General features: G+C 36.0%; 6 protein-coding genes and 1 long non-coding RNA gene across 10 annotated transcripts; 4 read left to right on the forward strand and 3 right to left on the reverse strand.

Moving 5' to 3' along the window:
• Window positions 1-37,325: 37,325 nt before the first annotated feature.
• LOC114533296 (protein kinase 4-like) lies at window positions 37,326-42,072 on the forward strand. The gene is made up of 5 exons (XM_028554805.1): window positions 37,326-37,501; window positions 38,336-38,376; window positions 39,115-39,273; window positions 39,885-40,074; window positions 41,243-42,072. Exons 1-5 carry the CDS (start codon window positions 37,459-37,461, stop codon window positions 42,004-42,006), a joined length of 1,197 nt encoding a protein of 398 aa, XP_028410606.1. The 5' UTR covers window positions 37,326-37,458; the 3' UTR covers window positions 42,007-42,072.
• A 38-nt stretch (window positions 42,073-42,110) lies between these two features.
• Window positions 42,111-43,874, reverse strand: LOC114533279. The gene is made up of 2 exons (XM_028554783.1): window positions 43,791-43,874; window positions 42,111-43,122 (listed from the first exon to the last, which is right to left on the reverse strand). The coding sequence occupies exons 1-2, from the start codon at window positions 43,791-43,793 to the stop codon at window positions 42,118-42,120; spliced, it is 1,008 nt and encodes a 335-aa protein (XP_028410584.1). The 5' UTR covers window positions 43,794-43,874; the 3' UTR covers window positions 42,111-42,117.
• A 3,517-nt stretch (window positions 43,875-47,391) lies between these two features.
• Window positions 47,392-54,164, reverse strand: LOC114533276. 3 transcript variants are annotated; one of them, XM_028554779.1, is made up of 16 exons: window positions 53,818-54,164; window positions 53,655-53,726; window positions 52,834-53,223; window positions 52,323-52,427; window positions 51,845-52,083; window positions 51,510-51,688; window positions 51,239-51,332; window positions 50,673-51,005; window positions 50,472-50,589; window positions 50,316-50,407; window positions 49,731-49,845; window positions 49,259-49,546; window positions 48,909-49,079; window positions 48,610-48,780; window positions 48,229-48,293; window positions 47,392-47,787 (listed from the first exon to the last, which is right to left on the reverse strand). In XM_028554779.1, the coding sequence occupies exons 1-16, from the start codon at window positions 54,077-54,079 to the stop codon at window positions 47,629-47,631; spliced, it is 2,853 nt and encodes a 950-aa protein (XP_028410580.1). In that variant the 5' UTR covers window positions 54,080-54,164; the 3' UTR covers window positions 47,392-47,628. The 3 variants fall into 3 exon arrangements, with proteins under 3 accessions (XP_028410580.1, XP_028410579.1, XP_028410581.1); XM_028554778.1 differs by having other exon boundaries at window positions 51,239-51,335; window positions 53,818-54,163; XM_028554780.1 differs by lacking the exons at window positions 47,392-47,787; window positions 48,229-48,293; window positions 48,610-48,780 and having other exon boundaries at window positions 48,986-49,546; window positions 51,239-51,335.
• Window positions 54,165-63,715: 9,551 nt separating this feature from the next.
• LOC114533280 (protein cycle-like) lies at window positions 63,716-82,453 on the reverse strand. The gene is made up of 12 exons (XM_028554784.1): window positions 82,268-82,453; window positions 81,863-81,914; window positions 72,431-72,597; window positions 72,146-72,318; window positions 70,554-70,854; window positions 69,915-70,116; window positions 69,155-69,415; window positions 68,662-68,716; window positions 68,372-68,526; window positions 65,192-65,463; window positions 64,599-64,722; window positions 63,716-64,372 (listed from the first exon to the last, which is right to left on the reverse strand). Exons 1-12 carry the CDS (start codon window positions 82,284-82,286, stop codon window positions 64,021-64,023), a joined length of 2,133 nt encoding a protein of 710 aa, XP_028410585.1. The 5' UTR covers window positions 82,287-82,453; the 3' UTR covers window positions 63,716-64,020.
• On the forward strand, window positions 79,222-80,711 carry LOC114533281. Its single transcript, XR_003688036.1, has 4 exons — window positions 79,222-79,378; window positions 79,487-79,565; window positions 79,963-80,123; window positions 80,443-80,711. It is a non-coding gene; the product is annotated as an uncharacterized LOC114533281 (long non-coding RNA).
• A 4,603-nt stretch (window positions 82,454-87,056) lies between the features above and the next one.
• LOC114533272 (protein cycle-like) lies at window positions 87,057-100,565 on the forward strand. Of its 2 annotated transcripts, none has more exons than XM_028554775.1 (11): window positions 87,057-87,075; window positions 90,676-90,721; window positions 92,761-92,918; window positions 93,011-93,183; window positions 94,053-94,353; window positions 94,964-95,168; window positions 96,244-96,504; window positions 96,774-96,816; window positions 96,904-96,991; window positions 98,963-99,083; window positions 99,518-100,565. In XM_028554775.1, exons 2-11 carry the CDS (start codon window positions 90,705-90,707, stop codon window positions 99,831-99,833), a joined length of 1,683 nt encoding a protein of 560 aa, XP_028410576.1. In that variant the 5' UTR covers window positions 87,057-87,075; window positions 90,676-90,704; the 3' UTR covers window positions 99,834-100,565. The 2 variants fall into 2 exon arrangements, with proteins under 2 accessions (XP_028410576.1, XP_028410575.1); XM_028554774.1 differs by lacking the exon at window positions 87,057-87,075 and adding an exon at window positions 90,227-90,380.
• A 2,283-nt stretch (window positions 100,566-102,848) lies between these two features.
• On the forward strand, window positions 102,849-116,419 carry LOC114533241 (E3 ubiquitin-protein ligase TRIM33-like). Its single transcript, XM_028554742.1, has 7 exons — window positions 102,849-104,672; window positions 112,019-112,397; window positions 113,311-113,513; window positions 113,937-114,016; window positions 114,670-114,818; window positions 115,239-115,391; window positions 115,908-116,419. Exons 1-7 carry the CDS (start codon window positions 102,994-102,996, stop codon window positions 116,034-116,036), a joined length of 2,772 nt encoding a protein of 923 aa, XP_028410543.1. The 5' UTR covers window positions 102,849-102,993; the 3' UTR covers window positions 116,037-116,419.
• The last annotated feature ends 27,760 nt before the right edge of the window (window positions 116,420-144,179 follow it).

Raw genomic sequence — 144,179 nt, forward strand, 5'->3', positions numbered from 1 at the left:
GCCTTAGAAGATCTTACTCGCCTAGTTCGTAAAGGGGCATGCTTTTCCACTACGTTGTTAAAGGTCGTTTTCCATATACGCCACATATCATTCGGATTATTATAAATCCTTATCACGTCCCAATTCTGTAAAGAAATATCTCGTCGAAAATATTCAGAATTGAAATTTTTAAGTTTTCTATAACTTATTGTAGAATGGCCTTTGTTGCGTGGACTGATAGAAAGCTTACGGAATGCGTAAATTAAGCTATGATCACTGATACCGACATGAGAAACACCAGAGGAAACAATATTATCTGGTGTATTGGTAAAAATATGATCGATCATAGTTGATGAAGTTTCGGTAATTCGAGTTGGTTCATTTATTAATTGATGTAAACCATAGAGTTCAGTGATGCCAAATTAAAGATCTCGAATTGCAATCTAAAGTAGGCGATCCAAGGTCACAATTTAGGTCGCCCAATAGGTAATACTCGACATTTTCTGCGTCAAGCATATCAATAAACGTTTCGAAATGATTAAATTTATCAGTATTCGAATTAGGTGGTCTATACCATGTTGTAACGAGAAAGGGCTTAGAATTTGGTTTTTGAATTTGAATACATAAATTTTCCAAGTCATCGATAAACAGGTCTTTGCGAAGTATAAACGTTTTTCCATCGGCACTACTACATGCTCTGTCCCGACGTATAATTTCATATCCAGGTATGTAAACATCGTTATCGCTTATTGTAGAATTAAGCCATGTCTCGTTAATTGCTAGAACATCGATTGGGCTAGTAGCAAGCAAAACTCGCAGCTCATCAATGTGATTTACTATGCTTCTCACATTAAGGGCTGCTAACTTAAACCCGCGTGAGGTAGGAATAACGGATTTGGGAAATTGTCAATCTGAGATAGATTTAGCAAAATCTAAAAAGTTTTGTTGTAAAGCTAAGCTACCTTGTCTATTTAAATGAAGGCCCTTCGTGTTTAGGTGGCTTTCATTCATATTTGAATTACTTAAGAAGGGAATTTTATTGCGAATACAATAGCCTTTAAGAATGTTATTAACCTGAGTAGCTTTAACAGTTAAGTCATGATTATCAGACCTTACCAGAATGGCTGATATTCCAACATCTGTACCTGGTGAATCTTCTTTTACTTGCGTTACAATGTTGACGATAGAGTCAGCTATTACTTTTGGCGTGCAATGACTTCTCAGGTCGTTTGTTCCAACATGTAAAATCATCTTGTCCGGTGTTCTTCTTGTAAGTGGCTTGACAAAGTCCTCCATGTCTGTGACTGTTGCTCCAGGGAACGGCTTTACAATAAAATAATGATTAGGATCTTCAGCTATGTATATATCTGAAAAGAACTTTTTGACTACAATAAAATCACCAGAACCCCAAGTCTCTCACAAAAACAATCAATTAGCAGGTTTTGCACAAACGATTAGGCAAATGTTCACTGCAATGAAAAACATTATTATATAGCATTTTTTTGGATTTTCAAACAGTAATGGCCCTGACTTTTGACTTGGCATCAGAAAAATTGCCATTTGTCATACCAAGAATATCATATTATTCCTCAAACATCCAAATTTGCTTATGCTTGTAGAACGAATGATACAATAAACATATGTTTATAGGCTTATAGGATTTATGACTCATTTATCCACAGTTGGATCGTTGATTTGTGTAATTATTGGTGTATATTTTAAAGATCAAAACTATTTTGTCTTGAAGTTCATCACAATGATTGATTTGAGCTATCTTCGCAAAATGCAAACTTTGCTGCAGCAATAAATCTTCCGCCTCCTTCATTCATTTCAACTATATTTTGTATATATGAAACCTAGCTTAATGTCTCCCACGGCTGAAACAATAAACTATAGCGAGTGTTTTAAAAGAATTGCCCTGCATGGCTTAATTGCCATGGCAGAAGGTTGAATTGGTGTTAAATAGATCAAGAGAATTGCAAGGTAGAAACTTAATACTACGAGGCTCCAGGCTTGTTCTAATGGTTTCACTGAACAGCATGAGGGAAATATCGCGAGGCGTTTTTTTGAACACGGCTTTCTTTCACACGTCTGATTAAAATATAGATTATAATGTGTGCAATCCAAAATTAATCATTAGCATCTGGCGCATTGATTGGAACGTATTGTTTGCTTTTCATTGCAGAGCCAGAAACTTGAAATTTCGCTCTGCAGATTCAATCATTCCATTCATTCTAGTTCTTTCGGCTGCGCGAAAGATCTTTAATTCATCCACAATAATTCTTGGCCATCTGCGGTCTGCCTCTTTATAAAATATTTTCATCGTTGTTCCTTCTGCATTAAAAGCAAAACACACCGTAGTCGCAATCATACATACCGTAAATAAAATTTTGAAAATGTATTTGTGAATTAAATAACTTAAATTCTCTTCACACAATATTTTTATCGTTGTTCGTTCTGTTAAAAAAGAAATACACACGGTAGTCGTAAGCATGCGCAGTCTAATTGTGCACGCCCAGAAAAAAGGTCCATGTACGCAATGCATTTACGTATCTGCATGCATGTGCATGCATTTCTTTGTCTGGGAGCAATGAACTTTAGAACTGGAAAACGTAAAGCCTTGTACACTTCGATAATTTTTTTATTCTTTGTGTCTGTGAGCATATACAAAAATTGTCATATTAGAATAATAAACGTAAAGCTTTAGTTTACACAATGACGATCGAGCATATAATAGCTACATGTATACAAATTTGATGAAAAGCATCCCTATGTAGTTTAAAACATTCCTCTATACAAATTTTGAGCAATATACCCCGTAAGTAATATCACGTTCGCACCGGTGGGAACGAACAAAAAATGAGAACAGTTTTGAACATTTTTAAACTTTTAGTGAACTACAGTAAATTTCAATTGACGAAGAAAGCGCTCTACGATGCCATTAGATTGGAGATGATAGGCTGCGGTGCGGCATTTTGAGGCATGAGGGAGGCCCAGAGGTTAGATTCGAATTGAGGACTAGAACTGTGATATCCACCCATGCAACAGGAAACGTGCACAACTCTTCACAGTCATGTCAGCCATTGGTATCGCTTCCGTCCATCGGGTGTTTCTTGATCGATGCAAGTAAAAAGATGACTGAACCCATTGGATGGAGAAAGTCATCATGGGTCAACGATGACAACATGGATTGCCTCCAGCGCTGTTAGTATGTCAATTCATCTTAGATTGTTGGCATGCCTTTCAAGTCCTAGTCCACCGTCGGACATCACGATTAATTCGATCCCTCACAAAATGGGCGCTGATTAGGTTACATGTGGATCTGGTGTCAGGATGGCCCATCGAACTACGCGCAAAAAAGCCTTCGACTCAATAATATCATATATATACATCATATAATATCCAGTGAACTCGAATAAGACTGGAATGCTCACTCTCTCATGACTTTCCCTCATCAATGGGTGAAGCCAAAATGGTGGATCATGAAGCCTTTCTTGTAGGTATGATCCAGGCCTCTGGCGCAGAATTTCAAAGATTAAATCATAATTGCCGCCTTTTTTACATACGAAATTTCCGCCTAAAGGCCTGGATCATACCTACAAGAAGGTCTTTAGTGTCCGCGATCTTAGCTTCAAACTTCCGACAGAGTGAGAGTTTCAGTCTTATTTGAGTTCACTGATAATATCACGCCAAAATTGAGTAAAATTTGATTTATCAGAAAAAGACTGTGTCACAAGAGAATTAGCAACTGAAAATTCTGCCGCTATATATATATATATATATATATATATATATATATATATATATATATATATATATATATATATATATATATATATATATATATATAGCGGCAGAATTTTCAGTTGCTAATTCTCTTGTGACACAGTCTTTTTCTGATAAATCAAATTTTTACTCAATTTTATTATATTTATATAATATATATATATATATATATATATATATATATATATATATATATATATATATATATATATATATATATATATATATACATATATTCGACCATGGTGGTGTATACCGGAAAATGGTATATTTGACCATTCACGTGGTCCAGTGGCCGGAAAACGGCATAAAACACCTTACATGAGATCGACCCGACCGACACCCTAAAACCACAGCTAGCGGACAATGTCATAAAGAAATTTCCGTTTGCAGGATCCATCATGGTTGAATCATGATGAGAAAGTTGGATTTAATTTTTCTCAATCGACGAAGCTTCCAAATAGCTGCAATCGTAACGCCGTTAAAAAACAACGTGGTAAATATTAGACAAACATTGACGGCAAGTACAACGACGTGTAGAATTACGCCCCAAATATCAGGAATTTTAACAACTGTGTGAAGTTGTACGTCAAAGATGTGACATGTTTTAACAAATATGTTTCCAACCGTTGAGTTTTTTCTGCTGTATACGAATCGATGTTTCTTATCGACGCGCACCTTGTGTCTTTGTGTAAGGTACAACGTATGACTGCTAGTCGATTTTTCTCTTCACCTGGTCAACAATTAGGTTTTGAATATACGCGGCATAAGCGAACCGTTCTATGCATTTTGTAACCATGGAAAATAATTTGTTTGAAATGCTTTAGCATTTTCAAATTACACCTACTACAGCTATGAGAGAAGAAAAAAGATTAAACTTTGAACAGTTTTGATGATTTTAGTTGGAAAAATATTTTGGTTTGAAGATTACTGATTGACCTAAGAATCATGCAAAAATTACTGTTTTGACATTTGAGAACGCTGAATATACGCGAAAATGAACAACACAGATACTTTTTTGCTTATACTGCATGATGATATTAATTACAGCTCTTTTGGGTTTTTTAGGGCGTATTCCTGATTCAGCTGATGCTCGACTCGATTTATTTCTGCTACTCCGTTACAGTGAACTGTAATAAAACCTGGAATGCTAACTTGCCCGCCATTTTTGTAGCCAAACTTGAGGGGAGTTTTTGAACGTTTGAGATAAATGTAGGAAGTAATTATCTACGGATGTCTAGATTCTCCAATCGTCCACATAATATCTGAGAAAAACATCCCCTCCCCTTATTTCAATATTGTTTCTAATATAACCTGTTCAAAAGTAACGTATTGGGAATCAATGGCTACAGATGCCCCCATCATTTTAGGGCAAATTTACACTGCATTACCGTTAGCACAAGGCCTACAATATTGAAATAGGGGGAATAGGGATGTTTTTCGGGAGTTATCCTTCCAGTTGTATCGAACTAACTGCCATAATTATGGTCATGTTTTCCGCATTTTACAAAATTTTGTTACAGTAAACTCTGCATTTACAGACTAATTTTAGTTGTTCTTTTTAGCTGTAGTGATTTGATTTTTTCTTATTACTTCGAACAAAAATTAGTCCATAGAAAGACTATTATTGAATAAAAAATTGTATCCACGAAACATAAAGTACATATGTGATTGGTTCAATATAATTTAATACTACTAACAAAAAATGCCTACAAATATGTTTCCACATTTCTGGTAAGTGGAAGGTAACCTCCCAGTCCCTGTAGTAACCTTTAGGAAAAACTTTATATTCAAGTGGAAACAGTAATAAATTAGCATAATTATAAAGGGTTTAACGTGATTGGTTAGTTAAGAACATTATTAACTCGTGTTCTTGTTGTTGAAAATCATGGCGCAGATTGTCGCTTTGAATGGTATTCTTCACACTTTGTTGATTTAAAATGGTATTGTTGTTGTGTTTGTATGATAGATTAAAGGAAAGTAAAAGTAAAAGATCGAAGGGTAGAGAGGGAAGATATGACCTATAATCTATATTATCAAGGTTTTTACAAGCGGTCTTTCGAGCCGGCTAGCTCGGGTTTATTTCTATAGTTTCTGCCTTTCTGGAGTAATTTCACATCGATGTCGAACGAGAAGGATGTTACTAAGCAGAAGAGAATCAGAACGGGTCATCATCGGTCATATATCAAAAAGCTTTTTGCATGCACGGAGGAGTTCCGGATGTTAACAAAATCGAATGTATGAAAATCTCATTGACCGATAGAATGTCAACAATACAAGGCCTTGATGATACAAGGCCTTGATGATACAATACTAAGAAAGTAAATCGAAGAAGTGGGCGAATTCAATAAAAAAGACTCAAATGTACTAGGTAAGAATAAGCGGTCTACTTAATAAACTTCAAGTTCAACTCACAACTCCAGGTGAGACGCCCGTGCCGTAGACAATAGTCAATAGGACCTTAGCCATATAGGACGCGAACGCGACGACGACGGCTATCAATACAATGGGTCAATGAAAAAAAATGAATTAAAGACCTAGGATGGTTTTTAGACGTCGTCTTCGTTCTGTTTACAACGGCAAAACGCCATGTATCGCAATAAATAGATACAATTATTAATATGAAACAACCATGTTGCCATAGCATTTATTTAAAGGAGAATTTCAGCGCGTCGTCGTGGTGTTGCCGTCCAATATGCTTAAGGTCCCTATTCTCAGCCGGAAAACTCAGGGGATTCAAGTCTTACTGAAGTCACACAGGTACAAACGAAACTTCCTCAAATAATTACAATTTAGCAAATTAAACTGGGATCCAAAGGTCTGGAATGAATGGTGGGATAGTTAAAACTTATAGTTAAACTTATTTGCGAAGTTATCTGCAGGGTGAAACCGCATCTGCCGTTGCAGGTTTGCAATTGACATCGGCAAATTATGCAGTTGCATTGGATTTTTTAAAGTAACGTTTTGCACCAAAACAAACAATTATTAATGCTCATGTGGATGCCTTACTCAAGTCACAAGGTACAACTTCTGCAACAGATGTAAATAAAATCAGAAAGGTCTATGATGGCATAGAAGTTCATGTGAGTAATGAGAGGTCTTAAAGCACTCGGCGTCAAATCTGAGAAATATGGCACACTACTTGTTCCCATCATTTTGTCAAAGGTTCCGGAAGATCTTCGTCTTATTCTAAGTCGTCAAATGAGTACGGAAAATTTGAAATTAGATGAGATTTTGAAAAATTTACGGACACGGAAAATTCTAAGCAAAATGCGAAGGATGGGTCTAATCTTAAGGGGGACGGAGGACGCTCAAAAGGCAGTTATTTATCAGAAGCTGGTAGGTATTCTATAGTCAAAAGCCTCACACCCCATTCAAGTGTGATGTTATAACACCTCACACCCCATTCATGTGACTTATTTTAAGTGCAACAAGCGTCATCATCCCAGCATTTGTGAGCAAGCCCCACCAGAGACACACCTACCACAAACAGTAAGCCTCTTGTAGACGGTGCTCAAGAAACAACAGCTACGTATTAATCAACTCAAGTGATTTTAACACATGTTATTCGAGTAAACAGTGGAACAGCTGAAAGTCATCGTGGAAACAAACGTCTGGAGACGTTACATCAATTTGGGGACCTAGAAGCAATCGGGATTTAGCAAATGAAAAAACTGTGCAAGATGATTCAAGAATGATGTTGAGTTCAAAGATGGCCATTATCAGGTGAAGTTGCCGTGGAAACCATCCCATGGCATGTTCCCAGACAACTGCAGTTGTGTAGGCAACGCTTAGGATGATTAGTAGGCAAGGCACAGAACATCATTGCAGAATAAGATGGAGTAATCGAAGATCAGCTCGAAAGGGGAATCATTGAAGAAATCAAGCTGAGTAGTGCATCCACAGTTGGAACAATACACTATGTTCCCCACCATCCAGTCATCAGGCGCGATAAGAATACCAGAAAGATCAGGATTGTTTACGATGCTTCTGCAAAAATTGATATATATCTAAGATCCATATCTAAATGAATGCTTGTATAAAGGCACTTGCCTTCTGCCAAAGATAGCTTGTGTATTAATGAGATTCCGGACGAACAAAGCGGCACTGATCGCGGACATTGAAAAAGCCTTCTTAATGGTCTCCGTGTTACCTGAAGACCGTGATGTTCTTCGATTTCTCTGATGATGCGAGCAGTGATAATCCAAAGGTATATAGTCATGTATCGGTTTTGTCGTGTGGTATTCGGTGTGACATCAAGTCCATTCTTGTTGAATGCCGCCCTTGAATACCATATATCCACGTATACCTATCTCAAGAGCGATCCAGAACTAGCAAAAGACCAATCGATAGTCTGTATGTTGATGATCTAAGCACATGCAGGAGAGCAAAGAGACGACAAGGCCAAGGTGATCGAGCACAGCACCAGGAAGTAATGGAAGAAGATCTGTCCTATGCAAAGTCATCATTGAGAACAGAACCTCTGACTCATATCCAGCAGAACAAAAGATTTGGGGACGGAACTGGAACTTTGCAACAGATACATTCACATTCCGGTTTGATGACATAACCGAGCTAGCAAATGAATTACCTTCTAGCAAACGAAGTATTCTGAAGATCATTGCCAAAGTGTTTGACCCTTTAGGTGTTCTTACTCCTATTTTCACTGAGATGAAAGTCTTATTCCTGAACTCTGTAAGAGCAAGTTGAGCTGGGATAAACAAGATCTGAACGGTTGTATCATAAGTGGCAAAGATGGTGCGATGAATTGAGCATACCTCGTATACCTACCATACATAATTGAGCAAAGGTTGCATACCTCGAAATACCACGGTGTTACTTGAGCAACGAGTCGGAAGGTTCTGTATGTTATCAGTTGCATGGATTTTGTGACAGTTCTAAGATCGAAAGGTAAAGAGGAAAGATATGACCTATATCATATGACCTATATCAAGTTTTTACAGTCCCAGTGCGTTTTTAATACAAACCTAACTGCTTCTTAAAAACGGTCTAGTTATCTCGTGTTTACGTTGTGCGGACTATAGCCATTGTCGACGATCGGTGACCTACCTATGAGAAGGTACCCGGGCATTTTGCCGAAAGACACTTTTCCGAAAGATATATTTTTGAAAGACTCTTGGCCGAACGGACATTTTGCTGACGGATATTTTGCCGAACAGACCATTTGCAGAAAAGTGATATTTTGTGAGTATTTTCTCATCAAAGAACGTTTCTCGTCGACTTTCTGACCTACAGGGAGTGATAAAAAGTGGCCCCTAACGAAATGTGGCACACCTGTATCTTTTCACTATAAATGAGGGTAGGCCAATAAATATTCTATATATTTCCGCATATTTCTTTAGTTTTTGGCGCAAGCTGATAAAAATTGTGATTTAAAACTCAATATTAAAAGAATAATGTGTATTTGTAGCAGTTTTCAAAAAAATTCAAGATGCCGTTTTTCAAGGAGATATGTAGGTAAATTATAAAATTGTTTGTCAAACAACTGTCTGATTCACAGCAAATTCTTCAGAAATGCAAACTACAATTTGAACAATGAAATAACTAATTAAAAGAGTTGCCAATTCATGTGTAAAATTGTACTTTAATGACATTAAATGACATGATACATTCCTCTGAACTTTGGATGTTTGTGTCGTAATGAAAATGTACTCGAAACCCACGTATAATAAAGAGGTATACCTAAAAATCTTGCGATATATCTACAATTTATTACCTTTTAAACAGCCCATGCACATTTGGATGCAAACGCTGTGTCCTTAAGCTGACTGTGTTCGGAGAACATTCATTGCATTACGCATTGTTTTTGATTATGCTATAACAAATGAAATTGAATCTTCAAAAACTAGTCAGAGTTTTTAGGCCAGTTTGTATTGAATTATATGAATTATCTTTTTGATATTATGGCATAATGTAAAATAAAATTATTTTTTCACTGAATTTCTGCTAAAAAGCGCCTATATCTTGGGTTTTAGTCTAGAAAACAATTCGTGTAGTTTTTCTCACATTCTATTGCAATAAATCACAAGTTTGACTCACAATTGCAAAGATATAAAACTGATTAAATATAGACAAACGGACATAATTTGTTAGTGCCTTCTTCTAATATACAAACAATTTTAAACTACTACTAATTCAAACAATTCAAACTACCATCCCCTGTAGCTTGAATTGCCATCTCTCTGTGGAATGTAAACCGCGGTGTTTAGCAAGATGTTCCACGAAAAAACAATTCCATCTAAGGATGGCATCACTCGTTTGAGTAAATTGTTAGTAAAATCGACACTTACGAAAACACGATAATGTACTTACGGGGTATATTGCTCATAATTTGTAGAGGAATGTTTTAAACTACACAGGGATGCTTTTCATAAATTTTTTATAGCTGTAGTTATATATGTTCGAAATTGTGTAAACTAAAGCTTTACGTTTATAAATGGTATTATTCTAATATGCGAACTTTTGGTGCATGCATGCACACAAACGCAAAGAATACAAAAGTTCTCGAAGTATACCAGGCTTTACGCTTTCCAGTTCTGGAGTTCATTGCCCCCAGACGAAGAAATGCATGCGCATTCAGATACGTAAATGCATCAGTGCGTACATGGACTCTTTCCTGGACGTTCACAGTTAGAGTGCGCATGGTTACGACTACCGTGTGTATTACTTTTTTAAGCAGAACGAACAACGATGAAAATATTGTTTCAAGAGAATTTAAGTTATTTAATTTACAAACACATTTTAAAAATTCACGTTAATTTTATTTACTGCATGTATGATTACGACTACGGTGTGTTTTGCTTTTAATGCAGAACGAACAACGATGAAAATATTTTGTAAAGAAACAGACCGCTGATGGCCAATAATTATTGTGGATGAAAGATCTTTCGCGCTGCCGAAAGAACTAGAATGAATGGAATGATCGAATCTGCAGAGCGAAATTTCAGGTTCCTGGCTCTGCAATGAAAGGCAAACAATACTTTTCAACCAATTAACGCGCCAGATGCTAATGATTAATTTTGGATTGCACACATCACATATGGTAATTATACGTATGAAAGAAGGCCGAGCTCAAAATAACGCCTCGCGATATTTCCCTCATGCCGTTGAGACCACTAGGACAAGCCTGGAGCCTCGTTGTATAAAGTTTCTACCTTGCAATTTTCGTGATCTATTTAACACCAAATCTTCTGCTGGCAAGCGATGCAGGGCAATTTTTTTGAAACACCTGCTAGTTTATTGTTTCAGCCATGGAAGACATTAAGGTTTCATAGTTACAAAATATAGCTTAAATGAATGCAGGATCGGAGGCGGCAGGTTCATTGCTGCAGCAAAGTTGGCATTTTGCGAAGATAGCTCAATCATAGTGATGAACTTCAACACAAAATATGTTTTGCATGATCTTTAAAAAATAATCAAATAATTACACAAATCCGCGATCAAACTCTGGATAAATGAGTCATAAATCCTATAAGCCTAAACATATGTTTATTATATCATTCGTTTTGCAAGCATGAGCAAAATAGGATGTCTGGGGAATAATATGATTTTCTTGGGATGACAAATGGCAATTTTTCTGCCGCCAAGTCAGGGCCATTACTGTTTGAAAATCCAAAAATATGCTATATAATAATATTTTTTATTGCGGTGAACATTAGCCTAATCGTTTGTGCAACACCTGCTAATTGATTGTTTTGTGAGAAACTTAGGGTCTTGGTGATTTTATTATACTCAAAAAGTTCTTTTCAGATATAAACATAGCTATAAGAATCATTTGTGACGAGTGATGTAATCGTGCCGGTCACGGTTTAGAAGTTTCATCAGTGGCTTCAGATCCGTAGCTAATTGTGTTAATGCAAACATTGTGTCTCTTATATAAGATATAAGCAGTATTATGTATGTATAATAACAAGGACCTTTTCCTGCCAAAATATACGTCGGGAAGGGTATAGAGAGGTTTTCCCCTTTTATTTGAAAAATAGTCCGGCGAATCTTTTCCAAATGCAAATTGCTTAAACAAGTACTTGAGGCTCCGAAATTGAAATTTCCTTTTCAATTCCTACGATCAAATGTTCCAACCATGGTCTCAAATTGGTAAACAAACCAAAAGTAAAGAGAAGGTTTCAGTCGTTGTAACGTTGCATGAATCCAGGTGCAATATATGCATTATTAGTAAATATACCTAATCGATTCTGGTGCATTGAACCATGCAGCATGAACATATATAGCCAAACTCGTTAGTGAAAAACAGATCGGTCGAAATCGTGAAACGTTAATCTCGTTAAAATACTCGAAAGAAAATCATCGTATTGATCGCATAGAAACATTGGTAATATACCAAACTATGAATTATTGCTGTATTTTTAGTTGTGTATATCTAGTCTAGTTTCTAGGCTAGTTTCTAGTCTAGTTCAGTAAATCTTAATTACCCGGACCGAAATTACAGTCGTGTTGAAGAATTGGATAACAGAAAGTTTTAAAAGGACATCTCAAATATATTTAGATTCACAGTTTTTGAATACTATTATTTTAAACATTACAGCTTTCATAATCACTAATAAATAATACTCATCAATACGACACTACTAGCTATATTATATTAATCCAATAACACGGTTGTTTGAAACGTTTCGACCTAACGTTGTCGACTTTTAACTAAATTTTTAATCAATGTTAGTCCTTCTTTTCGTAATGCTGCGTTTCGCCAAAAAAATATGAGCGAGTTCAAAGTTGAGTTTGACATAAGTAAAAGTGAAGAAAATTTTTTCAATGTCAGTTCAAAGAAATTTACGTCAGTGTTCAGTATGGCGAATATGATAAGCCCTGGAAGGCAACAGGCGTAGGTCGTAAATATAACAAAGAAACATGACTTTGCTATTTTAATCTGCTTCATAAATCGTGCTTTCTTTTCCATATTTTTCGTCTCTGAGGAGTTGCCAGACTCGCAGTCAGGACCAGGCAATCGTTTTCTCTTTGTAGCTGCCCAGAATATTCTTGAGTGAACAAATGCGGTTAAAACAAAGAAAAATAACAAGTTTACAGAAAAAACCACCTTTGCACTAAAGTAAAAAAAGCCTAAAATGTATAACAACGTTTTGCAAATAGAAACAGAAATAAAGTATTTCAAAAGTCTTCCTTTGGTAACTTTGGTCCGGTGGATGATGGGATGCAGAACAGCAAAATACCTTTCAAAATTCATCATAGACATCGCCACTATTGAATAAGTGAACAGGAGAGCCCCGGCAGCTCTTGTAATAAAGATAAATGCACAAGAATTCTTTCCAAAAAGTTCATATAATAACACCACAGCAGAAAATGTCGTGATGAATAATCCGCTTGCGAGGTCTACGATGGATTGAATCATGATCAGAAAGTTGGATTTTATTTCTCTTAATTTTGGAGACTTCCAAATTGTTGCAACCGTAATGCCATTGAATAATAGGGTTGTTAATATTAGACAAATATTCGTAACAAGCGCAAGAACGTATAGGAGAATTACATTCCAAGTGTCAGGAAGTTTGATAACTTCATTAAATTTTAGGTCAAAGATGTAACATGCTTCAACATATACGACCGTTGAGTTCATTTTCCTGCTGTATACGAATCGATGTTCTTTAACGCGCACCTTGTGTCTTTGTGAAAGATACAACATATGACTGCCACATGATTTTCTCTTCATGCACCTGGTCAACAATCAGGTTTTGACTCTCATTATGCGGCAGACTATAAAATAATTTCTTTAAGATGCTTCCGAATTTCAAAATTGCAACTACAGATGACAAATGAATAATTTTACTGTCTTTGAAAAAAGCCTGCGGCAATAATATATTTCATTCAAACAATCCTCGTTGTCTAATACAGTAACTAATTTCCAAATACTGCATGTCCAGCACGATTCTATTGAGTAAAATAATACTGAAAATAATACTGACGGCTTCCCCCGGGAAAACTATATTTAGACGAAATGAAAGTAAAAAACTATGATGTGAAAATTTTTTATTAGTGTTGTGTTATAAACCGGGCAGGAGGTTCGAGGTTTCAGAGGAATAAAGAAAGATCATGTTCCGTATAGAAACTAAACGGCAAAGTAATAGAGTCGAATTTCTACCTTTATAATGGGAAATCAGTGTCATCCCAGTTATATGACTAGCTGGCAGAGAATATTTCAAATCAGTGGCATGTGTTATGTTTTTGTATATAGGTCTATATAATATACGGCCGGTAAAATGGAAATTGAAAGTCTTACGTAAATCCGTGTATTGCATGGATCAGGGAAAAGCCGTGGCTTTTTGGCACGCACGCACGTATTGCATTTTGTTAAGAAAACATTCAAAATGTAACCCATATTTTTGTTTCACAGTAAATTGACATCAGTGTTAGTAATTGTGTTGGCATCCGAGAAAACTACATGCACTCGTGAAAATTGATTATAGGTTGTTATCCTGGTTGATCAAAACAAAAATTGAACACCCCATAAACATGAACAATTTGTTTAAGCCGAAAAAATGCTGCATGCAGCTTGACAACAACGATGTTATAATTGTTGGGATGCAACACAATGTTGTGTAGTTGTGTGTCATTCAACCGGAGCAACCTAAGAAATATATCAGTATAATGCCTCCTGTGTATACGGAACTTTCCATGATGACCAAACTTACTTCCGCGCGTTAAAAATTGACATGAAATGCGCCATAACGATATGGATTGTTCATTCATTTACAAAGTACATGAAATGTGATTTTATAGCCGTGCATACTTTGCAATCAACAGCAAAGAATACGTTTCAACCAATTAATGCATGCGGCAGACGCTGACACATTATATGTAATTATGGCTAATCATCCTACGTGCGAAAGAAAGCCGCATTCTAAATCATATGGCAATTTCTCCACTCGCGATATTTTCCACGCGAAACGACATTACTACTTTGTCCCTATGTATATAGGCAACATTTGTTCCAGATGTTTACAGTGAAAACGGCTAGAACAAGCCTGGAAACTCGTAGTAGAGTTTCCATCTTGTGTGTAGGTCACAACATATTACTGGAAATGATCTGAATAAAATTGTAAATAAATGTGTTTTAACCGTGGTGGGAATTTTATCTGTCCGACATTATTTTGTCGACTTCCACCGAAAAAACACTACAATTAATATAATTTTACTAATTGCAATTTTTTAGTTCATTTTTTAGTCACTTTTCTACGCAAATTTGGGTGTCTGAGGAATAATATATTTTCTTCGGTTGATGAATCGCATTTATTTTAAACCACATTTTTCTGCCGTCAAGTCCGGGCCATTGATCTTTGAAAGCCCAAAAATATGCTTATAATTGTGATCATTAATCGTTCGTGCAACACCTGCTAATTGATTGTTTTCATGGGAGACTTGCAGATGATTTTATTATAGACAAAAAGTTTTTTTCACATATATTATAGCTATAAGAAATGCCTCAAACAGTTACACGCGAGATACAGAAGATCTCTGTTGTGACGAGTATAACATGGAATCGTCCGGTCATCATTTAAATATTCACCAATTGCTTAAGATTTGTACAGGCGTTGTGTTAATGCACACCTTGTGTCTCTTGAGATATGAGCTGTATGCATGGTTTATATGTTAGCTATATATTTTAATGCGTAATATCGAGGCAAAGGATTCTGCCACAAATTTGGACTATGTTTTCTGCATATACAACCAAATTAACTTTCGATGTGGAAGACTGCAAGTGAAAGACATGATAAGATGCGTGTACATAATAAAAATAATAATTTTGTGCATTTGCAGTATCATCAAAAAATGCAGCCTCATATATACTTTGATATATTCCAGTCCGTTAAGCGATAAAAGAAAACTGAAAATATTAGAATCACGGTCGAAGCTTAAACCTTCCCATGGCTATCAATTTGGCTCAATTTGATTGTCTTATTATTATGTAGTTATTTGACAGTATTATACGAGCCCACGCGATTCATTGCATGCGGAGGAAGATGAGCCATTTTGCGGTTTCTGCAATGGCGGGGCGTGGGGGAAATCTGAGATATGCACCGGCAAGCTAAGTATCATTTCGTTAAATGAAAATTTCTATAAGATTATTCATTTGATTCCTAGTTCTTTGATCTCTATACGTATTTAATTAAATATGTCACATTTCATTGCAAATTGATGAACTATATTGAATATGCTGGCAAATGAAATCGCTGGTCTTTAGCGCAGACACGTTGCATTATTTTGAGTGAAAACCTAGAAACCAAGCCTTAGAAGACGTATAAAAATTAATTCTTTGATACGTCGAAGAATTACTGCTGGCCATAGGGCGGTGCATGTTCAGAATGTTTCAGTCCCATCCGGCGTTAATTTATCGATTTTTATGACTCTATAGTTTATGTCATTAAACAGGCCCAAAAATTCCATCAATGTTCAAAAATATTCCTTTTTAATTTTCATGACAAATATCACACTCCTGCCTGTAAAGAATGAATTTAGTGATGCTTAAATGCTTTGTCTGTAGTTTGTAGAAAAAATTCTACTACATTGGAAAATAAATTGCAGAGCATCGCCAACTGTCTGCGAGTGATGAAAACCAGGCTTTAATGCCCGTTTACACTCTTTTGGTAGATGTGAATGAGTAATAAGTAACAAATGCTCTAGTTGATGTATAAAATAACTCTTATTTAAATATCAGTAGCTAATACACTCATTTTTATTTACAAGTGTAAATGCCCCAAATCGAAGCAGTAATTCTTTTTAAACCCTATGCTTCCTCAAGAAACACAGCTCTAGTTTGCCAAGACTAAAAAATTTAAAATATCAAAAATAACTTACTAGTCTCCATGGAATTAAACCTGATAAGAAAAAATTAAAAACCTGTCCAGAAAACTTCACTTTAATCGCGTCAGTTCCATCTTGGAAGGCAAGCTAATATAAGATAATGTACAGTACATTAGATTGAAATTAGGGCATATGTATTAAAGTTCAGTTTTCGAGAAAAGTTTCCAAGTATCACACAGCAGAATGCTGATTTCGAGAGTCGGCAGCGACGACAGGGGCGAATTTACTGCGAATACTGTCATACTGACTGTGGTCAAAAAACCTGTTTGGTGATAAGATAACCCCTATTAGCGTTGCCCATCAGAACACATGCACGATAAATGATCGCTTCCGGCTGGTTATATACCAATATGGCCTAATATGGCATAATATCACAGTTCAAAAACTAACTTTCCAAAAACAATCAAACAACTAAGTAAAACATCATCTATTCATAAAAGACGTAATTTCAAATGGAGAAACAGTCTGAATAAAGGTCGCATGTCCACGTCCGCCACACGTGTTAAAGAGTTAAAGTTGTTATTATACAAATGAAGAGAAATATTTTATAAATGTCCATTACATCCAATATCCTCATTATTGAATATCCTAATTAATCTTCGTGCAATACAACTGCCCTTTCAGTCTTACACACGCTAGCAGCTACTTATTTTTTTACTATCTTTTGTTGTAAACTTGTTAATTGCTCTTAAATCTTATGCTATCTAAGATTGTCTTTTGAGTAAATTTCTAATCAACGTTAGTCCTTCTCTTCGTAAAACTGTGTGACACCAAAAAAATATGAGAGAGTTCAAAGTTGAGTTCAACATAAGTAAAAGGGATGAAAATTTCTTAAGTGTTATTACAAGGAAATTTACTTCAGAGTTTAATACACCGCCAAATATTATAATTCCTGGCAGGCAACAAACGTAACTCGTAAACACAACAAGGAAACATGATTTGGCTATTTTGATCTGTTTCAGGAATCGTGCTTTCTTTCCCATGTTTTTCGTCTCGCAACTAGGAGCAGGTAATTGTTTTTTCCTAATAACTTCCCAGAAAATTCTTGAATGAACAAATGCGGTCAAAACAAGAAAAGAAATCAAGTTTGCAAAGTAGATTAACTTATTCGTCTTGTCACCTGAGAAAATTATGCCACCAAGATGATAAAGAGTTTCCAAAATTGAAATGGCCAGAAAGCATTTCAGAAGTCTTCTTTTGGTCACTTTGCCTTCATGGAAAAAGGGGTACAGGACACCAAAATACCTTTCAAAATTCATCATCGTCATCGCCGCCATTGAATAGAAAAACATGAGAGACCCGGCTGTTTTTGTCAGAAAAGCTATCACACAAGATGTCTTCCCGGAAACGTTACACACAAAAAGCACAGCGGACAATGTCATGAAGAAAATCCCGTTTGCAAGATCCACCATGGATTGAATCATGATGAGAAAGTTGGATTTTACTTCTCTCAATTTACGGGACTTCCAAATAGTTGCAACCGTGACACCGTTAAGAAATACGGTGGTAAATATCAGACAGAGATTAATCAAAAGTGCAAATACGTATAGGATTACGCTCCTCTTGTCAGGAATTTTGATAACCACATTCATTTTTACGTCAAGGATGTAACAAGATTCGACAAATACGTGTCCAACCGTTGAGTTCATTTCATTTGGACGCGAAAACTCCTGTAAAAAGTACACTGACGTACGACTGCGAGAAGATCTTCCTTTCACCTGGCCAACAACGAGATTTTACTGTCATTATGGAGTATAAAGAACAGTATATGAGAGTTTTTATGTGATAATTAGGAGCCGGTTGATTCTTTATAATTAAACGGTTTCTCATTAAAAGATATCTTTATTAAATGCCGCGTATTGTTTTTTATTCAGAAGGCATCCTTATTAAATGCTCAATATTTTTTTTTGCTTTCATAGTTTCATCTTTTATAATTAACATTTATAAGTAGCAATCTATATGTACATTAATCAGTCAAAAAAAATTTTTTTCAACTTTGTGTGCTCTCGAATTTTTTTTCAAAATCCATCCAATGGAAATATAGGATGGATGCTAGTTGGAAAGATGAAAGTTGGATGTTTATAATATCCATGCATACTAATCTCCATTTCCATACTATAGATGGATATAGTATGGAAGCAGGATGGGTATAGCATATTTCCATATAGCATGGGTATAGATGTTATAATAAACATAATTCATTTCCCCATTCTTATTAAACTAAGCTCTTCTAATTCTACGTGTCAAAGAGAGCAATTTTGAATATATTTAATTTTTAGCTAGAGAAAAACTTCCCAACAGATGTGTTGTGATAACTGCCGAAAAAACTTCACATTTTGACGTACCTGAATTAATACATTGGTCAGGTAATGTCATAAGCAGGGCCCTAAAAGCTAGTAAGCCTAGCTCACACACAGATGCATTTATATTGCTCTTAACACGAACACATGTCACACGTGACAATTCTGAAGTACACGTCTGTGGGGATCAAAGCGAGATATTTTGTCATTGGTCCTCAATTTTACGACACGAATGACAAAAAACGTCTTTCCTGGTCCTCGGAGTCGTAGCTATAAGCTTAATTAGGGGGGGGGGGGTGCATGTGTGCATATAATTATTCAGATATTTACCCGACCGATTTCTTTGGAATGTTATTATTCCTACAGTATGTAAACGTGAATATATATGAATATAATCTCCCACAATTAAGCGGTCTAGCTACGCAGTTTAGGTCTTTATGTTCATGTGAGTGAAATCAAGGCATGACAATGATGACATGTAAAACTGCATCATATTGGTCAAAATCGCGCGCGTAACTCGTTGTAATATTTTTTATGCTTATACTGATGATATTAATTACTAGAGCTCTTTTCGCATTTTTTAGGGCATATATATATATAATATATTATATATATATATATATATATATATATAATTATATATATATATATATATATACTAATGTCCCAGAAAAAAGTACTCCGGTTTGATTCTTAATAGCTTCTAAACTAGCTAAGGTATTAAACTGAAATAACTTTCACTAGATGGAGGGAAAACTAACTTAGATTTTGATATATTACAGTTGTATTTTACTTAAAAGTTTACGGAGATATCAATGTTCAAAATTGGTAGCGTAATTCTAGATGTGTCTAAATTATGCAAAAAACGCCGTATCAAATATTAATCAAGCTTTTCTCAACTGAAACATGCACTATTAACAGTAAATTACGCAATATGCGACTTTTTTCTTTGGGGATACCTTAAGCACAAATTTGGAATGTACCACACGATCAGCAACCGCAAAGTTTAAAAGAGCTTCGCAACTCAATCGTAACCGCATGCCGTAATCTAGAACAACGAATGATCCATGACTCCTTCGACGCAACGGTCTCACGGGCTAGGCAGTGCATTCGTGTTGGGGGACACGCGATTCCGAACGAATAAATCTTCCTTGTTTTCTGTAACTAATAATACTTCGTTTCATAATAAACAATTTGTCAAGTGTCATTTATTTACCGCTAATAGTGCATGTTTCAGTTGAAAAAAGCTTGATTAATATTAATGATACGGCGTTTTTTGCATAATTTAAATACATCCAGAAATATGCTACCAATTTTGAACATTGATATCTCCGTAAATTTTTAAATAAAATACAACTGTAATATATCAAAATCTAAGTTAGTCTTCCCTCTATCTAGTGAAAGTTATTTCAGTTTAATAGCTTAAAGCTAGTGTAGAAGCTATCATATATAAATCAAACCGGAGTACTTCTCTCTGGGACACCCGGTATATATATAAATAATTTATATATATATATATATATATATATATATATATATATATATATATATATATATATATATATATATATATATATATATATATATATATATATATATATATATATATATATAGTATCTATCTTGACTCTCAGAATTGCATATGATTACATTTGCATGGGATTTCAATCATATTACATAACATATGCAATGCTAATTAGATTTCGAGTATCTATCTATCTATCTATCTGCGGCCAACGGTTTTGCAAACGGGTGTATATATATATAATTTATATATATATATATATATATATATATATATATATATATATATATATATATATAACAATTATAAATACAATTCTTTCAATTAGTTGCTACTTTAAGTTTCATGCACTTAAGCAATCATCATGCAGGCAACGTACTAATGAAAACACGGTTAAATTGCGCGAGCTATTAGTTTGTTGACGCGTTTCAACGTTTGAAATATCCCGCGAGGAATTTGCGTGCGTGCACGCATTTTGTGAAAAGCTCACAGCGTTTGTTAAGTAAAAACTGTTTATTGTAATTCACAATTTGCAGTTTTTCCTCTGTGCATAGAGCGCAGTACTTTCCACCTGCTTTTATGGCGTGCGCTTGAGATAGGATGGACCATTTGATGTCGTAGTCTTTGCCACTTTGTTTCAGCTTCCAAACGTATTTTGACAATTCAGTGCTGTTCTCGTATCTGATGTCGTTAAATGACTTATTGTGGTTTCGGAAGCGTTCTTTCAAAGTTGTCGAGGTCATTCCGATATAACTTTTAGTTTGTTGACTCTCCGCCGTAATCACATCAGCTTTATACACAATATTATTCATAAGACACTTGTTTTCTAATGGGCATTGATCAGGATTTCTGCAGTTACATTTCTTTTGGTTCCGGTTATTCTTTTCTTCAGTCCGATTTTTACGCAAAACGTGTTTGTTATGTTTCGAAATCATGCTTTTCACGTTGTTTAGACAGCAGTAGCTAACTTTAACGGAGTTGCGGTTGAAAATTTTGTGAAGGATTGATGTTGGAGGAAAATGTTTATCGATGAGCTTAAGGAAATCTTTCCCAACATTCGTACGTACGTTTTTGCTGAATGGAGGATTGAACCAGATGATGTTTCTACCTCGCTTGCATCTTTTTGGTGTTGATAATGGTGAATATGGTTGTGTTGATTCTTTGTGGTAACGAACGTCGACATTATAGTTGCTTTCCTTCAGAGCTTTGTTGTAGATAGCGGCAACCGAGTTAAATGCTTGTTGGTTGGATGACAGTGATGAAATCCTTCGACTGATGGATGAAGGTATTTGTTTGGTAATACACGGGGGATGATTCGACTTTTTATGGATATACAGCGGGTCGTTGTTTGGCTTTCGGAAGGGCTTGAAACACTCAGTTTTGAGGTTCAGAGTAACGTCGAGAAAATTAACGGTTTGGTGGTTGACTTCGGCAGTGATTTTAAGTCCAAATTCTTGGAAGGCCGCGCAGAGATCCTTTCTTGCTTTATCTGCTAGACGTCCATTGTTGCTTTTAATTAAATCTAGCCCGTCATCTCTGTATAATCCGATATTATTCTTTCCGAATTTCGAACTGAGGGAATTTAGTGCAAAAAGACCAACTAATTCGCAAATTTCTGCTCCGTCAACATGCGTGCACGCACGCAAATTCCTCGCGGGATATTTCAAACGTTGAAACGCGTCAACAAACTAATAGCTCGCGCAATTTAACCGTGTTTTCATTAGTACGTTGCCTGATGATTGCTTAAGTGCATGAAACTTAAAGTAGCAACTAATTGAAAGAATTGTATTTATAATTGTTATAACACGCTCTGCATTCTATGTATTGAGCACTCTGTGTTCTACAAAAGTCTATTTGGAATAGATTTATAAATTATATATACATATATATATATATATATATACATATATATATATATATATATATATAATATTATATATATTAATATATATATATTGTTTGTTCCCACCGGTGCGAACGTGACGTGACATTACTTACGGGGAATATTGCTCAAAATTTGTATAGATCGAGGAATGTTGTAAACTATATATAGGGATGCTTTTCATCAAATTTGTATATACATGCATGTAGCTATTATATGCTCCGAATGTTCGACATTGTGTAAACTGAAGCTTTACGTTTATGATTCTAATATGACTATTTTTTTATGTGCTCAAAGACAACAGACACAAAGAATAAAAAAAATCCAAAATAAAAGTATACCAGACTTTACGTTTTCCAGTTCTAAAGTTCATTGCTCCCAGACAAAGAAATGCATGCATATGCAGATACGCAAATGTATTTCGTACAGGGACTTTTTTCTGGACGTTCACATGACTGCATGCGCATGCTTACGACTACCGTGTGTTAATTTTCAAAGCAGAACGAACAACGATGAAAATTTTGTGTGAAGAGAATTTAAATTATTTACAAATACATTAATTTCAAAAACTCAGGTTCATTTTATTTACTGCATGCATGATTACGACTACAGTGTATTTTTCTTTTAATGCAGAACGAACAACGAAGAAAATTATATTTTATAAAGAGGCAGACTGCAGATGGCCAATATATAATTATTGTGAATGAAAGATCTTTCGCGCTGCCGAAAGAACTAGAATGAATGGAATGATTGAATTTGCAGAGCGATATTTCACGTTCCTGGCTCTGCAATGAAAAGCGAACAATACGTTTCGACCAATTAATGCACCACGCGCTAATGATTAATTTTGGATTGCACAATTATGTATGGTAATCAATCATATTATACGTGTGAAAAAAGGTCGCGTTCAAAATATTGCCTCGCGATATTTCCCTCATGCTGTTCAGTGAGACCACTAGAACAAACCTGGAGCCTCGTAGTATAAAGTTTCTACCTTGCAATTCTCGTGATCTATTTAACACCAAACCTTCAGCTGGCAAGCAGGGCCATTTCTTGCAGGGCCATTTCAGCCGTGGGAGACTTTAAGGTTTCATATACAAAATATAACTTAAAAAAAAAACTTCAAGATAAAATAGGTTTTGATTTTTAAAATATACACAAATAATTACACAAATCAACGCGTACGATCCAACTCTGGATAAATGAGTCATAAATCCTATAAGTCTAAACATATGTTTATTATATCATTCGTTCTACAAGCATAAGCAAATTTGGGTGTCTGAGGAAAAATATGATTTTGTTGGGATGACAAATCGCAATTTTGCTGCCGCCAAGTCAGGGCCATTATTGTTTGAAAATCCAAAAATATGCTATATAGTAATATTTTTTATTGCAGTGAACATTTGCCTAATCGTTTGTGCAGCACCTGCTAATTAATTGTTTTTGTGTGAGACTTGGGGTCTTAGTGATTTTATTATAGTCAAAAAGTTATTTTCAGGTATAAACATAGCTATAAGAAAGACTTAAACAGTTGCATGGGACATGCAGAAGTTCTCATTTGTGACGAGTGATGTAATTGGGCACGGTCATGGTTTAGAATATTCACTAGTGGCGTCAGATCCGTATAGCTAATTGTGTTAATGCGCGTATTGTGTCTCGTGAGATATGAGCAGTATTATGTAATAACAAGGTCCTTTTCCTCCCAAAATATACATCGGGAAGGGTAGAGGAAGGTTTGCCGCTATGATTTAAAAAATAGTCCAGAGAATCTTCTCCAAATGCAAATTGCTCAAACAAGTAGCTACTTGAAGCTCGGAAAATATAATTTTCAATTCTTACGACTAGATGTTCCAACCATGGTTTCTAATTCGTAAACAAACCAAGAGAAAAGAAAAAGTTTCAGTCGTGTTGAAGAATTGCATCAAAGAAAGTTTTAAAGGACATCTCAAAAATATATTTAGATTCACAGTTTTTGAAAAATATCATTTTAAATATTACATCTTTCATAATTACAAATGATATAATACTCATCAATACGACTATGGTACATTAGCCTATATTAATCCACACACGTTCGTTTGAAACGTTTCGACCTAACGTTGTCGACTTTTAACTAAATTTTTAATCAATGTTAGTCCTTCTTTTCGTAATGCTGCGTTTTGCCAAAAAAATATGAGCGAGTTCAAAGTTGAGTTTGACATAAGTAAAAGTGAAGAAAATTTTTTAAATGCCAATTCAAAGAAACTTACTTCAGTGTTCAGTATGGCGAATATGATCGGTCCTGGAAGGCAACAGGCGTAGGTCGTAAATATAACAAGGAAACATGACTTTGCTATTTTAATCTGCTTCATAAATCGTGCTTTCTTTTCCATATTTTTCGTCTCTGAGGCGTTGCCAGACTCGCAGTCAGGACCAGGCAATCGTTTTCTCTTTGTAGCTGCCCAGAATATTCGTGAGTGAACAAATGCGGTTAAAACAAAGAAAAATAACAAGTTTACAGAATAAACCACTTTTGCACTAAAGTAAAAAAAGCTTAAAGTATAAAACAATGTTTCGCAAATAGAAACAGAAATAAAGTATTTCAAAAGTCTTCCTTTGGTAACTTTGGTCCGGTGGATGAAGGGATGGAGAACACCAAAATATCTTTCAAAATTCATCATAGACATCGCCACTATTGAATAACTGAACAGGAGGGCCCCGATAACTCTTGTAAAAAAGATAAGTACACAAGAATTCTTCCCAAAAAGTTCATATAATAAAACCACAGCAGAAAATGTCGTAAGGAATAACCCGTTTGCGAGGTCCATGATGGATTGAATCATGATCAGAAAGTTGGATTTTATTCCTCTCAATTTTGGAGACTTCCAAATTGTTGCAACCGTAATGCCATTGAAAAATAGGGTTGTCAATATTAGACAAATATTGATAACAAGCGCCAGAACGTATACGAGGATTACGCTCCAAGTGTCAGGAACTTTGATAACTTCATTATTTTTTAGGTCAAAGATGTAACATGCTTCCACATATACGACTGTTGAGTTCATTTTCCTGCTGTATACGAATCGATGTTCTTTAACGCGCACCTTGTGTCTTTGTGAAAGATACAACATATGACTGCCACATGATTTTCTCTTCATGCACCTGGTCAACAATCAGGTTTTGACTCTCATTATGCAGCAGACTAATAGAGCGACGAATTAAGGCGAAATTTGAGGTACGGTAGGTATTTATATAAGGCGGACAATTTAAATCAGTGTATTTTGTAACCATAGAAAATAATTTCTTCAAGATGATTCTGGATTTTAAAACTATCACAACCACGAGACAAAAAGTACAGATGACAAATTATTTATTGTCTTTAAAAAAAGCCTGCGGCAATAATATATTTCATTCAAACAATCCTCGTTGGCTAATACAGTATAATTTAACTAATAATAATAGTAACTAATTTCCAAATTTTTGTTGGGAGTAAATTCGTTCCTCAAACAAAATTTTTGTCGGGAAGTCGAATTTCTACCTTTATAATAAGAAATCAGTGTCATCCAAGTTATATGACTAGCTGGCAGAGAATATTTGAAATCAGTTGCTTTTTTTTTTTTTTTGTACGTATAGGTCTATATGATATACCGCCGGTAAAATGGAAATTGAAAGTCTTTCGTAAATCCGTGTATGGATCAGGAAAAAGCCGTGGTTTTTTGGCACGCATGTGGTATTTTGTTAAGAAAACATTCAAAATGTAACCCATATTGTTGTTTCACAGCAAATTGACATCAGTGTTATAGTAATTGCGTTGGCATCCGAGAAAACTACATGCACTCGTGAAAATTGATTATAGGTTGTTATCCTGCATGGTTGATGAAAACACAAATGGAACCCCCCATAAACATGAACAATTCGTTTAAGCAAAAAAAAAGCTGCATGCAGCTTGACAACAGCGATGCTATAATTGTTGGGATGCAGCACAATGTTGTTCAGTTTTGTGTCATTCAACCGGAGCAACCTAAGAAATATATCACCTCCTGTGTATACGGAACTTTGATGACTAAACTTACTTCCGCGCGTTAAAAATTGACATGAAATGCGCCATAATGATATGGATTGTTTATTCATTTACAAAGTACATGAAATATGATTTTTTAGCCGTGCATACTTTGTAATCAACAGCAAACAATACGTTTCTACCAATTAATGCATGCGGCAGATGCTGACACATAATTATATAATTTTGGCTAATCATCCTACGTGCGAAAGAAAGCCGCATTCTAAATATGGCAATTTCTCCACTCGCGATATTTTCCACGCGAAACGAGATTATTCTTTTGTCCCTATATATATAGGCAACATTTGTTCCAGATGTTTGCAGTGAAAACGGCTAGAACAAGCTTGGAAACTCGTAGTAGAGGAGTTTCCATCTTGTGTGTAGGTCACAACATATTATTGGAAATGATCTGAATGAAATTGTAAATAGATGTGTTTTAACCGTGGTGGGAATTTTATGTCAGATATTTTTTTGTCCGCTTCCACCTAAAAAACACTACAATCAATATAATTTTACTAATTACAATTTTTTATTTCATTTTTTGGTCACTTTTCTACGCAAATTTGGGTGCCTGAAGAATAATATGATTTTCTTAGGATGATGAATCGCATTTATTTCAAATTAAATTTTTCTGCCGTTAAGTCCGGGCCATTGATCTTTGCAAATCCAAAGATATGCTAATAATTAAGGACATTAATCGTTTGTGCAACACCTGCTAGTTGATTGTTTTCGTGGGAGACTTACAGAGGATTTTATTATAGACAAAAAGTTTTTTTCACATATATTATAGCTATAAGAAATGCCTCAAACAGTTACACGCGAGATACAGAAGATCTCTGTTGTGACGAGTATAACATGGAATCGTCCGGTCATCATTTAAATATTCACCAATTGCTTAAGATTTGTACAGGCGTTGTGTTAATGCACACCTTGTGTCTCTTGAGATATGAGCTGTATGCATGGTTTATATGTTAGCTATATATTTTAATGCGTAATATCGAGGCAAAGGATTCTGCCACAAATTTGGACTATGTTTTCTGCATATACAACCAAATTAACTTTCGATGTGGAAGACTGCAAGTGAAAGACATGATAAGATGCGTGTACATAATAAAAATAATAATTTTGTGCATTTGCAGTATCATCAAAAAATGCAGCCTCATATATACTTTGATATATTCCAGTCCGTTAAGCGATAAAAAGAAAACTGAAAATATTAGAATCACGGTCGAAGCTTAAACCTTCCCATGGCTATCAATTTGGCTCAATTTGATTGTCTTATTATTATGTAGTTATTTGACAGTATTATACGAGCCCACGCGATTCATTGCATGCGGAGGAAGATGAGCCATTTTGCGGTTTCTGCAATGGCGGGGCGTGGGGGAAATCTGAGATATGCACCGGCAAGCTAAGTATCATTTCGTTAAATGAAAATTTCTATAAGATTATTCATTTGATTCCTAGTTCTTTGATCTCTATACGTATTTAATTAAATATGTCACATTTCATTGCAAATTGATGAACTATATTGAATATGCTGGCAAATGAAATCGCTGGTCTTTAGCGCAGACACGTTGCATTATTTTGAGTGAAAACCTAGAAACCAAGCCTTAGAAGACGTAAAAAATTAATTCTTTGATACGTCGAAGAATTACTGCTGGCCATAGGGCGGTGCATGTTCAGAATGTTTCAGTCCCATCCGGCGTTAATTTATCGATTTTTATGACTCTATAGTTTATGTCATTAAACAGGCCCAAAAATTCCATCAATGTTCAAAAATATTCCTTTTTAATTTTCATGACAAATATCACACTCCTGCCTGTAAAGAATGAATTTAGTGATGCTTAAATGCTTTGTCTGTAGTTTGTAGAAAAATTCTACTACATTGGAAATAAATTGCAGAGCATCGCCAACTGTCTGCGAGTGATGAAAACCAGGCTTTAATGCCCGTTTACACTCTTTTGGTAGATGTGAATGAGTAATAAGTAACAAATGCTCTAGTTGATGTATAAAATAACTCTTATTTAAATATCAGTAGCTAATACACTCATTTTTATTTACAAGTGTAAATGCCCCAAATCGAAGCAGTAATTCTTTTTAAACCCTATGCTTCCTCAAGAAACACAGCTCTAGTTTGCCAAGACTAAAAAATTTAAAATATCAAAAATAACTTACTAGTCTCCATGGAATTAAACCTGATAAGAAAAAATTAAAAACCTGTCCAGAAAACTTCACTTTAATCGCGTCAGTTCCATCTTGGAAGGCAAGCTAATATAAGATAATGTACAGTACATTAGATTGAAATTAGGGCATATGTATTAAAGTTCAGTTTTCGAGAAAAGTTTCCAAGTATCACACAGCAGAATGCTGATTTCGAGAGTCGGCAGCGACGACAGGAGCGAATTTACTGCGAATACTGTCATACTGACTGTGGTCAAAAAACCTGTTTGGTGATAAGATAACCCCTATTAGCGTTGCCCATCAGAACACATGCACGATAAATGATCGCTTCCGGCTGGTTATATACCAATATGGCCTAATATGGCATAATATCACAGTTCAAAAACTAACTTTCCAAAAACAATCAAACAACTAAGTAAAACATCATCTATTCATAAAAGACGTAATTTCAAATGGAGAAACAGTCTGAATAAAGGTCGCATGTCCACGTCCGCCACACGTGTTAAAGAGTTAAAGTTTTATTATACAAATGAAGAGAAATATTTTAAATGTCCATTACATCCAATATCCTCATTATTGAATATCCTAATTAATCTTCGTGCAATACAACTGCCCTTTCAGTCTTACACACGCTAGCAGCTACTTATTTTTTTACTATCTTTTGTTGTAAACTTGTTAATTGCTCTTAAATCTTATGCTATCTAAGATTGTCTTTTGAGTAAATTTCTAATCAACGTTAGTCCTTCTCTTCGTAAAACTGTGTGACACCAAAAAATATGAGAGAGTTCAAAGTTGAGTTCAACATAAGTAAAAGGGATGAAAATTTCTTAAGTGTTATTACAAGGAAATTTACTTCAGAGTTTAATCACCGCCAAATATTATAATTCCTGGCAGGCAACAAACGTAACTCGTAAACACAACAAGGAAACATGATTTGGCTATTTTGATCTGTTTCAGGAATCGTGCTTTCTTTCCCATGTTTTTCGTCTCGCAACTAGGAGCAGGTAATTGTTTTTTCCTAATAACTTCCCAGAAAATTCTTGAATGAACAAATGCGGTCAAAACAAGAAAAGAAATCAAGTTTGCAAAGTAGATTAACTTATTCGTCTTGTCACCTGAGAAAATTATGCCACCAAGATGATAAAGAGTTTCCAAAATTGAAATGGCCAGAAAGCATTTCAGAAGTCTTCTTTTGGTCACTTTGCCTTCATGGAAAAAGGGGTACAGGACACCAAAATACCTTTCAAAATTCATCATCGTCATCGCCGCCATTGAATAGAAAAACATGAGAGACCCGGCTATTTTTGTCAGAAAAGCTATCACACAAGATGTCTTCCCGGAAACGTTACACACAAAAAGCACAGCGGACAATGTCATGAAGAAAATCCCGTTTGCAAGATCCACCATGGATTGAATCATGATGAGAAAGTTGGATTTTACTTCTCTCAATTTACGGGACTTCCAAATAGTTGCAACCGTGACACCGTTAAGAAATACGGTGGTAAATATCAGACAGAGATTAATCAAAAGTGCAAATACGTATAGGATTACGCTCCTCTTGTCAGGAATTTTGATAACCACATTCATTTTTACGTCAAGGATGTAACAAGATTCGACAAATACGTGTCCAACCGTTGAGTTCATTTCATTTGGACGCGAAAACTCCTGTAAAAAGTACACTGACGTACGACTGCGAGAAGATCTTCCTTTCACCTGGCCAACAACGAGATTTTGCTCTCATTATGGAGTATAAAGAACAGTATATGAGAGTTTTTATGTGATAATTAGGAGCCGGTTGATTTTTTATAATTAAACGGTTTTTCATTAAAAAATATCTTTATTAAATGCCGCGTATTGTTTTTTATTCAAAAGGCATCCTTATTAAATGCTCAATATTGTTTTTACGTTCATAGTTTCATCTTTTATAATTAACATTTATAAGTAGCAATCTATATGTACATTAATCAGCTGCAGAATAATTTTTTTTAACTTTTTATGCTCTTGAATTTTTTTCAAATTCCATACTATGGAAATACAGGATGGATGCTAGTTGGAAAGATGGAAGTTGGATGTTTATAATATCCATTCATACTAATCGCCATTTCAATACTATATATGGATATAGTATGGAAACAGGATGGGTATAGCATATTTCCATTGTATGGTTTTGCAAAACAATATTTCCAGCGAGATGCAGGATTTGCCAGGGAATTTAGTTTGGCGAATAATTCGGGCTAATGGTAATGTGATAATTCCTTTCCCTATTTTCATTAAACTAAGCTCCTCTCATTCTACGAGTCAAAGAGAACAATTTGAATATATTTAATTTGTAGCTAGAGAAAAACTTCCCAACGGATGTTGTATGACAACTGCCAAAAAAATTAAACTTCACATTTTTCCGTACCTGAATACCTTGGTCAGGTAATGTCATACGGAAGGCCCTAAAAGCTTGTAAGCCTAGCTCACATTGATGCATTTATATTGCTCTTTTGAAGTACACATCTGCGGGGATCAAATCGAGATTTTTTCATTCGTCCTTCAATTTACGACACGAATGACAAAAAGCTATCTATGAATATATACCCACACAATGGACCACTTGCGCTTAGGCTAACTTTTGATCGAAGTAATAAGAAGAAAATAAATCACCACAGCTAAAAAGATCTTACTTAAATTAGTGCGAATGCAAAGTTTGGCGGCGAAATCTTGTAAAATACGAAAAATATAGCCATGCGAAGTTGCCAAATTTTGTATACTTTTGTATTACGTGCGGAAATGTGTAACTAATTTAGTTACAAACTTCTGGTCGTAATACAAAAGTATGTAAAAATCGACAACTTCGCATGGCTATATCTTCCGTAATTTACAACAATTTCCAGCCAAACCTGGGATTTTTACTAATTTTAGTATGCTCTTTCAGAAAATGTCCGTTTTAAAGCGGTGGTAAGAAACCCGTCTAAGGCGCAAATCGTCCATTAAGCGATCTAGCTACGCAGTGTAGGTCTTCATGTTCATGTGAGAGCAATCAGTTTGGTCAAAATCCCGTGCGTGACTCGTTGTAATATATTATATTTCCTTGACACGTACGACAGTCGTGAACCGTGGTTTTGCGAAGCAACCATACGTTGTCGGTTCTGTATCATGTGCAGCTGGTCAAGGAACGGGATGTGATCAATCTCTTTAGTTCAAGTGTCAATGAAAAATTCTCCTGGGAGGTGGAGCATAGATCAATCTCGTTAAGCCGAGCATCCCAGATTCTCTTTGAGGGTGGTACGGATAAAGCCAAGCATAACGATGGTTAATTCATCCCACCTGTAGGGACCAGCCAGGCGTGCTTTCAAGAAGAATTTTTGTTGACGATGAAAGCGCTCTACGATGCCATTAGATTGTGGATGACAGCACTGTTATTTTGAGGGAGTTATTTTAACTCCTAAAATAGGAGTTACGGAAAAAGGTACAGAACAACTCACTTTTTGGAGTTAAAAGTAACTCCAGATTTGGAGTAAAATATTAACTCCGTTTTTGCAGTCAGAATAACTATCATTTAGGGGTTAAAATGTAACTCTTAAAAAGGAGTTAAGCAGTGGTAACTCCACTATCGGAGTTTTATTATTTCTACTTTCAGAGTTCTGATGCAAATTGTGTTTGTGTATTGGATTATTAAACTAAAAACATTAAAGCCAAAGGTTCTCGTAGTGTCATATTGGTAAATTTATCTCACAAAATTTCTTATTATCAATTCACATGCATTTGTATAATATTGTGAGTTGTATATTTGAAAAGACAGATCAATACAAAAGCTCTGAATTGCTATATTAATTGTCTGAAAGGATCACCTTTTCATAGCCCACTTTTAACATCAGTTGTTGCTTTTAACCTCAATAATACTCTTCCTATACCCTAAATTATGAATTACTTCTGAAAGACTTTGATTACTGTAAATTTTAAAGTGATAAAATGACCTATTTAATATTGATTTTTGCATTTGGCCCGCTTGAAATGCATCCGGCCCGGTGTGAAATGTGAATAAAACGGCCAAACCAAAGCAACGTAAGGCTAAAATGTGTAAAAACCTTTCCGGAAAAGGCTAAAAGTATGTTAGAAATAAAAAACATACCCGAAAAACGTCTTAGTTTGGATTTTTTACTCCTTTTTTCGCTGCATTTTACGTTGTTTTTCTAGTCGATTTGCCCGAATTTGCCGTGATTTAGTTGCTATGGTAACAATATCTGCCATTTCATTGGCTGTTTCCCGACTAGGATATCCTTTTAAGGAGTTGTTGACGTATTAAAATTCTGAAATGGCTTGTAGCCTTGTAGATTGCAGAAATTATAGTTTTTATATAGTTATTTGCTAATTTTTTTGCTTTTTTTGTGTTTCATGAAGTCAATAATGTAAAGGTAAAAAATATAAACACGTTCTATACCGCAGCTTCAGCCCGGAGGCAAAAATCTGTGCTCTCGGTCTCGAAAACTTCCCTCGGCCTACGGCAAAGGTTAAAAAATAAACACAATCATATATTTTACCGGCAGCTTCGGCCCGGATACAAAAAACTTTGCCGACGGTCTCGAAAACGGAAATAACGACCTCACAGCCAAAATAACATATATAATCAATAGATCATCGTCAGCCCTGCCATTTTTCCCTATTTTATGGGGGGAATGGCTTTGATATACAGATGAACAGAACAGCCTTATAAACTTGAACTTAAAAGTTAAATGCCGTAGGAAGAAACTTTATACATCGGGATGAAGAAAGCGATATAAGTTAAAATATAGGGTTTAGAAGTCAAATTATATTAGTGGCACAAACATTCGTAATTTTTACAAGCCTTTTCCGCCTTTTTCACTCCAGAGTTAAATCAATTCACGTTTATAAGACTAAAATTTATAATAAACTATTAACCCGCTCCTCTTGTGCACGCCATTTTGAATTTTATTTAACTCCAAAAAGAGAGTTGAATTTTTATCACCCCCAAACAAGGGTAATAGGTGAGTCAAAATAACTCATAAAAGAGGGTTAGATTGCCTAACTCCCCCGAAAGGAGTTAATTCTGCATAGTTAATAAGGTCTAAAAATTATTAACCCCTCAAAGAGAGTTATTTTTACTCCAAAACTATAGTTAAATTTTTAACTCCACTAAAAAAGGATAATGGGAGAGTTAAAATAACTCCCTGAAAATAACAGTGAGGCTGTGGTGCGGTTTACGCTTGATTTGAGGCACGATCATGAGGGAGGCCCAGAGGTTAGATTCGAATTGAGGACCACTCACCACGGTCCGAATGCTTTTAAGTACGCCGAACAGTGATATCATAGACAATCCAAAAGACAGGGACTGGAAACGCTGTGATAAAAGCAGCGATGCTGGCGTGCAATCCGTGATGCGCCTAAATGGCTATTTCTGTTTCCCCTACTCCGAACCCTAGAACTCTAGTTTGAATAAAGTCCAGGCTTCCTAATTTACATCTTTTGAACAAAAATAGACCCTTGGGTGCACTTAACCGAATTTTAAGCATATTATGGGTCAAACAGAACTAAAAACTCCCCTTGAGTGCTTGCGTATTGTTTTTGTCTGTAAAAAGGTCGCCATTCTTGTTGTCAAAGTTTGTACTCAGTTCGAACCCTGTAACTATACAGGGTGTCCCAAAAAAAACGAAAACTATTGAAATCACCCATAACAATGCAATTGTTAGAGTTTGAATGCCTAAGCACTCTGTTGGGACCCACAGGTGTATAAATGTTTACCATACTCATTTTTACGCATGATTTTACGTAAAATTTGCTTATTCACAAAAATGATATTTATTAATCAACCATATTTACAATTTTCAAAAATGGATAACATTATTTAGATGTGCATCTTAAGAACCATGACCTTCGACATATCCCCTTTCTCTAGCAACACAAAGCATTTAGCATTTTATAAGTTGCATTAAATCCCCACGGGCTGAAATTCGTTAACACGGCATTCAAATTTTAACAATGAGTGATTTCAATAGTTTTCGTTTTTTTTGGGACACCCTGTAGTTTTAATGCACTTCAAGCTTTGTAATTCACATCTTTTGAACAAAAATAGACCTTTGGGTGCACTTAACTGATTTTTAAACCCATATTGGGTCAAACAGAGCTAAAAACCCTCTTTGAGTGGTTGGGTATTGTTTTTGTCTGTAAAACATCGCCATTGTTGTTGTCAAAGTTTGTACTCAGTTCGAACCCTGTAACTACAGTTTTAGTACACTTCAGGCTTTGTCATTTACATTTCTTTAATAAAGATAAACATGTGGATGCACTTAACCGATTTTTAAACCTATATTGGGTCAAACAGAGCCAAAACATCACTTTGAATGCTTGCGTAATATTTTTGACTGTAAAAACCGAGTCGCCATTGTTTTTGTCAAAATTTGCACTCATTTCGAACCCTGTAACTATAGTTTTAATACACTTCAGGCTTTGTAATTTATATCTTTTGAACAAATATAAATCTGTGGATGCACTTATCCGGTTTTTAAACCTATATTGGGTCAAACAGAGCCGAAAAACCTCCTTCGAATGCTTGCGTAATGTTTTTGACTTTAAAATTAAGTCGCCATTGATGTCGCTGCTGAGTGCTGTCCGCATCACGGATTACGCGCGAAGAAACAATAGCGTTTCCAGTCCCTGTCTTTTGGATTGTCTATGGTGATATCCACCCATGCATGCGCACGTGCACAACTCTTCACAGTCATGTCGGCCATTGGTATCACGTCTGGTCTTCGGGTGTATCGATCAATGCAAGTAAAAACGAAAACTGAACCCATAGGACGGAGAAAGTGGGCCGACGATGACAACATGGACCGCATCGAGCGCTGTTAGTATGTCAATGAATCTTTGATTGCAACTCTTTCAAATCCCAGTCCACCCTCGGAGGTCACGAATAATTCCATCCCTCACAAAATGGGCGCTGATTAGGTTATATACATGTGGATCTGGTGTCAAGATGGGTCATATTGTGGAGCAAGCTGAAGATCTTTCGGCGGACTGGCTCTCGAACTACGCGGCAAAAGGCCTCCTACTCATTATAGGAACAAGTATAATATCACGCCAAAATGGAGTAAAAATTTGATTTATCAGTAGCAGAAAAAGACTGTGTCACAAGTGAATTAGCAACTGGAAATTCTGCCGCTACAGATAGCCAAGTTAAGTTCTGCTAAAATGGTATATTCGACCATGGTCGTGTATACTGGAAAATGGTATATTTTACCATGGTGCAGTGGCCGGAAACGGTATATTATAATATACCGGAATATAGTATACTGGACCATGGTCGAATATACCGGAATATACAGGGTGTATCAAAAAAAAGTAGACAATTTTGAAATGTTAAGAAAACTATAAATTTATCAAAATATCTCATAGATTCATGCTAGTATGGGTACTTTGGCATCTTCAGGTCATTCTAACACTAAAAACAAACAGAAAAATTAACCTCGAAAATGGAAGAGCGGTTTGTGGAAGCATCATTTTGAATGGCTTGTGCCAACATGAATGAGAGGTTTAAAATCCAATTTGAATTCAAGGGCTGAACGTTTGGGTATTTGTTTACAAAGAATCGAAATTTCAGAAATTTTGATGAAAATTAAGTCATCCGCGCAACTGCGTAAACGTGGGCTTTTTTCCGTTTAACTCGCAGCTTGAGTAACTTTTTTCATGCACGAATGATTTCATGCATGAGTGATTGCTCGGGTGATTAAACTAACAATGGTGTTGTGAAAAAAGTTACTCAAGCTGCGAGTTAAACGGAAAAAAGCCCACGTTTACGCAGTTGCGCGGCTGACTTAATTTTCATCAAAATTTCTGAAATTTCGATTCTTTGTAAACAAATACCCAAACGTTCAGCCCTTGAATTCAAATTGGATTTTAAACCTCTCATTCATGTTTTCACAAGCCATTCAAAATGATGCTTCCACAAACCGCTCTTCCATTTTTCGAGGTTAATTTTTCTGTTTGTTTTTAGTGTTAGAATGACCTGAAGATGCCAAAGTACCCATACTAGCACAAATCTATGAGATATTTTGATAAATTTATAGTTTTCTAAACATTTCAAAATTGTCTACTTTTTTTTATACACCCTGTAGTATACTGGACCATGGTCGAATATACCGGAATATAGTATATTGGACCATCAGTGGTCGAATATACCGGAATATAGTATACTGGACCATGGTCGAATATACCGGAATATAGTATACTGGACCATGGTCGAATATACCGGAATATAGTATACTGGACCATGGTCGAATATACCGGAATATAGTATACTGGACCATGGTCGACTATACCGGAATATAGTATACTGGACCATGGTCGACTATACCGGAATATAGTATACTGGACCATGGTTGAATATACCGGAATATAGTATACTGGACCATGGTTGAATATACCGGAATATAGTATACTGGACCATGGTCGAATATACCGGAATATAGTATACTGGACCATGGTCGATATACCGGAATATAGTATACTGGACCATGGTCGACTATACCGGAATATAGTATACTGGACCATGGTTGAATATACCGGAATATAGTATACTGGACCATGGTCGACTATACCGGAATATAGTATACTGGACCATGGTTGAATATACCGGAATATAGTATACTGGACCATGGTCGAATATACCGGAATATAGTATACTGGACCATGGTTGAATATACCGGAATATAGTATACTGGACCATGGTTGAATATACCGGAATATAGTATACTGGACCATGGTCGAATATACCAACATGAGCTCCACTTCTAAATTTATTATATCAATAAATTCTTAAACACATCCGAAATTACTAAAACAATAATTTCGCGACGCGTGGCCGAGTGCGCCCATTGGCGATACAGCCTGGTGATTAAATTAATGTAGCGCGAGCAAGATGGCGGAAAGCGAGGAATGCGCGGGAAGTTCACTGTGCGTGGGTAAGTTATCGTTTATTTGCATATTTGAATATTTTAGCATTATCATTTTAATTCCGCTGTTTGTATTTTAACGAGTGACAAAGCGAGATTGTGATATTAACTCAGCTTTCTGATATAAAACGTTGTTATTTTTAAGACAATAATGCATGGATTGATCATTGATGGCTATCCTCGGCGAAGTGTCAGAAAAGCCCATTTATTAACAGCTGATGATTTTATATAATTTAATATCGTTATTAGCATTCGTTTTAGTAGATAGAAGTTCAGTCTTAACGCAGAATGTCAGCACTTATATACTGTGTTCCGTGGTGCCAAGTGCAATTTTCGTGTAGTAACGCCACAGATTATATTTTTTATACGTTTATACCAATACCTCTGTGAATGACTGCGATCAGAAATTTCAAATTTGTGGATGTTTAGCAAACATATGATCCTCTATTATGTATATACTGTTCCTTCCTAAGTTATCAATGACAATATAAATTATTTGACCATCAAATTTTTCTTAATTTACGGTTTCTGAATGTAATGGCAATTAATATATTAGATTAAGATTCCCTTGTTATTTGCAATTTAAGGGATAAGCAAAAGACAAATTACTGAAGAGCAATTAAGCTTAAAAATGTTACAGCTACTACCGAGCAATTAAGCTTAAAAATGTTACGGCTACTATGAACTTTTGTATATTTTGCATGCAAATGGAAAATAATTTCATAAATAACTTTATATATGATCCCTAAGACCCCAATAATCTTTTTTGAAGCAAAATGGTGAATCTACACTAATCGTTCATAACAAACTTATTTTCCACATTAAATATAAATGTTTTTTTAGATTCAATTACAGTCAACACCTGTCTTAAAAAAGGGATGAAAGTAAGTTTTTATTATGTTAATTTGCTACGACTGATGAAATCCAGCTAAGTGCCAAGCAAGTCTAGTATGCAACTGTACAGTGTGTGCAGTCTTTCTCAGATTTGCATTGGGTAAAATTGAGTATTACCCAATTTAAAATTACCCAAGTAAATTTAGTATAGCACAACATGTACCATTGCCCCCAAAACCTATGTATGCATTATCAAGTTTATTGGCTTTTAAAATACATGCAGCTACTTATTGACTCTGTCTAACACAAGAGTATTTTACAAGATATGAACAAGAGTGGGGTTTTTTTCAAAATCATGATCAGACAGACTTAGGTTTTGATGAATTTAGCTGTAACAACTAAAGTACAATTAGGCATATCATTGAGCAATGCAAATTAGTGTGTTAAGTCACCTGCAACTGCCATTGGCATTCTTACCTGAAATGAAGTAATTCTTTACCACTCATGTTTCATATACAAGGGCTGTGATTTTATCTAATGACTAACAGCAAATGTTGTGTAAAACCATTTAGTGGCACGTGATTATTGTGCTCAGTTTGCCAACATTACCTGAAAATGAACAGTGTATTTTTATCAAATAGTTCTTAGGTAACATGCAGTTCCTTATTTGTAAGTTTTTAGCTAACCCAAAAATAAAATAAATAGATGTGGTATTTAAACCCCCTCTCTTACTACACTTGCCAACTAATTAAAATAAAAGAATCATAATTGAATTTATATATACCTAGAGATGCTCTGGGTGTGGACTGGAACAAGGGATTGCAAAAAAGGTTTGCAAGAACCAAGGTTGTTCTTTGAGGTTTCCAACAAAAGAGAAGAATTTGGATGCTTTAAAAAATATGAGCAATCCGAACATTACGCAACAAAGGAAGCACATGGAAAAACGAGTATGTTTACAGTACAGCGTCCAAGCTGGGATATCTCAAAGTATGATTTGAGTGCAATTTAGAATTTTTGCACAGTCATGTCCTGGAAGTGAAGCTGTGAAGAATGATTGTAGTGAGGATATTGCGTATGACGCACATGCAAAATAAGTTGAACAGCCAGTTTTATCGGTTTCACTTCCAAGAGTTTAGGAAGTTGTCACATGACTGTGCAGATCCTCTATTTTTTAGGGGCTGTTTACATGAGCCTGGTTACCCGAGATTCAACGAAGTGTGAGATTGTTATGAGGTATTGAAATAAGTCTTTATGAAACCAAACAAGCACATGATATTATGTTATATACTCATTTCAATGCCTCAATGTCGTCTCATGCTTCGTTAAATCCCGGCTAAGTGGGACCATGTAAACAGCCCCTTAGTGTCTCGAAGGCTATAAAAGGGTACGAATCCGAAGAACGAGTGATAATTGCAATTTCTCCTGTTGTTAAAAACTAATTCCACTGTAGTTATATCTAATCAAATTTGAACAATTTACATAGCTATACAGTATATAGTGTAGAGTATTATTGTGTTACTATATAAAGCAAAATCACATTTCGCTGTTTTTCATTTAGGCTGATATTCTGAACATCCACAACAACTGTGATATTGTCATTTTAATGCATCACAAGCATGGAAGTGGCGATACGTTAACTTTCTATGGAACGGAAGGAGCTGGAGTTTCTTTCATCGGAAACAAAAGTACCATAGAGACTTCCGAAGGTGGTCGAGTAGCACTCAATTTATTTAGAAAATTCATTGAAGGTAAATACGAAATGTTATGACGGACAAGCATATGTGCAATACAATATTATTCCTATTCTATTTGCTAGCACCTCACACCAAAGATAAAGTAAATTCAAAAATTCCTTGGCTTTGGAGCAAAAACTACATTGTCAGACAGCTTGTGATGAACAATGGTCCTCTTAGGTTATTTTGTGCATTTTTAATTTTTGCACCCCTTTCGAGTTTCCTGTGAAAGTCCTTAATACCGCCCGAGAGTGCCCGGGAGCAGCTGAGAGCCTGAGAGCGCCCGGGAGTACGCAAGGGTGAATAAATCTATGTGTGATTCCTTTTGAAGATTTTTGACTTCTTTTTTTCAACAAAAACAATGTTAAACATTTCTTCTAAATTTTCTTTCAACGTGGAAGAAAATGGATAGAAGGTCATTTCTATAAAATGGGTTGAAGGTAATTTCTGCGCCAAACTTAAGAGGCGAAAATGATGCTTTAAGAGACAAATTGCTGGTTAATTTAATGTGTTTTCCACCAAAATCACTGCATGGTTGTTAGAATATATAAACTGTTCATCATGCAAGTGATTTCACTACGTATGGTAGCCTTCCCAAATTGTGACAAATTTGTATTTGCATTTGTTTATTTGGTATTAATCAGGTCTTCGCTGTAGATAGTTATATATTTGTCAACATAAAGATTTAAGTGACGTTGTTGTATCTTGGGTATTTATGTTCGGTAACCACGAAGCTAAATTAAACTGGAAGTCAATCGCCAAGAAACAAAAAAACAATGTGTGTTACTCTAGTAGGTTACAGAAGTCAGAAGGGCAGATTTTCTATAGGCGACAACTTTTCAGAAGCTCACTCTGTCTACCAATTTCCGGCTTGTTTTTAGCCAACAAACTTTATATTTACAGAATTACTTTTTTGGGGACACCCTGTATACTATGTTATATTTAAAGTACAAACCAGTGCGTGACCATGCATTCAAATTGCAACAAAAGCTTCACTTCGATAGGGGGTACTTTTAGGGCGGACAGCGCCGGACACAACGTATAGTGCGCTGTTATAATCAACCAATCAACCATTCAAAATCTCCCTTTAGTTGCTAAGAGCCTAAGTATAATTAGTATATGTGCTTTTAACAGATGTTATTATTTTTACCTAAAATTTGGGGATATTTTCTATGTATTTTAGAGTATAAAGAAAAAGAAGGCTTGCAACAACTGCCTGAAAAACAGCAACAAGAACAACCACAGCAGCAGTCAGAAGAACAGCATCCACATGAACAACTTCCACATGAACAATTTCCACATGAACAACAAGAGCAACAACAACGACGACAAGAAGAAGAACAACAACAACCACCACCACAACATGACTGCCAACCAGAGGAAGAACAAACTACTCTCATGATGTCCAAAAAGCTGCAATGGAAAAGCCAGGTTCTCTCCAAGATTCTGGGTAAAAAAGAAGCAAATAATGTTCTCTATGGTGGAATGGTAGCTTCAGAGGAAAATGTTGAGGTTATCGATTTAACCTTAAATCAAAATGAAAGGTTAATTTTGTATCTTTCTTGTAAAAGTTATTTCGATCAAGATGCCTGGTGTGCTGTTGGTTCCAATATACAACATAGATTAGATGCCACTGGAATTATTCTTCCTGTTTACAATGCAACGAAAGACCCGTATTGGCTCTTCTATTTTCCTGGAAAGTTGGATATTGTAATGACTTCAAAATCTACTACAAAAATAACTGGCTTTTGGTTGGATAGTTGTGGTGCACAAAAACATGTGTACCAATTGATGTCAAATGAGACCAAAATATTTGGGAAAAATATTGTTAAAACTGAACATGGACCATTGTACTATATTTGTGATTCAAAGCTTTCCTCTGGTTCCATTTGGAAGATACCCCCAATTTTCAACGATACCATTATCGAAGTTTTGCCTTCACAATAAATGATGTCTGCAATACACATTTTCATGAAAGACAGTGTTTGATCGTGGCAAACAGGGACAAATATAGTACAATATACGAACAAACATCTCTATTGTTATTAAGTTATTAGCTTAAAGTTTCACAAAACTTTCTTTTGCCGTACTTTTGTAGTATCTGTCACATACTTTACAAGAGAAAAAGTCAATGCATGCATGTGCGGAATTGTCCAATAATTTACATCCACAGTTCATAGAATTTGCACATGTTCTTTTGCAATAAAGCCTGAAGTCTTTAGGGAGAGGTTTGCATGAACTACCACCATTGCAAATGCATTTAAACTTAGGATAATTGAACAATGCACAAAAGCGAAAATAGGGACAAAGATATTGCAGGTAGTCAATTGCAAGCTTGCAGTCATCTATGTCTATATTATTCATGCATGTCTTATGCATATAAGAAGCAATAGTAGATTTACTTTTGTAACCATTCTTTCTTGCCACCAATCCCAATGCTATAACTTGGTAAGGGTACATTTTATGGACAAAGTATCTAACCATTTCTTTTAAAGAGTGCATTTCTTTTTTGCTATAGGATGTCTCATTTCTTTTTAGCTTTGACTTCAATTTAGGCAGAACTCCACCACCAGTACAACAATATTGCTCACTTGTGGTTTGTTTTCCCATTATGACATGTTTATCCCTTAGTGAGGTCTCACCCTTCAAATGTTGCCATGCTTTACCCAGTCTTCTTTGCATTTTATTGGAATTTTCTGTATTCACATGAGGTAGTATTGCTGGAGTGAGGGGGTTTTCTTTGATTATTTTCTTTTTAGTTACCTTGCTATCTGATTTGCATTTTTTAGCACATGGTAGTTTGTTGTAATCCTCCATTGAATATATTTTATGACACCTCTTCAGATGTGGTAACAATAACAGTGTTTTTTGACATAGTTTACAAGTCTCCTTCTTTCGGTATTTCATATGATTTGGTGTACCAGTCATTGTAGGTGGCAAAGGTAAATATCTGTGCATTTTTGCTGATAAAGTTGGGTGAATTCTTTTTAGATGTACATCTAGTCGTTTGAGATAACTCCCATATTTTTGGCAACTCTTTACTTTGCAAATTCCTCCTTTAGCCTGCAAAACACATTATAGAACAATTAAATGTAGATGAAAATTTATATCCATTTTGCATGCAATTATAGGCAAAAACTACAAATATAACACTAGATAATGGTGGTCATAAATATGAACTAAAAGGTTTGCAGAATGTATTATACGAAAGGCTATATCTAAAGCTCAATTTAAAAGATATATGAAAGCTCAATAATAAGCTAATTAAATGTTTCATTATCCATGCAATTACTCAGGGATTTCATTCAGTTTACTGAATAATGTGGGCAACAGGGCAAGACAACATTGCTCATTCCTGCTCACATCAATTGATTCAATACTGCAAGACCCTAGTCATTATTATAGATGTGTAACTAGATATTCAAATCTGTGTGTGAAGCTACTTCACACAACTTCTAATTGAAGGCAAAGAAGCCATAGTCCCCATAGATGTTGCTTCAATATAATATATAATTTATAGAACTCTCCTTTAGGGATATATCTTTTAATTCCCTGTGAATTCAATATTAAAGCAAAATTGACATTGTCCAATGAGGACAGAGCAATATTCAATATATATGCAAAGAACTGTGCATATTTTAATAAATAAGATATACGGCAATACAGAAACAACGACATCTTTATCTTATAGCTGTCTTTATAACAATCAATTTATAATTTGAAAAACTCACCATCTAAAAAATAAATAAAGTTTCACAGAGAAACAAATCAGGTATTACAAAACGACGAAGTTCACTTGGATTAATTTAGGCCGGCCAAGCAGTACCAAAATTAGAACTTCCAATTTCAGTGATAAAAATATTATATTTCCTTACATTTCCTTAAACTCAATATATAATAGAGCCTTTCGATAATTACGTCACAACATTACCGTTTTAAATGGATTTAAAGTTTTAGATGGATTTAAAGTTTTACTCTCACAAGCTACGTGGAAAGATGCAAAACATCCTTCTTCAAAACATGCATGAAAAATAATTTTTAATTTTGACCAATAAATGTGGAAATAAGTCGTAACATTAAAACGAGACTACCAGGCAACGACCAGCAGCCTCGTTCTTGTGTTACGGTTTATTTTCACACTTGTTTGCCAAAAAGAAGAATTGTTTTTCATGCATGTCTTGAAGAAGGATGTTTTGCATCTTTCGACATAGCTTGTGAGAGTAAAACTTGAAATACATCTCATTTAAGTTGGTTCTAAATTTAAAACGGTAATGTTGGGATTGGTAAAACGGTAATGTTGGGATGTAATTATCGAAAGGGTCTATTGGTTTCCCCCTTTTAACGTTAAGGCGGAAAAAATAAAGGCCTGACATTCAGGTTAGTTAACTAAGGGAAAAAACATTGGTTTTAATACACCCTAGTTTTACAACAGTTAAGCACCCTGTTACCGAAAGATAACACAAAAACGCACAAAACAGTAAATTAAGAACAAAAACGTGACAAATATGCGAATTTGTCAACATTGGTGTTACTGCATCATTGTTTTACAGCAGTTAGGGCACCCTGTTGCCACAATAAGACACAAAAACGCACAAAACAAACACATTAACAACAAAAACGTGTTAAATATGTGAATTTGTCGACATTGGTGTTACTACATCATAGTTTTACAGCACTTAGGCACCCTGTTACCAGAAGATGGTACAAATACGCACAAAACAGTAAATTGGGAACAAAAACGTCACAAATATGCGAATTTGTCAACATTGGTGTTACTACACCATAGTTTTACAGCACTTAGGCACCCTGTTACCAGATGATGGTACAAATACGCACAAAACAGTAAATTAGGAACAAAAACGTGACAAATATGCGAATTTGTCAACATTGGTGTTATTACACCATAGTTTTACAGCAGTTAAGCACCCTGTTACCAGAAGATGGTACAAATACGCACAAAACAGTAAATTGGGAACAAAAACGTCACAAATATGCGAATTTGTCAACATTGGTGTTACTACACCATAGTTTTACAGCACTTAGGCACCCTGTTACCACAAGATGACACAGAAACGCACAAAACAGTAAATTAAGAACAAAAACGTGACAAATATGCGAATTTGTCAACAGTGGTGTTACTACACCATAGTTTTACAGCAGTTAAGCACCCTGTTACCACAAGATGACACAGAAACGCACAAAACAGTAAATTGGGAACAAAAACGTCACAAATATGCGAATTTGTCAACATTGGTGTTACTACACCATAGTTTTACAGCAGTTAAGCACCCTGTTACCAAAATGGTACAAATACGCACAAAACAGTAAATTAGGAACAAAAACGTGACAAATATGCGATTTGTCGACATTGGTGTTACTACACCTAGTTTTACAGCTTAAGCACCCTGTTACCACAAGATGACACAAAACGCACAAAACAGTAAATTGGGAACAAAAACGTCACAAATATGCGAATTTGTCAACATTGGTGTTACTACACCATAGTTTTACAGCAGTTAAGCACCCTGTTACCACAAGATACACAAAACGCACAAAACAGTAAATTAGAACAAAAACGTGACAAATATGCGAATTTGTCAACATTGGTGTTACTACACCATAGTTTTACAGCAGTTAAGCACCCTGTTACCACAAGATGACACAAACGCACAAAACAGTAAATTAGGAACAAAAACGTGTAAATATGCGAATTTGTCAACATTGGTGTTACTACACCATAGTTTTACAGCACTTAGGCACCCTGTTACCAGAAGATGGTACAAATACGCACAAAACAGTAAATTGGGAACAAAAACGTCACAAATATGCGAATTTGTCAACATTGGTGTTACTACACCATAGTTTTACAGCAGTTAAGCACCCTGTTACCACAAGATACAAAAACGCACAAAACAGTAAATTAAGAACAAAAACGTGACAAATATGCGAATTTGTCAACATTGGTGTTACTACACCATAGTTTTACAGCAGTTAAGCACCCTGTTACCACAAGATGACACAAAACGCACAAAACAGTAAATTAAGAACAAAAACGTGACAAATATGCGAATTTGTCAACATTGGTGTTACACCCATAGTTTTACAGCAGTTACACCCTTTACACAAGATGGAAAAAACGCACAAAACAGTAAATTAACAACAAAAACGTGAAATATGCGAATTTGTCAACATTGGTGTTACTGCATCATGTTTTACAGCAGTTAGCACCCTGTTACCACAATAGACACAAAAACGCACAAAACAAAATTAACAACAAAAACGTGTTAAATATGCGAATTTGTCGACATTGGTGTTACTACATCATAGTTTTACAGCACTTAGGCACCCTGTTACCAAGATGGTACAAAACGCACAAAACAGTAAATTGGAACAAAAACGTCACAAATATGCGAATTTGTCAACATTGGTGTTACTACACCATAGTTTTACAGCAGTTAGCACCCTGTTACCACAAGATGGTACAAATACGCACAAAACAGTAAATTAGGAACAAAAACGTGACAAATATGCGAATTTGTCAACATTGGTGTTACTACACCATAGTTTTACAGCAGTTACAGCACTGTTACCACAATGGCAAAAAACGCACAAAACAGTAAATTAACAACAAAAACGTGTTAAATATGCGAATTTGTCAACATTGGTGTTACTACATCATGTTTTACAGCAGTTAGCACCCTGTTGCCACAATAAGACACAAAAACGCACAAAACAAAATTAACAACAAAAACGTGTTAAATATGCGAATTTGTCGACATTGGTGTTACTACATCATAGTTTTACAGCAGTTAGGCACCCTGTTACCAGAAGATGGTACAAAACGCACAAAACAGTAAATTAAGAACAAAAACGTAAATATGCGAATTTGTCAACATTGGTGTTACTACACCATAGTTTTACAGCAGTTAGCACCCTGTTACCACAAAATGGTACAAATACGCACAAAACAGTAAATTAGAACAAAAACGTGACAAATGTGCGATTTGTCGACATTGGTGTTACTACACCTAGTTTTACAGCAGTTAAGCACCCTGTTACCACAGATGACACAAAACGCACAAAACAGCCAAATTAGTATACTTTCATATACCTTTAGTTAGCAATATATATAGAACTTGACATAAGTAAATCCTCATATCTGTTTATAATTTCCACGGCCAAAAAATTGTTGCCTTGACAAAGATATTATATTTTAATAAGTCAAAATATAATATACGACTTCAAAAGGGTATTGTTCCAGGACGCCCTTAACTTTACGAAACAAAGTTGATTTTGTACAGAATTCAGAAGTTGTGTTTAAATATAACGACTTTTTAGGATTTAAAGCGAAGAAAATAACTTTACGAATTATAACATTTTACAACAAGCACGAATAATTAGGGACGTATCGACCATCTTAGGTGTCAAACTCCCATTCGGAATAGATACTCTCATTGTCGTTATCAGTGTCACTGTCGGTTTCACTATCCATATCAAAATTTGTATCTCTTTCCAGCTCATCCTCCACATCTTCATAGGATTGCTTAGTATTGTCATTGTGCGACTCAATTATGTCCTGGAATCCAGACAATTGTAAACCGAGAACTGGCAAAAAGATTGGATTCCAAGCCTTAATTGTTGCATGGCAAAGTTAATTCCTTCGTTAACCAAGGCAAGCTTTCCTCTGACAATGGTCCTTTTGACTGAGCTTGTAGAATAGGTTTTTGCCTAAAATAAAAAGATTTCAATATACGTTACATAAAAAGCAATCGCATAGCTTACAGATGTGGCTTACAGAAATGTCGAAAAGGAAATTGCGGACCTAAATAACTTTTAAATTATCGCATCTTCGCATTAGATACACACAATTAACACCCAATAGACCTTCCAAGAGCTTACATAATGGCCAAACAATAAAAAATGTGCGTCCATGAGAAGGTATGTACGGCGTAGGTTTTTAGCTTTTTGATACACCATGCATGTAATGCAGTAATTCCAACCATAACATTTTGCTCGTATACAAGAAACTTCGTGCTTCGTGAAGATGGTTACAATATGGTAGCTGAAATGTTCACTGCATGATTCAGGATATGGGCTATCCACAAATATGCATAAATTGTACTTCATCACCCTTTAAACCTACAAAGTAATTACCGCCGAAAAACATACCACACACACAGCACTTTCCACCGCAAGAACAGGCTGTTCACCACCACATTGGCTGCGACTTTTACCTATATGTTCGAAAATTAAAAATAATTTTAAGCCTGGTTTTCAGATGTCAAGGGCCACCGACACAATAACCATCGTCAAAGAATTACGTTATATGAAAACCAGCCTTTACACCTGCAATAAAAATTTGGATCTGTTGCATTTAGCCGAATAGACTGCAGTTCAGTCAAGGTTATATTGCTTATGTTCTTTGACGCGCAGCTCACAGAGTTTAAAAACATAATTTACATTTTTCCAATAAGGACAAAAGCTTTTTGCAATCGATCGCTGAAAACATACTCTATATTTCACAATTCTAAAAGTGACCGGGAAAATTACCTTGCAGCAGGTTTTCCAATTTTGCAAGTTCGCTATAAAGTGCCGGAAGGCATTTCTTGGTGTAATATTCAAGGTATTGGAACATTTCCTTTTTAGTAACTTCGATTTCCTCCTGAAACCGTTGAATTTCCATCAACTTATCCACCACAGATCGTCTCGTTACCAAAGGCACTATTGTATGAAAGGCACAATATATTCATATATAATGTACTACGCGTCCGGCAATTTATAATTATGTACGTACAAGTTCTATTTGCAAGCCTGGCTCAGTCTGTATACGAGAAACAGTAGCTACTCACACTCATCAACTGGCTCGTTCCGAGAATTCCATGGAAACTTTCCATTTAAAATTTCTTCTATGTTGCTTAGCGGTTCGTCTGCAATTCGATTATAATTTGAAATCAAAGAATGGATACTCTCTTTCTCTTTGCTGATCTTTCTCCTTAACTTATTTCGTTGCTTCGAAGAATCTTGAAGAAAATAATATTTGGTTAAAATGTTACCTTCCCTTTATCCCGCATGTGGAGGCTAATTTTCCGCGGTTTCGTTTTTTATGGGTGTTTTACTCGCACGGAAACGTTGGCTTTAAATGTTACTACTGAAATAAAGGAAGAGACACTGAAAATGTAGCTATTAAATGTAGAACCACCTGCAAGTTTTGCAATGTTAAATGCCAGATGAGAGATCGCGTTATGATGGAATTCCATATTGTATCTCAAATATTCCAAAGATTTATTTTTTAAAACACCTTCACCAAAGGAATAATTGCGACAGATCTTGGGCTGAAACTGTTTAGATTTTTCCTTATAAATCTTTTCAGCAACGTCAAACAAGGCCTTCTCTTTTGGCGTTAACACATCTAATGTGAGCAAATGACATATGTATTTCATTTCCTCCGGAGTTATGGAATATCTTTTATTTCTCGATTTTTCATCCACTGACATAAATTTGAAAGAGAAAAAGAAACACGTCGTCATTGCACGAAAAAATTACACCAAGACATCGCATTCTGAGAAGAGCATACCTAACGTTTTTAGTTTTATTATTTATAATAATAGATTCGCCACAGTATCATGTACTGCATGTAAACTGAACAAAACTACACAAAATTCTATACGTACGTTTAGCAGCGTCAAATATATCTTCTTTCCATTTCTGTAATGTTGTTGGATCACACTCAAGTTTCTCTGACATGCTTTCTAATTCTTTCTGCATGATGGCGGTTTTATCTTTAGCCTAGAACCATGCATATAAAAGTACAGAACACATTATTATTTTTCCAAGAGAAGATTATACATTTCAGTACTCCCCTTTCCGTGCATGGGAAATTTGCATTGCATCTACATATTTTTCAATCCTCCACGCTTTAAATTTCTACCCACACCTTTTTTTTTAATAAATTTTGTTTTATTTTTTTGACGAAAACTACCGAAACGGATTTGGCAAAGTATTTGTAGCTATGTTATGTGACAAGGGGGGATTTCGTTTTAAACTATTCGGCATATTTGCTTACACTTTTTAGGCTAAGCCAATCAGAATGCCTAAATTTTTAATACATCATGTAAAATGATGATTATTCTGATTGGGTTACTGAAAATGTAAACAAACTTACTGATTGGTCTAAAACGAAATTTCCCTTGTTATGGTTTCCCTTGTTATGGTATAGTTACTATTACTATTAGGTAAAAAATAGAAAAATTAATAACTTTTGTATATCTTTTCGCAAGAATACTTGACAGTTTGGTTATTTTTCTTTTATTCCACTCCAGTGCATGTTCAGTCAGCAATTCCTCTCGTCCTATGTATGCATACATCAGAATTAAACGTTTAACTGGTTTGATAATTTTATTGCACATGCTTACCTTCAGGTAACATATGCTTGGTAGTGCACCCTAACCGCGAGAAATGACTGTTAATCTGTTCTACTTCCTCTCCTGTTGTTGCAGAAGCGCCATCTTGCCATCGCCCTCCCCAAATAACCTGCAAAAAAGATTACACAATGGACACTGCACTTGACTGCACACTTGCCACGTACGAAATATAATAAGCACAAGGAAATTTACCTGGCAATACCAAGCATGTGCTTTGGCATGCATTACGGAAAGAGCAGGTTTCATCTTTTGAGATGTGGTTACATCATTTTTACACAGCCAAGGCCAATACTTGCAGATGACATCATACCAGAAGAATTGTGTTGTACGACGAAGGTAATATTCCTTTTGCATATAATGTGCATAGCCATACACTTCTCCGTGCTTCATGCTAACTGCATGCTGGGCAACACTGTGACGACAGCCAGCAATTTCTAGCCCAGTTTCATCAACAATTTTCTTTTTCTTCAAAGTATTTCCAGCAGCATGCCAAATAGAATCGCCACACTTAGAATCATCTGTGACCTAGGGTAAAGTATAGCCGAATTGAAACAGCTCGATTTTAGATTATTTTTATACGTACAGTAGATCCACTTGGTATAAAAATAATCTAAATATTTGTTACAAATCATAGCATTACGGTCAGAAACTTCCCACACCAAATGTCACACATTGATATTTAATGGGACTATTGTTCTATAATTGTTTTGAGGTAAACGAAAATTCGTATTGTTTGAGAAGACAAATTGTAACAATACCTTTTCCTTTCCTTTTTTGTAAATTTTACAGAGATGATGTTGAACTTTTTCATTTGAAGCAATAAAAGCATCTCCATAGTAGCAATCTCTTTTCCTGCTAAATAATTTCAATTTATCCTCTTTAAAACATACATATGATGAAATAACTTTGAAACTCTTTCTAGGTGATATACAAGACGCATTTCAGTTGTATATGAGCTGACGATTTCCCTCCAAGCTAGTGCATTCCTGCAATGCATCGTCTGTGATTCAGTGTACAAAATGTACTTACATCCCAGCAGATTTGTACCGATAAAGTTTCATGTTACCATCCATGTGAACGGAGTGTTGCTGCTGTTCACATGCAGGGCACTCCATCCAGTTAATATGCCGTAGTTTGTTCAATTCATATTGGCAATATTTCCATTCACGAAAAGAGCTACCAAATGTTTTGCTGTTAATTGTTCCCATCTATATAAAAGATAGAGAAAGATACATCAAACTAATATCTGTACAACTATTTAACTACTGAGGCAATTAGCAAACATAATCATAAAAGAACAGGATTCCATTTTTTGCATGAAGCGATACATTGAAGTTGATACTTAGAAGTTGGTTTAAACGTACCCGCCCTTTTTGTATCGAAAACATTTCTAGTGATTTCACAAAACTATTTTGAGAAATTCCAGGAACAATCTTCTGTAAATTATCCCAGAAATGAAAGAGATCTTGGTGAAATACATATGTCATGTCACGAATAGTTCCAGGCCAAAACCCCAGCTGTATTAAAACATGGGGACTTGTTGATGAAATAACATTGTCACATTGTTTACATTCATATTTTGTGTGACTAATGTCGAATCTACCTGAAGATATAATAATAAATATTTAACCAATTAGCACAAAAATATAAGTTTTGAGTTCCATGATAGAGATCAACATTTGGCCTATAAAGCCTATCTGAATAGCATCATCTGGTTTGAATCTTGCAGGAGCTAGGTTCAGCCTACATAATGTATCATTTATAGCTACAGTATAAAACTATAGAATCTATTTCAGAAAGACAATGTTTTTGTGAATAAAAAAGACAACTAAAATAGCATACCTTTCAATGTTACAGCAATGCAACCCATACCCTTCTCATCATATAAAATATTGCAAGGAAATAGGCATGTGGGACAAATAACATCACCAAATGGAAGGGACCGTTCTAAAAAATACATAGACAATTCATATATTTTCAGAAACTGTTTGAAGAACCCTCTAAAAATGGCAGAACTTTCCTACCAAGGGAAAACATTATCTCACACCTAGAGTTTCACAAAGATGCTGAGATAATACAAAGATAATACTGACTGGTCAATTTTTTTTACAAATTTCATGTGACAAATATGTTTCTGTGTTTCTTTATTTGAAAAAGACCTAATAAAATTTTTTATGAGAAAATTTGCCAATGAATATTTACTCATGTAAAATGAACTTTAGGTTTGACATAAATGCTAAATAGATCATGCTAAATTTCATATTTAAAGAGCATCTTGAGAGTATCACGGTCACAATGCACCTTTTGACACAAGGTATAAGTTACATCTTTTTAGCCATGCTATAATATTTACCAACAGTAATCCATTCCAGTTTGCTGTTAATTGAGGCTGTTGGAGGAATAGGTTCATGAAAACCATTCAAAATTGCATCTCGATCATGAAATGGATGGTTCTTATGGTTCTCCTCATCACAATCCCCACAGACATATCTATGTGAAATGCAGTCTTGACATCCAATAACTGCCATGGCATCTTTACAGCTTTCGCATAACAATTCATCAAAAATGCCAATGGAAAATTTAGTTTGCAGCAAAACTTCGATTAAACTACTTCTGACTTCCTCCCAGCTTTCATAAAGGGAATTTTGTCTTTCATGCCAGGTTCGTTTCTTTTGCTGACCACCACATTTCCAGTTACATAATAATCCTTTTGCTTCTTCAAGGATATCATTCATTGTCACATCTAAACAAAATCGATGATACTGCTTTAAAAATGAGCTGCTAGGTAGAATGCCACAAAATCATTGTACACCATATTACACCATTAAGTTTAATATACATTCGATAAACCAAGTTTTGTAAAGTAGCAGGGTCTTTAAATTCCAATATATAAATGCATAAACAGTATCCATATTGGAAAGTTTGCAATATGTGTGAATGATGAGTCACAATCTTCCCTGCACACAGCCAATCTAGCAATGTGGCAGCATGTGTATAATGTCTAGTCAGTAGTCACAGAGGACACAAAGCTATACGAACGTTGTTTAGATAATAAATATTGACTTTTAGCACATCATATTTTACAATAGCGGTTCAAAATGTCAACAAAGCGGATTAAAAACTTCACAGCATTTTTAGCTGTTGTAATTGTACATATTTATATTAGATCCATACCCTCTACAGCGTTTGTCGTTACATCCATATCTGATTCACGATCCAATAAACTTACTTCTGGTGGTTCTTGTTCTACGTAAAAAGTGACAAAATAATAAATCATCCGAATGATGGGACCTATCTGGCGTAGGTTCTGTGTAAAATGTTACAAACAGAAGCATACCTTGGAAAATATTATCGCTGTGTTCCTCTAAGTTTTTTGATCTTGAACTAGAGGCGGTATCATCGCGATTATAATACTTTGGATTGTAAGTATTTTTGCAACTCCGTTGGCCAGTTTTTGGATCCGTGCTATACTCATAATGAATAGGCTTTCTTCTCTTTTTTCGCTTTTCTAAAATATCATTACCTTGCCTAATAAGACAATCCATGGAAGGGAGTTTCTTCTTGCGAGCATTGGCAGCCCTTTCAAAATTCTCCGCCATTGTGAAAGATTTGAGTTGGTTTTGACCCAGTTTCTTTCCGTTTCATAATGCTCGGCCACGCGTCGCGAAATTATTGTTTTAGTAATTTCGGATGTGTTTTTAAAAGAATTTATTGATATAATAAATTTAGAAGTGGAGCTCATGTTGAATATACCGGAATATAGAATACTGGACTATGGTCGACTATACCGGAATATACAATCATGGAAATAATATAGGTAGACTTTGCGTTGAACACGCTACATGACCACAGTAATTGTTAAAGATGTTGATTTAACGGTCAATAGCTGTTCCCCCCCCTAACACATAATGTTGATTGAGAAGGCATCCCAATGTGATAATCACGCACCCCAACATGGGAAGGGGGGTGTTTTATTATGTAGTAGAGAAGTCTACGAATTAATTTCCATGATTGTCTAAACTTCGTAAAAAAATTGAGCAGGGATGTTGGCCTCTTCATTATTGTTTGAGTGAATAAACCCAAAAGGCCCACACAGACATGACGCGAATTGGCAACGCGGCGCGAATTTTCAACGTTTTATATTTTTCAAAAGCAAATAAATTTTAACTTATCAAAGTTTTCTTTTAGCTTGCATCAAAATAATAAATTTTGATTGGTCTAGCGTCCATAGATTCCAAATTTTGATCCCAGAATTTAATTTTATGCTTTTGAAAACTGAAAATTCGCGCCGCGTTGCCGCTTCGCGTCCGGTCTGTGTCGGCCTTAATATTTAGTATACTATAGCACAAGCGCTGTTCATGAATATAAGCATTATGGTTGTTATATGATAAATTTCAAGCAATATACAGTATATATATCGGATAATTTACTAAAAAAACTTACATCGTATTCGGGTGCGGACGTTTCTTCACAGGAAGAGTTTCTACAGTAAAAGCGTTTATGTAGTTAGCGATTTGGTATTCTGCCTTTTCTTTTGCTTGTTTATACAATAACGCGACTTGTACGTAAATACGCATGCACTTTCGACATGTTTACGAGTTAATAATTAACAGAACAATACATTGATTGGAGGGAGGGATTCCGAGGAAATTTTAAATTTCTTACCGTTATAAAAGACCATTGCACATGATGGCTGAGAGTAAAGATCAAATAAATTGCGTTAAGCCAAGGAGAAGCTACCTTATAACTTACAGTCAAGCGGATTTGCTTAATTAAATTTCCGACGCGTGAATCATTTGCGCTCGCTGTTGTGAGTGCTTTCACCTCAGAGCGAAGTAAAGTTAAACCAGAATACTGGGCATGTTGTCTGGAGCAACATTCAGATAACGGTTTTCATTATCACCTGGCATTAAAGCTTACAGGTTCGAAGAAATGGCTTGAGTGCAAGCGATCGCTGCAAAGGAAGAATGGAGTGGTAGTGAACTTCTCTGATCACGATGGGTACTATACCGCGTACAAATATATTCGCAAGAATGATGCGAATGTTTACCACAGCCCAAATCATCCCAACCTAGACGAGGTCGGATCACCCAAGACGAAGAACTGCCTGAGTGCGTATCGTAAAAAGCGCACGGACAGACAAGTAGCCACGACGAGTGAAAGCGACAAAGAACATCTAAGTGACCAACCTAAGCAAAAAAAGAGATGTAGTATACTGGACCATGGTCGACTATACCGGAATACGGTATATACCATACAAATATCGAATTCCGGTATATACGACCATGCCAAGGTTGAATATACTATATTCGGGTAGCTATATTATAATTAGACCATCACTATTTTTTACAGTGTCTTAATTTAGACAATATAACAACAATTTCGTATTTAATTTTTTGTGTTTGTGAAATATTGACTAAGGCAATCGCATGAGTCGCATCAATCTGGATCCGCTCCAGGTCATCAGGTGTGAAAATTATATAAACTGACTGTCACTTTTCCATAATTTTTGACACAAAAACATAAGTTTCGCCAAATTTTGTACAAAAAAGAGGAAGAAAAACGTACCGCCAAAATTCCCTAACCTCAAAACTATGATAAAACGATGAAACCAAGCTTAAACCGGTATACAGGTGTGGTGCACATGTGATTCGCATGTGTTGTCAATCTGTGAGGACATGTGAACACATGCGAACCACATTTGTCCACATGTTACCCACATGTGAAACACATGTAAATTACGGGTTGGTCTATGGATTCGCAAATTAGTGAAAATGTTCTATTTAACAATTAGACAACGAGTCCGAGTTGTATATTCGCTCATAGACAACGAAGGCGAGTTGTCTAATTGTTTTAGTATACACCCTGTACCTAGATATATTAATTTCGAGAAATTAATCGATACACCGCAATTACACCGAAAAATAATTCAATTTTATACGGTCGCGCGAGCGAATTTTTCCCGAACGTTCACTATCACAAATAGACAATGGTCGGGTAGCCAATTAGAATGTAGGATTTGTAATAGACAATAGTCGGGTGTATACTAATATTAAGTATTCCTCAAAAATATTATAGCATGGCAAATTTTATTTGCTCCTGGAAATTGAAAAAAATCACAAATTGCGCTTGGTCGGTGTGGGCTTTTGACATAATTAACAGCTGCATTCACCCTTAGTTTAGCATTCAATCAACTACAGTAACGTGTCTTTTCCTTCCCTTTTTAATCAACGTTTTGCTCGTTACAATTAAAGCTGTTAATGCTTTCTTTAATTATGTATCACACATAGGAAAAAAAACTATATATAATGAACTCAAATGACTTTTTCCACCTGCCGATGATAAGTTCGTTTATTTTGTCGGTAGTGCTTTATATTTACAGTAATTAAAATATTTGATAAGCATCGGAGGTACAAACGTTTTTGTTGAAAAATAGAACTATTTCTTTAGCTTAATCCATATTACTGCATGGTGCATACGATCTAACGTTGTCTTTTGACTAAATTTCCAATAAACTTTAGTCCTTCTTTTCGTAATGCTGCGTTACGCCAAAAAAATATGAGAGAGTTCAAAGTTGAGTTCAACATAAGTAAACGAGACGAAAATTTCTTAAGTGTTATCACAAGGAAATTTACTTCAGTGTTCAATATACCTCCAAACATGATGATTCCTGGCAGGCAACAAACGTAACTCGTAAACACAACAAGGAAACATGATTTGGCTATCTTGATCTGCTTCAGAAATCGCGCTTTCTTTCCCATGTTTTTCGTCTCTGAAGCGTTGTTAGACTCGCAGTCAGGACCAGGCAATCGCTTCTTCTTAATAACTGCCACGAAAATTCTCGAGTGAACAAATGCAGTCAAAATAAGAAAAGAAATCAAGTTTACAGCGTAGATTAATTTATTCATCTTGTCTCCTGCGAGAATATTGCCACCAAGATACAAAAGAGTTTCCAAACTTGAAATGGCCAGAAAGCATTTTAGAAGTATTCCTTTAGTCACTTTGGTATGATGGTAAAAGGGATACAGAACACCAAAATACCTTTCAAAATTCATCATCGACATCGCTGCCATTGAATAAAAAACCATTAGAGACCCGACTGTCCTTGTGAGAAAAATTATGAAACAATATGTCTTCCCGGAAAGGTCACACATTAAAACCACAGCAGACAATGTCATAAAGGAAATTCCGTTTGTAAGATCAACAATGGATTGAATCATGATCAGAAAGTTGGATTTAATTTCTCTCAATTGACGAGACTTCCAAATAGTTGCAATCGTAACACCGTTTAAAAGTAGTGTAGTAAATATTAGACAAACATTGACTGCAAGTACAACGACGTACAGAATTACGCCCCAAATATCAGGAATGTTAACAACTGTGTGAAGTTGTAAGTCAAGGATGTGACATTCTTCGATAAACACATGTCCAACCGTTGAGTTCATTTTTTCTGCTGTATGCGAATCGATGTTTCTTATCGACGCGCACCTTGTGTCTTTGTGTAAGGTACAACGTATGATTGCTATATAAGCGAGGCGTCTCTTCACGTGACTAACAATCAGCGTTTGACGCTCATTATGCAGATTAATAGAGGGGCGAATTAGGAAGAAGATTGAGAAATAAGCGGACCGAAAAAAAAACTTGTTTAGAATGCTTTAATTAATTTGTATTTTCAAATCTCAAATACAACCATGTTGCACCTACCATGGGAGAAAAAGATCAAAATTAATTATGATCCCCCAGAAATTACTCGGCCGGTTTATTTCCTACAAATTCAATTTTAGGTACTTTTTGGAGAACTAGAGCTTTTCAGTGGGGTCGACAGTCCGATAATGTGGATGACACATTTACACCCGGTGTCCCAAAAGAAGTGCCTTCTATTGAAATTAGCGTGGCCTTGGGACACCTCTGACGTCTCTGAACACCTTTGTACTTATTAATATGTTTATAACTCAAAATTTTATCGAAATTTTCTATAAAATATAATTTTCTCCAATTAAGTTCAATGTTCTAATTCAAAATTATCTTTACTTTTTGGCTAAAATGAAATCGTCATTGACATTGTTTAGTGCCCGGAGACCTAGCAATAATATCCTACATTACATCAACCATGCACTTTGATGTATTCGTTCATGACAATGGGCAATGGCTGGCTGGCAGGTATAAGTAGAAACCAAACTTTAAGATGTTCAGGTAAAATTATGATAACGTCGAAAAATTGCTAGCTTCCATGCACCAAAAACAATCAAAAACAGAATATTTGAATCAAATAAATGAGAAGCAACAACAATATCATTTCCCTGCGAAAACGTGCGATTGATGAGAGGATTTTGTCCCTTGAATTGCTCTTACAAAATTTTTTTTCGATTTTTTTACCGATTGCCAACCATGGTCACTTGTTAAACCAAACCTAGGGTTTAAAAGCAAGCGTTAGCTGCATTCACGCTGCAGCTCGGTCGAATGTAGAAGACAATAGAGAGACTTAAAAGGACGTTTGGTCTTTGGAGTATAAAATTCATTGTTTTAAAAAATAAACTATAGTATTTTTTCAAGTCATAAACAAGGCCATTTGAAAATCAACTTTTGAATATTTTTATTTTATTTTTATTGAATGAATCGAGGAAACTTTTTTACAACCTATCCATTTCTTTCAATATCCTAATTATTGAATATCCTAGCTCATTAATCATCGTGCTACAGAAATGCCCATTCAATAATGCGCGCGCTCATGCATGAGTAGCTCCCGTCTCTTTTGGCTCTTTTGGTCACAAACTTGCTATATATCTCATGTTATCTAAGATTGTCTTTTGACTAAATTTCTAATCAACGTTAGTCCTTCTCTTCGTAAAACTGTGTGACACCAAAAAAATATGAGAGAGTTCAAAGTTGAGTTCAACATAAGTAAAAGCGATGAAAATCTCATAAATGTTATTACAAAAAAATTTACTTCCGTGTTTAATATACCACCAAACAATATGATTCCTGGCAGGCAACAAATGTAGCTCGTAAACACAACAAGGAAACATGATTTGGTTATCTTGATCTGCTTCAAAAATCGCACTTTCTTTCCCATGTTTTTCGTCTCGCAACTAGGGACAGGCAATTGTTTTTTCTTAATAACTTCGCAGAAAATTCTTGAATGAACAAATGCAGTCAACACAAGAAAAGAAATCAAGTTTGCCGAGTAAATTAATTTATTCATCTTGTCTCCTGAGAGAATATTGCCACCAAGATATAAAAGAGTTTCCAAACTTGAAATGGCTAGAAAGCATTTTAGAAGTCTTCTTTTGGTCACTTTGGCTTCGTGGAAAAAGGGATACAGAACACCGAAATACCTTTCAAAATTCATCATCGCCATCGCCGCCATTGAATAGAAAAACATGAGAGACCCGACTGTCTTTGTGAGAAAAGCTATCGCACAAGATGTCTTCCCTGAAAGTTCACACCCTAAAAAAACAGCGGACAATGTCATAAAGAAAATCCCGTTTGCAAGATCCACCATGGATTGAATCATGATGAGAAAGTTGGATTTTATTTCTCTCAATTTAGGAGACTTCCAAATAGTTGCAACCGTGATACCGTTAAGAAATACGGTGGTAAATATCAAACAGAGATTCATCAAAAGTACAAATACGTATAGGAGTACGCTCCTTTTGTCAGGAATTTTGATAACCACATTCATTTTTACGTCAAGGATGTAACAAGATTCGACAAATACGTGTCCAACCGTTGAGTTCATTTTATTTGGGCGCGAAAACTCCTGTGAAAAGTACAACGTATGCGACTGCGAGAAGATTTTCCTTTCACCTGGTCAACAATGGGATCTTAATTACGCCCGGAAATGCAAATGCTAAATTGAATTTGTCCGCTATTAGGCAGATTTAGCCTGAGGACGTGAACGTCAAAGACAATGTGAAAATGGCGAGTAAATGACGTGATGCGCCTAAATATGGACACGCTACGCCATTTACTCGCCATTTTCACGTCGTCTTTGACGTTCACGTCCTCATGCTAAATCTCCATAATTATTATGTCATGGACGTTGGGCGTTTTTGTAAGTTATATATGCGCATGCGTGAGTTCAAGAGGAGTTTAAACTGGTAACTAGCGAACATTGCAAACGGGCGATTGGATAAATTAAAATTTTGATTCACGACAGCATTTTAAAACTTTTTCGAAATTATATTTTTAATCTCGAATCATCTTGAAAATATACAGACTTACCACGATCGAATATATTATTATTCAGATATAATCGACCTTGTTAAGATCGAGGGTACTATATTCCGGTACATTCCAAAGTCGAATATACCGTTTTCCGTACTGGTATATTCGACCTTACCAAGGTGGAATGTAATAGCTAATGATTCATTAGTTTAGAGTCTGATGGACTGTGAACTAAATATAAAAGATATGCATTTACGTAAAATTTAAAAAGCAAAAAAAGTGTAAAGGCATTGGAAGGTTAATGATATAAAGCAACATGAAACTATGTGACAATACATGCAGAGAATGCAAAGACTACAAAAATCCCGTATGTTCGACGTTACCGAGATCGAATATGCCATAATACGGTATATTCGACCAAGATCGGCCATATTCCGGAATATTCGATCTTACCAAAGACAAAGTCGAGCTATATCATATTATCTCGGTATATTTCAGCTAACCAAAGTCGAACATATCATACAAGTTTTGGAATATTCGACCTTACCAAAGTCGAATATATCTTTTTTCGGTATATTTCATCTTACTAACATTCGAAGGTACCATATTTCACAATATTCGAGCTTAGCAAAGTGATTCCACGCCGGTATATTCGACCTTATCAAAGTCAAACAATTATATACCATAATCATTCCGGTATATTCCACAATACCTTCACTACATTTTTATCGTGTCAGTCCGTTTGATAATTTCTGTATACTAGTTAAGCCAGTCTCAGTATGGTACGTTTTGTTTACCTAAATTCTGTTTATTACCTGTAGGGCTAAAATTTCATTCAAACTCAAACCCATTAAGAGGAGATTTTTTTTATGTCACGTATTTTGGCGGGAAAACGCTCAAAACCTAAAATCTTTTCGGCGTACCGCTCAAAATTAATTTATTTTACCTTTATTCTTTAGATTATGTTGTGAACTAAATTTTGAACTTTGTTTGATCATTGCAAAACGACAAAGAGTTACATATTTCAAAATATAATGCGGCTATCAACAATGTTATAAATGTCATTAACGCCATTATAACTGAGATGATTACAAATGTATAGCTTCGATTCAAGTGTTATTTTCTTCTCGGCGCATCCCGAGTAAACCTACCTTGTGGATGCTTTTCAGGTTTGCAAATAATTTTTAATGCTGAAAATTTTAGTGCTGTTGCATGAAGATATAACTGAGGTTTTGAGCATATATTACGCGAAAATATCCCGTCTTAAACATAATCACGCCGTAACAATTCCATGACGGTATTTCAACTCGAATAAGAGCTTGATTTCCAGTGCTTTACATGAACACTTCCCGTAGATCAATAACAACAGAATTTCGAAATCACAATCAATAAGTAAGAGTGTGCGTAACTATTTTGATTCTGATATTTATATATTGGGAATTTCCTCAAAATGAGTGACGTTGCGTCACACATGAATCATGCAACCAGCATAATGTATGCAATATTGTTTTTTTGGCAAAAGCATGTGATGAATTTCAACTTTGAACCTTCCTCGCAAACCTCATGCGTTCAAAGTAAAACTTCCTCACAGGTGGTACTCATCTATCCGCAGCTTTTTTGCAACTTGTAGTAGTACTCTAGTAGTAGTAGTAGTAGTAGTAGTAGTAGTAGTAGTAGTAGTAGTAGTAGTAGTAGTAGTAGTAGTAGTAGTAGTAGTAGTAGTAGTAGTAGTAGTAGTAGTAGTAGTAGTAGTAGTAGTAGTAGTAGTAGTAGTAGTAGTAGTAGTAGTAGTAGTAGTAGTAGTAGTAGTAGTAGTAGTAGTAGTAGTAGTAGTGTAGTAGTAGTGGTAGTAGTGGTGTAGTAGTAGTGGTAGTAGTGGTAGTAGTGGTAGTAGTGGTAGTAGTAGTAGTACAGTAGACCCTCGCTAACTCGAACTCCCAAGGGGAAAGAAAAATTGTTCGAGTTAGCGAGGGTTCGAGTTAGCCGGAGTTGGTGTCAGATTACGTTTATTATAAAAGTAAGGTATAAAAATCAATCGAATCATCAAGGGATATCATGCCTACCAATATGAATTGTCACCGAGAGTGGACGACGTTTTAAAATTAAAAAAATCGAAAAAATACAAAAGGAACGAAAAAGGCTAGATCAATAACCACCGTGGCACTACACAAAAAACGTTTAAAATTTATAAGCATCTATATACAATTATACACTGATTACGTTGTTGTTGTTTCGATAGAAATGCAAGTTTGTTGTTGTTTCGACAGAAATGCTATGTTCTCACATTTTCAGGTTTGACGATCTGCGAAACCAAAACAAAGTTCGAGTTAACCGGATATATTTGACCAAGGGAAAACAAAATTTGTTCGAATTAGCGAGGAGTTCGAGTTAAGCGAGTTCGAGTTAAGCGGAGTAAATTACTATAAAGAATATTACCAAATCCAAGGGGAATTGGATTTAGTTCGAGTTAGTGAGGAGTTCGAGTTAAGCGAGTTCGAGTTAGCGGGGGACTACTGTATACTATTTAAACTATTTAAAAAGATAAAATGTTTAAGTTTCCTTATAGTGTTTTTTGGCATAATAATTTATAAAAGAGTTCCCAAAGCGGTTCGTACTTGCAGGTGGGACTTGGAAAGTTCTTTCTTTCCGTAATTTTCTATTGCCTGCTTTCGATGGTAGACGTTTTGCAAGCTTGTGGTCAGCATTTGATACAATATCATTGAAGAGTTTTTCGGACAAATATTCACGTCTTTTTTCCAGGGTGGAGATACCAGCTTTGAAAAGAGCATCATTATAAGACAAGTCAGGATATATTGTCCTTAATGCTCTCTTTTGTATACGTTCAATGTCTTTTACAAGATATTGTGGCAAGGAACTATTAAATAATTGGCATGCATATTCAAGAACAGACCTAATGCAGCTACAATAAAATTTGACTAAGTCACCCGAAGCCACATCAGCACGTTTGAGTTGCCTCAATAAATATAAACGCTTAGCAGCTTTCGAAGTTATTGAATTAACATGATCCTTCCACTTAAGATCATTTCTTAAAAGAACTCCAAGCGATTTAACAGTCGTTACCCTTTCCACATTTTGATCGTTTATACGAATTGGTTCATAAACAGGTGGTGGTTGTGCAAAGGATATCATCATTTCTTTGCATTTAATTGGGTTAAGTTGGAAGAGATTATTTCTTGACCAAGTAGAAATATGATCAATGTCCGATTGAAGAAAGCTATAGTCGGACTTTTTAATTACTTAAGATACCGCAGTGTCGTCTGCGAATTTCCACATTACTGTCATAAAAACGCCCTAAACACTCGGATTTACATTAAAATGATCCTTAGTTGAATAGTTACCAAAGCCTACCCAATTATATTAAATCCCACGGCAAATCGTTAAGAAAATTTCCTATATCCTTACTCCCCGCCCTCCCATTACGCATTAAAAATGAAAAACTGTCTTCTACTTCAACTCCACCTGTAGCATTTTCTATCGCATCAAAAGCTCCATCAAAACCTCCTAATTTCCCAAACAACATCTCATCACCCAGGGTGTTGTATTCTTCAGTGGCACTGTCAATAGTATGAGTGATATCAGGCTGACCTCGTTGTATGTTGTCTACATCCAGTGCTGGATGTGGAATTCTCGCCAAGTCATTCAAGACTGTTTGCTGATTATCGTTTGGTGAAAAAACATTGGAATACATTTTTGACCAGGAATCACTGCATGTGAGAAACGAATAAAAATTTAAAGATATTTTGAACAATTATTGTTGTTAAAGCTCCATATAATAATTGAATTAAATACTATACAAATTCATGATTTTTTTTTAAATTAAATCTTCGAAAAGTGGAATAGACTGAGAGGAATAAACTTTTCCACCTATATATTATATAATTTATTATCAAAATTAAGCAACAACTTGGGCTGAAATATCTGCAAACTTACAATTTCAGTCGCTCTTCCTTTTTTTTAGTCTGTTTTGCTTGTGTCATTACACCAACATCATTAGGGCTGTTAAGCTTCTGTGATGCTCTATTTTTATCTAATCCACGTTTTCTTTTTAACTTGTCTGAAAATATATCAGAGGGTACTTGCTCAGAAATCTCAGACAAGGTAAATATGGCAGTTCTACCCTCTTACTAATTTGCATAGTTTGCGGTCAGCAACTAGAAATTGTCTTTGAGTGATGCTGTTTGTTGACTGTTTTGAATCGGTTACCGTTGCATTGGATTGGTCGTTGGCAAGTTCCGGTTAGAAAATAATTAGAGTTTTTGATAGATACAAATAAACCAAGTCTCACTGCCAAAACGTGGCTTACTGTGATGAGGTTGCCCGGCTGTTTTTTGAGTCAAAATTCTATGAGTCGTGATCTAGGGTTAGGGTTGAATTATTTTAAGCCATTGCATACATGCACTAGTAAAAATGCAGTGATAACTCATAACTCATTAGATTCATTTGAACATTAATCTTGGCTGTGATGCACAAGTGGCCTATAAAATGACCGCCTTATATTATTTAAACACTTCGTAATTTCTTACTTTCTATAACATTCATCAGCAACAACAAACTTTCCTCTTTGATTGCAATGTTTTCCATCGCACTAATAGCAACCTTGATTCCCGTTAATTGATCCAGTAACATCCCATTCGCCAGAGTGTTCTGTTCCCTGCTGGCACTGTGTATAGCAACATCGAAATAGTGTTGTGCGTGCTGCATGTTAAGTGCAGGGCTTGGAGATCTAGCAAAATTCTTAGAAACAACTTGCTGGTTTTCTTTCTGTGCATCAACATTTGAAAACTTCAAGTTATTTCTATACGTAAAAAAGCGAGATGAGTTGGTAGGCTACAAATATTTTACACAATATCTCAGATCCTCGATCACTCTAAAGTCAATGCCCGTGAGTCCATTAATATGGCAAATCTGTATTTAAATTTGTCCTGGTTTTAATCTGAGTTTTTAACATCATTGCCAAGTCATATTTTAATTTTACTGTACGCATTGGGGGTGACACCCTTATTTTTCCAAAATTAGACAAATATTTCTTACAATGGAAATATTACATACGAGGGTCACTGGCTATTGGTGGTAAGCTATGATTTTTGGTGTGAAGGACTCGGTTTAAAAACTGGTACGCCGGATGCGATGATTTAGGTCGAACACTCGAGCTTGAGAGAGTTATGTTTTTATGCAGAGATTGTTTTTATGCGACGCTGCCTATATTTAATTAAAACAACGGTTTGTCAAGTCTTAAATTTGACACTTTGGTAATCTTATCTTATTTCACTCTCTCCGTATCTAAAATCGAGTCAATGATTTGAATATAAAGTGCTATACAGTGACTTCGTCCGATGATAAATAACGACTTATGAATTACGACTTTCTGGCGCATGTGAAATATAGCGTGCTCATAATTATGCATAATCTTGTTTATTGCTTAACATACAGAAACGAGTCTCGAATTCATTCTTTTGGAATTTTTGTAAAGAATGCAAATTACTCAATGGCATGCATGCACTCCTTCCCACAGTGACCAATCAGAGTCGGAGAATTGAATGACATGAAACTGTAAGGGAGGCGTGGTTGGTTGCATGCAGATTGTGGAAAACCGTATTTTAACATTTCCTTGTCGGGGCAAGATCTTTTGCCCTCAGATCCAAGCTGTAAAAAAGTCTACAAGAGTTTACAAGAAGCGAACGTGCAACTAACAAGACGTCTACCGTTAGCGCTGTTGATGTAAATTCTTTACAGGTATTTATTAAAAAGCAAGCGATTTTATATGTACGTACCCGCTACGGGTCAAGACGTTTTGTTGCTTTTGAACGGCATTAGCAATGTCGATTGCTGCTATATGGGCCGATTTTGTTGGCCTTTTCAGACTGAATCTTCTGAATATTGGACTTATTTCCCTATCTTAAGTTTTTTGTAACCCATACTTGCTTCCTTATCGGTGATTTAGAACTGAACGATTTTATTTGGGAAAAGGCGCAATATTTTAGAGCTATAGTTTAGTTCATGCTAAATTACAATTCAGATATACAGGGTGTCTCAAAAAAAATACGAAAGCCATCGAAATCACTAATAACAATGTAATTGTTAGAGTTTGAATGACTAGGCACTCTGTTGGGACCCATCACAAGTGTATATTATTTACACACTTGTGAATAAACATTTTCTTTCGAAGAAATAACAAGGCTAACTTAAATTTAATCATTAATAAGTTGCATTAAGTCCCCACGGGCTAAAATTCGTGAACACGGCATTCAAATTTTAACAATAAGTGATTTCAATAGTTTTCGTTTTTTTGAGACACCCTGTAGTAGTCTCTTTGGGCATTCATTCATGACATTTGTGCAGTGAAATGAGTTGACTTTGTAAACCGTGACATGCATGGTAGTCTTAATCAACAACATAATTATTGTGCGTTCTTCGTCCATTTCGCTTGATAATTTTGAGAATGGAATCTTATATCTTAAAATCAAAGCAAAATATGGGATATTTCACTTCTTTTTAACCGGCGCAAGAATTCTGCCAATAGTTCACAAGCGTGTCTTGTAAGAGTGATTTCACATTTCAGTCGCCTGCACCGGAGCATGTTTTGAACGTTCGACTGTGATGTTGATTTTCCCCGGGTGTCAGTCGTGCGCGTGGGGGGGGGGGGCAGATGCCGGCTTTTTTGCATGTGTACATCTTTCGGGAGGCCGGCGGACCCGATTGGCTTTCGGGGACATAGTGTACACCGATGGAATGATTTGCAAAAACTTCCTAGATTAAAGTCTCTGGAGAGATATCCTTTTGATTTGCATTTGTACTCGTTCCCAGACTCTTGCTATATGCTTGCGGTCACGTTTTACACTCGCTGTAAGACCGAGCCATACAAACGATATGGTGCTCATGGTCAGATTTTAGACGTGCTTTCGTAAATTGGACTTTCAGGTATTGCATGGTAGGACATGCAACATACACAGATTAATCAGGCAAAATATAGTAAAAGAGCGGCTGTAGTAGCTATCACTCTCAAGGGATTTTAATCTGTAGGTCACTGCAAACTTCGTGCAAATACTTACGAAATTCACTGGCCTCTGGGTTTTATTCCCAGAACACTGAAAATAAACACTGCAAAATCTCAAAACAGAATTATTGACCAGGACTAATTAGTTGATAAAGGAAATTTATCAAAGGGAGAAGAGGGAAATTTATCTTAAAGCCATGCACTCTAGAAATTTAATAAGATTTTCAAAACGCGCTTAACATCATTTGTTTTTTAAAGCCTCTTGAAAACCGCATACCATTACCTTTCGAAGGCTCGAGAAACGTCCAAGGTCCTCATGTAGCTTTTCATGCTATGCCTTGTGGAGAGTCGAAGATCATCAGGTTAGAGGTGTCCGAAAGAAGTAAAAGATCATATGCTTATGAAACCACTCGAAATTAACAACTGTAAGCCTCGAAAAGAGGCGCAAATCATCAACCTATTTAAAGCTCCGAAAAAAGCCTAGATTTTCCCTCAGTCTTCTTAAAGATCTGAAAGTCGTCAGTTTAAAGTCTCGTGAAGAGTCAAGGATCAACAATTTGAAGCCTTAAGGTAAGCCGAAAATCGTTAATTCGCTAATAAGCATCAAGAAGAGCCGAAGATCATCAGTTAACATTTCTTTTGAAGTCATAACAGAACCAGCAAATACTTTTAATGATTATATTACCAAACAATCGTAACCCACACTTACATTCTCAGTGGTTGTCCCACTTTCTTAGCTTGTTTCGTTTGTACTATAAAACCAATATCACTATCATCACCAGGATTGTCAAACATCTGTGAATCTCTTTCTAGGTCACGTTTCCTTCGTGGCTTGTCTGAAAATTTTGTCACGACAGGCGTTGTCTGAAAAACAATCATTATAACGAACAAGAACAAGAATTATAACAGAAAAGAAATAAGTTCGAACAATTGACTGCAACCGTTGTTCACTATATCGTGTGCAATTGATTGACATAATAACTTGCTGTTATTTCTTACCAGGGTGTTTGTTCCGCTTTGCTTACCACTAGTTCCCAAATTTGGTGGAACTGAACTATATCAAAATAAATAAAACACCTATAATTATGAGCGATTCGAATTGGCTCTTGTCGAAATGCAATTGTGCGTCTGATACAGTCATACAGGGTCAGTGTCTACGCATTAAGTAATAGTTTACATAGAAATTGCCAACAAAGCAAATAAACAGGTGCGTGCAACGGCAACAAATAGAATGTTGGCGTGAATTTTTATCCGACGCATCTCAATGACCCACTCTCCTATATATAAATAATTATCGGATAAAACTTTCCGTGATCTTTTGAAATTGACATTGAGTGCTACTCCTTGTAAGATTTGAACGGTGGCATAATTCGCTACTTGAAATTGCGTCTTTGTGGGAAAAATAGGAGTGCATGTTGGATAGTTCAGTGTATTTCTCTTCCAAGTTTAGTACTGCTAATAACAAAGCATATTCCACGGGCTTTCCACCAACCTCATAATGACATTCCGTGTGGCGACAAAGTCAACTTCTTTCGAATAAGGATTGCGAAACACAACTGAAGTGGTTTTCACTGGGACATAGTGCCCAGCCTTCGCGCGGAATCTATTTATTATCTTCAGCCGCGTCGTACCCTTGTCGGTAAAAGCCTTGTGATGAGCTTCAGCAACAATTCTAAGGTCATCTTTATGAAGGAAACTGTAAGCTGACTTTCCTATCACTTCGTCTGAACAATAACCAAATATCTTCGTGAAGCTAAATTAAAAAAGGCAATAGCTGACCAACCAGTACTTTAATTAGAAATGGTATTGAAAATAACGGCTTGATTTATACTAGAGACGGATCGTCCGTCTAGACGAACTTGTGCAAGCAAAATATAGCTCGTCTTCTAGTTCTTCTTTGGGTAAACACGGATTATCCCCATATAATATTATTTCGTCTATTTAGACGAATATGAATGGGTAGATGCCATGGGTAGTAACGTCTTGACGCATCAACCATCTGTTAGTATAAATACGTGGTTGGGACGAACTGTGGAAAATTCATCATAAAACGGCTCTTGTCAATATTTCCGTGCACTTTCTATAAGCGTGCGATTCTGACATATTCGTCTACATAATTCGTCAATAGATAGTTTGTCTTGTGTTCATACTCAGACGAATAAACTGTCAGTTGGATCATTCGTCCAGAGGGATAATCCGTCGCTAGTGTAAATCGGGCCAATGTGATCCAGAAATGCAAGACTGCTACTTACTTTTGATCGACACGAACAAATGTGGCGTCGGCTCGCTGTCTTGTTTCAAACTCGCGAATCTGTCCAAGCTTGCTGTAGTCTGTTTCCTCGGTATCTATCTCAAGAATACGACCGACAGCGACAAGACAACTGCGAGAGTTGGGATAATTGCTTGATTTCACCTCATTTGGTGGCCATGATTTTAAAAAGCCTTCATATGAAACTAGAAAGAACATCGGAAATGATCAGCTAATTTTTCATGATTTTTCTAAACAAAAAGTCGGAAGTGCGTGCAATGTTTACAGTGCTGTGGTTCAAACCTTTTTGCAAATATTGTCACACAGGTAATAGTCTCGAGAATAGTAGTATCCTGAGTTTTTCTCCCGATCTGCAATGAATGGTGCGTGCAGAAGGTAGTATTGACCTTTCTCATAATGACGTCAAATGCGGAACATCTGATGTTACACGAAGTTTGATTGGTTCTGCAAACAAAAGAGCCACTGAAACTTCATGTAACATTAGACTTTCCGTGACGTTATTGTCAGAGTCATTGCATTTTCATAACATGCAAATGAGAAAAATAGGAAACAAGACCTCATGCAACCATTTCCAGAACTATCATTGTAATCGATCTATTGTAGGAAAGGCTATGAATCTTACTTAAAATAGGATCATTGTCATCTACGAATACATATTTCTTTGTCCTCCAAATGGTTGTTTTTGTCCCCATATTTTTTATATCTTCAGCGTTAGCCACTTTTTTCATACGGCAGAGGAATGATCGTTTAGCTCCTGGGCATAAATTTGCAGCATTCCTAATGCTTTCTTCAAATACGTCTGATTTCTTCACTTCAGTCTCTCTATCTTTGCTCTCTGACACCGCTGTAGATATGTGAGTCCTCACCATAGCAACGTCTTCATCGTGAACTAGTTCATAAAAGTCGAGACCAACCATATCAGCCTAGAAGTATCAATTATAATAAACAGTTGTATTATGAATCCACAGCGACAATGCGAACGTGATATGACTACTGACCTATATTAAATGGACTGAGCGCTCGATCGAGGCCTAAATGCATGTGTCCCCACCGTTGCTCACGTGATATCTATAGGTCCTCGAGTCGATGAAAATTACCTGATATTTGTTTATGTTTGTGGGCAGGCTTATATATTTTTGAAAAACGTTTTTAGTGAGTATCTTGTGCAAATTTGTGGTGTTTTTGACGATTTGAATTCGTAAGAAAGAACGATATTACCTCAGATATGGAAATACAATGTTTTAACAAGTTTTATTACATAAAAAATGTGAAAAAATGTGAACAAGTACAGTACACGTACGTAAATTAACAAATTATTGTACCCAATATTGACTTTTAAAATGCTTACATATTTCTATTGTACATTATAATTATTTAATTTTTGTGAAGTATTCTAGTTTGTCAATTGGCAGAGTTTTCCATGAGAGAGCATTAAAACTTGGACTGTTGTTACATTTATACTTTCAATACGTTGTTGACATGAGCATCTCCTGGATATTTAAAAAGCATAAAGCTAGGCCCTCTGCAGTTATTGTCATTGTATATATTCCTTTTTAAAAATTAAGTAAATTTTCATTTTCTTTTTTTTTTGTTTCATCATTTTCGTCTCGAATTTATATTTATCAACAGCACAAATGTTTCGACCGAAATCGCTTGTCAGGTTAAACAAGTTTAGACCAGAAAAAGAAAATACTCTAAGTAAGAATAATATAACATTTAAGAAAACGAACTTAAAGTTTATATCATATATTTAATTAACTTTTAATATCACTCACTCCGAATCCGAATTACGAGCCAGCTATTTCCGATCAGCAAATTAACACAAGAGAGCAAAATAAGGACCTATTCGACGTGGCAACAGTGGTCCCATCTAGCTCCTGATTAAATAGGTCGCGCGCTCAGTCCATCTAGTATAGGTCAGTGGATATAACAACTGCTTGAAATAGGTAGCAGTCGTCTTGACGTGTCGACCTGAATGCTTTCAGTAAGTAATTGCACTTCATACAACGCTTCTGGCGAAGAAGTTAAGTGAAATCGAAAGGTGTTTTCGGTTGTCTATTTTAAGAAGTTGTTACGTCGCATTTGTGCGAACCACACACCAGCGATTACAGTCAAATGTATAAGTTATCATCACTTATCCTATACGTTGCTCTTTAGAGCCACCATTTTGAATCATTCGTGGGATAATGCATGTTGCATTATAAAACAATATACCTGAGAAATATTCAAAATCTTCTCAACTGAATCTGTGACATACAAGACCTGTCCACGTTCACACTCAACAACGATTATAAATCCACCTGAGGCCTCCGTAATCAGGTTCCTTAAATCATCATCCGACATAAAACTTGGTTTATGGTTTGTTTCTTTTGAAAGTTCTGTGGAGCCTGAGGAGAGTATCATGGCAATAAATTAGACATTGTAAAGGTATTAATCATATGTGTTTGGATATTCAACACAACAACAGGCTTGCAGCGTCGAGTATTGCGTTTTGCTTACCTTGCAAAAATTTCATATGCTGGACTGCAGAGCTCAGCACCGTTATTTGGTCAGGTCTTCTACTCCCAGCTGAGGGTGGTAAGGGGATCATTGTTGATAAGTCATTGATGGACTGGTTCATTTTATTCCGAAGTCTTTTCATAATATCATTATGGGAATTTCTAGAACTGAAGAAGTACCATATAGTTTAAAATAGATATCGAAGCTCTTTGAACCCAAATGGAATTGGACTAACCATCGTTGTAGAAAATAGATTTGGATGGCGAAACACAAATAATTCCATGTTCAATAAATTTTTAATTCACGAATTTACTCCTTGGGATTCGTTTGGGATTACGTTTAGGATTAGGTCTATGTTTGATTAGGGTTAGGATTAGGTGATTTAGGTCTATGTTTGATTAGGGTTAGAATTTGGTCTATGTTTGATTAGGGTTAAGATTAAGTCTATGTTTGATTAGGGTTAGGATTAGGTGATTTAGGTCTATGTTTGATTAGGGTTAGAATTTGGTCTATGTTTGATTAGGGTTAAGATTAAGTCTATGTTTGATTAGGTCCCTAATCATAATAAATTATATGAAGACTAGTCTGCATTCTCTTTCTCACCCCAGGATTGGGGAGATTTGTTTATTATGCAGAGTGGTGTCATAAATGTGTTATTTGCAATATTATTAGGAAAGTTGAAGAGGGAAGGAAATGATCGACCAAAATCTTTTCTAAGAGTTTACCTGCCATATATTATTATCGTTTTATAAATGTTTCGTTGCATAACCCTTCGGGGCATAATCAATTCGTTTGTTATAAATTAATACCCCTTCTTGTTTTAAGCGGAAATACGCGGAAACGGTTTTGAAATGGTCATGAAGACGTCAGATCATTCGATATATCTGTTATAGGGAAGACAAAAGATATATGCCGAATGCTTGTGTTTAATCTGGTAAAGGGGCACCCTATAAGTTTTTTACGTTGTTATGGTAATTCGTTCTTGAAGTGCACAACTTGAGCAGCATGACAACGCTCAACTACGCTGTTCTTTCCCTGGAGCTAATTTAACACCTGACGAGTGACGGAAATCAACACCCTTTGCTTCGCAACGCCTTTGTTTATCTATTCTTTTAACAATTCTCTTCGCTTTACACTCGCTTTTCAAGCGCTAAATTCCAATGTACTGCCAGTTTGGTAACCGGCACAAAGACGAAATTGTGAAAATGTTACAATGAGTCACCAACCTTGTAAGCTGAAAAATTAGCTTTACCAATTACCACAGCGGGAAATTCAAGCTAATTTTTTAGCTTACCCGGTTGGTGACTCAGTGTAGCATCTATAGTCATGCTATGCAAATATTTTGGTGTTCATTGGCTGTGAAAACAATGAATTTCTAAAGAATTGCCTGGAAACAATAAACTTCTAAAGAATTGTCAGGCTTGGCCACTGAAAATTAGTCAACCGCACTTGTGTAATTAATTTTGTAAACAAAATAATGTCCTTTGCAAGAGAAAGATTGCTGGATGAATAATAATGCCCTAGAAATCTGGGTCCGGTTGTTCATGCAAATGCCGGTTAGCTTAACTCCGTCTTAACAATTAAACGTTTACAACAATATTTTTAATCGCTTGCTTAAAAAGTTGAATATCTTTTCCATAACTATTTTCTGGACCAACAAAAGCCATGTTTTATAAATGTCAGTTTTAAAATGAACAGCGGTTCAGAAGCACTTAAACCAAAACAGTGGATCAAAATTTATTTCAGGGTTAGCGCTAACCCAGCTTTGAACAACTGGCCCCAAGTGTTACTTTTGGTCACGCTGTTTCTTTTCATCATTTGCATAACTCATCACTGTTTCTTAACTGTTGAGATTGTTGACGTCCACTGCGCTTTTTGTTTCAGAAGGCGATGAAAACATCAAGGTCGGTGCATGATTACCGTTAGAAATATCGAAAAGTACTTGCTTGGCTGTTCAGTGATTTGGCAAAAAAGATTTTTAAATTCGCTGTTATTAGTTTTAAGGTTTTTGATATTGTATATCTGACAAATATGACTGATATTTGACATTTTTATATGTTAAAAGATGGGAAAGTTTTATCAAGTGTTTTATATAACAAAACATGCTTAATTGTGGTAATTATTATTCAATTTATAAACCTTCATTCAGTCACAAGATAAAGACACATATATCTTATGTTACATTTTCACATATCGAAATTACAATAATAATATCAATAACCATGTGTCTGTTCAATGACTCATGGATTAGTTTACTTGAACGCTCTGCCTCTAGATCCGAAAATTCTGGCGACGGATGGTAAACATCACATGCATGTGAGGACATTCAATATTGAAAATTTTTCATCAGTGGATACATTGCATGGTTCTTCATTGATTTCTTTTGTTATCAGTTTTTTCTTTGAGGCTTTGATGCACTTTTTGTTGCTCGTCGTTTGACGTTTGAGGCAGAATTAGGCTCCCATGTAGAAGTTCATTATAGTGAAAAATTATTTTCATATCTGTTGTAAAATAACTCGTCAACTTTATTTTTCTATTATTTAACGGACCATAATTATTCACGCATACAATTGATAATCGACCCATGCAAATATTGCATGCATGTCTGCTCAACCTAATTTTCATCTTTAATTCTAATTGACTAAGCCTCCTAGGCTCATTACCCCACTGAAGTGTTTTAGTTTTTTTTTCAAGTTTCACTTTACATTATCCTTTAAATCATGCGGAGGAAATACCGTATCGATGGCTAAAATAATGCATCTTTGCGGTTATGTATGATTACGGTCAAAGAACATATTCTTAGAACTCAACATATCATTTTAACGAACTTAACTCCTCGCGGAGAGATTTGGCGCCGAAGGACAGCCACAAACAAATAAGAAGTCAATGAGGGTGAATATCGTAAGGCCATTTTCATTAAGACATTGTAATTACACTTGGCAGTGCTAAAATGATTACTGTAAGGACGACCATTAGTGGAATCAACTTCAGCTTTGTCGGTCCATTTAAAATTTTCCCACAAGTAACTTTGCAAGGCACTTTGAAACCGGTGATGAAAAATGATTTCGAATTTAACAACCACAGTGCAAGATTTTCATTTTTAGAGCACAGAATAGGGACGACGATTTGTAATTACTGATATTAATACGTTTAGTCAGTATAATAATGTCCTTGTTGTATAAAACTCTTTAACTATACATATACATACATACAGGGTCTTAATTTCGAGTGGAATTATACACACTTTCTGTCCTTAGCTACGGTTAAAAGTTAACTAGTCTTTTATACAACTGGCCCCAAGCCCCTGTACGTTGCGGCAAGGCCATAACGCAATTCGAGCGCAATTGACGTGGCGCTGCGCTAATCACAGAGTAGGTAATTAATCTATATGCATAATAATTATATCATTCAGAATCATGCGATTTGGAAGACAAAGAGAGTACGGATAAAAAATCCCTTAAAATGAAGCAACAGTGCGACGATGTCGTTTTCTCAGCTAAGAGTGCGCTGTGCAATGACATAATCTCCTGTCTGAGATTATTTTAGTCTTTAGACTCTGATTGACACTTTTTGAAGAGTTACTAAATATATAGCGGTGGTGACGTCAAACTGTCTTTTTTTAAAAACCGCACAGGAAACGTAATAAGCTTGTAAGGCTTGGTTTGACGTCGAACTTTTCATGTGCCGAACTTAATGTTAACACAGTTAACAAGACCCTGCTAGACGTTAAGGTCGCGTCATACAGAAATTAAGTATGACCTGGTCTGCACGAGGTCTTGTTGACTGACTTATATAGAAGTGTTGGCGTTTTCGAACTTATGAATTAAGTTTTACTTTTACATGAACACATCGCATGAATCATGGTCTTTATTGATAAATAGAGGAACACAATACGAGATTGGTGGTAAATGCTACTCATAGTGACGTCCAAAGCATACCGGGCAATAAAGAGTCTAAGAAAAAACTCTACTTGACTTGACCCGGCTGGGAATTGAACCCACGACCTTCGGGGTGATACTAGTGAGATCTCGTGAGATTGTATGTGATTTTATTCAGTTTGATCAGAGTATTCAGCGAATTCAAGATAATCAACTTTGGTTGAACATAAATGTTGAAACCAGGAGAGACAATGCAGAACAGCCCATCTCGAAAGCGCTCGACATCTTTTAGTGTAGACTTTGTGTGCTCGGAGTGTGCAGGTATTTGTAAATTGTAATGAGCGTAAAGATGAGGATAGCACTTGCTAGCATTTTGACCGATTTCTTGATTCTTCTATATTGCTTCGAAGGTGAAACGAAATATGCCCAAAGTGAATACACCACGTGATATTATAATAGAGCTAATGATAGGAGCATTGGTTAACCGTAGCCTATAGCAACTTACCTGTGCGCAGGTCCCCGATTAGGGTGATATGGCTGCAGCTAGCCGCTGGGGGTCGACCCGAGAGGAAAATAATAATAATAAAAATAAAAATAACCAAGCCGAAACTATAGGTCGCTGTCGCTACGCGACCAATGACACAATGCTCATGTATGTAAAAGTTCGACGCACTGAGCTATATAATAATTCCTGGAGGACCGGCTCGTCATTTTTCGGTAACTTCGCCGCCATCTTTTTGAAGCCACCAACATGGCGGATTTCACCCTTCTGCGCAACCGCAGAAGCTCTGCTGACGCCACATGGTTCCTTTTGACCATGGTATTTACCACTGACCAGGCTCAATTCTGAGCCCGCTACAGCAGCATTCTCCCCCCTGGATTTTGTAAATAACAATTCTCCCCCCTGGTTTTTATATTTTTTTGCCGTGATCATGAAATATTTTTGTTTTTGAAATGTTTTTAGGTTGTTTTTTTGATATTTTTCGCCCTGACATACAATAAAGTTTTATTTTAAGATGAATACAAGTCATACACGCTGTTTTTGCCAGTGCGGGAACAAATATATATTAAAATATGGAAAAATGTGGACAAACTAAAGATTTTAAATACTGACACGAACTGACAGGTTTATTATTTTATTTTCGTAATAATAATTTTGTTATTTATACTTTCCAACATGAAAGTTTACAAATGTTTGAATGTTTTGGCACTATCCTCGCATATTTTGAAGACAACTAGGAATTTATGGGCAACAAATTTGACTTTCTAAACCCTAAACTTAACTGATGAATTGTAGGAAGTATGTAATCAGTATTTAGTATCTGATGTTGTCTTCAAGACTTTATATCTATGCACAATACAAAATCCAAAGTTCAGGCAAAATGCTGGGCAGCTGACTAATACTAAGTGCAGGAATATAGCTTCAACCAAGAATCATATTTGCATAATATACTTTTCATTCAAGTCATTAACTTGTACCTTTATAGGCTATAAAAGTTTTCAGCATTCTCTAATTGCATCCCTGGACCCCTGGTCATAGTAAAGAATAACATTTATCCCTCCATAGGCTCCACTGATTAGCCTAATGAATATAGCCATCTTGGAGGTTGATACCATAAACAGAAAGTTATAAAAGTTGCTGCACATTGAAAACACACTGCTCAGTCAATGCATGTTTATTTTTATTTCATTCATTAATAAATATGACAAATGGTATAAAAACACCAGCAAACAACAAAATCAGATAACATGGTAATGAAGAATAACAATGCACAGTCATAAAATGCATGAACTTCATCCTGAAAAATAAAAATGGAGATATGATCAAGATTTATTCACAAGGTGCAAGAAGCTAAAAAATAAATTAAAAGCTGTGATAATTGATCATTTCACTTTGGATTTGACAAGGTAAAAAAGATAATATATTAACTAGGCTTTAATAGGGCTCACTATCAGAGGGTGGAATTAATTTACACTGTTTACAGCATCTTATCATTCTGTATCAGCACCCTCAGATCATGTTAATTGATGTTGGGTGGCATCAATAGAAGTGTGACTATAGTAGACTCACTGGGGAAATGGTTAACCTATTAACATTGATATTTGCTATCATGAAAACAACATAGACCAAACTCAAAAGATTGACAGTGCCAGGAATTTAATTTTTTCCCCACACAAGTTAAGAAAAAATGATAAAATTTGGGTATATAACATTGCACTGACAGCACTGTAATGTACCAAAAGGCGAAAATACACTGTTAATTTTGAAGTGTTAAAATAGCACCACCGTAGGTGCCAAATCAACACCATGCGGTGGTGTTAAATAGAAAGTGCTATTTTGGCACCAACTTCGGTGCTAATTTAACACCACCAAATCTGGGATTACGCTAAAAGTGTCAATGTGACACCATATTACCAGCACCATTGTTAGGTGCCAAAATGACACCTCTTTTGCCGACGGAAAGTGTTAAAATAACGCCATATAGGGAGTTAAATATGGGGTGTCAAAATAACACCAAATGGCGGATAGGCCAGGAAAGAGCATGTTTGTTTTTTTTAAGTTATTGGAAAATAAATTTGTATTTTTGAATGAGATGATTTTGGAACAAAGAATTCCCGTGCGTTTTCGCACAACTATTTATCTAAAAGACGACATGGAAATTCGGCTTGTTGCTATGAATACGTCAGATACGTTTCTATATAAAAAAAACCCCGAGATACATCGATAGTGATCCATTGTCCTTTTTATTTTATCAAACTATGTTATTTTGTGCTATGTAGTGATTGCTACAAAGTAAATATTTCGCAATCGCGTATAGGCATACTATGTATGTCCATATAAGGAACGAAATATGACACGTGTAGGCGCTTGCATGCAAATTTTTTGAGCGCGTCGTTTGAAAACTCTTCTGAATCGTATATTCATTGAGATGTTTATGCTGCTGTGTTAAAGACGTTATGAGCGTATTTACTCAACTATTTTTGTACTTCTAAATATCCTGAACAACAACGGACTCCCATAAGGAAATTTCAAGGCAATTGGTTGTGGTATTATCTCAGAAATATCTTCGTAAGTGTTTGAATTTGATCAAATACAGACATATACAGTATCCATGTTCGCTCAAGTCAAACGGCCAAATCGCCAAACAAACAAATGTGTGCTATTTTTTTATTCTAGAGAAGCCAAATGACGTATTCTACTTTACTGCGATCTCTTCAGCAAGCTGTGGTCAAAGAAAATATCATTGCAATAATAGGTATCTATTCATATTTACTTTACCGTAATTTTATGACGCGTCTTCGCTTGTCTCTTATATTATTGACATAATTTAGCGATATTTTATCCTATATCAACGATTGTCCGCGCTCTATTTTCATATATTAACGATAATCCTTACTCTATTTTGATAAATTTGATGTTAGAGGGCAAGTTATTTGTTTAAAATCAATGCCTGTGTATGTCTTTTGATAAAATTATTACTGTAAGAAATATAATCTCCTACAGGTTACCTGAGAGTCCCATTTAGCCTGTCATTTTTCAAATTCACATTTATATTTTAGTCAAATAACAAAGTATGTTTCCATAATTTAGTAAAATCATTTTCTTTTGCAAGTAAGGTTTGCAACTGAACACATTCCATTATTTTGTTGCAGGTAAAGGCAGAATTTGGAAGTGAAATGTGCAAGAACAAATTGGTCCATGGTATGGCTGGCAAATTTCAATCAGGAATGCCAAAAATTGGGCCAAGAATTATGTATTGGTTCTTTCGAACAGGATAGAAACAAGAAACAAGATTAGCTGCACAGAGAATCAGGTAAATCATGCAATTAATATACCATAATTTTCCCAAAGACAAAATTACAATGTCACCTGTAGTTTATTGCCCCACAATCTGCAATTTAGACTGTCTTTATCCAATGCTTAGTGTGCCTATTATAGTTTTGGTAACCTAACTAGATTTTCTGCTATTGATATTTGATAAACAATTTGTTTTTCAAAACAGACATTCTGAGGATAGCTTGTGGTTGCTTTAGGTCTAACTGAAGGAGAATCTCTCCTCTTTATGTTAAGAAACCTTGTGGGCTGATTTGACTTGCTAATAATACTAATGATTATTGATAAATTTATCTTAGGGTTGATGACTCCATATACAGATGAGGACATACAAATAATAAAAAATGGCCATGGAAGAACATGCTGGGAAGTGAGTTTTTGTGGATAAATTTATACGAACTTGACATTGCTTGTCGAAAATTGTAATGTTGCATTATAAGAACTTGACATTGATTGTCGAAAATTGTAAATATTAGTCTGGTTGTTTTTTGTAAATAGTCCTGCAGGAGCAATTGTAAATATGCAACTGTGACCAAATATATTGATTTTTTGTTTCCTTGTATAAGTGTCATTAATTTTGATTTAGATATGATTACTGATGTAAGAACTGCACATTAAATTGCAGTAGGTAAAAAGGTGCTGCTTTAACACCAAATGTAGTGCTATTTAAACACCCAAAGGTGTTATTCTGACACCAGAATGGGCGTTGATTTAGCACCAGGGATTGGAGTTAATTTAGCACCCAGGTCATGGTGTTAAAATAGCACCTCTACAGGTGTTATTTTTGCCATATTCATTCAACACCTTTTTTGGTGCTAATTTAACACCTTCAAATTAACAGTGTAGTATCTTTGCTGCTTGTACCACACGTTTTGATGGATTTATTGTCTCAGAGGCTTTGGTAATCAGTTTATACTATAGTCCAAACTCGAAAGGCCAAAAAATTTATAGTAAAAAAAGTTGAAAAACGGCTTACCTGGATGTTAAAAAAGATAAAATAAGAGCAAAATGAGAAAATTCACTCTACCGATAGGTGAATTCACAACGTCAGACGCAGAGCACGAAGCTACGTGTCCTTTCCATTTGTTGAACAGGGAAAAAGAGAAACACTTTTATCCTTTTTATATGAAAAACAAAAGAATATATACGGAAAGCTGAAAATATTTTCATAAAAATCGGGAGGGTGATGCACACAGTTTTTCACCTTGTATCGCGGTATGTCAGTGGTAACTACCATGAGCAAAAGGAACCATGTGGCGTCAGCAAAGCTCAAAATCCGCCATCTTAGTGGCTTCACTTTTTTGACAGGAGCCGGTCCTCCAGGAATTATTATATAGCTCAGTGGTTCGACGTCTAAAGGACGCCTAAATTCGCTTAAACGGATGATTGTACATTTTTAGCTCTCGATATGCGGAGAACATTATTAAAACAGTGTTTCGAAGCATGGTCTCAGCTTGCAGCGTTAGCCGGCCAAATTCGCATGAAAAAGGTGTAGGTATTACTAAATTACAAGATAGGGCCTTAATTTGCTGGATTGCCTGTATATAAACACCTCCAGATTATGACCAAGAATGTTCCACCGCACATACACCCTTCATAACCACATACTTGTCCTACCAGGCGAATTCATGGTGGCATGCATAATTATATTAATTGATATGTCAACAAATACAATCTCTGAGTCTGGTGAAATAATACACAGTACAAATAACGACTCACTTCTTTGCCACCCCCAGTTGCGGCCTTGAGATCTCCAGTCCAACTTTGCCGTCTGAAAGTTAAAAAAGTTATTTTAATTAAATGCATCATTTGCTAGACTCGCATTGATCATCTATAGGCACTTTCGACTTGGATACATCCAGCACACATTGCACTATTAATTTACAACAGAGTTGCAAGTGTATAGATTTTTAAGATAGCTTGAAGAAAACTACATAATCATATAAGCGTCTTTTAAAAAAACAAAGAAAACTTCGATGATTTTTTTGATATTGGATGACCCGACCCTTCCAAGCGTTCTGTTCGATCGAAGCGTGGAAATTTCTTTATTTAGGTTGTTCATTTGCCCGAAGTCTGTACAAACTGTCATGATACATGATTTAAAACTACCACAAAATTAATTACCCTCATTATTTGACAGCATCTGTGCTACTGGGTTTCTGGGTAATACGGTAATACAGCTTCGCAATGACTCATCTACGATGCTTCTTCTCTCTCGCTCCAAGCAAAAAATATCAGTTGCGTGCTTGTGTTTGTCGTGTTTGCGACGTTTTGCGGCACATGCACACACGCAGCTGTCGGTATATTCACTCACCCGACTGTTGACGTTATAACAAGTTTCTCAATTGTGCGGTCACAGCAAAGGCATCACCAGTGTATTCATGCGTGCGTGATAACGTCATACGTCACCGAACATATTCAAGCATGAAAACGTTTATACGTATAGGCATTGTAACGACTTTTTCGTTTGCCGTTATAGAGATAATCGAAAATGTTGGTGTATTTATTCAGGTCTCAGATATTAAAACCGGGCTTATTGCCGATGTAGGGTAATACCTTTCGGACCTGTTCCGATGGCAGTGCACATAACGTGTTCATGCATGTTGAAAGTTTAGGAAAGCAACTCAGTTCGGCATTTATTCAGCGCCAAAAGCCACCATCTTTAAGTGTGTAATTTATGTCCTGGCAGGACATAAATTCGGTGGTTGTTGTTTATAACTGTAAGACCAAACCTGCAATTTTATTTAACGATCTCTTACGAAGCAACATTAAATTGACTCCATAGAGCGGCATAGGCAAAGGAAGTCGTTATAAATAAATTATGAAAATTTGAATGTATTAAGTGACTCGTCAAAATGCATGCATAATATGTCAACGCAATTTTTTGTTGCCTTGAGTCTATTCCGCTTTTTTTTGCTTTATGCATGCCTGCTAAAAAGCGTTCAGTGTGAAACACTAGCTGCGAAACAGCTTTTGTTGTTTTCTGGCTACGCTCTTTAACACTTCAGTTGACAAAGGCAAAATCGCTCAAACGCATCTGCCTCGATTTACTGATAGAAAGGAAAATATTCAAAAGTACTAACTGAATTGTGAAATTTATAATTATATCTCACCACTCAGCCTCTAACTTTAAATTCGAAATATAGCAGACTATGGTATATTCGATGAATCGACCATGGTCGAGTATATACCATTTTCCGGTATATTCCGAATTTAAGGTTATGTCAAGTGCACCGAAAGATGGTTTTTTCGACCATGGTCGAGTGCGGTTGGTATATTTGACCTCCGTATGTCACATTCGAATATGTCACGTTCGAGTGACACTGATAACGAGTTTCAAAAAATTTCCCGCTATTTCAATTGTTGTTGTTGTGAAAATGAAAAAGTTTGGTTCGTATATAAAACGAAATTAACGGTGGAAATACAAGTTAAAACACTTAAAAGACATCTTTGGATGAGTAAAATTTATTCAACTTTAAAGTTTAGGCTATATTTTAAAAAATATTCGCTTTTATATTAGTCAATCGCAGCGTCTTACTTGTCGTCTTTGTATGTATTTTTGTCACTCTGATTTTAGTCCATGTAATAAAAAGAAGATTACACGGTTCGCTCAAAGATATGGATTTTATCTTCTCGTGTCAAGTTGCCACTCGAACATAAAATTTGCTCGCGCGACATTATAAAATTGAATTAATTAAATTACTTTTCGGTGTAATTGCGGTTTATCGATTATTTTATCGAAATTAATATACTCTAGGTACAGGGTGCATACTAAAACAATTAGACAACTCGCCTTCGTTGTCTATAATTGTTAAACATTCCACCTTGGTGAGGTCGAATATACTATGTTCCGGTATATTCGACCATGATCGAATGAACCTTGCTATTCGGACCTTACCATGGTCAAATACACTTTAATATACAATCTTCGTGCATTGGCCTAAATCTACTCACGCGATTGGTCAAAATCAATCACGTGGTTTCTTGTTGCCTGGCGACAGATCATGAAAATCGTGGTTTATTCGCAATAACCCACGAAAATCGTGGTTTATTCGCAATAACCCATGAAAATCGTGGTTTATTCAAAAATGACAGCCTGCAGCGAAGCTTAAATCTTCAATGCAGCAATCAATGAACTCAGATTGTATATTAAAAGTGTTAGAGACTTTATGTTCGTGTTTTGTTTACAAATAAACGCACTTGCTGACCATACAATGAACTCGAAATGTCAATATTGCACTCGGCCTACGGCCTCGTGCAATATTGAAATTTCTCGTTCATTGTATGGTCAGCGCGTGCGTTTATTTGTCAACAAAACACTCACAACAGTCTCTAACCTTAAATATTCCGGAATATTTCCCCTCGCCAATGTTTGATATACAACATTCCGGTATATTCGACCAGGGTCGAGTATATACCATATTCGTTTTACGTAAGCCAGCGCAATCGACCAGAAAGTAATTTTTGGACCAGGGACTGGTCCCCACACGCGGCTAATCTTGTTGTTGTTGTTGTTGTTGTTGTTGTTGTTGTTGTTAGGGGGTGACGCTCTTTAAAAAAGTCTAAGGCTCCGTCAATTCGCATCAGATCGCAATTAAACTTCGCACAACTATCCTTAGCGATATTCCCCATCGATTGACGGAGTTATAATTTTGATTTTTTGATTTTAAAGAAATTTAGAAGCAACTAAAAATTGTAGCGTAGTAATCCGTATAGATTATATTCAATAGTTAGTATGCATAACTGAAGCAAGTTCAAATGGCTAAGGCTCCGTCATTTCGCACAAGATCGTGATAAAACTTCACACAACTATCTAGTTAAAGGTTATTCTCTATCGACTTACGGAGTTAAATTGTTTGTGCTTATATTCTTCAGAAGATTTGCAAGCCATGTCAGATTGTGGCGGGAGGCAAATTTTATTATTATTAATATTCATATGCTGTGAGTTCAAGCCAGAAGGTCGTGTATTTTCTTTGTTTTGTACCCAATATACAATGTATATTCATGACTATATTATGACCATTGCGTTAAATGCGTTTCTCTCTAGGGCATTATTTATTTTTTATTTATTTGTTTAGGCTTTGCCCAGCATACATATACAGGGTGAGTCAAAAAAAACGGACACCTTTGAAATTCAAATTAGCTGGATAGCGGCTGTAATGTGACAGAAGTTGCCTAAAATATTTCATAGGTATACGAAGCATATCATATTAATTACATAAAACATAAAGTTTGTTCCCATTGGGAGTTAAAATGCATTCTAAGCTCTGTAAATACAAAAGAACAGTTTTATCAAATCGTTTTTGTTGATTGTATATGGGAATTGTCATATTCCAGCCATAAGTTCACAGCTAATTTGAATTCCAAAGGTGTTTTTTTTTACTCACCCTGTACATAAAAAACGACTATAATGACAGTGGCACGGTGCACGCAACGCTACCTTCTCGCCAGCTACAGCGGCATAGATTAGGACATAGATGTGCAACTCAGTACATTTTAAGTGTCTTTGTATTGAAAACAGAATGATGAGAATATGTAGAAAAACGACAATTTTAACATAACCGTTCGCAAGATTGCCTAGGTTCATAGATATTTGAAATTTCATCCTGGAGAGAAAGATCAGTTGAATCTATACTTCACCAGTTCCTGGTCCAATAGTACGATCGTACTTGTTTCAGTCAACCATTGTAAAAATGGTTGCAAAAACCGTGAGTGAAACCGGCTCAGATTTTGAGCTGACAATTACAGAAAAGAATACACAATTTAAGAATATGAAAGTTTAATCCATGTTGTGCATGCCGCACAATGCAATAGTGACAAAATATGCAGTCAAAAACAGAAAGTTCAAAAGGTTGAAACTGCCCTTGGCCTTGGTGCGTGTGCCATTATAAGGTCAAAATATGGAGGTCATATCATATGCATCATACCAATGAGAAATAAGAACAATGATAGTGATGATCAAGGATAGGCTAGCGCCATTAGGTAATGAAAAATACTGTCAAGAAAATCCACTGGACACCCAATATAACTCATGGAACGTTAACTTGTGATAAACTCCCATATTTGTCAAAATACTCTTTTCTCAGCTCGCACGAAGCTGTCTGTGATGCTTGACAGTAAACGCGTCGGGCTGTTTATCATGGCTTGCATGCCAGGCTGTCATCTATGAAGCTGAAGTTAAGGCCATCATATATCATTTATATGCATTGCACAGGCATGATGGTTCGAACTGAACACATCCGATTTCTTCTGCATATCCCATGCTTTTCCGGCCATACGCTACCTTAAGTGGCAATTGGAAAAGAATGAGAATCTAAAAAGTTTCAATTATTCTGTTTGTATTAAGTTTGTTTTTCTTAACGCGTTTAAGACTGTTAACTCGAAATGCTCCCCATAAAATGGACGTAAAAGAGTAAAAAATATTCGTAGCAAGAATTTCAAGCTTGGAAATTAATATTATAGCGCGATTATCTTCTTTAAAAAACACATTTTTACACATGCACGTTTACATGTGCGCGCTTCCGCGATTAATATTAAAATCATCAGATTAAAATCGGTTTTATTCAATCACTGGGAGGCACATGTTTCAATCTTTTCCCGCAGGTTATTTACCGTCGAAAATCTGACCCAGATAACCTCGTGTTTACAGGTGAGTCGGATATCCGTAATCATTGAAGTTTTAATGACTAAAAGTCAGTTGTGTGTATTTGGCAAGCGTATACGTAATCGTACTGAATTACTTTTTTTATTCACATCATAATAAACTTCTTCAAGTCAACCAATCAGGTTCAATATGGACAATACTTGATCAACACGATAAAACACGGCAATCCGTTATTATTGAAATGAGAATAAAAATCAGTCCAAGGAAGACGAAAACAAAGCAAGCAGTGCAGCTGCTAAAAAGCATCACCGACTGTGAAATTTTACAGGTAATCCTTTTACTTTTCAATTGATGCCGTGGAATAGACATATTCATTCGGCAGACCCTAGTTTTTGCCAATTTTTGCCAGTGATTGTAATAGGTCAATTTCGAGCCGGATTCCGAATAAATAACTTATACTAACAGCTTTATAATCGTGTTAAACAAGTTCTCACCTGAAATGGGTATAAATAACGGTGTTCAGAATCTTCAGTGGATCCTGTAATGTCTGTCAAATTTAGTCCACATCTTGTAATTGTAAAAATGTTAATCTTCGGCACGTGCATGTTTCTGCCGATTCATGCTAGTTATACTAGACTGATATATTTACATCATGCCGTTTCCACTTCGGCATATTTCGGCATATGTATGGCATATACCTATAATTCTGGTTATTTGTATTCTGGGATATTGCGAATATAGTCTCGTGGGTAGGAGAGTTAATGCTTATAGACATCCGTGTGTAATTTATTAAAACTTTGTGTTTAGTGCATTTAATGCTACGTTAATTTAATACTCCTGACGAAGGCCCTCAGGTCGAAACGCCGAGAAGTGTTTTGTCAAATTTTGGCAGTTGTTATACCACATTTTGATGCTCAGAAAATGAAAGTTCGGATTCTCCTCTGGCATGAGCCGTATTAGATGTAGGGGCATATGAAAAAAATCATCTACTGTCGCATGCTTGAGAAGACATACTAAATGCTATAGCAGAAAAATTTCAAAGTTTCCACCTTATCTTACTGCGAAATCATAATTTATTTAAAACCTTTTGCAAGTGACTGAAGTTCGAAGTTTACCCGGAATTTATTTGCGAGTAGCGTTTTATTAACTCAGTATAGACATATAATTTTGGACGTTTGTTTGTGACATGACTATAAGGGCGGCTTTCCGCCAAGCGGAAGATTTCGATCGAACGAAATTCCTTGCATGATCTTCTTAGTTCAATTCTGAGAATTCGACCGTAGACCCTTGACCCGTCACAATTGAATTAAGAAAATCAAGCGAAAAGCGGCTGTTCGATCAAAAAATTCAGCCTAGCTAGTGGACTGAAACCGCCTTATGGCCAATATTAGAAAACTTGCGATCAATTCATGTCCGAATAACTTACGGAACTGAGAGGACGCAATCATATTCATGAAGATTGAGACGAATTATATAAAAAACAATAACAGCATTGGGCTTTCTCCCCAAAAAAGGAAAAATCAAAATTTAATTGTTGAATAAAAAGGTTCTTGTTTTGTCTAAAAATCTAAATACAAATTAAAAATAGGCATATAATATTTCCAGCAATGCTTAAATTGCTTAAAAACAACCAGAATTGTTTTCAGACTCGTTTAATTAATATAATGTCCAAATGGTAGTTTATGTAAACAAACATTCTGTTTTCAATCCAGTCGTGTTGTTGTCGTTAGTGTCATGTGTTATAGTGTCATGTGTCAAGTGTAGTTTGGTGTGGTGTGAATAGGAAAAATTGCTGCAAAAATTGTGCCAAAATTCTTATTTTAACGCCTGCACCACTGCAATAGAGAAGTTAAATGAAGAATGAAGAAGGAGGGGAGCGAATATTTTTATCTTTGGTAACGAGATGGCAAAAAGCGCTTAAGCGAAAAACAATGGTGAGGAGTGAGGCCATGCATAGATCAGTTTGAAAATGTTTTTATAATTTAACATTTATATTACGAGCGTGATTCTATATTTAGAAACACGGGGATTTTCCCGCCGAACTTGACAAGCGAAGTAATGTAATGAGGATTTAATTGTAATTGAATCAAATTATAATCATTTGTACAAAATCCGGCTTTTTATCCAGTTTATATTATAAAAGAAATATAGAAAACATTTAATCATCTGTTTCTGTATTCAGTAGCCGAATAGGAGTTTGGGAGAACTCGAAATAACGTGGAAAACTCGCCCTACTGGTTCATTTTCCCACTGATTATTTCTCGTTCTCCCAAACTCCCACGCATGTTTTTATAACTGTATAGCTTGTTTTTCAAATAAGAAATTTGAAGTAATTATATTTGTAAACACCTCGAAATTTATCGTTAAAACAAATTAGCCATTTCCCAATCGAGCAGGGTACTGGGTCTAGTCGCAAACCGCAAAGCATCTATGGACTGTTTGGAGGGGCAAATGATTTCAGAGTTCAGACTTACATTTCCCGCCTTCCAAACAGTCTATAGTTGCTTTGCGGTTCGCGACTAGACCCAGTACCCTGCTCAGGAAATGGTAAATAGTCACCAGGCTCGTCAGTCAGGCTTGGTAGTTTCTCAGTTCAAAATGGAAAGCAATGCTATTGTTTTATTTAACAACCGAAATAAATTATTTCAACCTATGCAAAGATACTGTTTACAACTACATATTCAGTGCATAATATTGAAGTTGACTGATTCAAAAGACGGATGTAAGAGTGTTATTTAATTTTGACTTATCCACCGTTTAAGCTAAACAACCGGCCCCTGTAGAATGCTGGGAATGGCAATGAAAGAATGGAGAGCAACATTCGCAGACAAACCGTTAACAATTTACTAATTTTGAGTAGACTCTTTACGAAAATTTCCTTTTTATCACCTAGACAAATTGATCTATAGCGCACAAAATCCATTTATTGAAAGCCCTCCCCCATGGAGGGGATTTATAAATTTCCTAAAAGTACATTCCTGATGTACATTATTAATAAACCATCACAAGGGTAAGTAACTGAAGATACAAAGCTGGAACTAAGTGGCGTATAGTAATTAAATCAATTTAATTAACCGTGATTAAATATGGCGTGCTTTTTGTACCCGGTTATTGGTGTCCGTGAGCGAAAAGTAACTGACCAACTCTGCATGCAAAAGTAACCAACAAGTACGTGAAATGTTCAAAATGGCAAACACATTTTCGATGCTTGAAATACATTTATATTGCATTTTATGCGCTTAAAATGAATTCTTTTAAAGTTTTAATATTAGACACTTGCCGAGCATGCGCACTAAAAGTGGGTACACTAGTCCGGCTCTGCATCGATTATACTTACTCCGCATGAATTCATCGTACTTCATGCCTAAGGAATTTTGAGAATTTTAAGGAAGTCTAAGGAATTTAAGGCTGTTTGTGATAAATGATAATTTTCAAGTGTATTGACCCAGAGAGAACACTCCAGTTTGTTTACAGTTCAATGGTGTCGACCTCAGTTCGGCAAGTAAACAAGATGTACGAAACACCGTATTTTCTGTTTACAAGCAACAGTATGACTATTGACTACCGTAACAACATTTTCGAGGAAATTATATTTGAATAACATCGTTATACAGACAATGTCAGGAGATGAGGGTAAATTGCTGCATTTGTAGTTCTAGCTTGCGGCCAAACTAATCTGGTATTATATAATAAAATCAATATAAGTCGATGTATTTATGGGAGAAAATCATGAACAAGATCATGGACGTGTGTAATTTATCAGGTCTAGCCTCTAGGGCAATGAATTTGCTGAAAGCTTTGAAGAAACCTCCGTACAGGGGCAAATCACCACTAAAGATCGTACGACATTTTGTTGATGCGTAGTATTCGAATGTTCCATTGTGATTCATTCGTTCGTCTTACAACAATTTTAATATCTTTCTTTCAGACAACGTTCCGGAGACATCAGAGCCTAAAATGGAGGTGGAGAAAAAGTTAGTTTGTCATTTATGCTGTTTATTGTATCATTCTGACACTAAATATGTGCGTGTTTGTTTACAATTTGATAATAATTGTACAGCTAGTACATATGAAATACCTAATACTGTAGCGTTTGTTATTTATCAAGCAAGCCATGTTAACCTTTGTACCCAAGCTAGCTACTGGGTTCGTTAAAGTCAGACGTTTTTGACCATTCTTTCTATCATTTATCACTGTCATTTGGGACTAATTTGGGAAGTATATATGTCAATTAATGGTTGGCAAGTATATTTTTTGGACATGAAAATACAATATAAGATGGGGGATGAAACATGGGGTGCTTACAAGGGGACCCAGCTGCCCCAGAGATTTTAGTTAACTTATAATTATTTTTCTTAAGATATACTCACATGGTTTAGATTTTTACTGATAGATGATAAATGTTTCGTCGCTGTTCAGGTTTCAGAGTATCCTAAAAAATTCCTCTTAAGGTAACTGGCAATATTAGAGCAATGGATTCGGCTACTGTAGTCCTGTGTGGACAAATTTTTCAACCAAAGAAATGTTAATTTGGTTGAAATGGTTCATTACTATTTCTAAATTAACAATAAGTCATCAAACAAGTCTATATTACTGAGTCTGAGGCAACTTATTGTTTTAGTATAAACCTCTAGGGGCCAGTTGTTCAAAAGCTGGTTAACTTAACCTAGGGTTAAGGCAAATTCTTACATCAATTTTTTTCATTGCTTGTTCATGAAAGTTGAATATTTTTACCATGAGTATTTTCTGGTTCAATAGAGATCATATTTTGTTTTGGTTCAATACAGATCATATTTTGTAAAGTTTTAAAACAATTAAGCGGCAGTGCAGAAGCACGTAAACTAAAACGACAGATTAAAATTTAACCCAAGGTTAGCGCTAACCTAGCTTTGAACAACCGGCCCCAGGTGTTTACAAATAAGAATAAACACAATTTCATAAAAAATTATAATTACTTCAAATTTCTCATAATTTGAAAAGCAAGAACAAAAAGCTGTAGTGACTGACCAGTGACTATCACTTCAGAAACAGTGAATTTTGACCAATCAGAATGCAGGAAAATCAATAGTCACCTTGAAATTTATACTAAAATATTATATAATATAGCTAGCTTTGATGTATACCTTAATTCCAATGTTTGCCCCCCTCCTAGCTGCTCCCAACAAAAACAAATTCAACAGTTCACCTATGATAATAGGTTCATATAGTAAACAATGGGAATGAATTTGAACATATTTGAAATGTTTATGATATTTCTATTCTCCAGCATTGATTTTAGCTAATTAACTTTGAAAAAATATGCATGATGGAATTTCACTTCCATTACTACTAATTACTAAAGCAAATCCCTAAATTTTTAGTATATATTGTCATGAAAGGCGTTGTTTGAAACTAAGCTGAAATATTTCGGTGCAAATAGTTTAATTTTCAATGCAAAGGTATATTCAATGCATAAAATGTAGGTTCATGCTTTTCCCTTTCGAGTTTTCGAAAATAAACTCGAATTTCTGTAGAAATTCAACGCAAGATCATTTTCCCGAAAAAAAATTGCCAACAATATTTATTGTTTTTCGCGGGAATGAACGGAAAATCACATCCCTCAAAATTTAATCACATTTCTCCTACGTGATTGGCTCGCTTTTTTCCGGCTTTTTCAGATACGTTTGTTGCTTGTTGTAACGGAAATTTGTCTAAGTACTGTATCATATATGTCTAAGTACTGTATCATATATTTCAAGTATGTCTAAGTACTATATCATATATTTACTGTCATTTTATTAAAAGTGTGGTGTTGTATCAATTTAGTGCTGCATAATCAATATAGACAAGACTTTCGTTGATCTGATCAACCCGATCAACTCCCTGTTGGTTTGGAGCAACAAATGGCTATTTGTGTCAGCGACCATTCACGAATTAGAAACAAACATTGCATTAGCAATGACCCAATGTTTTATTAATTAACACATCTATGGCATTAACAGCTACAAACTTTTCTATATTTTATGTTTTTTAGAAATTCACACAGTGAGATTGAGAGGCGACGTCGGAATAAAATGAACCAGTGTATCAATGATTTATCAACAATGATTCCCTTACCACCCTCAGTAGGAAAAAAACCGGACAAAATGACAGTCTTGAGATTTGCTGTTCAGCATATGAAAGCTTTGCAAGGTAAATGGTAAATACTTGCCAGTTATAAATGCAAGGCAACCGCAGTATTATTAATTACTCCAATGAATATCGTTTCTTGAAACTATTGCCAGGCTCCACAGAACCTTCAAAAGAAACAAATCATAAACCAAGTTTTATGTCGGATGATGATTTAAGGAACCTGATTACGGAGGCCTCAGGTGGATTTATAATCGTTGTCGAGTGTGATCGTGGACAGGTCTTGTATGTCACAGATTCAGTTGAGAAGATTTTGAATATTTCTCAGGTAATAATGTCTCTGGTGCATTTTAAAATACGTGGATCAAACGGGCGTCGTCTGAAAAAATGGGCCCATAAAAAACAATATGCACTTTCCGATTTTTTTGTTTTGTACTATTTGTCCATTTCGACATCTAAACGTATTGCCTGATGGAAAGGTAAAAGGTATATTTCTCTATGGAATTTTATTATTTTAATTAATTTTCATTGCAATTAGGAAAGGAACCAGGTAGAGTCTGCTTCGGTCCGCCATATCTCTATGTTTATCTGAATACACCTTTCGATAATACGTCACAACATTGTCATTATAAATTTAGAAACACCTTGAATGAGATGGATTTCAAGTTTTACTCTCACAGGCTATCTGCAAAAATACAAAGCATCCTTTTTCAACACCTGCATGAAACACATTTTTTCATTTTGACAAAAAAGTGTAGAAATAAGCCATTACTCGAGAACGAGGCTCCTGGTCGTGGCCTGGTATACAGTGGCGTCACTAGAATGATAAGTGGGGGGGTTACTTATTTACATATTCGTGTTTTACATTATTCATTTTTATTCAAATTGATTGTTTTAACGGTCTGTGAACATGAATATGTGAATATGTCCACACCACTTATCGATGCTCGCGACGCCACTGCTGGTATACTCGTTTTTGTGTTACAGCTTATTTTCTCTCTTATTTATCAAAGTTAAAAATTCTTTTTCACGCATCTGTCGATAAACGATGTTTTGTATCTTTACCCGTTGCTCCTAAGGGTAAAACTTGAAATAATGATAACGATAATGTTGTGACGTAACTATCGAAAGGGCTATGGGAATATTGTTTTAGTTGGCTCTCCAGATTTTTATTTTGAATATTTTTTTATTTTTTAGGCTAATATGATAGGTTTTGATTTTTACGAACTCGTTCACAGTAAAGACGTTGCCATGGTAAAGACTCAGCTATCCACAACAGCGTCAGAGGGCAAGGATGAAAAGTCTTACATAAAGAAACCTGACGTAGTCGAAGAAAGCATTGGGAATGCTGAAAATTTATGCCCAGGAGCTAAACGATCATTCCTGTGCCGTATGAAAAAAGTTACTAACGCGGAAGATATAAAAAATATGGGGACAAAATCAACCACTCGGAAAACGAAAGCAAATGTATTCGTTGATGACAATGATACTGTTACAAGTAAGAATCCCATTTTTTATTATGAGTCATGACATGACTCACGTGCCGTGTATTTAAAACTATATGTCTCCCTTCCCCATGTGTTCACAAATGAACGATATTGCAAGAATACTATGTTTCAACCGTTTACTATCAAGTTGGATTTGTACCACGTGATAATACCATCAGCTGATGATTAGAGTTTCAAAGAACTCTAATATTTCCCACCACATTTCCCCACAACAACACTGACATTTCACAAATTCAGGCAATGCACAAAAAACGATTGCTCGAAAAGTACCATTCCAATTAGACAATAGCAATCAATATTTATTTTTGGGCAATTCTGATTGGTGAATAAAACAGTAATAAATTAGTAAGTTAGTAACAAAATCATCTTAATTTATTGTGAACATATGCATATACCAAACCCTACCAAATATACTTACATATGTGAATAGTTACCATGCCAGTGAATCTTTTTTATTTAGTCTCCATGAACGTATTCATTAGTTCGTTACTTAAAGAAGGTCACACTTAGTAAAAAAATACATATTTTCTAAAAAAACCCTCAGGGAGAACACATTTGTCTGTCGCAGTTCATTAACGTGTTCTCTTTCGTTCTTTCTAGTCTCATATGAAGGCTTTTTAAAATCATGGCCACCAAAGAAGGAGATGAAATCAAGCAATGATCCCAACTCTCGCAGTTGTCTTGTCGCTGTCGGTCGTATTCTTGAGATAGATACCGAGGAAACAGACTACAGCAAGCTTGGACAGATTCGCGATTTTGAAACAAGACAGCGAGCCGACGCCACATTTGTCCGTGTCGATCAAAAGTAAATAGTTTGCAATTTAGTACTTCTGGATTACGTTCTCGTTAATTTCCCTCTTATATGGTTAACACTTGTACTTATTTACCGCGAGCGAACGAAACATTACTCGTTTGAGCGCCGCAACCCTCTTTAAATTTTTTGAATTTCAGATGCGGCGCTTAATCGAGGGCGGCGCTATTTAAAAAATATTATTTGTGAATGGTAACAAGAACTTCAAACAAAAAGAATTGAAAGTTAGATGTTGCCAAATGTCCCCATTTTGACAGAGAGCATCTGGACATTCATCTGGACAATCACTGGAATCTCTGCCTTCATGACTGACCTGCGCCTTATGAAAATTCTAAAGACCAATTCAACAATAGCGTCTTCAACAATTCTGACAGTGCGTCGATTAAGCGCCGAATTTGGAAATAATTAGTGCGGCGCTCATTCGGGGCGGTACTCTTTAAGAAAAATTTATAGTAAATGCGGCGCTCAGTCGAGTAAATACGGTATGTTTTTGGACCCGAGACTGGTCTAAACCGAGTGAAATATCGACGGTCAAGGGTCCAAGAAACATTATGTTTTCTGAGGTAAATAATTTTTTTTACTATGTACCATCTTGTCAAAAAAACAAACTACAAGGTAAACAACGAAAAATCTATTCATAAATCATAAAAGACATAATTTCAAACGGGAAAACAAGGTCGCATGTCCAGGTGCGCCGCACGTGATTAAAGTTGTTATTTCCCATGGGAAACAACGCGGCATCTCACTCTACAGGGCGTCCTGCGGGCGACATCAAAATTTCGTCACTTTCGCGTGCTTCGTTTTCGACCAATGAAACCACGTTGGTCATATTCGGCAAATTTTCTCCCGGTAAAGAGGGCTCAGTTTTCCAGCGGTCTTCGCATAAAAAATTAAAAGTTTTTCGTTTTACGCTCTGCTCTCAATTTTGCGTAAGTTGTCCGCTGACAACATGAGCCCGCACGAGTGGGAGAAACTTAGCTAAGTTGGACCAGCGTGAAACGCTACGAACACCAAACTTTGACAAGTGGTATATAGGTAATAATATTGATTATTCGTTGCCTAAATTTAGCTTCACGAAGATATTTGGTTATTGTCCAGACGAAGTGATAGGAAACTCAGCTTACAGTTTCCTTCATAAAGATGACCTTCGAATTGTGGCTGGATCTCATCAGAAGGCTCTTACTACCAAGGGTGTGACCCGCCCGGAGATGATATACAGATTCCGCGCCAAGGCTGGGCACTATGTCCCAGTGAAAACCACTTCAGTTGTGTTTCGCAATCCTTATTCGAAAGAAATTGATTATATTGCCACACGAAATGTTGTTATGAAGTTAGTGGAATACATTAATTCTATATTTTATGGGTATAGTGTCGCAGCTCCGCGTAAGAATGATTTTCATTGGCTGAATTTTACAATACATTTCTGTTTCAACCAATAGCATAGCTTCGTTCTTGAGAAAGCATGGAAAAGCATTATTCGAATTGGAAGAAAGCTTCCGAGAGCTGCGACATGTCCTATTTTATGTATAAATGAATGTTATATACGTATATATGTAGCTAATTCAATGCAGCTCCAGCATGTATTATTTTTCTAAATAGGTCCATGCCATCAAATGTAATTCAAAGTGGGACAAAAAACGTGGTAAGTAATAAGACTTAACCCAGCTGTCATCTTTGCGAAGCGCCGATATTAAATGTTAGATCACTTTTAATTTTATTTTCGTTGTAGGCATCAGATCGTTTTTCAGAACAACAAAACATGGATGAAAGTTTACGTCATTTATTGACAAAGTTAGAAAACCTGAACGACAATAAAAGTAAGGAGTGCTATGATTGTTCTCAGATTTGCTAGAAATTGTGTTTTGCGCCATTTATTATAAGAATTCCTCAATTTCATACACACAAAAACATCGATTATAAAGCCCTCAAATCAGGGTCAAATATTTATCCATGCTTGCAAATTCTAAATTTGCAATGGTCGATTGATCAAAACCAGTGCAACGCTTTTGCAATGATTGCAAATGAAACGATTGCTAGATTTGCCCTATTTTTCAAATCAATGTACATGTCAAACCTTTACATTCAAACGAAGTTTACATTCACGTGCCCTGTTGGAGACAGGCCCTGTCATACTGCATAATCAATCATAGTTAATTTAGTTATGACGCATGTCAATAGACAGAGAGTTAATAGTGTGAGAGAGTGAGACTGTGAGGGAGTGAGCATCTGTAATTTGTGTTGGAAACATTAAAATAAACTTTCATTGTGATCTTTGGTGGATTATCTAACGGAGGCGGAACATTCACCAAAGCCCCAGGGTCTCACCTTCGCCCGCAGCAGACAGCCTAGTCCCTCGGCCTCTTATACGTTCCTTAGTACACGCGGCCAGGCTGGTACTCCTGAGAGGCCAGGAACCAATAAACACTTTAATGTATGCTCCCGGGGGAAATAGTGAGTTTTGTTTTCCCAAGAGTCTGAGACTCGAGAGAAAACAAAACTCACTATTTCCCGAGGTAGTGTACATTAAGTGTTTTGTTATATAGGAACAAATATATACATGTTACGCAACAATTTCATTTAAAAAACCCCACTTAACTTAGTTATGACAAGAAACGGGCAACAATTTTTCACTTGTTTCACTGGCGGGAAACATTGCATTTATTTAAAGTCATGTTACTACGAATGAACCAATCACATTTAAAATACACAGCACCGGGACTTATTTGTCCCCACTTTCTTCTGTATTGAGATTAGTCTACGACGCGGTTATCCGACCTTGTTCGACGTCGCTAGTCAAATATTTTGCTTGAAATACGCTACGGGGAATTAATTATGCTGCCAGGACTTTGAAATATCAATGCTATCTACTATCGAGGAAACTCGATTCCTTACGTAAATAGGGACTGGGCTGCGCAGCAGAGGGCGGGCGAGCGAAGGTAAGATCATACTATCATAGGAACGAGGTTGTGAGATAAACTGAATTTTGGATTGTTAATCGATTCTAATCGATCAGTCCTTCACCGTGCAACAGTGCACGTGCATGTAAATATTGCAGATTTGTAGATTTTCCAAGGAATATATATATATATATATATATATATATATATATATATATATATAATTATATATATTATATATATATTCCATACGTATGAAAATATAAATTTATAAATTTCATGAAAATTTTGCGAAATGACAGTAATGCAATCAGTTATGCAATCGGAAATGACAATTATGCAATCAGTTATGCAATCGGAAATGACAGTTATGCAATCACGACAAACGACACGTGATTGCATTCGTCATCATATCGGACATAGTCTCCTGCGCGGTTATTAATTATTTGTTGTTTGTGCATTGTGATCTCCGTGCATGTGCATTTCAGCGTATAAATGCCTGTTAACGGGCTGTTATACCGATAGCTGACTGTACAAGGATATCAAATAGGGCATAGAGCATCTACTGGGAAAAGAGTTTTTCAACTTATAACGTAAATTAAGACTTCAATTAAGATTTCAATTTTAGTGTTTGCTCCCAAATGTATTGCATTGAGTCTGACTAAGTTTATCTTTTTCGTGATTACATCCAAATTTATACTGGGCATGTAACGGCTTGCATTCAGGGACTGAGACTGACGTACAAACCGCGTGGGAAGACTCGAGGTGAGGCTTCATTTTTTGCGCGCCGAAAGTATGGAAGTTACCATTCCAGATATATGTGGCGTTCATTAGTACCCTCGCACCGCACCAGCTCAGGGATAATACTGCAGCGTTCTACTTTTTTTTAAGGCAATTTGCAAAGAAAACGAGGGCTAGTTACAGACAGAGAACCACAGAAGCAAAGCAGTCCCAGTGATATTGGTGTACTAATTGCTGAACAAGCTGAAAAAATTGGACAACAACCAAAAATGTATGTTTGGGGTATTTTTTGAGAAGCTATCTAAATTCAACGTATTATATGTAACGAGGTTAAGATAACCAGGTCCCAGGTTCAAGTTTTTGATGGACTGTTTGTAGACTTTATTTTTACCGATGTCCACAAATCTGGCGACCCAACTTAAAAGAATAAATACATCGCGTACAGCCCAGGAAAAGACTGGGTCAAGGATTGTGATTGGTGAAAAATAAAAACTTTACTTCGGTCAATGTACGTGTTGTCAAAAACGTCACTTGCTTAAGCTCGCTAATAGCAAACATAAGAAATCAGTCGGGCACAAGACGAATATATGAATATGCACCCCCCCCCTCTCCCAAATAAGCTTCTAGCGACGGTCCTGGCAGAAACATCGCTTTCTGAACTCTCATTGCTAATTTTTTTTAAATTTAAACAATCGTCTCATTTAGAAACTCGCAATCAGCGAAATATACCAATGTCGATTCCCTGACTGAAAGTCAGTCGACTGTTGCGAATGGTCTGCGTCCAGCACAAGATACGAACTACAGACAACGAGATAATTTTGAAGTTACTAGTGGAAGCAATGAAGAGCAACAGAACAGTCTAGCTGATGGCATATTATTGGAGCAGTTGGAAGGTATTCAAGGGGCCATTAATGCGATGGAAAATACTGCAGCTGAAGAAGACAGCTTCTCCTTGTTAATCAATGTTATCGAAAATGAGGATTTAGGCGTGCTCAATGATATGCCGTGGAATTTCATGTAATGCTCTTTAAATGGTTCTGTGAAAATGTAATATGATTACCTGGGAGAGTGACCGGGGGGGAGGTATTTGGAATCAGCTATAAAAAGATGAAACGATTTCATTGTGCTTCGTTCCGTGTTCATATGGGAATTGACCGTAACGAAAAAGATGCCGGCATGTCCATTTTACCGGAATGCCTTGCGGGCATTAAGAATGATTGACTGAAAAAAGATGGCAAGAAAAACTCCTAATTACGTGAAATTTTAACACAGCAAAGAAAATAACTTCCTGTTTCATGCCTGTCCTTTAAAAGACGTCCGGCTTTTTTGAACGATTTCCGACCGCAATGTATTCTGGTAAAATATACATCCGCCATATTTTTTGTTATGGTCAATTGATTGAACCCGTCTATGTACCTATCATATCGCTTGTCAAAGGCGCGAGATCACGGCAGGCGAGACAGTTCATCTTCTTATATATGAACCCAATAAACGTTTTATTATAGTAAATGGAATACAAGACGAGATAATAGGAGATTTAGCATGAGGACGTGAACGTCAAAGAGGACCTGATAATGGCGAATAAATGGCGTGGCATGTCCATATATAGACGCATCACGCCATTTATTCGCCATTTTCACGTCCTCTTTGACCTTCACGCCCTCAATACTAAATCTCCCTAAAGCCGGTTTTCCACTAGCGATATTTTTCGTGCGAAAGCGACATTTTACTTTTGTTTCAGAGCTCTCAACTGCAACCATTTGGAACAAATTGCTCAAATACAAAGGAATAAAGTCGCTTCGCGCGAAAAATATCGCTAGTGGAAAACCGGCTTAATAGGCTTACGAAACTGGTAGAACTGGTTATATTAAAATTTATGCACCTCCCCTCCCATTATCGTTCTAGTTTACATCCATGAGGCACATGAACATCGTATGCCATAGCTTTAAGAAATGTTTACATTTCACGCATATTAAAAACCAGCTTGGGATTGCAGCCTTCTCAAATGCATTGCGAACCATTGGGTCCCTAGGGTCAGGGTTTCGTCAATTATATTTTGAGAGAATTAGTGTCATATATGCATGGGTATTAATTTAGTTAGTTTAGGTGATAGCGATAATTTATTAAGTATAGGTTAGTAATATTTTAAAAATCTTTTAGATGTAAAATGAATGTGTAATCATCAAATTAAAATAGATTTTATGGTGCAATAATAAATGTATGACCTATCCTGCATATACTTTGATTATATAGGATCACAATTTCGCGTGTCCCTCCCAGAATCTCGAAATCTATGAGAACTATATTATATGCATGATTAAGGATTTTGAGATTCAATCCACTTCAAAAAACGTCACATTCAATTGAGCATATGAGTACGGAGTAGGAGGGTTCATGCGTCACAGTTCTTTTTAGAGGAATTTATGCCTAAATCTAGGATTAAACTCTGAAGTTGTCATTCTATGTCAGTGAATCACTTTTGTAGCCTTTTATTCCATTTATTTCACGCAATGCCATTCTCAGTTGAAGAATAATCATCAAGACGTTTTCAGTGGACATACCGCATATTTTCACTGTGATATTAATATTCTCAGGGCATGCAGCCGGAGCACAAAACTATAGATCGCAAAAACGGTTTGAGCTGTAACCGTTGTTTGCTGCCCTTGGCTTAGCATTATAATAGATATTTACAGATCCATCTAAAATTTTTATCGTGGTTCAGTTTGCGCATCCTTTTGTAAAACTAAACTAGTAGCCAAGCCATGCATGCCATGCCAAAGGGTTGAAAATCGTTATTTGCCGATCACCGTGAGGGAAACGTTCATGGATATTAGTGAGCTCGACGTTGGCCTGGGGCTACAATCCTGGTCAGAACGTAACATTGACGACACTCAGTGTTAATTGCCACTACAGTCAGTAGTCACGGAATATATTTCAAAATTCTCCCCCTTTCCCCCACAAATAAATGTTGGGTGATGTGTCAGAACTCATTCAAGTATTTAGCATGCACTCAACTTTGATTAGGGGGGCGAGGGGGAAAATCGAGAAACAGAAATGTTGATGTTTTGCATAAAAAACTACAAATCATTTTGAGTGTAGTCAATGGTTTTGGCTAGGATTGTAGGTGGTGACGGGATTAGCTTCGGAGCCCCTGATCAACATCGTGCAGGGAGTATACATTCCAAAAGATATTTGGGGAATTGGAACGTACCGATATCTGGTGTCATATCGTCATAGGCGTTGCACTCATTTGGGGGGGGGGGTTGGCGGCACGCGAATGATTTCAGTAAAAGTTACCGACTACCCAGTACCCAGTATAAATTGCATTGCCTGACTACCATTTTCAGCAAAATTTGCCCAAAGTTTCAAGCATCTCTGGGGGCAGCTGCCCTCCTGCCCCCCGTTGTAGGCCTATGATTATCGTACGGTATATATCTATCGGTATATGAAACGTCGGTGACGGTGTCGTTTGCCGCAGGTGATGTGTAAGGCCTGGTTCACACAAGCTCCTAAGAATCGGGGATCCATTGTATCATTTTCCGATAGACAAAGCATTTTGCGCACCAGCGACCTCCGACAAAGGGAATCCCAGATTCTTAGGACAAGTGTAAACCAGGCTTCAGTTTGTGACCGGATGTTGTTTACATTGAGAAAAGAGGGGGTGTCACAGATCTATCCGGTCGAACTCATCGTCACCCCTGATGCTTTTGATTGCCTTCCTTTATCAACTCAGCCAAAATAGAAAGTGTTGAGAGATTTGACAGAGGATCAAAAAGACAAAAGACAGGTGCCAAAATTGTTTGTTTTGAGCCTGCCTGCCTGACTTGTCTTGACGCATACGTGACGAAATACCTGCTAAATCTCGTCATAATTTCAGATTTGTGACCTAACTTGGCTAAGCTTCAACCGGCTTATCTTACAACTGAATAAACGATAGGTTTTTACGATGTACATATATATAGATATGTATTTCGTTTGAATCGTTTCAGTTACTATTTGTACACGAATTGTTAAATGTTTCTCCCACATTTTTTGGGAGAAATATATAAATTTTATTTTCTGTTTTAATTTGCCGATGCAGCTTTGCAGGTGTGATTGCCCGCGAAGGTGACGGCAAGGCAAGGCGCCATTTTGGACGGCGTCTTTGAGTGGTTTTGGGGTGCGTTAAAATAGCGCTAAATATGAGTGTGGATACTGTCGAAATTGATGGTACTTCAAGTCCTGTCGTTGTAGAAGAAAAAGGAGATGAAAGTCTGCCAAAATTTTGCTCCATTTGTACAACCGGCTTTGATAAAGTTGTGCCAAAATTGCTCCCATGTTTACACTCGTTTTGTCAAGCCTGCCTAGAAGATCGGCTACAAGATGATCAAGCGTCAACTTCGACAATGACACCTAGAGCTTCTACATCTAGGTTAAAATGCCCGAAATGTGGTCAAGAATTCCTCGTGCCAAGCAGAGGAGTTGCGAGTTTAATCGATAACCAGTTCATCCTCGAAATTGTCACGAAACCTTGTAGTAGCGAGAGCGAGTCAGAACAACACGTTTGTACTTCGTGCGAAGACAACAGTACAGCCTGTTCGTACTGTCTCAACTGCTCCGAATGGCTATGTAGTGCCTGTGTACAAGCTCACCAGCGTGTACGTATTACCAAGGACCATGAAATAAAATCAGGCGATGATTTAAGAGCAAGCGTTAAAAGTCACAGTCGCAACGAACGTTCATTGTACTGTCAAAAACACCCAAGCGAGAAGCTCAAGCTATTTTGTATTAAATGCGAGCGATTGACCTGCAGAGATTGTCAATTACTTGAACACAAAGATCATCAGTACCAGTTTGTCAACGAGGCCGCTGGCAGATACAGAGATTTCTTTAAAAAACGTTTAAAATCTTTGGAGGACAGAATTATGCCCCTTGCGGAATCCATTGAAGCTGTTCATAATTCATCTACCCATTTAGACCACAAATCAGAGATCGTCGCAAACGAGATTAGGAACTCCTCAAATGAGATAATTAAAGCTGTGAAACAACGTGAATTAACTTTACTGAATGAGCTACAGGCACTTGTACATTTCAAAAGGAAAATGTTGAATAAACAGTCGAAAGATTTGAATTTAATGCAGGAAATTTTGAAACATAACTATGAGTTTACAAAGCATGCTGTCTACCAAGGTAGTGACACATCTTTGTTGACATCTCAGAGACAGCTTGGATCTAGGATACAAAATCTATTGAGTTTGAAATATCGTGTCACACCGGTGGCCCATAGTGATTTGAAGTTTGTTACCGAAGCAGTAAAGCTTTGCAATGCTATCCTCAAAGCTGGTTCTGTGATGACACCATCTAGCCAGAGATCCAGCCTAAATGGGGCAAACATGACACGCAATCCTAATATACCATCCCATCAAAATGGAAGCCATTCTACGATGAAAGTGAACCCGCTACATTCACTAAATACCTTCACAAACAGGCCTGGAATTCAGGCAGCAACAGGCATTAACCCCAAACCATCATCGAAAGTTTACCCTAATGTGATTACTTCTCAAATAGCCATGCCAATTAGATCTGGTGGTGTTTGTTCAACCACTTTACCTTATGCATCTGTGAGAAATACTGCTCCAGGTCACAGTAGATCAAATGCTATACCAGTGTCGATTGCATCAGCATCACAACCATTTCCATCAAGTCCTCAGATTCACAGTGTTTCATCTAGAAGGCTGACCAATCCAGACGTGCCTGGCGTTCCTTTGCGGCATGCAGGGAATTCTGTTGCTGGTGTTCCTAGTTCATCTCCTCCAAATTATGACGCATCTGTTCGGACCATGAGGAAGTCTTCATCGTCTTCTACATTAGAGTTGACAAGGTAAGAATGCAATTATTTTGCTAACTATTCCAAATTTTGGGATATAATTTTGACCAGTGGTTTTTATGTAAGAAAATAGTTTTTTCTGGCTTTTATTGTTTCCAAATCCAGAAATACTACAATTCTGCAATTCTACATGTATGTATAGAATGTATTGTCAGTGTAGGTAGATTATTAGACAAATTTAGATTTTAGGATGAGGACATGAACATCAAAGAGGATGTGAAAATGGCCATGCCATGTCATTTTCATGTCTTCTTTGATGTTCATGTTTTAATGCTAAATCTGCTGCCTATTATTAGCTGTCATCCAAAAACCATGGATTGAGTCTGTTACTTGGATTGATGAATTTCTTCATCTTAGATTTTCATGACTTGCAGTTAGATGATAATATATATTATATATAATATATTTGTCCTTTTATCGATGTTTTCTGCTTTAAAGAAAGTTCAGAAAGTGCATGATAAACTTAGTTGCAATAGATGAAACCAAAAATGCGATTTTGGTGTACTGTGACTAAAATAGCACACTCCCTTTATAGTACAATATTGACATGTCAATAGTGTTTTGGAAAATTATTAATAAAGCATTATTTATACAGTGATATTGACATATTAAGAATGCATTGAAAAAAACAAGGGCCAATACTAAATCATCAATGATAAAAGTCAAATTTAATGCAACACCAGCATTATTTATACAGTGATATTGACATATTAAGAATGCATTGAAAAAAACAAGGGCCAATGCTAAATCATCAATGATAAAAGTCAAATTTAATGCAACACCTTAGGCTTTCATTCAAGATATGACATACATATAATATCTGGATATGACATACATATAATATCTACATATGACATACAATAAATGTGAGTAAAATATATTGCTGAACATATGAGGACACTGATAGAGCAATGTTGGAACAATATCCCACAGGCATTCCTTCTAAATATAGCAGCTTTTTAACAACAATGATTATAGAGGTATGCTGTTAAGATATTAAGAAGCATGCAGTTATACTACACACTCTAGCTTCTTTAGAAAGTTTGGTCATATTTTTTATATATTACTATATACGTTCAATTTGGGTATTCACTGTAGAATTGGGTATTCAATACGTTCATGTATTTAGATATTCGCTGTAGAATGTTTTCCTAGACTGAGTTGCATTTCATAAAATATAGAATAGAATCATTCAGCAGGAACATGAATTTAGTTAAGGTCCACACAGGGGGTCTAAAATGTGGCTCCCCGTAGAGAAATAAGCAATTGCTATTTCGCAATAAAAAATTGTGCCGTTGTGGATGCAGAATAAGCTGGATGATGAGAGAATACGAAATGAGCTTGTAAAGCGTGTTTTTCACTAGACGAATTTATTCGCGCAAAATTGTAGGAAGCATTTCACTGTTTCGCGGCGAATTTTTTCGGAAATGAATCACATATAAACGGATTTCATATATCGCTTCGTCTTAGCGAATAAATTCAGCCAGTGGAAAACGGGCATAAAACATAAGGCGTTTTTTAATATTCCTCCCATATTCGTACAGTGCCATATCACATGTACATACACTGTAACGGCGGGACACGTGGTTTTTTAATTCTTTCATAACATAAAAATAAATATTGCACTTTCATAAAGCAAGCAAGAGTGTTTTGGTTGTCACGACTATTAGAATATTAGAATGCCATGTCCTCGCTGTTTTTAAATGTTTTTTTTTTGTTTAAGCGGAATTCGCATTATGCAATTAACATGACAGTTATATCTGACTTCTGTCATAATTGGAATTAGTGTCATAATAGTTGTCGTCAGCTCTAACAAATAATCCAGACGTCAAACTTAAACTCCACCCTCTTCCTCTTTCATGAATATTTCCTTAATCATTTTAATAACAAACATATCGATGGCAGTTTAACCAAAGTGATTCGGTATAAAAAGAATGGTCATTAAACATATTCCAAAATTAGTAAATATTCCATATTATGTATACTTATATCAGTTATATGCCTGATATTGATTTCAAGAATGAAATATTCAAGATCAATAAAATTATATAAGAATTCCTAATAACTTTTTAATCGTCACGCTAATGATGTGCAAAATGCTACGAATTAAGCTGTGACAAATCTGGGGAAAATTTGGGCTTTTTTCCGGCACGCGTAAGCAATGCATCTTGGGCTGTTGCTTTCACAATCATAATCATAGAGATTATAAATAACACTAGAGAGAGGGGGGGGGGGCATCGAAGAGAAATTGGGAAGCGCGTTAATGGGGTGCAAATCCAAGTCCAGGGTGTTCACTCATTCACGATGTTTGAGGCCAAAATAAGTCGTTTTTGACATTTCAGGATGTCTAAGATAGTAAGACCAGTTAAAAAAAAACGCTGTTTTTCCTCCGGAAAAAACCAACAAAGCGACCTAAAAAACGAATATAAATTTTTAAATACAAATTTTACTTGTTGCTAACATGGTTGCTAAGGAGAAGCATTGATGTAGGACCAGGCAACAGGAGGTACACTAGTATAAAACAGCAAGATCGAATCGCATTACCGTGCAAGACTCTGTGTTTCAACATGCCCTAGCATAGCTCCTGAGACCCACTCATTGCTATTATTTACTGCTCGGGGGGGGGACGAAACCTTTACTTCTATTTGCGGTAAGTTAGAACGGTAGTGACTTTTTACCCAAAGTTTATCATCTTCTTTCAGCGGCACAACGTGTAAAAATGGAACATGATATGTTCCCTTGCAGCGTAGCTAATTTTCCATCGTGATCATCGATTGCAAATAAACAGCCGATGAATAAATTTAGAATCTATAATCTAGAATGTTTTCGATTCGAACTTGTTGAAATAGGCAGATTTGTATCTTCTCAAGGACTTACATAAAACAGGAGGTCTTTCTATGTACGTATGTACGTCATACTGCTCTCTTTCGTGTCGTAAAAATTTATTCTGATTTCATATATCACTGCAATCTTAAATACTAGTGTTTATTACATGGATGGAGGTGTTTTACTGAGAACTTCGTAGAACTCATACGCCACTTCATTCGGGTCTCATAATAATACTCAGTCAAAGGTATATAAAGCTGTACATAACACGTTTTAGTATGTATTTAATATTATACAATATGCTACTCAATCATCTCAATCATTTTCAAGAACGCTTATCAAAAATTTTACTTTTAAGGAGACAGTTGAAAGGGGCCCGGTTTAGTATATGCTCACACTTGCGGTCATGGGATATTCACGATATATAGTAAGAGGAAAATATTATATTCTTCAAAACAAATTCACTGGTAATAGGTTAGAAACTTAAATTGAAGCAAATGACAAATTTGAAATTTGGCGAGTTTCAGAAATTTCTTAAAAATTTTGCTTCATGCAGTATGCCTTTGTTGGTCAATTTTACTTACGACTGCAGTGATTTCGGAGTATAATTCCAATCTAAAATTTGTGATAAGTGGCTTTTAATGGCTTTATCTATAATGAATAAATTCTTCACAAATCGGACGTAGAAGTATTTTCACTTAATAGCTGTATTGAGTGACAGTTGCTGACCTGTAGTTGGTCACGGAATGGAATTCCATTTGTGCATGTGGCGCAATTCCTGAGTTCGGTGTGCGAGTAGTGTTTTGACGCGATGAAATATCCAGTCTTGCATGTACGTGTAATCCAGCCATGCAGGTATTTTACGAGATTCGTGCGTTTTTTGCCAGTCGTGAAAGAGCAAGGGAGAGTGCGATTGGCGAGTAAAGTGCTAGGCTAGATAAATTCCGCCATTTTAGTCATAAAATAGTCGCATTTATCTTTATATAACCAGGGAAAAACTTGTCATAAAGGTGTTTGTAACTAACAGCGCTTACTGCGTGCATTATTACCGCCTCAGATTTTAGGATTCCCAGATCGTGACCTTATTTGGAAATTCGTCGTCATCACTCAAACGGCTTTAGTTGAGGTATTTGACCTTGAGGTTTTACCTTGTGAACAGTATATGCACTTGTTAATTTTGGGATGATACGTACGGTATTTATAATCGTATAAGGAATTGCAAGTATTTCAGGCATTTTCAAACTGCTGAATATGAAAACTGGCATGCTGATCGCGTTGAGTTCTGGGTTTCATAAGTTTAGTTTCCCTAAGGCTGGTTTTCATAAGTCTTGTTTTCATGACTCCATGGTTTTCATGAGTCTGGTTTTCATGAGTCTGGTTTCCATGAATCAGGCTTTCATGAGTCTGGTTTTTCATAAGTCAGGTTTTCATAAGTCTGGTTTCCAGGAATCAGGTTTTAACGATTTTGGTTTTCATGAGTCTGGTTTTCATGAATCAGGTTTTAACGATTCTGGTTTTCATAAGTCTGGTTTTCATGAGTCTGGTTTCAATGAGTCTGGTTTCCATGAATCAGGCTTTCATAAGTCTGGATTTCATAAGTCTGCTTTTCATGAGTCTGGTTTTCATGTGTCTGGATTTCATAAGTCTGGATTTCATAAGTCTGCTTTTCATGAGTCTGGTTTTTATGAGGCTGGTTTCCATGAATCTGGGTTTCATAAGTCTGGTTTTTATAAATCTGCTTTCTTGAGTTAGGTTTAATATCGTACTTTATCAAAAAATCTGGAAATACTCTTAAGGACATTTAAAATTATATATGCATCATTGGCTAGTAACAAATCAATTTCGCTGATGAGTCGATGGTGGTGATTGGAATAGGCATGCTTTGGCGAATTTATAATTTTATTTTTTGACCAAATAAACACTTATATAGGTACGAAATACGTGCCCCAATTAATTCTTGCTGTGCGCCTATAGAAGGTCTTAGCCTATAGAACGTTTAGTTGCCATTTCACTGACCTTTTCATTTATATATTTTTACATATTTTAAAATATATACACATGGGTAGTGTCGCAGCTCCTCGCAAGACTGATATTCATCGGCTGAACAGTACAATACATTTCTGTTTCAACGAATAGCATAGCTTCGTTCTTTAGAAAGCATAGAAAAGCATTATCCAATTGGACGAAAGCTTCCGAGCTCTGCGACATGTCCCTTTCCCTTTAATGTCGAAAATAAACATGCAAGTATAGCGTTATATTGTAAAGTGTACATGCTCATTGTGAAAAAGTATTTTCCACTGAATAAAAAACCTCATAAGTCTCCAACTGCTGGCGTCTAATTCAAATTAACACAAATGTAATTTGATTGGATAAAAGCATCGTTTATTTTCGTCTATATGCGCAATGACAGAAAAGTGTTCATCTATTAATCGACAATGGATTCCTCACCCGTAGAATCACGCACATGTACGCTTATGTTATGTTATAGTAGCTTTTTATAGCTAAAAATATGAGTAGGTTTCTTTGAGCATTGTAGGCGTTGGTTTGGTTGGGCGTCAGCGGAATCTATAGAATGCTTTGATACTTCAGTGGCAAATGATACAAAATTTCGCAGATTCATTGCTAAGCGCTATCAACACATACAGTAAACAATTAATTATTAATTCCCGCAAATTATCGTGTCTCTATTGAGTTGAGATCCTCGCTGGGGTCTATGACGTCATACGACATAAAACCCAAGAATCGTCTTTGTTTCACCAGATGATAAAAGAACTTTCTCTGAAATGTGGTAACTGCATGTCAACTAGAGTATCTCTTGTCTGTATGAACATTTCAGTCGCTCCTTTGGTCATTGGGTGGAATCATTATTGGAACCGTTATGAAATATATATATGAACTATCGAGAAACATAAAAGGCGTGCCTCTGTCGGTGTCAACATCTCTGGGCAAGCTGCCCAAACCTTTTAATTTCGCTGTAAGATATGACAGATGCGCGACATAAGGAAATGACAAACGGATTTCCCTAGCGCGGTTAACCACACAATTAAGAAATTCCTGTGTGGCGCCGCAAAGTCTAGCCGCGTGGGATGTGTTTGATAAAACAGCTGTCATATTGATATGGGTGTCCCAGCAACCATCATAACAGACGCGAGGACACGTCATCTTTGAAAATTATCAGGATAGCCAACCCTTGAAGATTTACGACGCATTCTATAATTTCACACGAAAGAATTTTCTGGCATAAATTTCCCTACTCGAAAATAGAAAAAAAACTTGTTTTGAAACAGAATGACGTCATGAGGCTTCTGGTTTCCTTGGTTACTATATGCCTTTCATGAAAATATTCGGTGTAATATTGCGAGATATGATTTCTCTGAGAAGCCTTCTAGGAAATGAGCCTAGCTTTAGGTGGGTGAGGTTTCGGGCACCCACCACACACATTTCCCATAGTATCATCCGGCAGAAGAGAGAGCGTGCAGTGCGTCAGTTAAGTCACCATTGCCTGTATTTTACAATCCCTTTTGTGAGTATTGACAATTTAATGCAGCTGTTGTTTTAAATAAAATGCTCTGAAAGAATAATACAAGACAAAACTGACAATTCAAAAATATTTCTATTATCTGCACAAAAGCGTGTAGTTTCCTCAAAAAATGGCTTGTCTAAGCAAAGGAAACAGTCAAAGAGGAATTGGTTATTATTGTTATATTTCATTATTTTTTGTTCCTGTTTTCTCTCTGGGTTCCTCCTGCGCAGAAAACAACATACATGTGCACGCACCTATCACACGATTCATGAGACTAGACTCGTACAAACCTTTAAACTATTGCGTCTGCGAGCTGAGTCCTATTCATTCATAATATTATTGTTGCATGGTTTTTTAGCTATTCTGAAGGATATATGATTTTTTTCTATGCCTTAACTTACAAAGTACTATTAAAATATATCAATCATGCCTCTCATGGATCATGCCAAGAAACATTTTTAAATTCAACTCTATAATTGTGTCACACTTTTGGAAAAAATAATTTTTCACAAAGGTCCTGCAATCGGAATCGACATGCAATTTTAAATGCAGATGAACAGTGTTTGACAATGTATTATCAGGCAATCCTACCACCTCTTAAGGCCCGCTTACAGTTCAATGCGATTTTCTTCTTTTGATAGATGCGAACGAGTGAATTAATTACGAATGCTCTGGTGTGTACGAGCTCCTATTTTAACATCAGTAACTAATTCACTCGTTCACATCTATCAAAAGAAGTAAAAGGCCTTTATATTGCCAATGTCGCTTCGATACTGGATAATGTCTCGTTGCCGATGTTTTTTTACCTTCGCATTAAACTAGAGGACAGGAAGACACTTCAGTGGACTGCGTTAAAAAAAAAGCGTTTTTGCTCAGCTTAACCGGGAAAGAAATATATATCTATCTCGGCAAGTTGTTAGCTTAATTGTATGATAACGCAGTGACATATGCTGGCACAAATATACAAAAAAGATATCCTTTCCTTTTCTAGTTCGCAGACGTCAAATATTAACAGCATTTTGACTAATATATCGCGCGAGGTTAGAAGAGACAATCCAATATCATCATCGCACAGCACTGAGCATAATTCCTCGCTCCTGTCAGCAACTCTCACTCGAAACCAATCATCGCCTAGTCCACTTTCACCCAGTCTTCCTAAGCCCTCGCCAAGTCCGTCCCATTCATCAATGAGTCCCTCGCAGTCCTCACCGAGGCCCCTATTATCCCCGACGTCCAGCAATATACAACCATCACCCGTACCTTCCCCACTGCCTACGTTCTTAAGTATGGATTTTCGCGAGGCGAGTGGCATTAAAATTAAAACGGAAAAAGATCAGTCTCCGCAAGCATCATGTACTGCTGTGAAACCAGTAAGTGAGGAAAATTTGTTAGAATTGTGCATGTCTTATGAGTAAACAAACTTTCAAACAGTATGTAAGGGCTGTTTACATGATTATGCTTAGCCAAAATTCAACGAAGGGTGAGATGATTTTGAGGTATTGAAATGAGTATATAATATGATCCTGGCAGTGGTTAGTCATCCTAACAATAACATGTGCTTGTTTTGTTTCACTAATTTTAATATCTCCCCGGGTAACCGGGCTTTAATACCTGAATCCCGGGTAACCGGGCTCATGTGGACATCCCCTAAAAGTCGTTTCTGTCTGGTGAGTAACTAACATACTAGTAGTAATAGTAATAGTAGTAACAACAGTAGTAATAACCGCATGATGTTTAATCACCAAAATGGAATAACTCCAAAGGATAACACTCGTTACTAAATCCCGTTCAACTCTATAGTTTTATAAGCAGATGATATGAATCACTATATGTAACATAGCGTCAAATGTGGTATAACAGCTGCCTAAATTAAACAAAAACACTTCTCGACCTGAAGGCCTTGGTCAGGAGAGTTAGTAACTCTCATACTAACTCTCCTGACGAAGGCCCTCAGGTCGAAACGTCGAGAAGTGTTTTTGTCACTTTCAGGCAGTTGTTATACCACATTTGATGCTGTGTTATTTGAAGACACTGCAACGATGCTCCCTGGTTATATTGGAATATATATAATATACATTAATAAATGATGATTGAGTATTGTACTTTATTGGATATATAATTAAATGCTGATGGCGGTGAATACTAAGTAAAAGGTGCATGAACAATAAAGGGATTTAGTGCAGTGATTGAAGTGACTGTGTAAAAGAGAGCCCCTCGTGGACGGGGGTATCTCATTAGTTGTCGTGCATTGCAGGAATATATATTACATTTTGTCCTCAATAGGAACCAGGCCTACACGGTTCGTGTAGTTTTTCATCAGGTAAAGGGATTCCTGATTTGTGTGCCTGTGGTCCACCATCGAACAACAGTAGTAATGAAGATTGGTGTGCTGTATGTCATAATGGTGGTGAACTATTGTGTTGTGATACTTGCCCTAAAGTCTTCCATTTGAACTGTCATGTACCCTCACTAACATCTACACCCAGGTTTGTATTCTGCATCGTCATACTTACGATGTAGAGAACATTTATCATCATTGCCACACTGCGAATTAATTAGGACACCATATACAAACAAATGACGTGATCTATATATCTATTATGAAAATTTTATTCCTCAGTTGTCTTTCTTGTTTAAATTTAGTTTTTAAAACAGGCACCATAACAAATTTCAAAATTCGCATTGACTTTATCTTTCACTTCTAACTATTCAGAATATAAACCCTTACAAAATTACGCAATGGGGATTCCTGCATGTAGAGAATTAATTCCAACTATCGATTTTACAGGATCCTAATAAAAATTGACCCGAAATCGTATATATATAACGCTATAGGAATTCCTATTTGAATTTAATATTCCTATTGGAATAAGTATATCTATTTATCTTTACCGTGTCAAATTTTTCAGTGATTCCTGGAGTTGTGGCTTGTGTGAAAGTTTGGATGGACCAACACGTAAACATACAGGTGCAATCAATGATTTAATTTAAACGAGTTATCTAGATCAGATCTGTACTATTTATTGCATGAACAAGAAGGAAATAGGCTGAGTTTTGAAAAAATGAAAAACTTGAACCTTAGATGTAGCTCAGTTGGAAGAGCAACTTGCCCGGCTGGTACTGAGAGTAGCTAGCACTGCCCTACATTGATTTCTTCTTCATGCATTAGAGAGTTTTTAAGGTGTATTATTCGTTTTTTTTGTTTTACTAATATAATTTACTGCATATGAAACGTTTATTGTGGCATGCCAGAGAAGACCTAAGGTAGGGCTGCTACTTACTATCCTTAAAAAACCAAGTCAAAATCTGCTTGTACAATCCTTTAATCTGACTTAATCACAGATCGGCTTAACGTGATGACTGTAAGCTATCAATCGAAACTGAAATGAAGTTGTATTATAATGATTATTTTCTCCGCAAAGAACTGAAAAAGGCAGTAAAATTGAACAAAATGTTTTATGAACTGTTTGCTGTAACAAAACGGGTTTATATGCTTGTGTGATAAACGTCAGTGTTTATAAGCAAATTACGATTTTTTGGCATTTCACCCGGCGAGAAATGGTATCTAGAGGGTAGATAGCCTTAATTTCAAGTTGAAATTATATGGAATTTATTTGGGTATAGATTCCACCTAAAATTTAGGCCATCGCTGTAGCAATCATGCAGCAAGCATGGTTGTATCATTCATCGGCACTTTATTATCTTTTCAATTTCAGACATGCGAAAAAATGTTGCTGGCTCTATTTTGCCATCCTGATAGCATTCCATTCCAAGACAAAGTGAGCAAGGCGGTAGGTTTATAGGAGCCTTTCGGTTGAAACGTAAAAAACTCTAATTTTCGTGGGACAAATGTAAAGCAGTCTTTTCATAATAAAAAACCTCGCCTCTCAAATGTGAAGCAGTCTCCCCCTACGAGAAGGCCCTGGGTACGAGGCTACTTCCCAAAATTCAATAATCCCCAACGTCTAATTATAACCAGCCCTGCCTGAATACACCTTCAGCCCTCTCTTCTCTGTTAGGCCATCCCTTCTCTAGTAAACTCTTTCCCTATCTATAATCTGGTCAAGTACATAAAGCGAAAATGTCGTTGCAAATTATATGAGTATTTTCGCTAGTTGATCATATTCTCTTTAGTTCCCTCAAAATCTGTCGGAGTTAGTAAATTCCTTCGAGGGATGAAACTCTTTATCTTACCGCACCCATTGATTTAGGTTCCGAATTACTACAAAGTGATTCAGAAACCAATGGATCTAAGCTCTATCAAAGCAAAACTTCAACCGGTGCATTTTGAACACTACAAAACCGTGAGCGAGTTTATTGCTGATTGCCAGCTTGTTTTTTCCAACTGTGCTGTTTTCAATGATGTAAGTACCTGGTTTTTATCGTTGCTTCTCAAGTTACGTCCTGCTCTCGACGAAATTTAGTTCAGGCTGCTTTCCACTGTCGCGTTTTTCGTATGCATTCGTTGACCCATTTGTAAAATAATAACAATTTGGATGCATTTAATTTTTTTCTCGCGTAAAAAAACGCGACAGGCCGGGGAAAGCAGCCCTTAATCTGGAAAATTTGTCACTGCAACTTTTCTGCATCAACCCATCTCTGATTTCCACGCTGGATAGCGCTATATTCACCATATTAACGCTCCAAAACTTAACAGTTCGGTATAACATGACTTGAACATAATGTTTCTAAATTGAGGATTTCTCTTAATAATTGATAGGCCAAAATCTTTAGCTTTATTGCTTTACCAGCATCTTTACAAGGGTTTAAAAAGTGGTGATTTCATGGATACCGCTATGACCAGCGCCTGGTCATTAAAAATTGCATTCCGTTGCTATTAGCGTAACCAATAGGACATTCAGTTTCAATTTTTCCCGCAGGCTGAGTCGGAAGTTGGCAAAATGGGCAAAAGGTTGGCAGCAGATTTTCAAAATATCATACGACAATATGCAGACAGCGAAGAGAACTATGAACCGGCAATGAAGAAAAGAAGAGAGGATAATATTTAAATACACCCGTTTATTTGGCCATTTGCGGGAATGAAAGTTTTACCTCAGCAGAACGTAGCATCATGATTAAGCCTGGTGGTTCTCATATATCACCGACGGTCGGTGATGGCCATTGGTATTGTCGGTGATCACTGAAGAAAAAACCGCTTTGTTATTTTGTATAAATTTTCTTTGTCACCGGCCACAAACAATACATCGCCGACTGTCGGCGACATATTATGAGAATGAGGCCTAAAGTGCGGTTAACCTTTTTAGCAGTTTCTCACCAGATTTTTTGCGGTAAAACATTGATATATAAGGGAACTTTAAGGCCGTTTTCCACTTCAATCGTAGCGAAACGTAGCGTATCTCATTGTTTTAAAGTCATTAGTTCTGATCGAATACTTCGGAAACAAAGAAATACGCTACGTTACGTTACGATACGGTTGAAGTGGAAAACAGGCCTTAGTCGTGACTACGAGTACAAGATTCGTCATTTTCGCGTGTTGTTTGCTTACGCCATCATCCAAAATTCGTAGTCGTCGAGCAGTATGATTTTGTTCATTAACTTCGTATTCAAAACCCAAGGACAAAAAACGAGTTTCGTCAGATGGCGCAGGCAAAAGCGCCGAGTTTGGCGCGAAAATGATGAAGCATGTACTCGTAGTCACAGATAAAGCTCCCTATATAGAGAGAGAGACCAGGAGAAAACGTGAATTATTTTTATTGTACATAGCATTCGGGAATTGAAGTGCAAAGCATTGTCTTTAACAGATGTAATTTAATGAATTTTTATTTCTAAATATTTCTGTCAACTGCTGTAGTTCATATGCTAACGTATTTAAGTTGTGCATGTTGTAGTTCATGGCATAGTAAAAATATAGCTTCGCAAATACATGCAAGACATTGTCTCATTCAAACACATGCACGTAATATTTTCGAATGACTCTTGTTTCATTAGCATTGTAAATTTCAATACATTCTATTGCGAGGTATCAGAAGTTTAACACGAATACTATAGTGATGGATTAATTCCTCCACGCGGCCTATATGGTATGGCGTTGAGCGTTAAACCGTGAAAGACGTCACAAAAAAATGAAACTCTCCATAATATATTTTAAGGGTTGGGTTAATTTTCACCCAATGAAAAATACTCCAGATGTAAATTTTTCATTATTTCTGTATTCAAATTGTTAAATCGGTCATTGTTGACAGCACGCAAACATGGAAATACTCTATCGCATCAGCCACTTTGACATGTTCACCACACTCACGACTATAAAATCAAAATGCAAACTAGACATTAAAGTTTGTTGACTATTGAGAACAGCCAGTGATACTGTGAGAATTTGTGATGAGAATTGAATAAAAGTTTGGGTTAGTTTGCACATTTTTACTATAAACTTATTGCAAAAAGCTCTCTCGTCATATACTACTCAAGCTCATAGTATAATTACTAAACACACAACCGAAATGATATCTAAATGCGTATTCAGATAATCGTCTTATGCCCGACTTATTTATTTTATGGGCATGCGCAACTACTGATAGTACTGTGCGCGGAAACGTAATTTCAAACCCAAGGGCGTAATCAGTTACACATGCAGCTATTCAAATGTTACTGTTCGATCTTGTGCAAACAAATTGTGTTATTTGCAGGTTCATGTGATAAACCCTGTACATGCAGGATGTCCCGAAAAACCCCAAACTATTGAAATCATCTATTGTTTGAAATTTGAATGATTGACGCAACTTATAAATTGCTAATTAGGCCCACAAAAAATTAAAATTTGCCAGAGAAGAAAGACATGTGGAGGTCATGGTTCTTGAGTTGTAATTTTAAATATTGTTATCCATATTTGTAAAGTGTATTCGTAATAAAAATCGTTTGTGGGTATACAAAGAAATTCGTATATGAATGTTTATGTCAAACATTTATACACTTTATACATGCACTTGTGGGTCCCAAAAGGGCCGTGCTTAAGCATTCACACTCCAGCTATTACGTTGTTATGGGTGATTTGAATGGTTTTGGGGTTAGGACACCACTTTATTGATATTCACCTACGTTTTCGGAACAATTTCGTAACAACGCCTACGATATTAATTGCTGACACTAAAGCCCCGTACAGACGGGCAAGTTTTCCTTGACAAGTTTTCCTTGACAAGTTTTCCTTGACCAGTCCACTTGCTGGTGTGTATGGCGAACAAGCAGGGCCGTAACTAGAACGATAATTGGGGGGGGGAGATGTTTATTCATATATTCAGTTCAACCCGACGGATTTCCATTGTGAGCTATTGCACTTACAAAAGAAATCCGTCGGGCTGAATATATGAATAAACACCCCCCCCCCCCCCAATTATCGTTCTAGTTAAGGCCCTGCCGGAACAAGTTTCCCTTGCCAAGTTTTATTTGCTCGCGTGTACGCGAAAAATATGACAAGTTTTACGATGATATGCATATATAAGTGACAAGTTTTATGACAATATGCAGTATATTTTACGATAATATGAGCCATGATAAAATGAGTATCCTTGTCAAGGAAAACTTGTCAATTTTTTCGCATATACAGGAGCAAATAAAACTTGGCAAGGAAAATTTGCCCGTCTGTACGGCGCTTAGTATCTATGTAAAGCCCCGCACAGACGGGCAAGTTTTCCATGACAAGTTTTCATTGCCCAGTTTTTTGTTTGTGTGAACGCGAAAAAATTGACAAGTTTTCCTTGACAAGGAGCCTTGTTCAAAAGCTATTATAACCCCCCACCTTGAATAGCTATTGCTAAATGTGGGGGGGGGGGTTATGGCTATAAATTATATAATTATTAATATTAATGATAAAGTTGAAAAGTTGATAAAGTTGATTATAGCCGTACCAGCTTTTCAACAAGGAAAAATGCTCGTGTGTTACGGCCGTCAAGGAAAACGTGATGGATTTTTATCCAACATTCGAGTTTATAGACAATATATCTGAAGTTTAAAACCAATAAATGAACTTATTAATTGTGATTAAGAAATATAGGAGTATACAGGAAATATAAATAAGTTTAGCCGGAAAGCATATTTGAAGTTTCGGCGTTTAATGACGTTTACAATGAGTCAATCTTGTTTAGAAGGATTTTGTATGGTTTAGAACGCCGTAGTTTCGAGTATAGAGAACAAATTCATTATATTTGAAGTTTAGAATATTGACGACGGGCTCCGCGCGCAATACCTTAGCTTATGGATCCTGCCTTCATGCACCTGGCCAGCAATGACTCTCATTATGGAATATAATGAGCAGTATAAGAGTTTTTGAGTGTAAAAGTTGGCGAAAGGACCATTATATGGTTTTGCTTTGAAATCGGCATCATTAAAAGGTCGAAAATGATTCTTACACTGAGTGTTTATACTTATCATTTTAAATGATCTCATTTATATGTATACATCCGGAACCGAACAAGTTGTGTGAACCGTGCTTGAATTTGTCCGGTTCAGATTTTGTCGTAAAGACGGATACCAGGTTCGACTTGTCTTAGTATTTATTGAAATATACAATCATAAATTTACAGTTTTTAGAAATAGAGTCTTTATAGTGTATGATTTATGTTTTCTAAAAGTGCGTCAAAAAGCGAGAGGTCCTACGGACCAAAGCACAGCTGCCCCAGGGAACGCCAATGTCAAACTATATTAACCCAATATTATTTAACATCTTATGGGACCAAGCAAAGTTCTTCGACTCATTTTGAAAATTTATTTCTTGCTCTCATTGCCGCAGTTCCCTTTAGTCGTACTGGTTCAGCGGTTACTGTTCCAGTACTTCCGTTGCTCCTTGCTTAACATAACATTAAAGTGAAATTACAGTTAACATTAAGAACATTAAGAAAATCATGAACGTCCTCAAATGATATAAATTCTGAATTAACACGTATTCAATTACTAGTTTTGGAATTCTTCTTCTGACAAAAGCGAAGAGCTCAGTTCTGAAAATATTTCGGGTCCATAAAGACGGCCAGCCATCGGTTCACGCCCGAATTACGAACTGCTCAGTCCGTCCCTTTATGCCGGTGGACCGAAGTTGAATTTCTGGCGACGTTCCCGGTTAGGTCTCTATAATCGTATGTTTCTGCCTTCGGTCCGCGGAAAAGCGACAATTTTCTCGTGTTTAAGAGCTCTCAATCGTACCACGTGGTACATATTGCTGAGAAAAGAATGAAATATCCGCTAATATAAATTTACTTAGCAAGAAAAAATTCACTTCTTTAAAACAGTAAAATGGCAGTTAATTTTTAAAAATAAAAAAAAGGTGATTATTCAATTGATAACATAAGCATACAGGATCACCGGAAATTTTTCTTAAAATGCATGCCATGAAAATTGCAACTAATATGGTTATTGTATAACTTTTTCCATACTATAGCCATAGTATGAAAATAGCAATTAAACTTATTAGTACACTGTTATTTTCAGGGTGTTATTTTAACACCACTTTTAAGGGATTCTAGGGGTGTAATAGGGGAGTTACAAAATTCCAGCTTAATAACTCCATAGTTGGACTTAAAATAACACCACGTAAGGGGGTTACGCGCAATGTAACACCATTTTGGGGGTTAAAATAAGTACATTATACCACGTGATCAAGCTGATGCAATCATGCAAAACGAGCTATTTTTCAAAACCTTCGCAAGCACTACTGGTTCCACGGGAGAATTGCCTGTATTTTTAAAGATAAATTACGACTAAAACCGAATTGAACGAGGAAAAGTCAAAGAAAGGTTGGCGGATTTGCTGTATGCAGTTAAAAACGGCAATGTACGTACTTGAATATCATTTTCATGCCTCTCGGAGTGCGACTGTTTACCTGCCGATTGTGGATATAAATTAAACTGCAGTTCGTGAGCTAAATTGTCTGTAATTCTCTGTTGGAAGAAAGTGTACAGTTGCTCAGCCATCCAGGATACAAACACAATTGCGCTGGTGTGTAATATATTTTCAATATTTCAACAGAAAACCTTCAGCAAGTGTCGACAAAATAATTCAATACAAAACTATTAATGTAGGTCGCTAAAAATATCTTGATATGGAACAGTAGACATGAAAAACATTTTTCATATTCTCATAGTCTAAAGGAAAATAAGGACTTATATATGAATTAAATATATTTAATAATAGGATGAAAAGGTATTATATATAGTACAATATATCCTAACGTAGGCAACTTCAATCACAATATCGAGATGTACACATGAAAACAATCCGAAAATACGTCAATTAATACTTAAAACTAATCTAAAATAACAAGTGAAATGAAATCTACAATATTTTTATTATATACTGCCTATGTTTTAACTTTGAAAACAAGTTATAGAAGCGAGAAAAATGCGAAGTTTTTGATATTTTACTCATTTTTTAAATGGGCCGTTGCTGGACCCGCGCTGCATGTTGACGTTTGAAAATGACGAATTTGTAATCTCATTGGCTGTCACAACAGCAAGAATAAAAAACAGCCAATGAGGTTACGAATTCGTCATTTTCAAACGTTCTTAAAAGTCTACAGCGCGGGTCCAGCATCGGCCTATTCCAAAAATAAGTAAAATATCAAAAACTTTTCGCATTTTTCTCGCTTCTATAACTTGTTTTCAAAGTTAAAACATAGGAAGTATATAGTAAAAATATTGTAGATTTCATTTCACTTGTTATTTTAAATTAGTTTTAGGTATTAATTGACGTATTTTCGGATTGTTTTCATGTGTACATCTCGATATTGTGATTGAAGTTGCCTAACTTAGGATATAATTTGTAAAGTTTTTACAATGCATTTGTTTGTTCTTTAAAAGAAAAATGTTTAGATTTCTGATGATTAATCAGGAAACTTTAATATGAAGTTGTATTTATGTTGTAAATATTGTAGATTGGATATAAAGTAATAAAATTTTGCTCAAATTTTTGTATGATTCTTTATTTCTTTCCGGGTATTATAGCGGGATCCTGAAAACGGGGTTATTTTAACCCCAAAATGGGAGTTAAATGTAACCCCAAAATGGGGATTAAAATTTAACTCCAGAAACGGTGTTATTTGTAACCCCAAAAAAAGGATTATTTTCGATTAAATCTCGTAACCCCTGTTTTTGGTGTTAAAATAACACCCTGAAAATAACAGTGTATGGATATTGTAAACTTCCATATATTATTTCCAACTATATAGCATCCATACTATGTCGATAACATGGATTGTGAAAAGAAGTTCGAGTGGATGTTTTTATGACAGCTCAAAGAAGTCCATTCATGAGGCCTTGACTGTTTTCTATATGCAGTATTATCTGATATTTTTAATATTCTGATGTTCAAAGCGAGTTTTTGCTTGATTGGTGCTACCGCTCGGAAGAATATCGAAGACCTGACAATAGAGGGTCTTGACATAATGAATAGGTTTTTAAATTTTATTTCTTTTTAATTGTTAATACAGCAATTGCAACATATACGAATATATGAATGTACACCCCCCCCCCCCTGCACCCAATAATATATATAAGCTCCTAGCTACGGCCCTGAATAATATACATAGCTACTATATTTGATATCCTGAAATATATAAATACATTTTTTCTTGCAATTCCTTGAGAGGAAAAAATCAGTGTTTCCCACGTCTTGCATATAATTTATGAGCATGGCATTGAACCGCCCTTTTCTCATAGTAATAATGATGTTTGATAAGTAGCGTGGACCTGCTGTTCGTTAAATGTATTTTATACTAATATTTTTATTATGGAAATAACTTAATATTGATATATACACTTTTTTGAAGGTATTTATAGTCAATATGATTTATCCCAATGTTACCTATCCTATTCTACCTTCAGGTTTTTGCTTGAGTAAATTCCTGATAAATTTTACACCTTTTTTTCTCAGTGCCGCGTTTCGCCAAAAAAATATCAGAGTATTCAAAGTTGAGTTTAACATCAATAGAAGCGACGATAATTTCTTAAGCGTTACTACAGAAAAGCTTGTTTCAGAGTTTGCTATACCACCAAACAAGATAATTCCAGGCAGGCAACAAACGTAACTCGTAAACACAACAAGAAAACATGATTTGGCTATTCTGATTTGTTTCATAAATCGTGCTTTTGTTTCCATATTTTTCGTCTGTGAGGTGTTGTCAGACTCAGAGCTAGGACCAGGCAATCGTTTCTTCTTAATAGCTGTCCAGAAAATTCTCGATTGAACATATGCAGTCACAAAAAGAAAAATAAGCATGTTAACGGCGCAAGTCAACTTATTTATCCTATCACCAAAGTAGAAAATGCCGCCGAGATATGTCAAGGTCTGCAAACAGGAAACAGAAACAAAGTATTTTAAAAGTCTTCCTTTCGTAACTTTGGTGCGGTGGATGAAGGGATGCAGAACACCAAAATACCTTTCAATATTCATCATAGACATTGCTGTTATTGAATACGTGAAGAAAAGAGATGCGATAGTTCTTGTAAGGAACATAGTTGTGCAAGATTTTTTTCCGGAGATGTCAAATACCAAAACCACAGAAGATAATGTCATGAAGAATAATCCGTTTGCGAGGTCCACCATAGATTGTATCATGATCAGAAAGTTGGATTTTATTTCTCTCAATTTACGAGACGTCCAAATTGTTGCAACCGTAATGCCATTGAAAAATAGTGTTGTCAATATTAGACTGACATTTGTCACAAGTGCAAAAACGTACAGAACTAGGCTGTTAGTGTCAGGAAATTTAGCAACTGCATGAATTTGTGCGTCAAAGATATGACATGTTTCGATAAATATGCGTTCAGCAGTTGAGTTCATTCTGTTTGTCCTCGTTGAACGTTCGTTGAGGTGCTCCTTAGCGCATGGCTTTGTAACGTCTGACTGCAGCCAGATCCTGCCTTCATGTACCTGACCAACAACGGCTCTCAATATCGAGTATAATTAACAATATGAGAGTTTTTTAATGTAGAAGTGGGGAAAATGACTATTATAAGGTTTTGCTTTGAAAGCGGCATCATTAAAAGGTCGAAAATTACTCGTGCACCGAGAATTTATAACTAACATTTTAATGATCTCATCTATAATGATATGAGTCCGCTATGTTCTGTCACAATGACACCGTGGAAATTGGAGAATTGAAAAATACTTAGCCGCAATTCTCAATACTTAGGCTTCAAACTCAATACTTAGGCTTCAAGCTACTACACAGAATAATTATGTCTTGCACAAAAGATTTAAAGCTTGCAAACGACAAAAATGAATCGTCTAAATTAATAACTTTGTGCATACTTCATGCCTCAAAATGGCCATTTCACAGCTGTCAGATGTGTATAATGAGCTGTCAAAAGATTGCATAATGCGTATTCGCAAGAAAAACCGAACATTTTAAATTTTAAAGTTATTCAATATTTTTCTCTTTGATAGCAATACAGCAATGCACAATGTGAACCAGTGATCAGATTTTCGGGTTGAAACTTCATAAACACCAATTTCTGCTTGCTGAAAAAATTATTCAGCTGGCTGAAAAAAATGAAATGTCTAATCCCCGAGGGGGCACGGAGCGCCTGCGAAGGTACAAATTCCGTTCGGAGATTAGGAATTACCCCGGAACCCGGGAGAACGTACTGTAGCTGAATCCAAAATGTCATAGACAGTTTAAAACTAGACAGTTTAAATATATAAAAGAAACAAATTGCGAAGAAGAAAGCTATGTTGAAATTCAAAATATGATTTAAAACAAAAAAGGCGAAGTAAGTGTAAATTTTCAACTTTATAGACACTTCCTAAATTTCCTCTCGGGCATTGAAAACCAGTCCACTAAAAATAGATTACTTTGCAAAGTCATCTTCAGACACAATCAAACATAATACTTTACATACAAGATATGTACGCAAAATATGTAAGAAGATAATATGATAATGTTAATAAGTTATGATTTTTGGCACCTCATTCGATGTAGGTAATAACTATATTCTAATGGTTCTGAGGGTCTTAATTTCGAGTGGAATTATACACACTTCAAATTCAAGCCAGGAACAGTTGATGGGAAAATGAGTCAACTATAGGTCTCTCCGGCAGGAATCGAACCTACGCTTTTGCGATGCCGGTAATTTTGCAACACTCGAAAAGTGAACAAGAAAATGTCGTGAGGAATAATCTCTTTGCGAGATGCACCATGGATTGAGTCATGAACAGAAAGTTGGATTTTAATTCTCTCATTTTGCTTGAAATACACATGCTAATACCACAACAGTGACAACAACGTTGAAAAATTGATATTGACTGACATTCGCGCAAAAACGTATAATTATGTTGGATGAAGGGATGGAGAACACCAAAATACCTTTTGAAATTGATCATAGACATCGCTACCGCTTAATAAGTGAAAAAAAGAGTCCGATTATTATTGTATAAAAAGGTGATTACACAAGAATTCTTCCCAAAAAGGTCAAATACAAAAACAACGGAAGACAATGTCGCGAGGAATAATCTCTTTGCAGTACGTTGAACGTTCGTCGACGCGCTCCTTAGTATGGCGCGCGGAATTAGAATCGTTTGAAGACGATTCACGGAAAGATTTAAATTTCACAAGCGTCTGCGCAAAACATTGTTGAAGCTCCCTAAGATAAATTGCATAATATCCATTCGTATTTTCTGACGCGATCAAGGCTAAAGTTACTTTTTCCTCCTCTAGTTGTGCGATGATTTCCTCGTCAACAAGACCACTTTCATCCATTGTTTGCAAATTTCTAATGTTAATAAAAACAGATGCTACAATTCTGGTCAAAACATTGACGACACTCTGTGTTAATTGACACTACAGTCAGCAGTCGCGGGATTTATTTCAAAATTCTCCCCCTTTCCTCCACAAATCAATGTTGAGTGATGTGTCATAACTCATTCAAGCATTTAGCATAGATTCAACATTGATTAGGGGGGCGAGGGGGGGAAACGAAACAGAAATATTAATGATTTGCGTAAAAAAGTACAAATCATTCAGAGTGTAGTCGATGGTTTTGGCCAGGATTGTAGGTTATGGAAGAAATTTCTTACAGCGACAGTGTTTCTCTCGTTTCTTTCAGTTCTATATGTGACCCTCCACGGGAAATATAAACCAACATTAACGGTTTGAAAAAACGGGCTGAAATACCGTTTGCTATCCGTTTTCTATCCGTGAAAATCAAAAACGGTTGCCGTTTAAAAATTTTAAACGCCCGTTTAAATTTTATTGCTTGGCGTTTAAACGGTTTGTTCAAAACGTGAAAACGTTTTCATCGATCCGTGAAAACGTTTTGAGCGATCCGTGAAAACATTTCGGTAGAGCTGTGAAAACGTTTTGCTTTGGCCGTAAAAACGTTTTGGTAAAACCGTGAAAACGTTTTGGTAGAGCCGTGAAAACGTTTAATTAAAACCGTGAAAATGTTTTATCACAGACGTAAACATGCAGGTTTCACCTTTCACCTATATAACCAGTGTAACGTTTCCGCTAGCGTGCAATTAAATATTTCCATCAAACAGTCGGGACGACCTTGTAAAGTTAATCGTATAAAACTATATAAAATGTAATAAAATGTTTATATATCAGAGGCAAGCAAAATGGGTCAAACACCAAAGTGAGATATCCCTATATATCACTGATTACAACAAATCTAGTTTAGGTTTATAATGCTTATTAAAGAAGTATGATTGATTATATGTCTATCTTTTAATAAAGTATTATCACAGAAGCGAAGACACAGCCGCCCTTGATGATTTGCCAAATTGCACTGCCAGAAACCCATCACCTGGGTCAACAGGCCCCAAAATGCTTTTTCGCAATTATAAATGTACCTATTTCTATAGTGCGTGTGAGAAAACATATAGTTTAAAATTTATTACAGCAATTAAATTCTATACACATACTAAGCAACATATCTGAGATGCAAATATAATTCAACTAATATAACGAGAGATATCTGGTATTTGTTATGCAAATACTTATATAGATATAATAAATACGCACATTCACGATCCATTTTGGCAAAAACAACTAATTAATGCGTTATAGGATCGTGTGCGAGTTTCCTGTTATATTATATCAACTTTTATATACGCTATATTACACATTTTCACAATATTTTCAACAAAGTGCATTTAACCAATCTTCGCCAGTGCGTGTCGAAGTTTGAAAATGGGTTGGTAAAAAATCACGATCGGTATGATATATATAAAATCGCCGTTTTTCTGCCATATCGATCGCTTTTTAGACTAGTTATATATGCTTTCATTTTGAGAACACACGACTACACAGTCATAATAGCCTTATGCTGTATAATCAGATTATTCTAATCCGTACTTAAAATTGACGCAATATTTATGTATGTTATTGAAAAGATTTGACCTCTGTAGGAAAAATATGAGCTCTATGTCAAATCTTACTTAACTAAGAATTCTTGGTGGTCACAAAATATCTCTAAATATTTCATAATGAAATACTTTATCTCCTTCCATATTTTAGAGCATCTGCCAAAACTTTAACAGTAGAATATAGCTAGCATGTTATCTGAATAATATTATACGCTATCTGCGCTACACTGCATGAAAAAAAGTTTTTGTTAGTTGAATATGGGATCGAAGGCCTGCGTTCTGTAATCCAAACGTCAAGATTTCCGCCCTCAAAAGCAACTTAATACTCCATCCCGGCGCAAAGGTGCACAATTTTTTAGCCAAAACATATATAGCAATTACATATACTGCCCTTATAGAAACAGCGGATCGAAACTGTCAAAAATGCGCACAATTTTTTCTGCAAAGCATATAGCAGTGCAGTCGCCCATATAGACGCGACAATCCCAAACGCACGCACAGGGGAGTTTATACTCACCATTATAACAAAAAATCAATCCACATCATCTTCGAGACATCTAATTGTGACACAATTTGTGCCCCCTGCCTACGATTACCCGGCAAGCAAGACTTCTCCAGAAACATTATGTGTTGATGCATAAAATGTATCTACTGACTCTCGTGTCTGGAAAAATCTTATTTGCCTGTCCTGCCTGTCTCAGCTTAGGAATTAATAAGGTTGCATCTACACACAAATTACTTAGGAATTTGCATGCAATTTTTGGTGAAGAAAAATTTCTGGTGTTTGAGTGCATGCAGATGCACCTATTTATGTTATCTCAGTTTTGTGACCACCCAATTAAAGTACTCAAACCTCTTTGAACCTCTGGCAAACGATGTTCGATTTTACGATGTTCGACTGAGCCAAAGTGATCTTGACCAAACAGCAACTTTCTTTTGTCATATAGTCTACAAAAATTTCATATAAGCCTTAGTGCGCACTTAACAAATAAATATATATGCACACACTTAACAAATAAATATATATGCACACAAGGCAAAAAAAATAAAGTTTTGATCGAGCCAACAGTAATACGAAATCTGATGATTCATGATTTCATCGATAGGGCCTGATTTCAATGCTTGACGGGAATTATTTCCAAGCGCGACTGATGCATAAAGTATTTTTAATCAAACATGCCTTTTCCGCGTTCCACGTTTCCGATTCGAGGAGCTAGTCGAGGGAAATCAAATTATAACCAAACATAAGATGCCTGATTATAAATGTGCTTCAGTGCTTGGTGCATCTGACTTTGCCGAAAGTTGCGAAGTGTTTATTCGGATCGCCCTCGGCCAGTGAACATCGGCGTCCACGATCAAGCGCTTCAAAAGATCTATGTCTGTTGTTGATACAATTATTGCGATATAGTTTAATAGTTATTTACATTTATTTCATTGTTTACACAACTATATAAGGGTTTTAATCATTGCATACTATAGATATGCAGTTATCCGCGGTTTTGCTCCTATACTATCAGGCTGCTTCTTATATATCCTAATGACCATTTAAACGACTTCCAACAACCACACAACAACTATGCAATTCTACGTAATGCTGCTTTTAAGGTATATATGGCTAGAGACGTTGCATGTTTGTGCGCGCGTTGAACTTTGGCTTTATGGAAACAACAAAAGTATTAAAGCATAGATTCTAACCATTGCATTGCCGCGGCATTAAAAAAACAATCAATTTTTGAAAGAAAGCTTTTTCAGTTTATGACTTGAAATTTGACCTTAATGACATAATTGCATGCACTGAACGCTAAGAGAAATCTTGAAGCGCACGAAATAGCATTCGATTCGGCTAAAATGATGTAACCCCTCTACAAGCCTTCTGTTAAGGAACTGAATACGTTTCTAGGAATATTATGTGTTACACATTCGTCGCTCCTTCTATAAAGTTGTAACATTGCAAATGTTTAATCTAATGTTCTACCAAATCCAATGCGATTGAACAAAATTCCAGCAAACGTTCCAACGAACGGTAAATCAAAACGGTTGAACGCTTTTGGAACGATTTCGAACTTTTTTTCTCGAGGCGTTCAAACGGGCAATTTCGAACAATGAACGATCTCGAAAATCGTTTCAACGAACGCAAGAACGCTTGAAGTGTTTAATTGAACGGGAAACGAATGAATAATGAACAATATTTTTCAAGGAACCAAATAGCGTTAACGTATGTTTATGTGTGGAAAGGCCACACATAAACAACAAAGTAATTGCTTCGCACGAGTGGCAAATCACAACTGTATGACTGTTACTGGTCTGCTTGCTTCTACTACCTATAATTAACTTCGTTGACTAGGTACATATGACATTGATCAAGTAGCTATTTATGTGTAGCTGTCAAACGGAGCGTAATTAGCCCTAAAGCTGTTGGACTGCATGTATAATAACATATGTCTGCAGTCAGTGCAGTGGCATGACTGTGGCCATGTTCTTCAGGTATATTTTGCTATTGTTTTTACAATTTTACTCCATTTTATGATTTTAATATTATCCATGCTGTACTGGGATAACGAAGCAATAAAGAGTAGTGTACGTGCGGAAGCGATCGAAGCTCTCGCTCCCTCATAGCTGAACATAAACAACGTATATAATGTTACACCCGCTACTTGCGTTTACCTGTTAATCATTTCCCCCCTCCCGGTATATCAAACATGCCCATGCAACAGACAGTTGACATATTTTACCGTTGTTTGATTTAAACACCAGTATCATGGTCTGCGATCAAAGGATTCCCCAAATCGTCTGGTTTCGTCCGTGAAATTGGGTATATAAATTCGTCAAACCGTTTATACGGATGAATAGGCCCATCCAAAAAAACGGCTCATTTTTCTGTGCGTTTAAACGGTTATTCGTATCCGTGCAAACGCTTTCACCAAAGCGTAAAAACGCTTTCTTGAAAGCGTTAAATTTTTTCATCGAACCGTTTTAACGTTTTAACGAAGCGTGAAAACGCTTTACGACATCCGTTTACTAACCGTTTGTAATCCGTTTTTTTGCCCATTTAAACGGAAAAGCGTTAATGTTGGTTTTCCCGTGGAGGGTCACATATTTATCATACAGATTAGATAACATCTTGTTGGTAAAATAACACGATCTTTTAGGCGAAAATTCAGCGTTGATTAGTGCGGTTCAAAAAGAGGATCGATTTTTATTGAACATTCGAGTTTATAGACAATATATCTGAAGTTTAAAACCAATAAATGAACTTATTAATTGTGATTAAGATATATAGGAGTATACAGGAAATATAAATAAGTTTAGAAAGCATATTTGAAGTTTCGGCGTTAAATGACGTTTACAATGAGTCAATCTTGTTTAGAAGGATTCTGTATAGTTTAGAACGCCGTATATGCTAGTAGAGAACAAATATTTGAAGTTTAGAATATTGACGACAGGTTCCGCGCGCAATACCTTAGCTTATGGATCCTTCCTTCATGCACCTGGCCAGCAATGACTCTCATTATTGAATATAATGAGCAGTTTTTGCTTTAAAATCGGCATCATTAAAAGGTCGAAAATTATTCTTACACTGAGTTTTATACTTATCATTTTAAATGATCTCATTTATATGTACATTAATCAGCCGCAAAACGTTTAAAAGCAATCCGGAACCGAACAAGTTGTGTGAACCGTGCTTGAATTTGTCCGGTTCAGATTTTGTAGTAAAGACGGATACCAGATTCGACTTGTCTGAGTATTTATTGAAATATATAATTATATATTTACAGTCTTTAGAAGTAAAGTCTTTATAGTGTATGATTTACGTTTTCTAAAAGTGCGCCAAAAAGGGAGAGGTCCAATGTCCAAAGCACAGCTGCCCCAAGAAACACAAATGGCAAACTATATTAAGCGAATATTATTTAACATGACCAAGCAAAGTTCTTCGACTCATTTTGAAAATTTATTTCTTCCTCTCATTGCCGCAGTTGCCTTTAGTCGTAATGGTTCGGCAATTGCTGTTCCATTGCTTTCGTTGCTCATTGCTTAACATAACATTAAAGTGGAATTACAAATTTGCAGTTAACATCAAGAACATTAAGAAAATCATGAACGTCCTGAAATAATATAAATTCTGAATTCACACGTATTCAATTACCAGTCAGTTTGGAATTCTTATTCTGGCACAAAAGCGAAGAGCTCAGTTCCGTAAATATTTACGTCAACTAATATGGTTATTGTATAACTTTTTCCATACTATAGCCGTAGTATGAAAATAGCAATTAAACTTATTAGTATGGATATTGTAAACTTCCATACTATTTCCAACTAGCATTCTACTATGTCCATAACATGGATTGTGAAAAGACGTTCGAGTGGATGTTTTTATGACGGCTCAAAGAAGTCCATTCATGGGCCTTGGCCGTTTTCTGTATGCAGTATTATCTGATATTTCTAATATTCTGATGCTCTAAAGCGAGTTTTAGTTTGATTGGTGATGCCGCTCGGAAGAATTTCGAAGACAATATAGAGGGTCTTTCCATAATGAATAAGTTCTTAAATTTAATTTCTTTTTAATAGTTAATATATCCTGAAATATATCAATACATTCTTCTTAAATACTTTCTTGCAATTCCCTGAGATAAAAAAATTAGTGTTTCCTACGTTGCATATAATTTATGAGCATGACATTGAACCGCCCTTTTCTCATAGTCATAATGATGTTTGATAAGTAGCGTGGACCTGCTGTTCGTTAAATGTATTTTATACTAATATTTTTATTATGGAAATAACTTAATATTGATATATACACTTTTTTGAAGGTATTTATAGTCAATATGATTTATCCCAATGTTACCTATCCTATTCTACCTTCAGGTTTTTGCTTGAGTAAATTCCTGATAAATTTTACACCTTTTTTTCTCAGTGCCGCGTTTCGCCAAAAAAATATCAGAGTATTCAAAGTTGAGTTTAAAATCAATAGAAGCGACGATAATTTCTTAAGCGTTACTACAGAAAAGCTTGTTTCAGAGTTTGCTATACCACCAAACAAGATAATTCCAGGCAGGCAACAAACGTAACTCGTAAACACAACAAGGAAACATGACTTGGCTATTCTGATTTGTTTCATAAATCGTGCTTTTGTTTCCATATTTTTCGTCTGTGATGTTGTCAGACTCAGAGCTAGGACCAGGCAATCGTTTCTTCTTAATAGCTGTCCAGAAAATTCTCGATTGAACATATGCAGTCACAAAAAGAAAAATAAGCATGTTAACGGCGCAAGTCAACTTATTTATCCTATCACCAAAGTAGAAAATGCCGCCGAGATATGTCAAGGTCTGCAAACAGGAAACAGAAACAAAGTATTTTAAAAGTCTTCCTTTCGTAACTTTGGTGCGGTGGATGAAGGGATGCAGAACACCAAAATACCTTTCAATATTCATCATAGACATTGCTGTTATTGAATACGTGAAGAAAAGAGATGCGATAGTTCTTGTAAGGAACAGTTGTGCAAGATTTTTTCCGGAGATGTCAAATACAAAACCACAGAAGATAATGTCATGAAGAATAATCCGTTTGCGAGGTCCACCATAGATTGTATCATGATCAGAAAGTTGGATTTTATTTCTCTCAATTTACGAGACGTCCAAATTGTTGCAACCGTAATGCCATTGAAAAATAGTGTTGTCAATATTAGACTGACATTTGTCACAAGTGCAAAAACGTACAGAACTAGGCTGTTAGTGTCAGGAAATTTAGCAACTGCATGAATTTGTGCGTCAAAGATATGACATGTTTCGATAAATATGCGTTCAGCAGTTGAGTTCATTCTGTTTGTCCTCGTTGAACGTTCGTTGAGGTGCTCCTTAGCGCATGGTTTGTAACGTCTGACTGCAGCCAGATCCTGCCTTCATGTACCTGACCAACAACGGCTCTCAATATCGAGTATAATTAACAATATGAGAGTTTTTAATGTAGAAGTGGGGAAAATGACTATTATAAGGTTTTGCTTTGAAAGCGGCATCATTAAAAGGTCGAAAATTACTCGTGCACCGAGAATTTATAACTAACATTTTAATGATCTCATCTATAATGATATGAGTCCGCTATGTTCTGTCACAATGACACCGTGGAAATTGGAGAATTGAAAAATACTTAGCCGCAATTCTCAATACTTAGGCTTCAAACTCAATACTTAGGCTTCAAGCTACTACACAGAATAATTATGTCTTGCACAAAAGATTTAAAGCTTGCAAACGACAAAAATGAATCGTCTAAATTAATAACTTTGTGCATACTTCATGCCTCAAAATGGCCATTTCACAGCTGTCAGATGTGTATAATGAGCTGTCAAAAGATTGCATAATGCGTATTCGCAAGAAAAACCGAACATTTTAAATTTTAAAGTTATTCAATATTTTTCTCTTTGATAGCAATACAGCAATGCACAATGTGAACCAGTGATCAGATTTTCGGGTTGAAACTTCATAAACACCAATTTCTGCTTGCTGAAAAAATTATTCAGCTGGCTGAAAAAAATGAAATGTCTAATCCCCGAGGGGGCACGGAGCGCCTGCGAAGGTACAAATTCCGTTCGGAGATTAGGAATTACCCCCGGAACCCGGGAGAACGTACTGTAGCTGAATCCAAAATGTCATAGACAGTTTAAAACTAGACAGTTTAAATATATAAAAGAAACAAATTGCGAAGAAGAAAGCTATGTTGAAATTCAAAATATGATTTAAAACAAAAAAGGCGAAGTAAGTGTAAATTTTCAACTTTATAGACACTTCCTAAATTTCCTCTCGGGCATTGAAAACCAGTCCACTAAAAATAGATTACTTTGCAAAGTCATCTTCAGACACAATCAAACATAATACTTTACATACAAGATATGTACGCAAAATATGTAAGAAGATAATATGATAATGTTAATAAGTTATGATTTTTGGCACCTCATTCGATGTAGGTAATAACTATATTCTAATGGTTCTGAGGGTCTTAATTTCGAGTGGAATTATACACACTTCAAATTCAAGCCAGGAACAGTTGATGGGAAAATGAGTCAACTATAGGTCCTCCGGCAGGAATCGAACCTACGCTTTTGCGATGCCGGTAATTTTGCAACACTCGAAAAGTGAACAAGAAAATGTCGTGAGGAATAATCTCTTTGCGAGATGCACCATGGATTGAGTCATGAACAGAAAGTTGGATTTTAATTCTCTCATTTTGCTTGAAATACACATGCTAATACCACAACAGTGACAACAACGTTGAAAAATAATTGATATTGACTGACATTCGCGCAAAAACGTATAATTATGTTGGATGAAGGGATGGAGAACACCAAAATACCTTTTGAAATTGATCATAGACATCGCTACCGCTTAATAAGTGAAAAAAAGAGTCCGATTATTATTGTATAAAAAGGTGATTACACAAGAATTCTTCCCAAAAAGGTCAAATACAAAAACAACGGAAGACAATGTCGCGAGGAATAATCTCTTTGCAGTACGTTGAACGTTCGTCGACGCGCTCCTTAGTATGGCGCGCGGAATTAGAATCGTTTGAAGACGATTCACGGAAAGATTTAAATTTCACAAGCGTCTGCGCAAACATTGTTGAAGCTCCCTAAGATAAATTGCATAATATCCATTCGTATTTTCTGACGCGATCAAGGCTAAAGTTACTTTTTCCTCCTCTAGTTGTGCGATGATTTCCTCGTCAACAAGACCACTTTCATCCATTGTTTGCAAATTTCTAATGTTAATAAAAACAGATGCTACAATTCTGGTCAAAACATTGACGACACTCTGTGTTAATTGACACTACAGTCAGCAGTCGCGGGATTTATTTCAAAATTCTCCCCCTTTCCTCCACAAATCAATGTTGAGTGATGTGTCATAACTCATTCAAGCATTTAGCATAGATTCAACATTGATTAGGGGGGCGAGGGGGGGAAACGAAACAGAAATATTAATGATTTGCGTAAAAAAGTACAAATCATTCAGAGTGTAGTCGATGGTTTTGGCCAGGATTGTAGGTTATGGAAGAAATTTCTTACAGCGACAGTGTTTCTCTCGTTTCTTTCAGTTCTATATTTATCATACAGATTAGATAACATCTTGTTGGTAAAATAACACGATCTTTTAGGCGAAAATTCAGCGTTGATTAGTGCGGTTCAAAAAGAGGATCGATTTTTATTGAACATTCGAGTTTATAGACAATATATCTGAAGTTTAAAACCAATAAATGAACTTATTAATTGTGATTAAGATATATAGGAGTATACAGGAAATATAAATAAGTTTAGAAAGCATATTTGAAGTTTCGGCGTTAAATGACGTTTACAATGAGTCAATCTTGTTTAGAAGGATTCTGTATAGTTTAGAACGCCGTATATGCTAGTAGAGAACAAATATTTGAAGTTTAGAATATTGACGACAGGTTCCGCGCGCAATACCTTAGCTTATGGATCCTTCCTTCATGCACCTGGCCAGCAATGACTCTCATTATTGAATATAATGAGCAGTTTTTGCTTTAAAATCGGCATCATTAAAAGGTCGAAAATTATTCTTACACTGAGTTTTATACTTATCATTTTAAATGATCTCATTTATATGTACATTAATCAGCCGCAAAACGTTTAAAAGCAATCCGGAACCGAACAAGTTGTGTGAACCGTGCTTGAATTTGTCCGGTTCAGATTTTGTAGTAAAGACGGATACCAGATTCGACTTGTCTGAGTATTTATTGAAATATATAATTATATATTTACAGTCTTTAGAAGTAGAGTCTTTATAGTGTATGATTTACGTTTTCTAAAAGTGCGCCAAAAAGGGAGAGGTCCAATGTCCAAAGCACAGCTGCCCCAAGAAACACAAATGGCAAACTATATTAAGCGAATATTATTTAACATGACCAAGCAAAGTTCTTCGACTCATTTTGAAAATTTATTTCTTCCTCTCATTGCCGCAGTTGCCTTTAGTCGTAATGGTTCGGCAATTGCTGTTCCATTGCTTTTTTGCTCATTGCTTAACATAACATTAAAGTGGAATTACAAATTTGCAGTTAACATCAAGAACATTAAGAAAATCATGAACGTCCTGAAATAATATAAATTCTGAATTCACACGTATTCAATTACCAGTCAGTTTGGAATTCTTATTCTGGCACAAAAGCGAAGAGCTCAGTTCCGTAAATATTTACGTCAACTAATATGGTTATTGTATAACTTTTTCCATACTATAGCCGTAGTATGAAAATAGCAATTAAACTTATTAGTATGGATATTGTAAACTTCCATACTATTTCCAACTAGCATTCTACTATGTCCATAACATGGATTGTTGAAAAGACGTTCGAGTTGATGTTTTTATGACGGCTCAAAGAAGTCCATTCATGGGCCTTGGCCGTTTTCTGTATGCAGTATTATCTGATATTTCTAATATTCTGATGCTCTAAAGCGAGTTTTAGTTTGATTGGTGATGCCGCTCGGAAGAATTTCGAAGACAATATAGAGGGTCTTTCCATAATGAATAAGTTCTTAAATTTAATTTCTTTTTAATAGTTAATATATCCTGAAATATATCAATACATTCTTCTTAAATACTTTCTTGCAATTCCCTGAGATAAAAAAATTAGTGTTTCCTACGTTGCATATAATTTATGAGCATGACATTGAACCGCCCTTTTCTCATAGTCATAATGATGTTTGATAAGTAGCGTGGACCTGCTGTTCGTTAAATGTATTTTATACTAATATTTTTATTATGGAAATAACTTAATATTGATATATACACTTTTTTGAAGGTATTTGTAGTCAAAATGATTTGTCCCAAGGCTGTTTATCCAGTTCTACCTTCAGGTTGTCGCTTGAGTAAATTCCTGATAAATTTTACACCTTCTTTTCTCAGTGCCGCGTTTCGCCAAAAAAATATCAGAGAATTCAAAGTCGAGTTTAACATCAATAAAAGCGACGATAATTTCTTAAGCGTTACTACAGAAAAGCTTGTTTCAGAGTTTGCTATGCCACCAAACAAGATAATTCCAAGCAGGCAACAAACGTAACTCGTAAACACAACAAGGAAACATGACTTGGCAATTCTAATTTGTTTCATAAATCGTGCTTTTGTTTCCATATTTTTCGTCTGTGAGGTGTTGTCAGACTCAGAGCTAGGACCAGGCAATCGTTTCTTCTTAATAACTGTCCAGAAAATTCTCGATTGAACATATGCAGTCACAAAAAGAAAAATAAGCATGTTAACGGCGCAAGTCAACTTATTTATCCTATCACCAAGATAGAAAATGCCGCCGAGATATGTCAAGGTCTGCAAACAGGAAACAGAAACAAAGTATTTTAAAAGTCTTCCTTTCGTAACTTTCGTGCGGTGGATGAAGGGATGCAGAACACCAAAATACCTTTCAATATTCATCATAGACATTGCTGTTATTGAATACGTGAAGAAAAGAGCCGCGATAGTTCTTGTAAGGAACATCAATACACAAGATTTCTTTCCGGAAATGTCAAATACGAAAACCACAGAAGATAATGTCATGAAGAATAATCCGTTTGCGAGGTCCACCATGGATTGAATCATGATCAGAAAGTTGGATTTTATTTCTCTCAATTTACGAGACGTCCAAATTGTTGCAACCGTAATGCCATTGAAAAATAGGGTTGTCAATATTAGACCGATATTTGTCACAAGTGCAAAAACGTACAGAATTAGGCTCTTAGTGTCAGGAATTTTAGCAACTGCAAGAATTTGTGCGTCAAAGATATGACATGTTTCGATAAATATGCGTTCAGCAGTTGAGTTCATTTTGTTTGCCCTATACGTTGAACGTTTGTTGAGGCGCTCCTTAGCGCATGGCTTTGTAACGTCTGACTGCAGCCAGATCCTGCTTTCATGTATCTGGCCAACAATGGCTCTCAATATCGAGTATAATTAACAATATGAGAGTTTTTGAATGTAAAAGTGGGGGAAATGACTATTATACGGTTTTGCTTTGAAAGCGGCATCATTAAAAGGTCGAAAATTACTCGTGAACCGAGAATTTATGCTTAAGATTTTAATGATCTTATCTATATGTACATTAATCAGTAGCAAATTAAGGGCACGTTGATACGGAACCGAGTGAGTTGCGTGAACCGTGCTCGAATGCGTCGTATTTCGAACAACTTTAGACTCCGCTATGCTACGACACAATGACACCGCGGAAATTGGTAAAATTGAAAAATACTTAGCCGCAATTCTCAATACTTATGCTTCAAACTTGGTGAGAAAAATATTTATAGATACTTCACAAAATATGTCTTGCATTAAAGACCGTAAAGCTTGCACACGGCAAAAACGAATCGTCTGAATTAATAACCTTCTTTCAAGCCTCAAAATGGCCATTTCACAGCTGTCAGATGTGCATGTATAATGAGCTGTCAAAATATTGCATAATGCGTATTCGGAAGAAAAACTGAATTTTATAAAGTATTCAAATAGTTTTCTCTTTGACAGCGATACAGCAATGCACAATGTGAACCATGCAGTGATCGGATTTTCGACACTGAATTGCGCAGTAGGGAACAGCGCAACAATCTTCGAGCCAATCGAGCTGGTTGAAGTTTTTCAATTTATATATATATATATATATATATATATATATATATATATATATATATATATATATCACAGATCATCTCTATTTGAGATTCGGTCGTATACTTGTTTTATCATGGCTCATATCATCGTAAAACTTGTCAAAAAAAATAGTCAAATTTCTCGCAAAAGGAAAACTTGTCAACGAAAACTTGTTCGTCATACACACCAGCAAGTGGACTGGTCAAGAAAACATGTCAAGGAAAACTTGCCTGTCTGTACCAGGCTTTAGTGTCAGTAATGTTTTACGAAAACGTATAGGCGTTGTCACAAAATTGTTCCGTCTATACCGAGCTTAAACCGCTTCTAAATATGGATATCGAGGCGTACGATTTCAGATCAGCTGGAAATATATATCACAGATTCGCTGACCTAATGAAAAATGAATTACTAAAGTATAGTTCTGTGTATGCTTTAAGAGAAAATTAATGTTATTTTCATCGTAATATACGTCGCGATTTATAGCCTGGTAATTCGTAAGTATACATAAATACTTATTGACGTAAGATATCCATAGACGCCTATACAAGTCCTATTTTGAATTTGAAAAGTAGTTGCAAGTCAGAGATTTCTCGGCCATTGATTTTGAACTTATGCACCATTTAAGCTAAACACTTTTGGAACAACCGAACCCTGATTGACAATCAGCAACACAGTAGTTGTTGAACAACTTTTTTTATTTAATTATTGACCAATATAGAAACTGGAATCTAGACATTTTTACTACCCTTTTTGTTAAATTGATATAGATCGGTTACATTCCATAACTTTAACATTACATAACACATGCACCCAAAGTAGAAAACGTTTTCCGGTTTTACTTTCCATAGGATTGACTGAAAAGAAAAAGAATAATTATTATAATATAAGAATAATAATAATAAAATAGGCAATTTTGACTTTCGTGATATTAGTTTCAAAAATAAAGACCGCCGCACACGAGAGCTATATACTAACTGAGTTACTGAAGATCTCGCGAGGCCTGTTAGCTCAGCAAGTCACTCGCGTGTGGCGATAGTTTTCGTGCATGAGGAAATCGCCTTGAGACAGCAGGTTTCTCACGTGATCGGATGGTTTTCAGTGGGCTAACTGCCTCGCGAGGTCGTTAGCTCAGCTCATAGGGGCTCTCTTGTGCGGCGGGCTTATAGGATCACTGTCGACTCTGTCGCCCTTCATAGCTATATGCATGTGCCGGCGTTGTAAAACATATCCACTATAATTTAGCTAATAAATGTTTATATTTTAGTACATGCATGTTTGAAGCAATACATACCAACAGCATTTGAAGCCAAATGAGCAAAAATGACTACATGTTTCATGTTTTTTGGGACAAATCGGTCCGAGGGAAATACAGATACCACCAACGGATTCGCAACGCCATTTTTTTTTTTGATTCAACGATCTCCCCGCCTCACCTGTGAAATATAATATTTCAGTTGTAAAACACAAGTATATTTCAGTCAAAATTCTTCAGTGTCTATATGCTTTTTTGAAATGTGTAGTGCGAATTTGAAATGTGTGTAGTGAGTGTTTTGAATCGTCAATCGTGTATATACATAGTGAGAATTTTCATTAATGTTTTTTTATATTAATGCAATACTTAATTGAAAACCATATATAGGGAAACATGGCGGACGTGAAAATGTAGCTCCGATAAATTTCTTTATAAGATTTCAACATATTCAACTTAAAAAGCTGTCTAATAAGCTCCAAACTGGTACAAGAGTTATAAGTTATTTGATTTATGCTATGGCGATAACAAACAAGCTAAGTTTAGCTTGGAACGGGGACTATGAATCGCTGAAAAGGTTTGTTTATGAAACCTTCAAACTTATGGGTGTTTGGTCTCAACCCGGCGGGGATAGAAAGCTTTTCACAACCGAAGATTCGACGATCCTCTGGAGAAAGAGTAAGAACTTGTTGTCCTTTAATGGTTCGAAAGCTAACAACTTCAAGAAGGAATTATGTAAGCGTATATGTGAGTGTGAAGACGACATCTCAGAACCTGTGTCTGTACATGACACGGGCAAAGTTCATTCGGGTGAATCGCCTGATTTCTACACTGATATAGAATGTATGAAGCAAGATCAACAAGTGAATAGCGAGGCAATTCAATCATTGTCGAACTCTATCTTGCACATAACTTCAGTAATTTCAGAATTTCAAGATTTCATCAGGAAGAATGTAACAAGTCTTACAGAGGGGTCTTCGACAAAGTCAATTACCCATAACGAAGAAAATGTAAATCAAGTTATTGCCCAAGATTGTATTGAAACTGACGCTAATGACACCTTAGTGTCAGATCAATTAAAAAATTCTATAGGAAGCAATGAAGCAGGATTCACTAGTCAGTCGGATGAATCTGACGAGACTCTTACTGATAGAGAAGTTGGCTGTGTTGTGGCGCGTCGAGAATCCTATGCCCAAGTGGTTAAAAGGCATCCAAAACCCCGTAAACCTAAGGAAAAACCAAATATGGTTAATAACCCTGAAGATACTTTACTAAGTGTCCCATTACAAAGAAATACTGAAGGCGATGGCTTTATTGGGGTTGACAGAAGGCGGAAAAGAGTAAAGAAACTTTTCCTGTCTGGAATACACGAGAGCGTGCAAGAGAATCAGATCTTATCCTATTTAGAGCAACGAAATATAATACCTACTCACATTGCTCTGTTTCGAAGTCAACGCAGAGGAACCCAATCTGCTAAAATCCACGTACCATCTTCAATGTGGTCTGAAGTTCAATCGGAAGGTTTCTGGCCAAGATTTGTCAAATGTAATCTGTGGCAATCGAAAAGCACTAGAAATTCCATTGGACGTGAAATCAAATTTAACACCACCCATCATGGGAATTTTTCAACATACGTCCAATGGCTCACATTCCAATCAGATTCAATAATATTCCCGTTGTGATAACTCGACGTAAATATCGCTCACGTTTATCAAAGCGTAATACAGGAAACCTTGTTCCTGTGACATTGTCGGACAGTACTGAGGTAAATAACACACAAAGTATTCCTGTTAGAATAACAGAACAGAGACAACGTTCACCAAATAACAATGTCAGAACGCATTGCGTTAATAACTGTATCAGAATCCACCCTGAAAAAACACAACGCCCCCTGGATAATAATAGAGCTGTCCCTAATATTATGATGCTGAATGCAAGATCATTAGTCAATAAGGTAAATGAACTTGAAATCCTTAGAGATAAGTATATTGCTGACTTAATTCTTGTGACAGAAACATGGTTAAGAGATGTAATCCCTGATGAGGTTGTGAATGTTTCTGGTCTGAACATTATCAGAAAAGATCGATTGTGTGGTAGAGGTGGAGGAGTAGCAATATATGTCAATGAAAGTATACCACTAAAAACGCGTGATGATTTAAACGATCAACTGTTTGAATGCTTATGGATTACTATCCGCCCAAAGTGGTTACCAAGATCAATTTCAAGGATTGCAGTAGGATGCGCATACCTTCCACCAAACCTAAATGTATCTGAAATTGACAATTTCTATGATTATATCAACAATTGTTATGACCAGCTTTGTCTAGAAAGCCCACATACGGCAATTATTCTAGGAGGCGATTTCAATCCAGATAGTAATGGGTTCCAACAAAACCGTTTAAAGAGGCATTGTCATCTTAAACAAATTGTAACGCAACCTACCAGAAACAGAAACATCCTTGATTTAATATTCACTGACATGGCTGACTGTTACGAAACTCCGGAAATCCTAGCCCCACTGTCAACGTCGGATCATAATATCATCAGCTGGAAATCCAAGTCTCATATTACGGAGAAAGGAACTACGATTAAAATCAAAGTGAGAAAAATCCGACAGCAGCAGTTAGAAAATTTCGAATCCCAAACTTTAAAAACCACCCTAAATCTTGGTGGAAACAAATGAAGGGCTTGATCGGCAAGAAAACTGCTAAACCAATAATGTTGGATCCCAATACTGGGTTTCAGATGGATGATAAGCAGTCTGCTCATTATATAAACGATTATTTTGCAAACTTAACTAAGAATTATCCGAAAGTGAACGAAAATTGGTTGGAATTTCAATGTATAGAAAATCTACCTCTAGTTACTGTCGACCAGGTACAACGAGAATTGCGTAAAATTAACCTTAATAAAGCACCTGGTCCTTATGATCCCTCTCTGAAGATCTTGAAGATTTTTACAAAATATTTTGCTGTACCTTTGACCGAAATCTTCAATGAATCTTTTCAATCAAAAACTTTTCCTGAGATCTGGAAAAAATATAAGGTATCTGGAATCCCTAAATCTGTACCATGTACGCATGTTGAAGAGTTAAGACCAATTGCTTTAACTAGTGTCCTAGCAAAGGTTCAAGAATCTTTTGCTGTTCAGTGGATATATGAAGATACCGATGAAAAAATTTCTGATTCTCAATATGGGGGTCTACCACGATCATCGACAATTAATGCGCTGGTTAATTTAATACACAAGTGGCATAAATCATTGGATGAACTGCACAGAGTGATAAGAATAGTCTTTTTGGATTTCCGAAAGGCATTTGACCTTATCGATCATAATAAACTCTTAGAAAACATGCGAGAAATTGGTGTAAGACCTGCTCTGATCAAATGGTATGCATCGTACCTGGACGAGAGATCTCATTTTACACAGTTTGGAAACGGAGTATCTGATTTTGCGAATGTTATGGGAGGCGTTCCGCAAGGCAGTAAGCTGGGACCTATTGCTTTTGTGGTTAAAATTAATATGTTACCTAGTGTTATAGCAGAAGCTGTTGTAGGAAATGGAAATAATGATGTCGTTGTGGATGAAGATACGATTCTCTTCATGGACGATACAACGATTAGTGAGGCACTGGATGTTCACAATCATATCTCTGGCACGGAAATTGGTAATATACCCCAAAAAATTAATTCGGTAAAGAATTTTGCGGAAATTGAGAGAATGGAGTTAAACCCAAAAAAGTGCAAAGAGATGATTATCGACTTTCGAAAGGATAGAACAGCTATTCCTGCAACAGAAGTCGATGCAATGCATCCTAGAAAGAGTAAGCTCTTATAAATTACTTGGATTGTGGTTAGACGATGATCTAAAATGGAGAACAAATACGGAATACATTGTCAAAAAGGCAGCTAAACGATTATATCTTTTAAAAATTTTAAAAGGATATAATGCTCCGCGAGATGACTTGA

Source organism: Dendronephthya gigantea, unplaced genomic scaffold (genome assembly GCF_004324835.1).
Source record: "Dendronephthya gigantea isolate DGI-Jeju-01 unplaced genomic scaffold, DenGig_1.0 000088F, whole genome shotgun sequence".
In the NCBI taxonomy this organism is placed as follows: Eukaryota; Metazoa; Cnidaria; class Anthozoa; order Malacalcyonacea; family Nephtheidae; genus Dendronephthya; species Dendronephthya gigantea.

Coding starts and splice junctions, on each gene's coding strand:
- LOC114533296 (XM_028554805.1), top strand. CDS start 37,459: ATGGCGGAAAGCGAGGAATGCGCGGGAAGTTCACTGTGCGTGG. Junction 37,502..38,335: donor GGGAAGTTCACTGTGCGTGG/GTAAGTTATCGT, acceptor ATGTTTTTTTAG/ATTCAATTACAGTCAACACC. Junction 38,377..39,114: donor GTCTTAAAAAAGGGATGAAA/GTAAGTTTTTAT, acceptor ATATATACCTAG/AGATGCTCTGGGTGTGGACT.
- LOC114533276 (XM_028554778.1), bottom strand. CDS start 54,079: ATGGCGGAGAATTTTGAAAGGGCTGCCAATGCTCGCAAGAAGAAACTC. Junction 49,547..49,730: donor TATATTTGACGCTGCTAAAC/GTACGTATAGAA, acceptor AATTTATGTCAG/TGGATGAAAAATCGAGAAAT. Junction 48,781..48,908: donor GAACGAGCCAGTTGATGAGT/GTGAGTAGCTAC, acceptor TTCATACAATAG/TGCCTTTGGTAACGAGACGA.
- LOC114533280 (XM_028554784.1), bottom strand. Junction 65,464..68,371: donor GTGGGACAACCACTGAGAAT/GTAAGTGTGGGT, acceptor TTTTACGTATAG/AAATAACTTGAAGTTTTCAA. Junction 64,373..64,598: donor AAGGAAGAGCGACTGAAATT/GTAAGTTTGCAG, acceptor TCTCACATGCAG/TGATTCCTGGTCAAAAATGT.
- LOC114533272 (XM_028554774.1), top strand. Junction 93,184..94,052: donor AGATTTTGAATATTTCTCAG/GTAATAATGTCT, acceptor TTTATTTTTTAG/GCTAATATGATAGGTTTTGA. Junction 96,817..96,903: donor AAAGTGGGACAAAAAACGTG/GTAAGTAATAAG, acceptor TTTTCGTTGTAG/GCATCAGATCGTTTTTCAGA.
- LOC114533241 (XM_028554742.1), top strand. CDS start 102,994: ATGAGTGTGGATACTGTCGAAATTGATGGTACTTCAAGTCCTGTCGTT. Junction 104,673..112,018: donor TCTACATTAGAGTTGACAAG/GTAAGAATGCAA, acceptor TTCCTTTTCTAG/TTCGCAGACGTCAAATATTA. Junction 113,514..113,936: donor TCACTAACATCTACACCCAG/GTTTGTATTCTG, acceptor CAAATTTTTCAG/TGATTCCTGGAGTTGTGGCT.